Here is a 144179-nt window from a genome sequence, read left to right as displayed (position 1 = left end):
CGGAGGGTTGCGGGGAGGCTGCGTCACTGGCCAGACCAGATGCTCGTCTACCACTTCAAAGAGGGCCTCGACAGAGGCCTATGAGACGCTTGCACATACCGAGGCCTCCCCGATCAGCTGCAAGAGTGGTACCAGGCCACCACAGAACTGGATGTGGAGCTGCAACCCTGTAGGCAAAGGAACGCTGCTGAGGCGAGGATGCGAAAGGGCCAAGAAAGCCGAATGGCCAGGAGGCGATCGGCCTCAACCACACCCACCAGCGCTCCCGCAAGACCAACCCGAGCCCCCATCCAGTGCTTCCGATGCAGTCAGCTGGGGCACTGAGCAGCTGAATGCTTGGCAGCCACGACCAAACCAAAAGCGGAGCCAACGGCACCGGCAAAGCTGAAAAAATCACCACGGAAGCCACCAGAGAAGTCCAGCTTGGGATGCCAGGCCGTCAAGGTCCCCACTTTCCCACCCAAGGGAGAGGGAACTCTGGCCGGAGACCAGTCACCCGCCTCATATGACAGCGAGGATAAGGGAGAGATCCGATGGTGAATAGTCATCTGCCCGTTTGTGATCCCCGTGAGAATTGTGGCACCCAAATTGGGAGCTCAGGGGTAGTTTGAGGCCCTAATAGACTCAGGCTGCACCCAATGCTTAATAAGCCTGCCCACAGTACTGATGCTAGGAATCCGGGTGAGGAGGCTATCCAGGGTCATGAGGTTTGAACAAGTTGATGGCTCACTAATAGTCAAGTGGGTATTTGACTGAACCCGTGAAGCTGGACATGGGTCAGCACTGGGAGATGGTCCAGTTCATGACTGTCCCGAAGATGACAGAAGTCGTGATCCTGGAACTAGCCTGGTTGGTTGGACAAGTGGGGTCCGATGATATGGTGTGAAGGGGGAAACAGGATACTGAGGTTGGGAAGAGGCCTCTTCCCTCCCCCACACGACCGAGTCGTGCAAACCTCTCTACAGAGGATGGGACCCAAGGGCCCAGAACACTCAAGAGCAGGGTCATATCAGCCTTCAAGGACCCAAACCATCCCCAGAGAATACCAGGGCCTGGAGGAGGTGTTCGGGGAGGAGGACTGCAATATGCTACCCCCTCACAGGCCCACTGTCATGCCCCCGTTGGAGTCTGAATCTGCAGGGGAAGATGAGCTGGAACAAGAACTGGAGAGGCTGGCTCCGTTGGCTTTGGAGGAAACTGGGGAAGGGCAGAGTCAGTCCAGGCAAGGCTTTTCTGGATTAGTAAGGCCTGCAGATAGGGAGAGCTCAGAAGAGCAAGGACTACCCCCTCCTGATCCAAGAGCAAGAAGGGAAGAGAGATGGCGAGATCAATGCAGATTAAGCTGGCTACAAAGGAGGAGAGTGCCCTGCCCCCTTTCACAAGGCACACCTGGGGACTGAGATGTAAGGAGGTGCCGGTGGGAGGGGCATTTGTCGGGAACAAGTGTTGAATCTGTAGAGCCTCATGTGCACTTGCTAAAGCCTGGAGATTGCTGTACTCTATCTTGTGGGGCTTGCCAGTTTGCCTGCTTCGCTGAACTTCTTGCTTTGGTTACTGTTTAGCTAACCTGGCTTATTGGACTGCTGGCCCTGGTTGCTGTTTGGTTAACCTGGCTTACTGGACTACTTGCAGCCAGAGGCTTCTGAATGTGCGTGACAGCTTTGCTCCAGGACTTGTAGTGAATGTGGAAATGTTTGGGGGCACAGTTGGAGAAACAAAGGGGAGTAAGACCTGTTATCTGGTTGTGTTGCTTTCGTGCCATGCCCCGGGTCATCACACCCACAGAATGCACAATTGAGATTCTTCCAGGGGCAAAACTACCCAAGCCCAAGATGTACTCCATGACCCCCAAAGAGATGAAGGAACTGAGGGAGTACATCGACAAGAAGCTAGCCACGGGCTTCATCAAGCCGGCTAAATCCCAAGTAGCGGCCACAGTCCTGTTCAAGGAAAAGAAGGATGGGACAATGAGATTATGTGTAGACATTAGGGGAATCAATGGTGTGTGCATGGAGAACATGTACTCACTCCCCCTCATGAAGGACATGCTGGCCCACCTAGCCAAGGGGAAGATATTTACCAAGTTAGATTTGAGAGAAGCATATTATCGCATCAGAATCAGGGAAGGAGATGAATGGAAGACGTCGTTTAATTGCCCTCTGGAAAGCTTCCAGTTCAAAGTGATACCGTTTGGACTACAGGGGGCCCTGGCGGTGTTCATGCAGCTGATCAACGAGGTGCTGCATGAGCACTTGTATAAGGAAGTCCTAGTTTACCTGAACGACATTCTCATTTTCACCGAGACGATGGAGGAGCATGTCAACCTAGTCCGCCAAGTCCTTAAGAAGCTTCTGGCATCAAACCTATATGCTAAACTGTCCAAATGAGAGTTCCACCAGACCCAGCTGGACTACCTGGGCTATCGAGTATCGAGCGAAGGAGTGGCGATAGATCCAGGGAAGGTGAAAGCCAGATTAGAATGGCAAGCCCCTCAAACTCATAAACAACTACAAAGCTTTTGGGGTTCACTAACTTCTATAGCTCCTTCTTGGATTACTGCCTTGTCGTGGCGAAGGGGCTTACATAGCTCAATGAAGCTATGAGCTATGCTGTGCAGAGCCACCCAAGACGGACAGGTCATAGCAGAGACCTCTGACAAAAAGTGCTCCACTGGAGAAACAAATGGCAACCCATTCCAGGATCTTTGCCTTGAAAACCCCATGGACAGTACCAAAAGGCAAAAAGATATGACGCTGGAAGATGAGGCCCTCAGGTCAGAAGGTGTCCAATATGCTACTGGGGAAGAGCAGAGGGGTAGTACTAGTAGCGCCAGAAAGGGTGAAGCAACTCTGGCGAAAGCCGAAAGGACACTCAGCTGTGGATGCATCTGGTGGTGAAAGGAAAGTCCGATGCTGTAAAGATCTATGTAATGTAAGTTCCATGAATCAAGGCAAGCTGGATGTGGTCAAACAGGAGATGACAAGACTGAACAGTGACATCTTAGGAATCAGCAAACTAAAATGGAGAGGAATGGGTGAATTTAATTCAGATGACCATCAGGTATACTACTGTGGGCAAGAATCCCTCAGAAGAAATGGAGTAGCCTTCATAGTCAATAAAAGAGTAGGAAAAGCAATACTGGGATACAATCCCCAAAATGACAGAATGATCTCAGTTTGAATCCAAGGCAAACCGTTCAATATCAATCCAAGTCTATGCCCCAACCACTGGTGCTGAAGAGGATGAAATTGATCGGTTCTATGAAGCCCTACAGCACCTTATAGAATTAACACCAAAAAATGAAGTCCTTATCATCATGGGGGATTGGAATGCTAAAGTAGGAAGTCAAAAGATAACCAGAATAACAGGCAAGTTTGGCCTTGGAATACAAAATGAAGCAGGGCACAGGCTGATAGAATTTTGTCAAGAGAATACAATGGTCACAGCAAACACTCTTTTCCAACAACCCAAGAGACGACTCTACACATGGACATCACCAGACGGTCAACACAGAAATCAGATTGACTATGTGCTCTGCAGCCAAAGATGGAGAAGCTCTATACAGTCAGTAAAAACAAGACCAGGAGCTGACTGTGGCTCAGATCATGAGCTTTCCGTTGCAAAATTTAGGCTTAAATTGAAGAAAGTAGGGAAAAGCACTAGGCCACTCAGGTATGAACTAAATCATATCCCTGATGAATATACAAATAGATTTAAGGAATTAGATCTGATAGACAGAGTGCCTGAAGAACTATGGACGAAGGTTTGCAACATTGTACAAGAGGTAGCAACTAAAACCATCCCAAAGAAAAAGAAAGGCAAGAAAGCAAAATGGCTGTCTGAGGAAGCTTTGCAAATAGCTGAGGAAAGAAGGGAAGCGAAAGGCAAGGGAGGAAGAGAAAGATACACCCAATTGAATGCAGAATTCCAGAGAATAGCTAGAAGAGATAAGAATGCCTTCTTAAATGAACAATGCAAAGAAATAGAAGAAAACAATAGAATAGGGAGGACCAGAGATCTCTTCAAGAAAATTGGAGATATGAAGGGAATGTTTCATGCAAAGATAGGCATAATAAAGGATCAAAACGGCAGGGACCTAACAGAGGCAGAAGAGATTAAGAAGAGGTGGCAAAATTACACAGAAGAACTATACAAGAACGAGCTTAACATCCCTGATAACCACGATGGGGTGGTCACTGACCTCAAGTCAGACATCCTAGAATGTGAAGTCAAATGGGCCTTAGGAAATCTGAGCAACAACAAAGCTAGTGGAGGTGACAGTATTCCAGCTGAGCTATTCAAAATCTTAAAAGACAATGCAGTAAAAGTGCTACACTCAATTTGCCAGCAAATTTGGAAAACTCAACAGTGGTCACAGGATTGGAAAAGGTCAGTTTACATTCCAATTCCAAAGAAAGGCAATGCCAAAGAATGTTCAAACTATAGCACCATTGCACTCATTTCACATACTAGTAAGGTTATGCTTAAAATCCTACAAGCTAGGCTCCAGCAGTATGTGGATCGAGAAGGGAAGGGAGGGAAGAGCCGAGGATTTTGTTCAGTATCTGTATGACAAAATGTCAAGTATTTGCAAGCCATTGGCACATATATCATACAGACACTAGTGGAGGCAGAAAGTGCCCCCACCCCTATGTGGAGAGGAGGGGCTTACACTGAGTATAAAACCCCCTCTAACCTTTCCACCTTGCTCTCTTTTTACGTTTGTTCTCCATGAGACATGATCTTGGATAGGGGTAGTCACACACGCTGTGTGCCCCCTATCCCAATGGATATTAAGACAGCCTTTGTATATAGTTAATATGTTCTGTTATATGAATAAATACATTTATCACATTTATTCATGCATCTGCCTTTGGACTCTTCTATGCTCCTGGGTGTTTCTACGATCCCAATTTCCACAGAATGGTAGCAGAGGGAATGGTAGCAGAACTCCACTCCAGGAGCTGTTGAAAAGGCGAGATGCCCTCCAAAATAACCTGTGAGAGAAGCTCCCCTGTTGTGACCAGAGGCCTTCAACGGAGGAGAACTTCACAGCAGCCCCAGACTGAATCAACGATGGAAAACATCGAAGGGGGTTTCCATCCAGCTACACCCTGGCAGCCAGAGGCCACCCAGATGCAGCAAGAGATCCGAGGGGCCGAGCCAGGCAATGTTGGAGAAGGCTTCTTCAGCACTGACGAAGAGGGGGCAGAAGGACCAGATGAAAGCCTGGACAGGCAAGTGGCTGAGATGTCAGAAGAGGAGTGCAGAGTAGCGCTCGCCTTCCTCCTGAAGACAAGGGCAGCAGCCAGAAAGAGGCCTGAGGAGGCAGCACCAGAGATGCCTGCCATCCCGGTAAGGACTCCCCTGCCTGATCTCTCCAAGATGGCGCCTGCCGCCAGAGAGACTGCCCCCCCACCCAGTTTCCTGCCAAACAAAATGGCCGCCAGGCCACTTCCGGAGGCAACTTCCTCCAAGATGGTTGCTCCCCTGGGCACTTTGCCAGCACCACGAGCCAGGCCATCCCCAGCTCCACAGCCCAGGCCTACAACGCCAGCCAGTCAGTTCAGCATTCCAGCGGCCCAGAGGACCACTCCGAACCCACAAGCCCCTTGCCAGGCCCCGCCTGCCATGGCAAACATCAAAGAGGCCATAGAGGCCCTGGTCGCTGCCCTGCAACTTATGGAGCAACCACCCACTGGCCGCCCCGAGGTCCCAGACCCAGCTGCCCACTTAAGGAGGGTCCCAAATCCATCCTCCCACCCCTGGAGGAACCCAGATGGACCTGCAGCCTCCCACCCCCCACTGCAGAGGCGCTCACCATTCACTGAATGCTCCATGGAGGCCCAGGCTGAGGCCTCCGCACCTTTCCGGCCCTGCTGGGATGATCCGGAGCTGCAGTCCTGCTCCTCTGATGGAGAAGAGGAGATCCAGAGACATTTCCAGGCCTATCCAGCCCATGGACCTCATCTGATGGGCCTCCAGTCTCCAGAAAGATCTCCAGGCCTTCTTCCCACTCCTCCAAGGTTTCCCCACCACATCGCTGATGTCCAGGCCTATTCTGAGGCTCCAGCCAGACCTGACTTCAGAGCTCAGAGAGGGAGATTGGAGCCCCAACAAGAAAAGGCTTTGGAGCATGCTCCATTTCCTGCACGTGCCCAGTTGCTTCAAACTACAGAAGGACTACAAAAAGGAGCCAGACCTAAGCAATCGATCCCAGGCTTAGGGATCCCAATGCCATTCACAACAGGCTCTTTTCAGCCATTTGAACAACTCCCCATGCAGTTTAATGGCAATAATTTTGTAACTTTGCAAAATAATTTTGAAAAATTACATTTAAGTGGTCAGAATTTTAAAAAATGGTGTAAAGAGATTCAGATAATTCTCTTAAGAGAAAATACTCTGGACATGATCAAAAGACCACCCCCTTTACCTTGGAGCCCTGAAATTGAGTTCCTGCATAAAAGAGCTTACACAACCCTGTTAAGTTCTATAGACACAGCTCTGTATGCCAGTCTTTCAGACGGCCTCACAGCTCAGGAAGTTTGGACTGCCCTATATAATTTGTTCCATAGTGACAATATGGCTGCAACCAGCAGATTGTCAAGAATTTTCCACAACTATAAACTCAAACCTGGTGTCAAAATGGGGGAACATTTGGCAACGCTTAAAGCCATGAGGGATGAGCTTATACAGAGGGGGGAGCCTGTTTCTGAATCCACTTTAATTAGTGTGATGTTGAACTCCCTAGACAAATCCTGGAGTCCCTTTATTATTTCTCTAGAAGGGGTTTCTAGGGAACAAAGAAATATAGAATACTTTTCTGGCCGCTTTATTGAGGAAGATTTAAGACGCAGAGATGAGGAACAACAAGAAATGAAGGAGGCATATCACAGACCTAGGCCTCAGAGGAGGCGCCAGGACACAAGTGAAAGGATTAATATCCTTCCCACCTGCTTTGACTGTGGCATACAAGGTCACTTTAAAAGGGAGTGCCCTCGCTCTAGGGCCAACACGGCTGGACTTAAGTACAATAAAAATAAAAGAGGCCGTGGAAGAGGGGGAGGTGGTCATAAAGGATACCAATTCTGTAGTGTCACTAGTGACAATCACACCTCCCAGGTAAAGGATGCTGAGGGGCTGTGGCTTCTTGATTCAGGTGCATCAACGCATATAGCCAACACGAAGCAACGATTTAAGGTTTTACACCCACTCAAGTCCTCAGTAAAAGTTGCCACTGGGGACAAGGCAGAGGTAACTGGGGAAGGCGTGATCAATGTGCCTGGTATAGGAGATGTCACAGGGGCACTGTATGTTCCCTCAATCAAGAACAACCTTTTAAGCATCTTAAAATTGACTGAGGATAAAAATGTAAAACTGGTTTTTGAGAAGGGTGGAGGTTATGTTTTCGAAAATGGGGGTGTTGTTGGCGATATTGTAAAAATCAACAATTTGCCTTATTTTTCCCCAAAAGCACAGGTCAAAAGGCACAAGAAACCTAACAAGAGGGCTCAGGGAGCTAACGCCCAGATAGAGCAGAAAGCTTCTGTGCCAGCCCCCAGGTTGTCCAAACTCAAGGACCCTGGACCTAAAACCAATGAAGCTTTTAAACCAGCTCCTAGGACATCCAAAGCCATTAAGGCTGAGCCCATTAAGGTCACAACTCCTCAGCCAACCCTGAGGAACTCTAAGGTGACCATTAATCCAGTGCCTACTCTCATTACTGAACAGACCAAGGCTTGTAATGGTAAGATACATAAGGTTGACAAAGTATGCATGGGTAAACCTTTACATTTGGATTGTGCTCATATATTACACCGCAGGCTCGGCCATGCCAGCTTCCCGGTTATTAAGAAAATGGAAGATTTTTCTGATTTAGACTTCCGGTTTGCAAGCTTCGGCGACGGCGGTGTTTTTTAAAGACCGCCAGCCCCGCCTGTAGAGCCGCCCCGCGAACGAGGAGCGGCTCGAAAACTCCGAAATCTTGAAGATTGCAGGAGAAGAGACAGCAGGGCACAGGTTGAGCCCCTGTAACCCCCCAGGGAATTGTTTCTGGGGAGAAAACAGGCGCGGCTCCCTCCCAACCTGCGGAGACTCCGGGCGGCGTGGGACGATTCTGCCTTCAGCAGAACAAGCCGGCAGCAGCAAACTTTTAAAGTGAAAGGAACCAACCTTAACAAGCAGCGGAAATACTAACTTGAATCCAGAAACTTGAAAATTGCAAGTATTAGTGCTTTGTTGACTTTATAATTCAAAAGAGAAAGCGAGTGAGTGAAAGTGATTTGAAAAAATATGGCGCCCAGCATTTGAGTTAACGAGCTAGTGAAAGTGGATTTGTGAAGTCATCCTGCTTTGCTATAAAGTTACAAAGCTGCTACAAAGTTGCTCTATTTAAAGAAAAAATTCCTTTTTCTAAAATCTGACTTTGCTTTACTTCAGTTTCATTTGATTAAATCTGGGGGACTTTTTTAGAAGTTTCTGTGGAGGAGGGAAAGGAAAAGGAACTTCCCTCTTCAGAAAAACTAGCCTACGTGGCAGGATGGCTTCAAAGAAGCAGGAAGGGAAGGCAACAGGGGGGGGATCCCCCACACATAAACATGAAACGCAGCCTCCCCCTGCTCAACAGCTACAGACTCAGAAAAAAGAGTTGGATGTGGGAGATTTAAAAGAATTTATTTCTAAAATTTTGGATGATAAATTTCAAAAATCCCAACAGGAAATAGATGATAAAATTCAAAAGTCTCATCAGGAAATTATGCAGGAAATTAATGAAGTTAAAGATATGGTGAAACAGAATCAAAATAAGGTGACCAAAAAAATATCAGAAGTTGCGTCTGGCCTGGCAGAATTTATTATCAAAGTTGATTCTAAAGTGGAAGAATTTAAATCAGAAGTTAATGTCAAGATGAAAGATAATGACTATAAGATTTCTGATGTGGATGATAAAATGCAGAAAGTCGAGAATGAAATTGTTATGATGCAATTCAGGGCAATGGAATTTGCTATACGGCTTCGAGGAATTCGAGAAGATGACAGACAGGATTTGAGACAGGTCTGCTCTGAGGCCTTGGCTGTGATTTTAAAAATTAATCCTGATGTGGTTTTTTACAAAATAGATAAAATTTACAGAGTGAATTCTTGGGTGGCCAGACAAAGACAATTGCCTAGAGATGTGGTCATATATTTTACAGATAGAGCAATAAGGAATGACATCCTGCAAAAATCCTTTCATACTTCTATACAAGTGGGGGGCTCACAAATTGGAGTCTATAAAGAGTTACCACCTAAAATGTTGAAAACCAGAAAGGACTTTGGCTTTCTTGTTAAAGAACTGCAAAACCAACAGATACCATTTCGGTGGGATGCCCCAACTGGTATAATTTTGAGATACAAGGGAGAAAGATATCGCTTGAACACTGTGGAGAAGGCGGAGCATTTTTACACTACTATTTTTAAAGAAAGAACACCATCTCCGCGTACATCCACAGTTCTGGAGATTAAGGAGAGTGATAAGAAGCAACTTCAACAAGAACTTCAAGAACAGTCTAAGCAGCAACCAGAGGAAACGCAGGGCGCTGAAGGAGGTTTTCTGGATGAGCCCTTGCTGGAATCTTCTCCAATTTTGGACCCGGTTCAGATGGCTGAATTTAAGGATCAGCGTATAACTCGAGCTAAGTCTAAGCAACTTAAAGAAAAGCAACAACAGGAAAGACAAGATAAAAAGGGAGCTAAGAGTACTACACAAGAGACTGGAGCCATGGGGGGAGCAGGACCGAAGATTCTGGAAGACATTCGGTTATTTTGCTCCTTGCTCCAGAAAGATAAAGATGACGATTAAGTGTTTATCTTGGAATGTGAATGGGTTGAATTCAGCACAGAAAAGGAGGAAATTATTTGCATATTTGAAACCATTTAATAATGATATAATTTGTCTACAAGAAACGCATATTACAGTTCAAGATCAAAAATATTTGATAAACTCCAAATTAGGAACGCATTTTATATCTTCAACTTTGCAAAAAAAGAATGGTGTGGTTATTTATGTAAATAAAAAATTTTCGGCTAAAGTTATAGAAGCAGATGAAGATGGTAGGTTTGTAGCAATTGAATTATTTACAACCAAATTCTTCTGATTGGAATTTATGCTCCCAATCAACAACAGGATCACTTCTATAAAATGTTACATACTAAAATACTGCAATGGGATTATAGATCTATTTTAATCATGGGAGACTGGAATGGAGTAATTGACTCCAAATTAGATAAAAAGAGTTTGGCGAAGTCTAGGATTAGGCTACCACAGACCTTTTTTGATATGAAAGAAGATTTGGAATTAAAAGATATCTGGAGAATACACAATCCAAAAGAAATGGACTATACTTTTTTTTCAGATAGACATAGATCCTTCTCTAGGATTGATTTCATTTTGTTGTCAGATGATCTACTTGTTAAGACAAAAAGAACAAAGATTTTTCCAAGAACTTTGACTGACCATAGCCCAGTATGGATAGAAATTGAGATAGGCAAGACTGAGAGACGCTCTTGGAGATTAAATGAGAACTTGTTCAGATATGAAAAAAATATAATAGAACTTAAAAAGCACTTGAAAGAATTTTTTGAAATAAATTTGAATAAAGGCACCCCAATAGAAATTGTCTGGGATGCAAGTAAAGCTTACATGAGAGGGGTGCTTATCTATATGAACTCTAAACATAGACTGATTCGACAAAAGAAAAGATCTGAATTGGAAGCAGAAATAAAGAATAAAGAACAGTTACTTATTAAAAATCCAACAGATGAAAGAATATGTGGTGCTATAAAACTTCTGAAAGACCAATTTCAAATGCTTATGGTGGAACAAGTTGCAACAAACTTACAATATGCGAAGCATAATACATTTTGTAACGCTAATAAACCGGGCAGATGGTTGGCCTATACATTGAGGAAAAAACAGAGTATACGGATTATTGATAGTATTGATATTGGAGGGAAAGAAATTTTTCAACAAAAATTAATTAAAGAAGCTTTTGTGGATTATTATACTAACTTATATGCTAAAGAGGATGTGCAGAATGGACTTATAGAAAAATATCTAGATGATAAAAAAGTTATAAAAATTACTGACCAACAAAAGGAAAGAATGAATTATCCTATAACAGTGGAAGAGATAATAGTAGCAATTAAACAATTAAAAACAGCTAAAGCTCCTGGTACGGATGGCTTGACTGCAGTCTATTATAAAACTCTGCAAGTCGAAATGGTGGAACAACTTAGAGATTTATTTTGCAATATTCAACAAGGGGGTAAAATACCCCCATCATGGACAACAGCTTACATATCTTTGATACCAAAAGAGCAAGCCGGTCCTAAAAAACCGGAGAATTATAGACCAATATCTCTTTTGAACTCCGACTATAAAATTTATGCGAAAGTATTAGCCAACAGGTTGATGCCAGTAATTCAAAAGGTGATTCATGACGACCAAGCGGGATTTATCGAGGGTAGATACATGAAGGACAATGTAAGGCAAGTAATAGATCTATTGGAATATCTTGAGAAGAACAAACAGATCCCTGCAGTGCTGGTTTTCTTGGATGCAGAGAAGGCCTTTGATAGAGTGGATTGGAATTTTCTACTAAAGACTTTAAAAAAGATGAACTTTGGGGATCAATTTGTACAGGCGATTTCAGCAATTTATCAAGAGCAAAAGGCACAGATTATTATTAACGGAAGCTTGACAACAGAGTTTAAAATTGAAAAAGGAACAAGACAGGGATGTCCGCTGTCCCCACTTTTATTTATTTTAACACTAGAAGTCTTGTTAAATACAATACGGGACTCTAATATCTTGAAAGGTATAACGATAAGGCAAGAGGATTACAGAATAAAGGCATTTGCAGACGATCTAGTTGTTACCCTAACACAGCCAATGGAATCAATAATCCTGATGAAGGACATTATACAAGACTATGGTAAAGTTTCAGGTTTTAGACTGAATCACAAAAAGACTAAGATGATAGTTAAAAATATGACACAAGATCGTAAACACGAGCTTGAAAGGAGGGCAGGTTTTGAGGTTGTACCAAGGGTAAAATATCTAGGAGTCCAGGTTGCAGAATCAAATATGAAATTGTTTCAAAATAATTATGAGGTGTTGTGGCGAGAGGTGCAGAAAGATATGGAGACTTGGAAAAAACTGCAACTGTCTCTACTTGGAAGAATAGCAGCAGTTAAGATGAACATTTTGCCAAGATTTCTCTTTTTGTTTCAAATGATTCCGGTGCTTAAAAGTGATAAACAATTGAAAGTGTGGCAAGCTGGAGTGAATAAGTTTGTCTGGAACGAGAAAAAGCCGAGAGTGAAATTGAAAATTATGCAAGATGTTCCAGAAAGGGGAGGTCTTAAACTACCAAACCTACAGCTATATTATGATGCAGCAGCTTTGACTCTAACAAGTGATTGGTTTGGAAGGAAAAAGACTGGAATATTGAATGTAGAAAGTTTTGATCTTGAATTTGGATGGCATGCCTACTTATTTTATGATAACAAAGTCGACAAAGTATTTAAAAGCCATATACTTAGAGACTCTTTGATGAGAGTTTGGAAGAAGCACCGATTCAAATGGGATTATAAAATACCGCTATGGCTGGATCTTGGTCATACTTTGTGGAATACAAATATAATGTCACTCGGGGGGTTTTTATATAAAGAGGTTCTTTTTACAGATGCGGGCAGATGGCAGCTGAAGACACTACAGACACTGTTGGCTGAAGGGATTAATTTAACTTGGCTACAATATAATCAATTGCAATTGAGATGGAAAGAGGACCAAAAAACTGGTATTATGTTGCACGAGGAAGAATTGGTTAGACACATAAAAGAGAAAGGTCCAATGCATATTAAAAGGCTTTATAATGTTTTGTTAGAAAGGGATTCAGAAACCGAACTAGTTAAAGATTGTATGATTAAGTGGGCTCAAAATTTTGAAGAACCAGTGATGTTGGAAACATGGGAAAAAATTTGGGTTCAGAACGTTAAATTTACACAGTCGCAGAATTTGAGGGAAAATTTCTATAAAATGTTTTATAAATGGCACTTAGACCCCAAAAAGTTATCATGTATGTACCCTAATGTTCAGCCAAAATGTTGGAGATGTGAATGTTTGGATGCTACATATTATCATGTTTGGTGGACCTGTAGGAAAGTTAAGGCTTTTTGGATAAAAATTTGGTGGGTCATGCAGAATGTTTTGAAGAAAAAAATTCAATTCTCTCCACAATTGTTTTTATTGGGTATAGTTAAGGGTTTTACATTGGGTGAAACAAAATTGATATTGTATATGATAACAGCAGCAAGATTGTTGATAGGTAAATACTGGAAGAATGAAGCTTTGCCCACTATTGAGGAATGGACTTTGAAGATGGCCAGTTTTGCAGAGATGGCGAAGATTTCAGCATACTTAAAAGATTGTTCACAAGAGACTTATGAATGGGAATGGAAAAAGTGGATAGAATATGTTCAGAACAAATATCAAACTAGGAAGTATCAAATAGCTTTTACTTGAAAATAATGTATTAGAAATTTTTTAATGTAATGAAGATAAAAAGAGAAATTATAAGGGGGAGGGAGGGGTTCAAGTTTTATACAAGTTTTATACTAAGGGGGGTTTTGTATCGGATATGAGTATATTGTGTGGAAGTCTGGGGGGAGGGGAGGGTTAGGGAGGGTTAGGGAGGTGTGGAAGTTTGGGGTGGGTGGTGGGGGGGAAAAAGGGGAGAAAATGTAATTGTAAAACTTTTGCAATAAAAAAAAGAACAACCTTTTAAGCATCTTAAAATTGACTGAGGATAAAAATGTAAAACTGGTTTTTGAGAAGGGTGGAGGTTATGTTTTCGAAAATGGGGGTGTTGTTGGCGATATTGTAAAAATCAACAATTTGCCTTATTTTTCCCCAAAAGCACAGGTCAAAAGGCACAAGAAACCTAACAAGAGGGCTCAGGGAGCTAACGCCCAGATAGAGCAGAAAGCTTCTGTGCCAGCCCTCAGGTTGTCCAAACTCAAGGACCCTGGACCTAAAACCAATGAAGCTTTTAAACCAGCTCCTAGGACATCCAAAGCCATTAAGGCTGAGTCCATTAAGGTCACAACTCCTCAGCCAACCCTGAGGAACTCTAAGGTGACCATTAATCCAGTGCCTACTCTCATTACTGAACAGACCAAGGCTTGTAATAGTAAGATACATAAGGTTGACAAAGTATGCATGGGTAAACCTTTACATTTGGATTGTGCTCATATATTACACCGCAGGCTCGGCCATGCCAGCTTCCCAGTTATTAAGAAAATGCAAGATTTTTCTGATGGGCTTAAGATAAAGAATTGTAATACCTACTTGGAATGTGCCATCTGTAAGGCAGCAAAATCTAAAACTGCTGCTATACCTAAGGTCTCTTCCCGTCGTGCAAGGTACCCTTATCAGCTGGTACACATGGATTTGGTTGGTCCTTTTAGACCCTCCCTTGGTAGGGGGCGTTATTTTTTAACAGTAGTAGATGATTACTCTCGTTATGGCCATGTATTTATTTTAAAGGACAAAACTGAAGTCTTTACCAACTTCAAATATCTTTACAACCAGATCCAAACGCAACACAAGGTGTGCATCGCCCAGGTGCAGAATGATAGGGGGACTGAGTTTACATCCAAGATTTTTGAAAAGTGGATGAAGGAGAGAGGTATCCTCCATTTTAAATCATTCCCTCGAACTCCGTCCGAGAATGGCATTGCAGAAAGGAGAAATGGCGTGCTGCAGAATGTCATGAACTGCCTACTTGCAGATGCTGACATGAGCCAAGTTTTTTGGGCAGAAGCGGTCAAAATGGCTAATTATCTAGTCAACAGGACGTGGAGTAGTGCCATTAACCAAACCCCATACTTCCTGGTCCATGGAAGGAAACCTAGCCTCTCACACCTGAGAATTTTTGGTTCCTATGCCTGGGTCCATATTCCCAAGCACCTCAGAAGAAAGGGGGGCAAGGCATCAAGGAAGCTCAGATTTATAGGTTATGCAACCGGCAGCAAGGCCTCTAGGTTTGTAGACAAAAATAACCTTGTCATTGTCTCTAGATCAGCTTCCTTTGAGGAGGGGTCAAATTGGTCAAAAATTCATTCCAATGAACCCGGTTATTCCCCTATTAGAAGCGACACTGAACAAGCAGCACCACCTGAAGAGGATGAACCAACAAACTCCAAGCAACTGACCAGCGAAGATCCAGATGGTGATGAATCCCTACCTGACTCTGACGATTCAGACAAGGAATCCCTGGGTGACTTCACACCTCCTGCCTCACCTAAACGACCATATCTTCGCAGCGCCTGGGACAGAGGCCCGCCCCATTTTGATTGGAAAGATACTTCCGGCAGCTCCAATTCTGACACCGATGCTCCGGATGACAATGATGATGGTGAGTGGCAATTTCCCAGACGGTCAAAACGCTCCAATAAAGGGGTGCCACCCAAAAGGTTGGACATTGGCTGTGTTGCCTCGGTCAACAGCGTTACCATGGCCCCTAAAACGTACTCAGATGTCCTTCAGCTTCCCGAGGAAGAACAGCGCAGGTGGAGGGTAGCAATGGAGCGGGAAATGGACAGTCTCAAAAAATTGAAAGTCTTCATCCCCATGGAAGTCCCCAAAAAGAGGAAAGCAATTGGCACCCGTTGGGTCTACAAGGTCAAGCCAATGCCCAACAACAAACTCCTCTATAAGGCCCGGCTGGTAGCACAAGGCTACGCACAGCGCTACTTGCAGGACTTTGATGAAACATACTCCCCCACCGTGAGAGCGGAAAGTGTGAGGGCTGCTTTGGTCACCGCAGCAGCACATGGGGAACACATTTTTCAATTTGATGTGCAAACTGCTTATTTACACGCACATCTAAAACAAGAAATTTACGTCAGAGGTGCCCCCGGATTTCAACGGCAGGAAGGCCACACCTGGCTTCTGAAGAAAAGTTTGTACGGCCTCAAACAATCAGGCAGACTGTGGTACAAATGCCTGACTAAAACTCTCAAATCACTGGGTTTCCATCCATCTCCAGCTGATAAATGTACCTTCACAAGGGATACCAAAGGGGGGGTTGGAGAAAGTCCTAGTGTATGTCGATGACCTTTTATATATAGGGCCTGACAAGGGGGGAAGTATTATATTTGCCAGGACCCTACAAAAAAAGTTCACTCTAAAGTCTTTAGGATATGTGGACAAGTACCTAGGCGTACAAATCATCACTACACCAAAAGGTTTTGCTCTCTCCCAAAAGGAAAAGATAGAGGAACTCTTGGTGAAATGTAAAATGGAAGATAGCAAGCCAACGGCTATCCCAATGCGGACCGACTATTATGGATTGGCACACAAGGATAGCTCAGAGTTCCAAAATAATACTCTATTTAGGTCAGTGATCGGCTCATTACTATATATAAGTAACTGGAGCCGTCCAGATATTGCCCTGGCCGTAAACCTGCTATCTAGACAAGTGGAACATCCTACCCAGTTCCACTGGTTGGCCATTAAAAAGCTATTAAGGTATCTCAAGTCCACAGCAGATTACGTGCTTCGCTTGGAACCTGAGAATAGAGACAAGGCCCAATTAAAATGCTTCGCGGATGCGGACTGGGCCGGAGATACCAAGACACGTAGGAGTACTTCGGGCTTCTTGGTACTATTAAATGAGGCACCCATCCATTGGCATGTGGGGCAACAGAAATTTGTTTCGTGCTCCACCGCTGAGGCCGAATATGCATGCCTATCAGAGGCAGGGAACGATCTGATATGGTTTGATGCCTTAATTTCTAGCATCTGGACACCACCGACTTTGCCCATCCAAATTATAGAAGACAACACCGGGGCCATAGGCATTGCCAAAGCCTATGCGGTGGGAAAAAGGTCCAGACATATTGATATCCGCTATCAAAATGTTAGGCAACTAGTAGAGATGGGGTTTATATCTTTATCACATTGTCAGACCAAATATCAAACAGCTGATATTTTCACAAAACCTCTACCAGCAGATAGGCACAAAGATCTGTGTAAAAAGTTATGTCTCACAGGGTAAAATCTGTTGTGCATTGCATTTGTATGTTTGCATGCCATTGGCTCGCAAGGAGGGGAACTGTCAAGTATTTGCAAGCCATTGGCACATATATCATACAGACACTAGTGGAGGCAGAAAGTGCCCCCACCCCTATGTGGAGAGGAGGGGCTTACACTGAGTATAAAACCCCCTCTAACCTTTCCACCTTGCTCTCTTTTTACGTTTGTTCTCCATGAGACATGATCTTTGATAGGGGTAGTCACACACGCTGTGTGCCCCCTATCCCAATGGATATTAAGACAGCCTTTGTATATAGTTAATATGTTCTGTTATATGAATAAATACATTTATCACATTTATTCATGCATCTGCCTTTGGACTCTTCTATGCTCCTGGGTGTTTCTACGATCCCAATTTCCACACAAAATCACTCAGATTCGGGAAGATCTGGACTCCGACTGGGTAGATCCAGCGGGGATGACGGAGGCAGGTCCTGAGAATGTTATCTGGGATGAATTTGATCCTGTGACCCCTGAGGACGTGGACAGGATTCTGGGTAGACTGAACGCGACCACGTTTGTTGGACCCGTGCCCCTCCTGGTTAGTGCTGGCTTCCCGGGAGGTGACGCGAGGCTGGCTCCAGGGTATTATAAATGCTTCATTGGGCGAGGGTGTCTTTCCCGCCACCTTGAAAGAGGCAGTGGTGAGACCTCTCCTCAAGAAGCCTTCCCGGGACCCGGCAGTATTGGCTAACTATCGTCCAGTCTCCAACCTTCGCTTTGTGGCGAAGGTTGTTGAGAGTGTGGTTGCGCGACAGCTCCCCCAGTACCTGGATGAAACGACGTATCTAGATCCGTTCCAGTCGTGGTTCAGGCCTGGGTACAGCACAGAAACGGCATTGGTCGTGTTGGTGGATGATCTCTGGAGGGCTCGGGACAGGGGGTGCTCCTCTGTCCTGGTCCTGTTAGATCTCTCAGCGGCTTTTGGTACCATCGACCATGGTATCATGCTGCACCGGTTGGAAGAGTTGGGGGTGGGAGGCACCGTACTACGGTGGTTCTCCTCCTTTCTCTCCGACCGGTCGCAGTCTGTGTTGACGGGGGGGGCAGAGGTCGACCCCAAGGCCCCTTATATGTGGGGTGCCACAAGGATCGGTCGTCTCGCCCCTTTTGGTCAACATTTATGTAAAGCCGCTGGGCGAGATCATCCGTGGTTTCAGGGTGGAGTACCATCAGTACGCTGACGACACCCAGCTGTACATCTCCAACCCAGACCACCCCAACGATGCCCTTGAAGTGATATCCCGGTGCCTGGAGGCCGTACGGATCTGGATGGGGAGAAACAGGCTCAGGCTCAACCCATCCAAGACCGAGTGGCTGTGGTTTCCGACGTCCCGATATAGTCAGCTGGTGCCATCGCTGACTATTGGGGGCGAATCATTGGCCCCCACGGAAAGGGCTCGCAACTTGGGTGTCCTCCTGGATTCACGGCTGTCTTTAGAAGAGCACTTGACAGCCGTGACTGGGAGGATTTTTCATCAGGTTCGCCTGATCCGCCAGTTGCGTCCCTTTCTAGATCGGGACTCGTTACGCACGGTCACTCATGCCCTCGTCACCTCCCGTCTGAACTATTGTAACTCTCTCTACATGGGGCTCCCCTTGAGGAGCACTTGGAGGCTCCAACTGGCGCAGAGTGCGGCCGTGCGGGTGGTGACGGGAGCGACGTGGCGCTCCCATGTAACACCTCTCCTGCGCGAGCTGCACTGGCTCCCGGTGGCCTTCCGGGTGCGCTTCAAGGTTTTGGTTATCACCTTTAGAGCGCTCCATGGCTTAGGACCTGGTTATTTACGGGACCGCCTGCTACCACCAATAGCCTCCCACCGACCAGTACGCTCCCATAGAGAGGGGCTCCTCCGGGTGCCGTCGGCCAAACAATGTCGACTGGCGGCCCCCAGGGGGAGAGCCTTCTCTGTGGGGGCACCTACTATCTGGAACGAGCTCCCCCCGGAGATACGGAGGATCCCGGATCTGCGTACCTTCCATACCACTCTAGTGGCAGAAAGTGAAGAGGAACTAAAGAGCCTCTTGATGCAGGTGAAGAAGGAGAGTGCAAAAGTTGGCTTGAAACTCAACATTAAGAAAACTAAGAACATGGCATCCGGCCCTCTCAATTCCTGGCAAATAGATGGGGAAGATAAGATAATTTTATTTCTATACCACCCCTCTCCCGAAGGACTCGGGGCGGTGCACAGCCAAGTAAAAACACAATACAAACATCATAATTAAATTTAAAAATTATTAAAATTCTTACATTTGCGTCTGAAATTCGTTAAAAACCCAAAAATTTAAAAACTCCAAATTTAAAACTCCATTACAAAGATAGCCCTGCCTGTCGGAAGAGCAGGGTCTTGAGGGCACAGCGAAAAACTCGGAGGTCAGAGATTGTGCGTATTTCCGGGGGTAGTTCGTTCCAAAGGGCAGGGGCTCCCACAGAGAAGGCTCTCCCCCTGGGTGTCGCCAGCCGACATAATTTGGCCGACGACACCCTGAGGAGTCCCTCTCTGTGGGAGCGAACTGGTTGGTGGGAGGCTATCGGTGGCAGAAGGCAGTCTCGTAGGTACCCAGGTCCTGAGCCATGGAGCGCTTTAAAGGTGGTAACCAACACCATGAATTGCACCCGGAAGACCACTGGGGGCCAGTGCAGCTCGCGCAGGAGAGGTGTTACATGAGCGCAATGGGTTGCACCCATAATCAAGAAATGGAGGTAGTGACAGATTTTATTTTCCTGGGCTCCAAGATCATTGCAGATGGGGACTGCAGCCAAGAAATTAAAAGGCTCCTGGGGAGGAAAGCTATGGCAAATCTAGACAGCATACTGAAAAACAGAGACATCACCCTGCCAACAAAAGTGCGTATAGTCAAGGCTATGGTTTTCCCAGTTGCAATGTATAGCTGTGAAAGTTGGACCATAAGAAAGGCTGAGTGCCAAAGAATTGAGGTCTTTGAACTATGGTGCTGGAGAAGACTCTTGCGAGTCCCTTGGACTGCAAGGCGATCAAACCGGTCAGTCCTAGAGGAGATCAACCCTGACTGCTCTTTAGAAGGCCAGGTCCTGAAGATGAAACTCAAATACTTTGGCCACCTAATGAGAAGGAAGGACTCACTGGAGAAGTGCCTAATGCTGGGAAAGATTGAGGGCAAAAGAATAAGGGGACGACAGAGAATGAGGTGGCTGGATGGAGTCACTGAAGCAGTAGGTGTGAGCTTAAATGGACTCCAGAGGATGGTAGACAGGAAATCCTGGAGGAACGTTGTCCATGGGGTCGTGATGGGTCGGACACGACTTCACAACTAACAACAACTTCTATAGGCAATTTACCTCATCCTTTGCGAGAATAGCCTTGCCAATCACAGAGCTGCTGAAAACAGGGAAAACCGGGGCTAAACCCTGGCCGAGCCAGCTGCTCCAATGGACGATGGAATGCCAAGAGGCATTAGAAACTCTGAACAGGCTATTTGCAAAGGAACCGGTTCTGAAGTACCCCAATCCCGAGGATCCCTTCGTGATCCAAGCTGACGCCAACGACGTAGCCGTAGGGGCTGTCCTCCTCCAGAGGAATGAGGAGGGGAACCTGCAATACTGCGCCTACACCTCTCGAAAACTCACTGACATGGAGAGACGATGGGCTGTATGGGAAAATGAGGCTTTTGAGGTCAGGTGGGTACTATTGACCTGGAGCCACCTCCTGGAGGGGAGTAATGTACTGTTCGAAGTGTGCACTGACCGTAACAATTTGGAGGCACTTAGAACTCCCCGCAAACTCTCACTGAAGCAGGTTTGGTGGGCACAGTACTTCAACCCATTTAATTTCACCTTGAAATGCCTCCCGGGAGGAAAAAACTTTCTGGCTGACAACCTCTCGAGAATGCCCCAGTACAAGAGCACTTGGGAGGAGGTGGTTAATGCTATTATTCCCCTACCCCAGAAAGTGGCCCAGGTGACCATGTGACGACGAGCTGGCCGACAATTGACCACACCAGGGGAGGAACTGACCCAGAAACTCAAAACCGAGTTGCAAAGCGACCCCTGGTTCAAGCACCACTCACAGCTCTTGACCATTAGGGACAAGCGGGCCTGGAAGGGGACTAAACTATATGTCCCTAATAGCCTGCGGATGCTATTTAAAATACAGAAGTGCTTAATGAACGGTGTATTGTCAGAGTCAATTGCTTATACAAAATACTAATAGTAGTCCTAATAATCATCATAATCATCATAATAAATTAATCCACTGGTCATTATGTAAAAAATACGCCTTACCTGTATCCGAAAAGTCATGGGAACATAAAGTGAAAAAAGTTGTCCAAAATGAGATGGTGAAGATCTTGTGGGATCTTTCGAATACAGACGGATTGTCATTTGGAACACAACACACCAGATATCACAGTTGTCGATGGCCAAAGCATACTATTTATTGATATCGCTGTACCAGGAGACACCAGTCGAAGAAAAAAACTGGAAAAAATCACGAAATATCACGACCTGGCCATTGAAAGTACGTGATTATGGATGAAACATGTAACAGTGATACCCATTGTCATCGGGGCACTTGGTACCATGTCCAAGAATTTTATAAAATACATCAAGAAATTGCGGCTTCCTGCAGTAACATGACAGCTCCGACGGGGGCATGACAATGGGACAATGAGAATTTTAATATAAGAAAAGGCACAAGACAAGGATGTCCGTTGTCCCCATTACTATTCATATTACCATTGGAAGTGCTAAACAGACGTATTAGACAAAATCTAGAAAATAAAAGGTATGGAAATAAAAAAAGAAAAATACAAATTACAAGCATTTGCAGATGACCTGGTATTTACTTTAGAAGAACCACTAGAAACTGGCCCCAAGTTAATAGGAAAAATTGAGGGATATGGAGAAGTTGCAGGATTGAAAATAAACAAAAAAAAACCCTAAAGTATTAGTTAAAAACCTCACATATATACAGAAAAATGAATTGATAAAGAAGACAGATCTTCAGGTAGTCAAGAAAGTAAAATATTTAGGAATCTATTTAACAGCAAGATGTGCAACAATTAAAGAAGATAACTACACAACATTAATGCAACAAATTAAACTGGACTTGGATAAATGGAAGAACCTGCAACTATCAATAGTAGGAAGAATAGCTACTATAAAAATGAATATCCTGCCGAAACTACTTTTTTTGTTTCAAACAATTCCTATAAAACTACCGTGTTTCCCCGAAAATAGGACGTGTCCCAAAAATAGGGCCAAGCCTGATTTTTGGGGTGGGTGTAAATATACGCCCTACCCCAAAAATAAGCCCTCCAGCAAGCACCGCCATTTTTGCCATGGATTGCGGCCACTTCTGCAGCATGAAGCCAAGCGATGCGCCCCATGTGCCTTGCGGCGGCCTTCCGAAGAATACTGTAACAGCAGCTATCCACAATTTTTTTACCCTTATTTCGTCCTGACTGTACTTGGCCACATGGGTCGGGACGAAATAAGGGTTAACAAATTGTGGATAGCTGCTGCTATGGTACTTTTTGGAAGGCTGCCGCGAGGCGCGAGTCTCCTGCTGCAGAAGTGGCTGTGCCTGAGGAGCACTTTTGGGAGAGAAGTCAAAGGGGAAGCGAACACTTGCAAACTCCTGCCCTGCTCCCATCTCTCCGCCGGGCGATGCCCGGCAGCCCCAGACACCCAAAGCCCGTGCCCGCCTGGCTTCCTTTTCCACAGTGCCCGGCTCTTTATTGGGGGGTGGGGGGGGGAGAAGTGAGACACATGGAGTGAGACAGGGCTCGCTCTTTCTTGCCGTCTCTTCTCCCTCTCGCCGGGCATGACAGGGCTTCCTGCCCCTACCCAAATTGGATGCAATTTGGGGGCGGCAAGTGGGGAGGGGTGGGGCTGGGGAGACCTGAAATGTGTCTTACCTGCCTTGCAGCTCCGTCGCGTGCCTCGCCATTGTCTGCAGGCAAACACATAGGGTAAAAAAAACCTTGCGAGTTCAATCAAACTTCTTGAACTCACGAGAAGTTTGGTTTTACCCTACGTGTTTGCCTGAAGACAACAGCAAGACATGCGACAGAGCTGCAAGGCAGGTAAGACGCGTGACTCGCGTCTCTCCGGCCCCTGGCGAGGGGTGGGGGGAGAAGAGATGGCAAGAGGAGCAAGCCCCGTCTCGCTCCATGCGCCTTGCTTTTCCCTCGCCCCACATGCCACCCACCTCGATAAAGAGCTGGGTGCTGTGGAAAAGGGAGCCGGGTGGGTGCAGGCTTTGGGCGTCTGGGGCTGCCGGGGGTCACCCGGCAGAGAGTTGGGAGCAGGACAGGAGTTTGCAGGCGAGGGGGATGGATGGATGGATGGGAGGCAGGCAAGTGTCAAGAACGCTGGGGAGATTCCCACCTTTGGTTGCCCCAGCGAACAGCTGACGAGTGGCTGTGTTGCACTGCCACAGCAGCGCAACACAGCAGAAGCCATGAAGTGGCCACGCTCGCTGTCTCCTGCACCCCCAAAATAATAAGACACTCCCCCCATAATAAGGCTAAACACTTATTTCGGGGTTCAAAAAAATATAAGACAGGGTCTTATTTTTGGGAAAACATGGTAGAAAAAAATATTTTGAGGAGCTGAATAAAATACTGTATTTTCCGGCGTATAAGACGACTGGGCGTATAAGACGACCCCCGAATTTTCCTGTTAAAATATAGGGTTTGGGCTATACTCGCCGTATAAGACTACCCCTCTTCCAACGCACACCAAATAAAAATTAAAAAAACATCAACTGGCTCACCCACAATGTAAAAGCAGCTGTGCTAGACCCAAAATGGCCCCTGAAACAAGCAGGAACCTCACACAGCCACAAAAAGCCCAAAAAAACAACTTTCACACTTTACACACACAAAATTCCACATACAGCTTTGTGAGATTTTGTGTGTTTGTGTAGTTAGAGTGAAACACTACAGAAACACACTAAATCTCAGAAAGCTGCACAAATATTATTTTATTTTAATTTATTTTTATTTCTATATGAAAGCTAAATTTAAAACTTCCTAAACTTTAAATGGCTAGGTCTAAAAAAGAACAACTAAAAAAAAAACCCAATTAACTATTTTTTTTAAAGATCCCAAAGGGGAAAAAAACTTACCCAATAGAACAGGGGTCTCCAACCTTGGCAACTTTAAGACTTGTAGACTTCAACTCCCAGAATTCCTCAGCCAGCTTTGTTTTGCTGACTGAGGAATTCTGGGAGTTGAAGTCCACAACTCCCTGCCTGCTTGATTGCAGGCAGGGAGTTGCTTGCTGATGGAATGGATTCAGGCAAGTGAAGCAAGGCAAGCAGCTAAGGCAGTGGTTCTCAACCTTCCTAATGCCGCGACCCTTTAATACAGTTCCTCATGTTGTGGTGACCCCCCAACGATAAAGTTATTCCTAAAACCATCAAAAATATGTGTTTTCCGATGGTCTTAGGCCAGGGGTCCCCAACCTTTTGGACCTCAGGGACCACCAACTTCATAATTTTAAATTTCGCGGACCACTAATACGAATCCAGTGCGCCGCTTGCTGAAGCACCTGGACTCCCAGTACGGGATGGGGTCCTTCAGGTACTCTCCCTCCTCTCTGCCTCTCTCTCTCTGTCTCCCACTCTTTCTCTCTCATTCTCTCTTTCTCTCTCTTTTGTGCAGGAGCAGTGTTTGAACGGAGTGCTGGTACTGGGTGAGTGATTGGCCAACTCACAGGTAAAAAAGAAAATTTTTAATAACTTTAAAAGGTGTCCCGGAGCGGAAATGAGCAGCTAATTGGCACTTGGGAAAGTTAATGGAGGGAGAAAAACAAAGAAGAAATTAAAATACCAAAGCCCAAGAAAGAAAATTTTATAACTGGATTTAAAATTGAATTTGGAGAAACTAAAAATAATAAAAGAAAAAGAAACCTGAGGAAAAGTACTTTTTATGTGGATTCAAATTATTTTTGTCAGCTTTGATACTTAGCTGCTCTGAGAATATTGTGGATTTGAGAGACATCTGCTGGCGGAAAGAGAGAACTGCAATCCAGGTTGGAAGATAGAAGAGGAAATAACAGCTGTGACCTTGACAAATAAAAGATAATTCAGAAACTGTGAGAACTTTTAAGGAGTATTTGCTTTTCTGAACTGCTTGGTTTCGACTTTCAATGGTTGTGGAAGATAACAAAGCCTTAACTTGGAGTAGATTGGATAAATATTCAAATTGGATACTATTTGGAATTAAAAAGAGACTATATGAACCGGAGGTGGGTTTCAGCAGGTTCTGACCAGTTCTGGAGAACCGGTAGCAGAAATTTTGAGTAGTTCGGAGAACCGGTAGTAAAAATTCTGACTGGCCCCGCCCCCATCTATTCTCTGCCTCCCAAGTCCCAGCTGATCGGGAGGAAATGGGGATTTTGCAGTAACCTTCCCCTGGATTGGGGACGGAATGGAGATTTTACAGTATCCTTCCCCTGCCACGCCCACCAAGCCATGCCATGCCCAAGCCACACCCACAGAACTGGTAGTAAAAAATTTTGAAACCCACCATTGATATGAACTGTAAAACTTTAATTATAGTTTTAATAATTTTTTAAATTGACAATATGGAGTCTTGGATGTGTGAGGAATTAATTGAGATATTTAAAAACATGCGTGAATCACTAAAGGGTAATAAAAAGTCAGAAATTTTGCTGGAACATACAGAACAGGAAAAAGAGCATAAATGAGGAGCAAGAAAATAATATTGAAGGAAAAGGAATTGAAAGCAAAAAGCAGTTAGATGATTTCACTGGGAATACCAGCAGCAAAAAAAGAGTGGATGGGGGGAATATTCCCCCCAAAAGAATCAATCAAAGGGAAAAGAAGGAAAGAGTGGAAAGAGATTAGGAGAAAACTTGGGGAGAATTACTCGAGTAATATATCTAAAAGTGAGAAAAAGGATTCAGGAGAAAAGATATAATAAATATAAAAAGAAAAGAAAAAGTTGTTGTTAAAAGAATGGGATAAAAGGAGGAAATTATTAAGAAGTGGAATTTTGGAGAGACCAAGAGAAAATGGTTAAAGAGGGGAAGAATAGTGGAAAAGAGGAAGGGAAATAAGATATATATTAGTAGATTTAAGGGAACTGTATTAATATTATTGTGGCTGGTCAATTAAGTTAAAGGGTTTTTAATGTAAGAAGTGAATATGATGATGTATATTGCTTATAGCAAAACAGAACTACAAATCCCGGCATGGATTGTGCACCTTTACAGCCAATCACAATCAATCATTATTATTTTTTAAAAAAAGAAAACCCTAAACGCATCTTTGGTCAAAAGAGTGAACCAACTCCAGCGGCACCTTTTTCCTACGCTTTAAGGAACAGGTGGAGTTGGTTCGCGCCTTCTTTCGTTTCGCAGAGGCCTACCAATCAGCAAGACTCGCTTGGGCGATAGGGGCAAACTGGGACCCAAATCCTTCGGCGTCGCCCCATCCTTAATCCCGCCTCCTTTCCTTTTTGCTATGGGGAGCGCGCGGCCGAAAGAGAAGGGGAAAGAGAAACCAGCCCCACCACAACAGTTCGCCTGACTTGTTTCCCCTTGGTGCCTGCTTGTTGGGTGAACCCTTCCTTTCGGGGTCGCTACTTTTGGCTTTTGAGGCCGCAAACCCTCACTACAACCTGACCCACTTTCAAGTCAGGGCTCGATTCCTGCGTAGCTCGAGCCTCGCACCGCCCTCGCTCGTCCCTCTGCCCTCCGTCCCCCACTCCTTTTTCTCCAGGCCAGTTGCCGCTCGCTTCGCTTCCCTCCTTGGGGTGTGCTGGTGTGTGTGTGTGTGTGTGTGTGGGCGCGCGCACCAAGGCTTCCACAGGCCCCGCCCTCTGCACCCTCCCCCACTTCGTCCTGCTCTAAATTGTCAATCAGGCGCCAGCGCTAACAGAAGCGCCGGCAGCGGGCGGAGAGACAGGCAGCTACGCTGTAGCCCAGGCGCGGTCATTCATCCAAAAATAGGCCGACGTGCTCCTCCCAGTTCCACCAGCAACCGGCCTTCTCTCGCCGCTATCCTCCAGCACTCCGCCCTCCGTCCCTCCCTTCTCTCCTCCTGGAGCCGCGCCTCAGCGGGCGTTAATGCGGGATGAACGGTACGTAGCCCCCCCTCCTTCCCTCCCGCGCCATCCCACCTACCTGCCTCATTCCTCCGGAGCGCCTTTCTCTTCCCTCCTGCCCCTCCTCCTTTCTCCCTCTTCCATTGCTCCTTTCTTTCCTAGCCCTCTCCTGTGCACATCCCTCGCTCGTTCCTATTTCCTCCCATTTTCCCCTCCCCTTCCCCTCCCTTCTCCTGCCCCTAAAGCATCCTGGGCCACTCAGTAGCCGTGGATGCTTTAGGGGCAGGAGGCGGGGGAGTGTTGTGGGTGTTTTTTTCCCCTCTGCTTTACTGTCTCCGATGGCAGAAACCAATCAAAACTCCCCTTTCTGGGCGTTCACTCACCCACCCCTGTAGGCCGGGTTTAAAACCACGTTTCTAAAGTCTCCTTGTTTTCCACTAGAAAGGTGGACAGAGGCTTTCAACTAGCGGGAGCATGGAGGACCAAGGGTGGGTGAGAACGTTCTGATTATTTTCTGTGGCAAAATAGAAGTGAAGGATGTTGCTTAATATGTTTTGGGTTTTTTTGAAGATCAAAAGGAGGAGGAAGCTATGCCCTCCGAAGGAGAGAAACCTGAGGCTGAGAACAACAATAAGAAAAACAAAACTGGAGCTTCTCAGGTAAACTGTCTTAAGGAGTTGTCTGGAGGAGAACGAGAGGGAGGGAGAGAAGAGATGGCAAACATCCTACATTACTTCCAAGTATTTCCAGATGGGATCAGTTTTCATCAAAATTTACTTTAGATGTCTTTGAAATGCTAGGTGGAGGAAGAAATGATTAGTTGGAGTGGGTAATATAGGTAATTTCCCATTAAACACCCTCTCCATAGCTTTATGTTTAACTTAACTTTCTTAACACAATTTTTGTTCCTGGCTTCTAAATATTGCATTTCAACTGCTTATGCCTAAAACCTATGCAAAAATGGCTATGTTCGTTACAAACTTTGATTTTGTGACCACAGCCTACAAAGGTTTTGTATTTATAGAGACAAAACAGGAGAATTTTTATCTTTTTAAGCAGTTAGAGAAAGCACAATATATACTTGCATGGCAAATACACAAAGACAGTCAAAACCACTCAAAAGGGTTCAGAAATGAGTAGATTTTCTAGATTTGCAGCTATCCTGCAAATCGCTTTCTTTTTTTTTATTGAAAAAGTTTTCAAATACAAATTTCCCCCCCCCTTTCCCCCCCTCCCTAACCCCCCTCCCCCTCCCCTCCCCCCATGGCTTCTCCAAGATGAAATCCAAATTAATATCACATTATATAATACTTTACCACCCTTATACACCACCCCCTATGTGCTATACATTTCTTCCTAACATTATTATTATATCCCCTGTATACTATACATTTAACAGCATTCAGCTAACTATATAATAGATCCTAATTTGGCATTTATTCTACTCATAATCTACCCATTTCCTCCACCTAGATACTTATATTTCTTTTAAATGTATTAATATCTAAACATGACATCCTAAACTAAGCAATCAGTAACCTAACCTATCCCCTTGTACCATATCAATTTTATATCACCCACTTTCCTACAGGTCTACCATACATAATATATTTAATATCTTTATTCTTCTGCCCATATCACTAAAAGATATTTCCATAAAACCCTCAAATGACTTTAAATTTGTATTCCATATAGTATCTTCTGTAATGTCTTTCAACTAGATTGTTAATTCCATCGACCATGCTAGGGTAACATCAAGTCCTGCATCCAACAGTGTATTCAGTATCTTCAATTACCATCTGCCCCCATCATCAATAAGTATTTCTGTATATAACCCCCCCCCCCGAGTGACTTTATATTTGTATTCCATATGGTATCTTCTGTAATGTCTTTTGTCTAGATTATTAATTCCAACAACCACGTTAGGGTAACAGCCAGATCATCTGCATGCCCCAATTCCATAGTTCTCTTGCCTTGTAGCTCAACATATACGTAATCCATTTTTCAGAGAGTCCAAAATAGAAAGTTCCAGTCCGCTCAATCACAGGCCATCTTCCACATCCCGAAAAACACCAGCACTGCAGAGATCTGTTATTCTTCTCAAAATAGTATAAGTCTGTAATTTGCCTCAATTATATTTTCATGTATCAGCCTTCTATAAATCCCGCTTATTATATTTAATCGTCTCTTAAATAACTGGCATTAATCTGTTGGCTAAAAAAGAATTGTTTAACTTAAATTTTTTTAGTTTTGTAGAACCTGCTTCTTCTTTTCTTAACTTGTTGTGGTTTAGACCTCCACCCTGGTTGCCTTTCTAGGACTTGTATATCAGCTGATTGAATTACATGCTGGTCTTTAACTTGATAAGACATCAAATCGAGATCCAAAGCCGCCTCTCTTATATTTATAGGTGATCCAGCTATAGCCTCTGAAGGAGAATCCAAAAGCGGCTCATCCAAAAAGCCCTCTATAACTTGTTGTTTTTCCATTACCTCCATCTCCATCTGCTTAGCCTGAGTTTCAATCTCTTGTTCATTTTGCTTTTCTTTATCCCCCTCCTGTATTCCTGACACTGATGACATACATGGAGATGTTGGGCCCATTTTTAAAACCTTGTAGTAAAATTGTTCCGCTTTTTCAACAGTGTTTAATTGATATCTTCCTCCTTGATATCTCAATATTATACCAACTGGAGCATCCCACCTAAATGGGATGTTTTGTTTCTTTAGCTCAGTCACCAAAAATCCAAAGTCCTTTCTATCTTTTAACATCTTGGACGGCAGTTCTTTATATATCCAGATCTTCATTCCATTCATTTCTAGAGTGGAGTTAAAAGACTTTTGCACAATATCATTTCTTATTCCTTTATCAGTAAAATAAATCACCACATCTCTAGGCAATTGTCTTTGCTTTGCCACCCAAGAATTTACTCTGTAAACCTTATCAATCTTACAGAATACCTCTTCAAAACTAACCTTTAAAATCACAGCCAGAACTTCAGCAGACATCTTTCTCAAGTCCTCCCTGTTATTTTCCTGTATTCCCCTCATTCTGATCGCAAATTCCATGGATCTGAATTGCATCATTGTAACTTCATTTTCAATCCTTTGCTTTATATTATCTACATTGTAAATCTTGTGATCAGCTTCCTTCATTTTAGACTCTATTTCTAAATTGATATCTTTATCCATCTTTATAATTACTTCTGAAAAGCTTTTCAAAGCTGTTGCAATATAGCGCTTCAGATTATCATACTTTTGTTGAACCAACTCTTTAATTTCCTGTCTAAATTTTTCAAGATTCTGGTTCATAATCTCATCATGTCTTGCCAGCTCCTCCACAACAAATTCCTTTAAGTCTTTAAAACCATTCTTCTGCTGCAAGCTCAAAAATTGCTCTTGTGATTTATAAATGGGGGAGCCCCTCCCCCACAGCTTGGTTGTCTGGCTTTGTCAGTTTTAACGCCATCCTGCCACGCAAACAGACTCTCTTTAAAGAAAAAGTCTTCTCTCCACACAATATCAATATCAAGTCTCTAAAAAGGAAGAAGCATGAAACAAATTTTTCTCTTCTCTCCTAGCCAGCGCTATTGCTTCAAATACTTTGTAGCATATTAAACCATTCAAACGGAAAGACTTTCGCTTTCAGCTTTCTTCTCAAGCCTCAGCCAGCCGCCATTTTAAACTTTTTTTCCCCCCTTTCACTCTTTCTTCATTCTTAAAATCAATCATAGGGTTGTTACAAATACTTGCAATTTAGAGTCCCAAATCCAGATTTCATCCTGCTTATTCAAGCAATCTGTTAGTTTTCGCTGATTAGGTTGGTCACATCGTCTAGCTCTGCAAGGTGCAGAGTTCCCCCGAAGCCCGGAGCAGCGGCGAGCTGGATAGGGAGCCTCATCCTGCTTCCTCCTCAAGAGTAAAAAAAAACTCTGGGGACTTCGCAGAGGGCTCTACCTGTTCTCGCCGGCTCTCCTCACATTTCCTTAAAGAAACAGAGTTTTTCGAGCCGCCTCTCAGCTGTGAAGGCGGCTCTTTACGGGCGGCGGGGGTGGCGGTCCCAAAAGACCGTCTAGCGATGACGGAAGCCAAACCGGAAGCCCTGCAAATCGCTTTCTTGAAGAAGCCCCGAAACATAGTCCCGCATCACGTTTTCATTATACTGTCCTTGGTAATGACATTCAAAGTCCAGTATATTGTGAAAGCACTCGTCTTACTCCTCTGAGTAAGCACCCGTGTTCTCTTTGAATTTGTCAAGATGAGCATCAAGGATATGGACTTTGAGGGGACATTCTGCATCCCATTTTGGCATAGTTCTTTATGTAGAGTTTGAACCAGCTGCTCATAGCTTTCAGCCTTGTGATTGACCAGAAAGCCGTGAACCACTGCAACGAAACTGTTCCAAGCCACTTTCTCCATCCTGTTCAGCTTCTTGGCAAATTCGTCACACACTCTGATCTTCCTGATCTGTGGTCCGACAAAGATACCAACTTTAACCTTTGCCTCCAACAGCTGTGGAAAGAGATCTTGGAGGTACTTGAAAGCTGCCGACTCCTTGTCTAGAGCCGTGACAAATTGTTTGATGAGGCCTAATTTGATGTGCAGTGGTGGCATCCGAACCTTCTGAGGGTCTACCAGCGGATCCCACTTTGTTGTTCTTCCCTACGGAGAACGTGGTCTGCTGTAGCTAGTCCCTTCTGTGATAGTGCGCCTTAGTGTCTCAGCTGTCCCAGAGGCAAAGAAAACAAGGAAATTTTGTGAAATTGGAGGCCCATCAGGAATGACACCATTTTGAAGTCTCCAATGACCTCGCAGCCATAGTCGTCATACTTCAAGGCACTCAGCAACATCTTGACACTGGTGTAGTCCTCTTTGAGGTGCACAGAGTGAGTCATAGGGAGAGACAGGTACTTGTTCCCGTTATGAAGGAGCACAGCTTTGAGGCTCCTGGAGGAACTGTCTATGAATAGGCACCATTCACTCAGGTTACAGGTGATTCCTATAGCCTCGAGTAGACCAGCGACATTGTTGCAGAAGCACAGCCCATCTTGTCGACTGAAGTTGGAAAAACGGTGATGCTTTCTCTGAATTGTGACTTGCACACTTTAATCCAACAAGTTCCACTCCTTGAGCCTAGATGTCAGAAGCTCAGCATGGGACTTAGTAAAACCAAGGTCTCTGATCAGATTGTTGAGGTCTTTCTGGTTGGGGAAGTATGGCTTTCTCTCCTCAGCCACATCTGTGAAATTGTAATCTGTATCTGCAATATCTTCCTCACTGTCTGACTTGCTTCTCACTTCTGAAGATGGCTGATCCCTCTCCAGAGGGGTGGGAACGGGGAGCTCAGGGCTGTGTAGTACTGGGGTGATGAAGGAATGTCTGGATACATGATAGGAGGTGCACTCTTGCCAGTTCGATGTTTGGAAGGGTCCACCATGCAGAAGTAGCAGTTGCTTGAGTGGTCAGTTCCTGCCAAATTCTTGGGATAGCAAACTTCATGGATCTCTTTTTTTCCCCTGTACCAGCCTGTAAACAGCAGAATTATGACTTTCACAATTCTTTATTATAGCCAATCTAAATAAAAGTAGAGTGGAGTTGATTTCATGCTCTGATCTATCTAGTGGGGCTGATGGATAGCTCTCTCTGAATACTTTTTAAAATATTTATCTATTTAGTAGTTTATAATATATAATACAAAAATCCGAAACAAAATAGTAGGAAAAAGGGAAGGGAAGAGTGTGGGACAAGGGGGGAAAAAAAGAAAAGGCGTTGACTTCGACTCCCTTTGGTGCAGTAGAATAAGGTAATGGCATCAAACCTCAATATTTACTTTTGCATAATAATATAAACTAGCTATTTCTGTAACAACAAACCTATTAATTGGTAAAACCCAAAATCAAAGTTTCATTTTTTTCCACCTCAAGCACAAGTCCAGAAGCAGTTTCCAAGTAGAAACAAAAGTAATTGTATTTTTTTTTTCTTGGATCAAAGCAGTCAATTTGGCCATCTCTGCTAACTCCCAACAACTTTTGCAACCATTCATCCATTGTGGGAATCAAAGTGTCCATCCATTTTTGTGCGTAATCTTGCCGCCGTCAACATCTATAACATCAAAGTTCCAATTTTTTCCCCCAAGTCTTTTTTCATTAAACCCAGAAGAAAACTTTCTTTATATTCACTTTGAGAATCTTCTGTGTTAAGAGATGAATCCTACTTCAATATGTCTTTGTTTTATCACATGTCCACCATAAATGATAAAAGGTCCCTTCTTTACATTTGCGTTTCCAACATTCATTTGAAATACCTTTATACATTCTTGACAACTTATCTGGTGTTAAATACCAACGGTACATCATCTTATAAAAATTTTCTTCTAAATTGTAATGTAGTGTAAATTTTAGACCTTTCGTCCACATATTCTCCCATTGTTCAAGCATTACATGATATCCAAAGTTTCTTCCCTTGCCCACTGAGTCATGCAATGTTTAAATATTCATTCTCCAAATTCAAATTCAATAACAATCCTTCTGATTCTAATTCCTCTTTGGGTTTGAGGATAGGATCACCAAAATTAAAAGATATTATTTGACCATAAGTCCACCAGTCTGGCTTCACTGCCATTTCCTTTCCTTTCTACTGCAATGCTCTCTACATGGGGCTCCCCTTGAGGAGCACCCGGAGGCTCCAACTGGTCCAGAATGCGGCTGCGCGGGTGACTGTGGGGGCAACATGGTGCTCCCATGTAACACCTCTCCTGCGCAAGCTGCACTGGCTTCCAGTGGTCTTCCAGGTGCGCTTCAAGGTATTGGTTCTCATCTTTTAAATGCTCCATGGCTTAGGGCCTGGGTATCTACAAGACCACCTTCTGCCACCGATAACCTCCCACTGGCCAATACGCTCCCACAGAGAGGGTCTCCTCAGGGTGCCGTCAGTCAAACAATGTCGACTGGCGGCCCCCAGGGGGAGAGCCTTCTCTGTGGGTGCACCCGCCCTCTGGAACGAGCTACCCCCAGGGATACGATTGATCCTGGACCTCCGTACTTTCCGCCGGGCCCTGAAGACTTTTCTATTTCAGCAAGCCGGGCTGGCTTAAAATTTTTAACTGGTTAATTTTATGGGTAAGGGGTTTTAAATTGGGGAAGCCAAATTGATTTAATTATGTTTTAAATTATTTTAATTTTCATATTGTATGTACTTTAATCTTGGCTGTTCACCACCCTGAGTCCTTCGGGAGAAGGGCGGTATAGAAATTTAATAAATAAATAAAATAAATAAATAAATAAAGTTTCCTGGGGGGACACCCAGAGAAGCATCTTCACAAAAGACCTTGTTTTATATCTATTCCAAACTCTTAGGATGGCACGTCTAACAAAATGGTTAGTAAAATCAACATTTACTTTAACCTTGTCATACCACAAATAGCTGTGCCATCCAAATCTTAATTCATGGCCCTCTAAATCAAGTAACCTCTTATTCTGGAGCTTAACCCACTCTTATAATCAGACCAAACGGCAAGCATCAAAATACAATTTCAAGTCTGGTAAATCCAAACATCCTGTTTCCTTAGCACCTTGCAGTGCTTTGTATCTAATTCTTGGTTTTTTCCCTTGCCATATAAACTTGGAGATATCCATCTGCCATTGTTTAAATGGAGTATCAGTTGCAAGTGTTGGTAACGTCTGAAAGAGAAACAGCATCTTTGTTAAAACATTCATCTTAATTACAGAAATTCTACCCATTAATGGTAATTGCAGTTTATCCCATCTCAAATAAGTCCTTTTTGATATCATCCCAAAGAGGCACATAGTTATTTTGAAACAGTTTTGCATTTGTATTTACCAGTGTAACCCCCAGGTATTTCATCTTTTTCTCAACCTTAAAAGCCAGACTTTTTAGTCAATATGTCACCATCCTGACAGGTCATATTCTTAATAAGCATTGTTGTTTTCTGTTTATTTATTTTAAAACCTGCTAAAACCCAAAACTCATTTATTTTTCTCATCAAATATTCTATATTATGTTTTGGGTCTTGTAAAAATATAACCAAGTCATCAGCAAATGCCCTCAATTTACAAACTTCCTTTTTAATATTCATACCTGTTATTTTCTCATCTTGCCTGATATCTCTATTCAAAACTTCCAACAACAGTATAAACAATAAGGGAGATAGGGGGCATCCTTGTCTCATACCCTTTTGAATTTCACAGGAGTTGATTAAGTCCCCATTAATAATAATTTTTGCTTGCTGTAATGTATAAACTGCTTTAATCCCCTGGATAAAATTCTCCCCAAAGTCCATGTCTTCCAAAACCTTAAACAAATGAAAACCCAGTTTAAATTGTGAAAGGCCTCTGCATCAAAGAATAAGCTGCAAAGAAAACTTAAAAGTATGTGCCTCTTTGTTCAGCAAACAGCTGAACCAATCAGATACAAGTAAAATTGGAACTGTTTCTCACCCTCCTCAAAACACCATTTAAGCAGTATTTATTTTAGAAATAAAAAAAGTTTAGCAAATAAGTACAGCAGAGTCAGTTAAAGGTGATAATAAAATCCTCTAAAAAGTTTAAATCCAAAAGTTTTTAAGATAATTTCCGCAATGATTTCTGGCTTCTTTATTTTGGCTTAGTTACAGCAACTCCTCCCCTCCTCACCATTTTATACTCACAAAGCTTTAGAAATGATATTTCAACAAAAAGGAAAAGCAGGCTGCAGCCAAAGGGAGCCTCTTTTATAGCAAAAGGTATATATGCATAAAGTTAGTGTTCTAAGAGATGGTGGCACCCTTTATTGTCCGTTTTAAATGGCCGATTCTTCCATAGCGAAAATTATCTTGGTTGCCCCGCCTCCAGCCAGAGGCTCACCCAATTACTTCTTCAAGAAGCTCTCCAAGAGCATCCAGCCATCCAGGGGAACAAAAGGGTTAATTTCCAGAGCTTCCCCTTTACCAGGGAAGTTTCTTCTGACTTGGAAAACAACTCTCAAGTACAAATTCATGGAGAATTGGCAGCAGACCAAAAGAATACTACCCGCAGGTTACCAAAGTTCCAGCAGAAGTCAACATAGCAGATTATATAAACGAGAAAAAAAGATATTTCGCACATTAGCTAATATTGTGGAAGCTATTACCATAGGGTATAATATATATATTGTAGTCTGTATTTTCCTAGAACATTGAAAATACTGAAAATTGTCTTAATTTCAACTCTTTTAAACTCGAATAAATCACTGAAATTCTATCTAGCGAGCAGGAATTGTTCTGGCCAATTGTAGAAACTTCTGGACAGTTCTCACAGTTCCAGAATATTCTGGAAGTCTACTCAGCATTGAATGTGAACCAAGAATGTTCTTGAAAACAAGTTCAAAATACCTTTGGCCTGACCACAGAAGTAAAGTTTTTGTGGAACAATAGCTAATTTCTATTTGTTTTAGGTATAAGGGATTAGGAAAACACACTTTGTATCCAGGAACAAAAACTAAATTGAATTTTGTTACTTAGTGTAATATGTAGAATGCTGTTGCTGCAGCTTCTTTGTAGTGCACGTTCTAATACACATAATATTTTTATTAGGATTCTCAGCCCTCCCCTCTGGCTCTGTTGGCAGCAACCTGCAGTAAAATAGGAACTCCTGGTGAGAATCAAGCAACTGGACAACAGATTATTATAGATCCTAGTCAGGGTTTGGTGCAGCTTCAGAGTCAACCACAGCAGTTAGAATTAGTAACAACTCAGCTTGCTGGAAATGCTTGGCAATTTGTTGCAGCTTCTCCTGCTTCAAAAGAAAACAACCAGCAAACATCTTCTGTTGCTTCAACTGCAGCAAGTCTGTCCAATAGCAACAATGGAAATGTATCCCACAAAACAAAACAAAACAATTCTTCTGGAGTAACACCAGGACAATTTCAAGTTGTCCAACTACAGAGTTCAGGTAGTAGTGTTCAGTACCAAGTGTTTCCACAAATTCAGACAACAGAAGGTCACGTTCAGATAAATCCTGCTAATGCCACAGCTCTGCAAGATATACAGGGTCAGATTCAGCTCATTCCTGCAGGGAATAATCAAGCTATTATTGCAACTACAAATAGGACATCTTCTGGGAGTATTATTGCTCAGAATTTGGCAAATCAAACAGTCCCTGTCCAGATTAGGCCTGGTGTTTCTATTCCATTGCAGCTACCTATTGCTGGTACTCAGGCTCAAGTTGTAACTTCATTACCTATAAATATTGGGGGAGTGACTCTAGCATTACCTGTAATAAATGTTGCAACTGGTAGTAGTTCTGGACAGGTTGCCCAGTCCACTGATAGTGGACTTTCCAATGGAAACCAGCTATTGTCAACACCTGTCACAACAGCTTCTGTTAGTGTTATGCCTGATTCTCCTCCTCCCTCTTGTACAACTACAGCCTCCACATCACTAACAGGCAGTGAAACGTTAGTTACTACTGCAGAAACAGGCCAGTATGTAGGTACAGCAAAGAGTTCTGAAACTAGTACTGAAGAAATTCAGATGACCACATCTGAAACAGAGGTACAAAATTGTAGTCAGCTTCAGTCTAATGGGTTGCAAAATGTGCAGGATCAGTCAAATTCAGTACAACAGGTTCAAATAGTAGGTCAACCTATTCTTCAGCAGATCCAGATCCAACAGCCTCAGCAGCAGATTATTCAAGCAATTTCTCCACAATCTTTCCAGCTTCAGGCAGGACAAACTATTCAGGCCATTCAGCAACAGTCTTTGCAAAATGTTCAGCTGCAAGCAGTGAGTCCAACACAAATACTCATAAGAGCACCAACTTTAACCCCATCAGGACAAATCATCTGGCAGACAGTACAAGTCCAGAATCTTCAAAGTCTTTCAAATCTCCAAGTTCAAAATGCTGGGCTACCCCAGCAGCTAACTATTACCCCTGTATCTTCAAGTGGTGGTACGATTGCTCAAATAGCACCAATAGCTGTTGCTGGCACACCAATAACACTTAATACTTCTCAGATTGCCTCAGTGCCTAATCTTCAAACAGTAAGTGTACCCAACTTGGGTGCTGCAGGTGTTCAAGTGCAAGGAGTGCCAGTCACTATTACAAGTGTTGCAGGTAAGTCCTATCCATTTGGAAGCATAATAGTACTGTATAAAGATATACTTGCCTCTATATGCAATAGTATATAAAGATAAATTTACCATTGGCAAAATAGCACCATGCACCAATCTTGCCTGGGCATTTACTACGTCTGTCTCTGTCTCTCTCCCTCTCCCTCTCTCCTTAATTTCATGCTGAATGAGAGGAATCTTAAACCCAAGATTTCAAATGTAGTTTTGGATGGTGCAAAGGGCTGCCATGGAAAGCGTGGAAATTCACAGTATGTGTGCCCTGTGAGATTTTTTGGGTTTCTGATATGTAATTAAAATTGACACTTTCTGTCCTGGGTTGGTCAATTTCCATCTTTATGCCTGACTCCTAAATTTTCTCATTACTTTAGTTATTCGTTATAAATAACTTAAGTTGCAACTTTAAAATATTGATTATAGCCTCTGCATTAGATAAATATATAATTACATATTTACATATCAATAAAATTGCTTGAATTATATGTACATAATATGTTTTGATTTAATAATTTTCTGATTCTGTTCAGGAGCCTTGGATTCATTTATGCAAACTGACTACCCCGTTTCCCCCAAAATAAGACATCCCCTGATAATAAGCCCAATTGGGCTTTTGAGCGCATGGCAATAAGGCCAAGCGCTTATTTCAGGGTTCAAAAAAATACAAGATGGTCTTACTTTCAGGGAAACACAGTATTAATTTACTTCTTCAAGAAAGTTATAGACCCTTTTTAAATCTGCAGACTAGGCAAATATTTTATTTCCTCTTTAAAGGAATTCATATATAAGAATTAGTCTTTTTTCCTCCTATTTCTGCAGTGTTTAAAAGAAGTTATTTAATGTAAGAAATAGTTTATTTTTATTTTTTAAATCCACTAAACCAAGATATGGTCATTTATAATTATAGTATATAATTACAGTTAATTACAGTGGAAGAAGAACCTATATCTTTTCAAGCTTAGGTTATATTTTACCATTACATTTTAACAGTTCATACATTCTTTCACTTTCTAGATCAGTAAGGTTACTTTTTTCAAGTTAGTACATTTTTTTAAAAAAAATTATTTATGGTTTTTTCTTTAACATACATGATTGCTTAGTGAACAGTATATTGGGTCAATTTACTTTATACTCAATACTGATAATAATATTATTTAAGTATACATGGTACCCTGTTTCCCCTAAAATAAGACATCCCCTGATAATAAACCCAATCGGGCTTTTGAGCGCATGCACTAAAGTCCCCCTGAAAATAAGCTCTCCCTGAAAATATTTAAACAAATGCGCAGCCGGTCCCCACCATTTCCTCTGGTTTCCTCCACGCGCCCCAAAATAATAAGACCTCCCCCAAAATAAGGCCAAGCGCTTATTTCGGGGTTCAAAAAAATATAAGAGGGTCTTATTTTCGGGGAAACACGGTAGTACTCTTCCAACTTCTAACATTTACGTATACTTAGTAATTGTAGTAAGTTATATTATGTGACAATATGCATAGTAATATTTTCCCAATTTTCAATTTCTACCTGTTTTCTAATTTTTAATAAAATAAATCCCATATTAAAAGGTATTATCTATCCATCATCCCTTGCCCTTTTTAGTATTTCAGCTCTTATTGACTTTTTGAGTGATCTTCCAACTTCTAAGATTTACGTATACATAGTAATTATAGTAAATTGTATTATGTGATAATATGCATAGTAATATTTTCCCATTTTCTAATTTCTACTACTATTTTCTAATCTTTAATAAAACCAATCCCATATTTAAAAGTATTGTATCTCTATCCGTCCTCTCTTGCCCTTTTTAGTATTTCAACTCTTACTGATTTTTTGATATTGATCCCATACTCCTCCCTTGAGATCTTGTATCCCTTTACATCACTAAGCCATTGAGCTTGTCGATCAGAAAGGTCGGAAGTTCGGCGGTTCGAATCCCTAGTACAGGTCTCCTGCGTGAGCAGGGGGTTGGACTAGATGACCTCCAAGGTCCCTTCCAACTCTGTTACTGTTACACACTCATGTTTAATCTAAGTATTTCCTCTTCCTCCACATCTGCCTCTCGCTTTCTAATCTCTAAAACACCCATCAGCAACTCTGTCAACACTTCTGGGAGATCTTTCTCTTTGCCCTCTTCTAACCTTTGACCTCTTGCAAGTTAATCTACTTGCTCTGTTTCAAGAATTTTTACTATCTCTTTCGTATCTTTGTCTGCTTGTATCATTTGTTGATTTATCTCCTCTATTCTTTCCTCCTTCTGGTTTCTCCTACTTTCTGAATTTTTTGTTCCTTCTTCATTGTCATTTGCTGGGAGTTTCCTAGTCCCACATCTGTATCATGCATTATTTCCATCATCTCCCTATGGTTCCTTGTCATCGCTTCCTGAATACATTGGAGCATTAATAGTATTTCCATTTGGGGTATATTTGTTCTTCCTTGTTGTAACATTTTACTTTATTTTAATGTGCTAGAAGTTACTCAGTAATCCATCCATGTCCCAATGTCCCAAGTGTCCAAAAACACCAAAAAGCCAATATTAGAAAAATTTGCTCAATCCCTGAACTGTTCCTCAGAGTACATGATGTTTGTAGTCCTCCAAATCTGCCGTTTTACTCTAAGTTATTCAAATTTGTAGGTCTTGTTTAATTTTTCTTCTTTTGCCTCATAAGATGTTCTATCATATAGAATGGCCCACCAAATTTCGCCATGTCACAATAGTTCACCAAGTCAGGTGTTCAGTTTCAAGGGCAATTCCTATTATTTATAATCCACTCTACTTTGAAAAATTTCGAAAGGCTCACCAACTACTCCCAAGCAGCCAAAAAGCAAGTAGATAGGGAAGCAAAACCAAAAAGACGGCCTTCCAGATGTTATTTGCCTTTCACTTTGTTTCCTTTTTTCTTATCAATCCTGACTTTCCTTTCTTCATCAATCCTGATGCCACCCCCCCCCAGGTCTTTTCCAACCATATAATAATATATCTTCTTTTGCCAGTAGGTGGCGTCCCAGCTCTAAGTTCCAATATTAAAACAAGGAAAAAGCTATCACAGCTGATTGTCAAAGTTTAAAAAATATCCATTTTCTTTATATAATTTCCTCTGGCAGTCAGACAGTATTTCCAGCAGATTAAAATCACTTTTCACAGTACCACTAATTCCAGTTCAGTCTTTCTATCTTTTAAAACTTCATATTCTTCCATTAAGATCTCATTTCTCTTTTGGGTCTATAATTTATCTCCGTGTGTTAATTCGCCGCTTTCTTAGCGCTTCGGAGTCTTTCAAAAATTCTTTTATTTAAAGTGGGTCTCTAATAAACAAGTTGAAAATCATCTCACCCAGTTCCAATCCACTGTTCACAAACCGCTCCAGATCATTTCTTTCTTTGGTTGCCCCAGCTTCAGTCAGCCAGAATGGCCGTCTCTCTTCTTTGTTGGTTGGGAGGGCGCCTCGGATCAAACGGAAGAGCGGCCGCTCTCCCGCGATCAAGGGATCCCTCCTTTCTTCATCACCACTCCAGGGTGACTTTAGCCCCTGAGGGCCCCCAACGAAGAAGAATCAGCTGGGATTTTGCGGAGCCCCGCTATCCCAACCGTCTTGCCGCAACGCCAAACCAGAAGTCTCAAGTTACAATACATCTTGATGCAGTAAATACTTGTTGTGGCTTCGTTGCCTGAGCCTGGGCTATCGACAGATGCAGACTCTGAGAGTGAGGGAGAGGAGTTGGCAAGGCCTCTCTCTCCAGGACCCTCCTCTCTGGCAATGCCTCCGGAGGACACCGAAGGCCAAGAGATAGGCCCAGAGCCAAGCACGTCCCCGCAGCCACAGGTGGACAGCGACGAAGGAGATAAGTGCTGGCTGGATCCTCGACAGCGGCGCAGGGAGAAGCATGTGCAGCAGAGGGAAAGGCGTGCCAGAGATTAGCTGAGTCACTGGACCACACCCCACAGGGTATAAATGTGGGTGTGGTGGCCGGTTCAGTTTGTGATGAGCAAAAACTAGAAATAATCCATGATCTCTGTGTTATTGGACTTTTACCTGCCTTGTCGGACTGCATTTGGACTAATCCTTGTATCGCTGAAACTTTGCCTGCTTTATCGGAATGCTTGCAGTCTAATCTTTGTTTTGTGTGAGTAAAGTCTGAATTGGCAGCTAGCCACTGGGTTGCTGCCAGCTTTATCTTCAAAGACTTTGTCGTGTGGCTTATTAACTCCCGGCCGTCTGTGGGGGTGCGTGTGTGGGACGGGGACAGAACAATACTTTGGAGTTTTATTACATATAGGTTGCAGTTATGGTGAATGTATAAAAGTAGCAGTAAAGGTAAAGGTTTCCCCTGGCCAGTCGTGTAACTCTAGTGGGCAGTGCTCTTCTCCATTTCTTAGCCAAGGGAGCCAGCGTTGTCCAAAGACTCTTCTGTGGTCATGTGGCCAGCATATATGCCAAGATGTACAGAACGCCGTTACCTTCCCACCGTGTGCAGCTTTAGCCCCCAATGCACTATTGATTTATAAAATCAAAGAAAGTAAAAAGTTTTAGCTAATAAGCCTTTACAATCTGAATTTCTTTAATTCCTATGGCCACCCAGCTCAACCAGGTGAATTGAAGCCTTATGATGTCAGCGTTCCAGAAAGTCCGCAACTCCAAGTAAAAACTCCAAGGCAGGCATTTCTCAAAGTTCCATTTTATGTAGTAGGTATACTGGCACATCTGGGAAAACCCGAATCTGAGGGTTCCGGGTTTTCCCTCAGTAAATCAAATCCCCAAATCCAGCCTCTTCACCCATCAATCTGTCACATGGTCCAATCATCATCCGTCCCAACTTAAGCCATCCCTGCAACCACTCCTCCTCTAGATGCATAAACACCATGACCTTGGCCGAAGGGAAGAATGCTATTATGTAGAACTACATTCACTCTCCTAAATCCCCCCTCCTACTTTCCCAGGCGAATGGAGTTGGCAGCGTGGAAGCTTCTGGTGCTAATATGGCTTCCAAAGCTGACAGGCATTCCCCCCCCCCCCCTGGAAAAACCACACTCTGGAAAATAAAATAAAATGAACAAAACACAAAAGAAGACGGTTAACACGTTCATAAAACCACTTAACCTCCTCTCCCCCCCCCCTCCCAGAGGACCCTTTGGTTTGTCAGGGAACTTATCGTGAAATTGTTTCACTAGTTTATCAGCTTTCAGATCCCAGCTTTTGACCCATGTAGCTTCTGACAAAGGGTACCCTTTCCAGTGTACTAAATATTGTAACCGACCTCATTGCAACCTAGAGTCAAGAATCTTCTTGACTTCGTAATGGGTTTCACCTTGTACTATCAAAGGAGGGGGGGAGCAGCTGGTAAGGGTCTCAAGGTAGAGCCCACTGCTGGTTTTAAAAGGCTGCTGTGAAATACGGGATGGATTTTTCCCAGGATTCGAAGGAGGTTAAGCTGGACTGTTACAGGGTTAATTGCCTTCACTATAGGGAAGGGACCGATGAATTTCGGTCCGAATTTCTTGCTAGGTAGCCTCAATCTTAGGTACTTCGTTGACAAATACACCTTATCTCCTATTCAAAAAGGCATCTGGAGAGACCTGTGTTTGTCTGCTTGGGTTTTATATTTCTCAGCTGCTTCTGCTAGGGCCGCCTTAGTATCCTCCCAACCCTTTTTCAAGGAGGTCATCCATTCTGTTAGGGACATGGAAATGGGTGGTTCTCTAGGCAATTCAGGCATAGGCACAAAATCCCTGCCAGTAGTTATTCAAAAAGGAGTCGATCCTGTCCTACTGTGTACTGCATTATTGTAAGCCACTTCTACAGACGGTAATAACTCTGCCCAGTTTTCTTGTTGATAATTTACATAGCATCTAATGTATTGTTCCACCATGGTGTTCGCTTTTTCAGCAGATCCGTTAGTTGAAGGATGGAATGCTGAGCTAAGCCCCTGTGATGACCCAATGGACCTTAGGAACTCCTTCCAGAACTTAGCAGTCAATTGGACCACTCGATCTGATATTATTCTCCAAGAGACCCCATGTAGCTTGTAGATGTGCTTCATGAAAACTTTCGCCAGCTTTTTGGCTGAGGGTAGCCCATTACAGGCAGTGAAGTGTGCTTGTTTGGAGAACAAATCAATGACAGTCCAAATCACCATGTTTCCTTCGCTTTCTGGCAGTTCAACGATGAAGTCGATTGCAATCTCCTCCCATGGTTGCATAGGTTCTGCCACTTGCTGGAGAAGACCAGGGAGTTTCCCCGGTCGGGATTTTATGGTGGCACAGGTAGTGCAGCTTCTAACATAGTCCTCTATGTCGGTTTTCATCTTTGGCCACCAGAATTGCCTTCTAACCAAATGGAGGGTTTTTAAGAACCCAAATTGGCCCCCTAGCCGAGAGTCGTGGCTACGTTTCAGCACTAGCAGTCTCATGGAGTGGGGCACATAAACCTTACTCCCTTTTCAAGCCAGTCCCTCCTGCAACGTTAAATCCGGTTGGTTTTCTTTGAATCAGGCATCGTCTGATAGCCCAGCTTTTAACTCCGCCGTCAACTTGTTTTCAGGGAGGTCGGAATGGAGTCTGGTTTGTGCCCTAGTGCGTGCTTGGGCAGCTGGCTGAGCTTCGGAGATCATGGCATGTACTACCTCTTCTCGTCTGCTTTCAAATTGGAGCTTCCTGGACAATGCATCGGCCAGTAGGTCTCCCCCCCCCCGGGGATGTATTTTAGCTTGAAGTTAATGCATTTAAAATACTGAACTCAGCGAACTTGTTTGGGGGAAAGTTTCCGAGGGGTCTTTAGTGCTTCGAGGTTTTTATGATCAGTCCATACCTCAAAAGGCTCCTTAACCCCCTCTAGGAAATGTCTCCAGGATAGGAGAGCCCATCTCACTGCAAAAGCTTCCTTCTCCCAAACCGCCCACCTGTGTTCCGTGTCAGTTAGCATTTTTGACACATACGCACAAGGCATTAGTTCATTTTGAACGTTCTTCTGCAGTAGGACAGCTGTGACAGCAACATCACTGGCATTGGCTTGGACTATGAAGGGCTTGTCTGGGTCAGGGTGTTGGAGGATCGGCTCCGCCAAAACCGCCGTTTTAATTGTTCAAAGGATTTCTGACAGTCCATTGTCCAAGCTAGGGGCTGGCTAGGCTTTGGCTTGGTCAGAGATGGACCGGTTTTTAGTAATTCCATCAAAGGGAGCGCAACCTTGGCAAAGGAAGGGATGAATTGTCTGTAAAAATTTGCAAACCCAGGAAGCTTTGAAATTGCTTCCGTGTTTGTGGGGGTTGCCAGTCTAGCACTGCCTTCACCTTTCCCAGGTCCATTTCGATTCCTTGATTAGACACCTGGTAACACCTGGAACTCGCATTTTGATACCTTCGCATAAAGTTTGGCTGCTAGGAGTTTTTTGAGTACTTGTCTGGCTAGTTTGATGTGTTCTTCCATCTTCTCGCTGAATATAAGAATGTCATCTAGGTAAATAAGGACCCCCTTATACAGGTGCTCATGCAGCACCTCATTGATCAGTTGCATGAACACTGCAGGGGCCCCTTGCAGCCCAAAAGGCATGACTCGGAATTGGAAGCTGCCCAGCGGGCAGTTAAATGCCGTTTTCCATTCGTCCCCCTCCTTTATGCGGACACGGTAGTAGGCTTCCCTTAGATCTAGCTTGGTGAAGATTTTGCCTTTTTTTATTATTATTATTAAAAAGTTTTTAAAAATTTTACAAATGTTTTCCCATCCCACCTCCCCCCTCCCTCCCCAACCCTCCCCCCCCCGACTTCCCAGAGCAAAATACAGGGTATAGCATTTAACAATCATGTACTAACATATGCTAACTATCTATAGACTCCTATCTCCCTCTTGTACTTTTAACTCCCCTTTTACATGACTAAATTTAAATACTTTTTAAAATCTCTTTATTCATAAACTATTTGAAACTTTTTAATCCGATATTTGTTTTGAATATAGTCAATCCATCTTCTCTATTCCAAAATATATCTTTCATTTGAATGGTCCTTCAAATACGCTGAAATTTTGGCCATCTCTGCTAAGTTCACTACTTTTAGTGTCCATTCTTCAATAGTAGGCAAGTCTTCCTTCTTCCAATACTGCGCCACCAAAAGTCTTGCTGCGGTTATTAAATTTAAAATCAAATTAGTCTCTATAACCGTACAATCTGTAATTATACCCAGCAAGAACAGCTGTGGAGTAAACTTTATCTTTTTAAGAATATTTTGCGTAATCCACCATATTTTTATCCAAAATGCTTTGATTTTTTTGCATGTCCACCATATATGATAATACGTGGCATCATCACACTCACATCTCCAACACTTGGATTGCAAACTTGGATACATACAAGCTAACTTTTTAGGATCTAGATGCCATCTATAAAACATTTTGTGAAAATTTTCTCTCAAATTTTGGGCTTGTGTAAATTTTACATTTCTAACCCATATTTTTTCCCACGTTTCGATCATTATTGGCTCCTCAATATTTTGTGCCCATTTTATCATACAATCTTTAACTAACTCCGTTTCTGAATCTATTTCTATCAATGTGTTATACAACCTTTTTATATGCATTTGGCTCTGATCTCGGATTTGTTTTACCAAGTTTTCCTCATTTTGCATGATACCAATTTTCTGATCCTCTTTCCATCTAGCTTGTAGCTGTCCATACTGAAACCAAGTTTGAATTATCCTTTCTTCTTTTAATACATTCAAAGACTTTAACTGTAATGTACCTCTTTCCATATTAAGAAGCTCTTTATATGTAATCACATCTTGTTTTTGTTCTGCACTTATGTTCTCTATGGCATGTCTGGGTACTGCCCATATACAGGTGAAACTCGAAAAATTAGAATATCGTGCAAAAATTCATTTATTTCAGTAATACAACTTAAAAGGTGAAACTAATATATGAGATAGACTCATTACATGCAAAGCGAGATAGTTCAAGCCTTGATTTGTCATACTTTTGATGATTATGGCTTACAGCTCATGAAAACCCCAAATTCACAATCTCAGAAAATTAGAATATTGTGAAAAGGTTCAATATTCTAGGCTCAAAGTGTCCCACTCTAATCAGCTAATTAAGCCATAACACCTGCAAAGGGTTCCTGAGCCTTTAAATGGTCTCTCAGTCTGGTTCAGTAAGAATCACAATCATGGGAAAGACTGCTGACCTGACAGTTGTGCAGAAAACCATCATTGACACCCTCCATAAGGAGGGAAAGCCTCAAAAGGTAATTGCAAAAGAAGTTGGATGTTCCCAAAGTGCTGTATCAAAGCACATTAATAGAAAGTTATGTGGAAGGGAAAAGTGTGGAAGAAAAAGGTGCACAAGCAGCAGGGATAACCGCAGTCTGGAGAGGATTGTCAGGAAAAGGCCATTCAAAAGTGTTGGCGACTTTCACAAGGAGTGGACTGAGGCTGGAGTCAGTGCATCAAGAGCCACCACACACAGATGGATCCTGGACATGGGCTTCAAATGTCGTATTCTTCGTCAAGCCGCTCCTGAACAACAAACAACATCAGAAGCGTCTTACCTGGGCTAAAGAAAAAAAGAACTGGTCTGTTGCTCAGTGGTCCAAAGTCCTCTTTTCTGATGAGAGCAACTTTTGCATCTCATTTGGAAACCAAGGACCCAGAGTCTGGAGGAAGAATGGAGAGGCACACACTGCAAGATGCTTGAAGTCCAGTGTGAAGTTTCCACAGTCTGTGTTGATTTGGGGAGCCATGTCATCTGCTGGTGTTGGTCCACCGTGCTTCATTAAGTCCAGGGTCAACGCAGCTGTCTACCAGGAGATTTTGGAGCACTTCATGCTTCCTTCCGCAGACGAGCTTTATGGGGATGCTGACTTCATTTTCCAGCAGGACCTGGCACCTGCCCACACTGCCAAAAGTACCAAAACCTGGTTCAATGACCATGGGATTACTTTGCTTGATTGGCCAGCAAACTTGCCTGACCTGAGCCCCATAGAGAATCTATGGGGCATTGCCAAGAAAAAAGGTGAGAGACATGAGACCGAACAATGCAGAAGAGTTGAAGTCCCCTATTGAAGCATCCTGGTCTTCCATAACACCTCAACAGTGCCACAGGCTGATAGCATCCATGCCACGCCGCATTGAGGCAGTAATTGATGCAAAAGGGGCCCAAACCAAGTACTGAGTACATATTCATGCTTATACTTTTCAGAGGTCCGATATTGTTCTATGTACAATCCTTGTTTTATTGATTTCATATAATATTCTAATTTTCTGAGATTGTGAATTTGGGGTTTTCATGAGCTGTAAGCCATAATCATCAAAATTATGACAAATCAAGGCTTGAACTATTTTGCTTTGCATGTAATGAGTCTATCTCATATATTAGTTCCACCTTTTAAGTTGCATTACTGAAATAAATGAACTTTTGCACGATATTCTAATTTTTCGAGTTTCACCTGTAGGTATCTTATCATTTAATTTGTATTGATACTTTTTCCAGACACGCAATAAAGCATTCCTTAATATATGACTTTTAAAAGTCTTATCCACCTTCTTATCATATAATAAATAGGCATGCCATCCATATATCAAATCATATCCCTCAATATTCAATATTCTTCTTTCTGTTAAATTAATCCAGTCACTGATTCTTTACGTTTGGTTGCCGCTCGAGTCTGTCTTTGATCCTTTGGTTCTTCTATTTTTTTGAATAATTCCAGAGCTTGAACAGTACCCGAAAGTTGCGATAAATCTTCTTGAGTAATTGAGGCCCCTCCTTGAGCTTGTGCCTGAAGCCCTTCTTTCTCCCCCTTTCTTGCCACCTCTGCTTCTTTTCTTCTTCTAATTTCTGGAGACGGTGGGCATCCAGCCTTTAGCACATTGATATAAAAATCTCTTGCCTTCCAAACTGTATTGAGACGATATCTTTCTCCTGAGTAGTTCACCACTAATCCAGCTGGAGCCTCCCATCTGTACTTTATCTGGCGATTTCTGAGTTCTTCAACCAAGAAGGCATAATCCTTCCTAGTTCTCAACATTTTGGGGGGGATTTCTTTCAGTACTAAAACCTCCTGTCCCGCCACCTGAAGTTTGTTTTTATAAGAAACCTGTTGTCAGCGTCTCAGTGCTGACATAGAAAAGGGAGGATGAAGCCTGAACTTTTGCCTGCTAAATCCCTTTGAAGATTCGGTCTCCTTGGAGATGAGGAGGGGGGAAACATTCCTGTGAACTGACGGGAAAAGGAATCAGGAGAGTGACTTGGAAGATAGCCAATGAGAAGCAGAGAATTGGGGATCGGAAAGGGAGGGATTGGGGGGCAAAGGTCAGTATTGACCGCGAAGAGCCAGGATCCGGTTGCTGTGCTCGAATAAAGAGAAAATTTCCTAAAAGATTGGCAGTTTGGAAGTTCATTTATTGTGAGATAGCATCGAAACCTGACACCTGTAAAATTTCATTTCGTGTCCTCCGTGTAGTAAAGTAGATTACAGTATCTCTTGGTAATTGTCTCTGTCTGGCAAGCCATGAATTGACACGGTAAATTTTGTCTATTTGCCATCCAATCTCTACCTTTGAATCTCCAATTAGCTGTGTGAAGACTTCTGCAAAAATCTCTTTCAAGTTCTCTTGATTGTTTTCTGTCAGACTTCTTACCCTCAGGGCAAACTCCATCTCTCTATATTGTATCATTGTAACTTCTGCGTCTGCCTTTTCTATCTTGGCTTGAGCCTCACCCATTTTATTCTCCAAACTCACATTGGACTGATTGATTTCTTCCACCCTTTCCTCCAACGATTCAATATGGCCTGCCAGACCCTGAAGCGCCAAAACAATGTCTTCTCTTATTTCTTTATTTTGAATTTGAATTACCTCCTTAATTTCAGCCATCTCCTCAGACACGTTTTTAATTTTCTCCTCGAGAACAGATGTGATTTTTCCTTCTAAAACAGAGGCTTGCACCTTTAAAGCCTCCTGAAGGGCTTCAAGTGTCAATGTTTGTGAATCCGCTGGGGCTGGCAAAGACTGCATTTTAGATGGTAAAGCTGGTGATCCCCCAGCACTTTTAGGAGCACCAGTTTTTATTTGCTTTGAAGCCATTTTCTAAATTTCAAATTGCACTTTTTCCACAGCCAAATCAACAAGTCCAATAAGTCCAATTAGTTATAAATATTATACTTTGTAAAAAGTCAGTACTATATTCTTTAATCTTTAAATCTTAATTCTTCTGAGGTAAAGTCCATTAATTTTGAACAGGGCTGCCAGCACTAACAAGCACTTTCCTCTTAACTTTCACTTTTCCACACCCCTTTAAGGTTACGGCGCCATCTTCCTTTCCCTTTTTCTTTTCTCCCTCTTAATGATCTCAGAAGGAAGTAATGCTCAATCAGAGTTAAAGTTTACTACTTGCGGTTATAATCACTCCTGCCTTTGCTCTGCCTGCTTTTGAATCAATGTTTTTTAAGAAATTGTTGCAGGGGTGGTCGCGGCGTCTTGTTCTGCTTAAATCAGGAGCGTCCCGGATCCGGAGCTCTGTCAGGCTTCTAGGGAGCTCTCACCCTTCGAGCCCCAGAATTGCTCCTGGGGGTCTTGGGGAGCTCTACCTTCGCCCGGCTGCTCACCTTCCCCCCCTTTTCCTGAGGGGAAAGTATCCAAACCGCTAGACATCTGATTTGTGCTGTCCTAGCGATTTTAATGCGATCCGGGGCTGGCGCTCCCAAAGGAACGTCTTCCAACGCCTGCGGTGCCACCGGAAGTCAAGATTTTGCCTTTTGATAAGTGGTTCAGCAAGTCTTTCATTAGGGGTAGGGGTTAGGTGTTTTGTATGCAAACAGCATTGATATTACGAAAGTCAACACATAATCTCAGCCCCCCATTCTTCTTCTCTTTAAACAAGATGGGGGCTGCCACTTTCGATTTTGCAGTCTTGATGAATCCTCTGGCTAAGTTGGTATCAATGTACTTCCTCAACTCGGTCATTTCCACAGGCGTCATGGAGTACATTCTGGGGTTTGGTAACTTGGCCCCAGGTTCTAATTCGATGGCACAGTCAGTGGCTCGATGAGGGGGGAGGATATTACATTCCTCCTCACTAAATGCCTCTGCCAGGTCTTTATATTCCTTGGGAATTTGGGGCTCGCCTGGGGGGGCTTCTGAAGCGGCTGTTGTGGCTTCTGGCATTTGGCTTCTATAGTTTGGCAGTCTCTTGGGAGGAGGGACCGGGGGCAGTGGCCTGATTCCAATTATTATTTTCTGGTATCCGTCCTTCCATTTAATGGTGGGGGCCCATTTGTCAAGCCAAGCAATGCCAAAAATGACAGATTCTGACATCTTTGGTGCTACTATAAATTGTATAAGTTCATGATGTCTCCCAAATTCCAATCTAACCAGTTCAGTAATTTGGGTGGCTGGGACTCAACCAATTAATGTCCCATCCACCTGTTCAAACTTAATTGGATGCTTTAAGGCTTTTGTTTTTATCCCTAATTGTTCAACAATTGGAAGTCCAATTAAACATTGGTACAGCCTGTATCTATTATTGCTGGTACTTCACCTTGCTCCCCAGTCTCTGGCACCACCAGTTTCACTTTAATTGAAAAAGAGAGGATGGGTGAACTCATCATCGAGTCGTCTTCCCTGCTAGCCTCCTCGGGAGGGGCTTCTTTGGCCAGAGGTTCCTCGGTCTCTGATGGAGAGGGGAACCTCTATGCCTTGCCTGGCAAATCGGCTGGTATCCAAGGGCTTTCTTGGAACCCTTCTGCCTCAGGTGGCCGTAGCCGGACGTTGTTGTGGAACTGGGGCAGGGGCTAGGCATTCAGAAGCTCGATGACCCGTTTGTCCACAATGATAGCATTTAATCACCCCTGCAGGTTGAGAGGGAAGGACTTCAGCAGGCTTTGAAAGTGAACGTCTAGCCAGAAGAGTTCTCCAAGGCGGCTTCTCTGCTGGGGCTTTGCGGAGGGGATGAATTTCTCTATCCAAAGCTATGGACATGGCATACCAGTCCTGCAGTCACTCTGGCACCCCTCAGATGCCACATGGTTTCCTGACATCTTGTTCAATGACTTCTTTAAAATAGTGTAGGAGTATGCAGTCCAGCCAACGGATAAGGTTCCCTGTGACCCGTCTAAAGTCCCATACAAAGTCTTTTATGGGTCGATTACCTTGCTTCATCTCTTTTATTGTGGCCTCGTTCTCGTTGATCTGGTCGGGCCCGGAGCAGCTCAACAAACTCTTCAGCATCATTTAGTTCAGCCGCTCCCTCATTGTGCAGCTGGGCTGTCCAGTCCGAAGCGTCTCCTTCATTCATCCCCTCTGAAGTTGCAGATTTCGCGATCAGTTTCGTATTGTTCCCCATACTGATCTATGTGGGCCAAGATTCGGCTGAGGAAGTAAGCCAGTTTGGAAGGCTTACCGTCGAAGGTGGCCCTAAAATGGGGTGGAGGTGGTCTTGCAGGTAGATTGGCCCCAGCGACGGGTGGCTGGGCTGGGAGCTGCTGGTGCACCCCAGCGGGTGGTGGGGTGAGCACGGGCAGTGTGGCGAGCGCAGGCGGCTGGACTGGACCCTACGGCGGAGCTGCTGTTGGTTGGCTGGATTGCGGCCAGAGGACAGACGGGCCGGCTGCTGTGCTGCTTGTTGGGCTGCCGGGGGGGGGGTTTGTTCCAGCCGGCTGCTGGATTATCCCCCACTGATGTATCGGGATCGTTGGGACAAATTGGGCCCATGTGAATCCCTGGAAAAGTGGAGCAGAAGGTTCTGGCGACCACTGGCATTGGACCCACCCCTGGCCAGGATAGAATCCCCAGCCTGGGGGGATACATTCGGCATGAGGTAGCACAAAGGCAGGCTGGCGAGGGGGCCCAGAAGGGGGGTGTGGCGGTCCCCATGCCTTCTGCGTCTGCTGTCTCCCAAATGCTGCTTTGCCCGACTGCGCAAAGCCTCTCCTGTCTTCCCTGGCTGGGTAGAAAGGTGCCTGCTAGCTGCTAATTCCTCCGCCAGGTCAGGAAAAGTGAAAGTGGATTTGCTTTAAGCTCCATCTCACTTGAGAAGGTTGTGTAGGGGGGCCATAACTTCCCACTTCCATCTGTTCAAACCGCTCAGGGAGCTTGGTTAACGATTGGCTTCAAGACGGAAGATTCATTCAGGCAGTCTCTCCTGTCCCCTTTCTGGAGTTGGATCAGACTGGCAGCTTTTCCAGGAATCCGACTCCTCGGGCCAAGTGCCCAGCCTTCACGTTTTCTCTGCAGCTTCAATGGCTCGCACCACTTCTTCAGAATACCGGGTCTCGATAAGTCCTCTGGTATCAGTCCCCACTGCTCCCTCCGTGGTCTCTTTCTCCTCCATCTTTGCTGAGTCTTCACACCACCCAAGGTTCAGGTTGATGCTGGGGCTCAGCACCCCGGACAGCCCCCTTTCGGGGTGCCGTTATTCATTTTAGGGATTCGGGTTAATGTCAGCATTCCAGAAAGTCCCCAACTCCAAGTAAAAACTCCGAGGCAGGCATTTCTCAAAGTTCCATTTTATTATTATTATTTTTTTTGTAAATATTTTTTATTTTTTTCAAACATAAACATATAACTTTCAAGAACAGAGTTTCGATCCGGTCATAGATGGTTACCATGCTTACATTCCTTTAACAAGCTCCATTCCCAATTTCCCATTAGATCTTTTAAAAGTAAAAATTCAAAATATAAAAGAACAAATTTTAACATAGATTCTAACATCTTCATCTAAACAAGTCTATCAATACAATTATAGCTTCAATTTAATTTTAACTCATTTTTATGTCTATGTATCAATCCTGGTTTTAAATTAATTCTCAATATATTTCATAATAATCCTCATTTCCAACATATATTAAATTAAATCACAATTTATCGCTAAGATCTGTGTACCTTATGGTTTCATTAAATCGAATATTAATCAATCATATTCACCAGTCTAGCATTTGTTTACAAATTAAAATTAAGACATATTACAACAAGCAATAAATTTTCTTAAGGTTCTCTCATATTGCTATATATTCTTCTTTATGCATATTCTTTCAAGTTAATTTTCAGTATATTTCCTAATAATCATTTCTAGCTTACGTTGAATTAAATCACAATTTGTAACTGAAGTCTATGTGTTTTATAATTACATCCAATAAAACCTTAATCAATCACATTTACCAATCTAAATTTGTTTACAATTAAAGTTAATACATATTACAACCAAAAAAGAATTTTCTTGGGATTTGTTACTCCAGAGGCCCTCCTATTTTTATTCAAAAATCTTTTATATATTTAAGTTTTTAAACATTACATTTCAATTTTATCTGTTTTATTTCTTCCTTTTCCTGTCTGTCCATAAATATCCCACTTAAAATCCATGTATCCCAAGTTGAAAACACTGTATGTCACTTTAATGCTTTGTAACATCTGCTCCATATATAGTACATCAACTTCCTGTCTTTTATTCTTGCGCCACACCTTTTTCTTGCTAGGCCAGTTAGTTTCAATTCTAGTAAATCCAGAGTGTTTCTTCTTTCTTCTTTTTAAAATCACCCAGCGACAGAACAGGAATCTCCAAAATCCTTAAATCTAAAGTTAATTTCAAAATAATCCAAAGTAAAACTCCATTCAAAATGTTTCTTTTCCAAATAGAAGGGAAGTCTCTTTAATCACATTCCGCTTAGTCACTGCAGACTCCATAGCTACAATGTAGCCGTTCATCTGCCTTTCTTCATTAACTTTCCAAAGTTGTTGACTCCCAAGAAAAAAAGCAAAAAAAATGTTTCTCCAATCCATTCCAATTAGAAAAATAGGGAAAATAAAATCCAATTTTCTAATTCATTAAAAGCCAATTCTTCCAAATCAATTATACTAAAAAATTCTAACATGGGTCATTTATTTCCAATTAATTATTCCGTGTCTAATTTTCAAGCCCCAAAGCTCTGTAGCCACTTTTTAAATTTTGGGTTCTTATTTAAAAAAAAATACAATTCCGTTGTTTCTTGCCTGGGTTGGTGTCACTCACCCGGCTTCGAAAAACTCTTCCTTTCCTCTTCTGTCCTGCACATTCTTTTCACGGTCCGCCGTGGCTTTGCAGCAGCCGCCATGGCTGCCTACCCCCACCGCCGACTTCGAGGATTCCCTCTGGCTTCCGAGGAACTTGCCTGTTCCTCTAAGCCTTCCAAGGTGCTCCTCGTCTCCCCCTATCCCTACGAGACAGGGTCGGTCCGAAGACCGATCAATCGGTGGTTTGTCAGTCGGGGTTTCCGTGGGCTCGTTAGAGCCCGCCATAGCCCCAACTGTAGCACCGCGGCGCCAGACCGGAAGCCTCCCAAAGTTCCATTTTATGTAGTAGGTATACTGGTACATCTGGGAAAATCCGAATCTGAGGGTTCCGGCTTTTCCCTCAGTAAATTAAACCCCCAAATCCAGCCCCTTCACCCATCAATCTGTCACAATGGTCCAATCATCATCCGTCCCAACTTGAGCCATCCCTCCAACCACTCCTCCTCTAGATGCATAAACACCATGTCCTTGACCAAAGGGAAGAATGCTATTATGTGTAACTACATTCACTCTCCTAAATCCCCCTTCCTACTTTCCCAGGTGCATGGAGTTGGCAGCGTGGAAGCTTCTGGTGCTAATATGGCTTCCAAAGCTGACATTTCAGTTTGTTTGCAGTTAAAACATTTGTTCCAACTTCATAAGACGATCTTCACTAACAAGTCAATCTACTCTAACCCTATAGTATATTTAGCCCAAGGATATATTTTTTTGAACATTATCAGCTAAAAGGTTCACAAATACTCAGTGGAGAGTAAAGTAATCATGCATAGTTACACTTAAGCTTTCATAAATGGGACATTTTCCTCTCTCTTGCATTCAAGGAAATACCTGTCAATTAGTCATTTTGAACTGTCTCCAATCTTAAATTGGGAACATACTTAATAACAAAACCAGATGTATTAGGAGTATGCCAGATATTTGAAAAGAACATGTACAGAGAATATTGATTTGCGAGATCCATAAGGCTTAAAAGCTTCAAAAATGATGCAGATGCTTTCGTGATTTGAGAATGGTGCTTTATGCTTATTCACCGTAAACTTCCCATTTGGATTACAGTTTACATGAGGCTACCTTTGAAGACCACTCAGAAGTTACAACTGGTCCTAAACACAGCAATGCACATTGCACATGGCTTTGCGTGTTCCTAGGTTTACCCACTTTACACTTCTTGCATAAGTTGTACTGGCTCCCATTTTCCTTCTGGGTGCAATTTAAGGTGCTGGTTATCACCTTTAAACCCTACATGGCATGGGATCAGGTTATTTGCAGGACTGCCTGTCCCTGAGAGCATCTCCCCATCCTACTAGATTGTATAAGGTAGGCATACTCCAGGTCCCTTCCCTAAATTCTTACCACCTAGTAGGACCTTGGAAGCATGCTTTTTTTCCTCAAAGTTTTTTATTTTTATTTTTTATCAACATATTTAAATGTACAGTCTTTTGTCCATCATTAATCATTATTCATTCATCTTATTCTTTAACTTCCATTTGCTAATTAGTTATTCGGGTCTGCTCTTCTACCATCTCCTTCCTTTATTTTAATACAACCTTTCCTTTTCTTCTCCCCTTCTCTCTCCTCTTCTATCCCTTTCTACTTTCCTCATTCCTCCTCTTCTTCCTTTTCTACTTCCTCTCCTCTTTCCCCTCCCCTCTCTTCTTCCTCCCTTTCTTACCCTCTCTCCTACTCTTCTTTTCCCCTTCTTTCTTCCTCTCCTTTTCCCATTCTTCTTTTCTCCTCACCTCCCAACTCCCCTCCTTCCCCCTCTCTCCCCTTTTCCACTCCCTTGTTGTTTTCTTTTTCAATTCAATCTGAGATGGTATTCGAGCAGCCCCGATTTCAATTCACATACATCTTCCTTTCAAGTTTCTTTTTTGCTTTATAGTTATATCTGTTCTTACATCCCTGTACATTATTAATCAATCCATGTATCATCTGGGTATAACATTTTTGTGCCATCATCTTCATAATTTATCATCATTTCTTAATACATACATTTGTCTTTTTCATTTAATTTTAATATACTACAACTTATTCATTCCAAAGTTCTTATTTTTACCATGTTTATTGTCTATACTCACTTTCTATCCATTGATAAAAAATTTCCCCATATGTTGTAATACTCCAACTCTTCTTTCCCTTTAATTGCCAATGTCAACCTGTTCATTTCTGCACATTCCAATATTTTCTTGATTACCTCTCCCTTTGTAGGGATTTTCTCTGCTTTCCAATTTTGTGCAAATACAATTCTTGCCGCCGTTATTACATGTATTATCAAATATATGTGTTCTTTACTGTACTTCTCTGAAAGAATGCCCAACAGGAACAATTCTGGTTTTAAGTCAATATGTTGCTGTGTCATTTTCTCCAGCCATATTCTAATTTTTGCCCAATAGTTTCTTGCTTCTGGACATGTCCACCACATATGATAATATGATCCCGGTATCTGATGGCATTTCCAAGATTTAGCTGATTTATCTTGAAACATTTTTGCCAATCTTTCTGGTGGCATGTGCCATCTATAAAACATTTTATACAGGTTTTCTTTATATGCTGTGGCCATTGTTAATTTATAATTTCTTTCCCATAATTGCTGCCATTTATCTAGCTCAATTGTGTAGCCAAATTTTTTTTTGTTTCTTTGACTTGTTCTTCTTCTAACTTCACTTCAAGTAAATAACTATACAGTTTCCTAATAATTTTTTCCTCAGTTCCTGTGAGTACCTCATCCAATACTGTCATTTCCAAGTAAAAACCATATAACTTTGCATCTTTTTCATATCTCAATTGTATTTGCAGCTGAGTATATCACTTCATTTCAATCCCTTGTTCGCCTAATTCTTGTTTTGTTTTCAATTCCCCTGTTGCTGATAACATGTCTTTATATCTTATAATATTTCTCATATTAATAAGGTTTAGATGTACAAATGCTTCCATTGTTGAAAGCCATGTTGGTATTTTCAAATAATGTTTCTCTCTAATTCTTTCCCATATTAATAATAATGCATTCCTCACATAGTGCCTGTTGTGACTCCGACCCCCGAGCCCGTCTTATCGGAGGGAGAAGGCTCCGAAAGTGAAGGAGAGGAGTTGGTCAGGCCTCCCTCTCCAGGACCCTCCTCTCTGGCAATGCCTCATGTGTCTCCCGAAGGAGAAGAAATTGGCCAGGAGCCAGGTATCGCCAAGCAGTCGCAGTCGGACAGTGACGGAGATAAGTCTTGGCTGGATCCATGCCAGTGTCGGAGAGACAAGCACACGCAGCAGAAAAGGAGGCGTGCCAGAGATTAAGCTGAGTCACTGGACCACACCCCATAGGGGATAAAAGGGGGTGTGGTGGCCATTCAGGCTCTGTGATGGACAAAACTAAACAACTAGCGAGTCGCATTGTATCTCTGAAACTACGTTATCTGCCTGCCTTGGATTTAATACGGACTGGACTTGACAATTCTGTGGCTTTGTGTATTTGTTTTGGTTTATCTGACGGAGGAGGAACACCTCCCTCTGTGAGTAAAGTTCTTGGCAAGCAGCTACTGGGTTGCTGCCAATCCTGTTATCGAAGGAATTGATTGTCTACAAGTTTTATTTAACCCCTGGCTGACTGTTTGTGTGCATGTGTGAGACGGGGACAGAACATCTTGTCCGTCACCTGAAATTTAACCCATCTTTCAACCAAGATGGACCAACAGCTGCAGCAGCAGCTACAGCAGCTGCAAGATGCTAATCAGCTTCTGCAGCAACAAGTAGCTCAGTTAACCGCCCAACTTGCTTTGGGGAATGCTCCTGCAGCTCTCCCTCTCCTTCCTCTTCCCCGTCGGAAATGCCCAGTGAACGTGCCAGATAGGTTTTCTGGGCAGCCGGAGATGTTCCCGGCCTTCATGGGACAATGCCAATTATTCATGACCATGAGACCAGAGGAATTTCTGGATGACCGGGCTCGGGTGGCATTCGTGATTAGCTTCCTTTCTGGCTCTGCCGCCCGATGGGCCACGCCCCTGTTGCTTCAAAATAGCCCATTGCTCTCGGACTATCAGGGCTTTTTGCAACACCTGCGCGTTATGTATGAGGACCCCCTTCGGATTCAGACGGCAGCTAGGCGCATTAAGGACCTCCGTCAAGGGAAGCGCCCCCTGCTGGACTATATCGCTGAATTCTGGCTTTTAGGCCAAGACTCTGCTTGGAATGAGGCGGCGCTGATGGACGCCTTTCAGGATGGCCTCTCAGACGAGCTGCAGGACGAACTGGTTCGGGTGGAGGTGCCTCAGTCCCTCGATGCTCTGGTGACCCAATGCCTGCATATCGACGCCCACCTCCAATGGCGACGGCCTCGTCGGCCCCTTCAGGAACCACCGACAGCTTCAGCAGCCCCGTGTCCCGCACCGACAGCGCCCCGGGCCACCCCGCATTTTGTAGCGACGGCTGAGGAGCCCATGGAGCTAGGAGCGGCCAGGCCTCACCTGACGGCCCAGGAGCAGATGCGGAGACGCCAAGGGGGATTGTGCCTCTATTGCGGAGAGGCTGGACATTTTGCTGCCTCGTGTCCCAGGAAGTGAGGTGGGGCGCTCAAGCCTGTTCCTGAATCTCGGCGTGACCAGCCGGGAAACGGGGCAGGCCCGGTCTAGGGGAAACCTTAGGCCGGGCATGTGTCAACGCCCCGCCAGACTTAGCGGATGTGGACTGTAAGCCCCCTCGGCACCTGATTCTGGACACCCGGGTTTTGTTAGCCAACCGGTCGGAGGGGCTTCAGGCGCATGCGCTGGTGGACTCAGGGGCCATGACGAATTTCATGGACCAGGCCTTTGTGGCCCATTTTAAGGTCCCCTTGGTTCCAGTGGACCCTCCGTTGAGGGTCGAGACTATCGATGGGCGGGAACTTGTGGCGGGGCCCATTAAATTCGCTACCCAGCCTTTGCGCCTTGCCATTGGGGCACACGAGGAGGCGATCCAGTTCTACGTTACAACAGACCTTCATTTCCCATTGGTCCTGGGGATGGCCTGGCTTCGGGCCCACGATCCTCAGGTGGCATGGTCGAGAAACGCCATCTCTTTCCCGAGTCTGCAGTGCTTCGACCACCTCCGCCACACCTGTGCCGGCCAGGATGTCTCCACCCCTGCCATCTCCTTGCCTCCCGAACTGACGCCTTTCGCCGACGTGTTCAGCAAAAAGGAGGCAGACCGATTACCCCTGCACCGACCCTACGACTGCCCGGTGGATCTGCTGCCCAACGCGCCACTGCCCGTGGGACGCCTGTATTCCATGTCGGAGCCCGAGTTGGCCGCCCTATGGGACTTCTTGGACAAGAACCTGGCCCAAGGGTTTATCCGGCCTTCGTCCTCCCCTCTCTTGGCCCCGGTCCTCTTTGTGAAGAAGATGACGGGGGACTTACGCCTGTGCTGTGATTACCGCCGATTGAATGCTATCACGGTGCAGAATCGCTACTCCCTGCCGCTCATCCCGGAGCTGATGGAGAGGTTGCGGGAGGCTTCGATCTTCACCAAGCTCGATCTCCGAGGGGCCTACAACCTGGTGCGCATGCGAGAGGGGGACGAGTGGAAGATGGCGTTTGGCACCCGATACGGCCATTTCGAGTACACCGTCATGCCGTTCGGGTTGACCAACGCCCCCGCAGTTTTCCAGCATCTGATGAATGACGTGTTCCGGAACATGTTGGACCAGTTTGTGGTGATCTACCTGGACGATATCTTGATTTATTCCCGGTCCCAGGAAAGCCACCTCCAGCATGTCCGCCAGGTCCTGCAGCGCCTGCGGGAGCACCAACTCTATGCGAAGTTGGAGAAATGCCTCTTCTTCCAGACTTCCATAGAGTTCCTTGGGCACATCAACTCCCCCGAAGGCATCGCTATGGACCTGCGCAAGGTGGAGGCTTTGTGTAGTTGGGAACCCCCTCGTCGGGTGAAGGACATCCAGCATCTGCTGGGGTTCGCCAACTACTACTGGACCTTCATCCCGGGCTTCGCCACACTGACCTTGCCGCTGACCCACCTTCTTTGGAAGAAGGTCCCGTTCCAGTGGGGTCCCCGCAGCAGCAGGCATTCGAGGTCCTCAAGCAAGCTTTTGTCACGGAACCTGTCCTGAGGCACCCCAATCCACATCGTCCGTGGTAGAGACGGATGCGTCCAATGTGGTGATTGGGGCGGTGCTGCTACAGGCCCCGGTGGATGGCGGCACTCTTTTTCCCTGCACTTATTAATCACGGAAACTCAATCCTTCCGAGTACAACTATACCATCTGGGAAAAGGAGTTGCTGGCTATCAAGGCCGCGTTTGAGGCTTGGCGACATCACCTCGAGGGGGCCCGACAACAGGTGGAGGTACGGACGGACCATTGGAAACTGGAGCACCTCACGACCGCCAGAAAGTTGAACCAGCGGCAGATCCGGTGGTCGTTTTTCGCCCGGTTCAACTTCCACGTCACCTATGTCCCGAGTGGCCACAACCAGAGAGCAGATGCTCTATCCCGTAAGCTGGAGTACTTTTGCCCTAAGGACTCCCTTCCCCCACGGACGGTGCTGCCAGCGGAATCCTTGGCTGCGGTCCAGGAACCAACAGACTTGCGGGCTCAGGTGCTGGAAGCGCAGCACCGGGATGACTGGTCGCAGCAGCGGAAAGCGGAAGTCAGCCCCGCGTCCCCATGGACTTTGGAGGAGGGCTTGCTGAAGCACCGGGGCCGGTTGTACATGCCCACGAGTCCGCTCCAAGCCCTCATCATGAACCAGTGCCATGACAACCCCGCGGCAGGACACTTCAGCTTCTTCAAAACTCTAAACCTGGTGACGCGGACTTTTTGGTGGCCTCGGGTACGGCACGACGTGCACACATACGTGACATCCTGTGTGACGTGCCGACAGGCCAAAGCCGCGTCCGGCCCACCTCCTGGACTCCTCCAGCCGCTGCCGACACTGGAGAGACCGTGGGGAGCCATCTCCATGGACTTCCTGACGGACCTGCCACCGTCAGCTACATTTAAGACCGTCCTCATGGTGGTGGATATGCTCAAGAAAATGGCACATTTTATCCCGTGCCGTGGACTACCATCGGCCCGCACCACAGCCCGTCTGTTCCTGCAACACATCTTCCGCCTCCACGGCCTGCCAGACAGGGTGTTTTCGGACCACGGGGCCCAATTCACGGCCCGCTTCTGGAAAAGCCTGATGGCCGCGTTGGAGGTGCAGGTGTGCCTGTCGTTGGCGCATTATCCGGAGACTGACGGGGGAACGGAGAAGGTCATCAGCATCCTAAAACAGTACCTCTGCTGTTTCGTAAACCAGCAGCAGGACAACTGGGCCGAGTACCTTCCCCTGGCGGAGTTCGCCTTTAATAACTCCCAACACACCTCCACCCAGATGACCCCGTTCCATGCCAACGTAGGATACCATCCACGGCTTTTCCCTTTGTCGATCTTGGATTCCCCTGTTCCTGAGACCCAGGACTTCCTCTCGGAACTGCAGGCAGTGCAGCAACTGGTGCGTCGGCAGCTGATCCGGGCAAAAGAGGACTATAAATGGGTCGCCAACCGCTCTCGACGGGCAATGCCACTGCTTGAAGTTGGAGATCGGGTGTGGCTGTCCACGAAACACCTCCCCACTGACCGGCCGGTGAAGAAACTGGACCACCGCTTTATCGGTCCCTTCCCTGGTGAGGCAGTCATCAGCCCGGTGGCCTACCGGTTGACTCTACCACGCTCCATGGGGCTCCACCCTGTTTTCCATCGGTCCCTCCTGGTCCCTGAGGCCCCATCGTGCCATCTCCGACGCCCGACGACGCCTGCCCCCCCAACCACAGTCGACGAGGACGACTCCACGACATACGAGGTGGAGAGCATCCAGGACTCCCGTTGGCTGAAGGGGCATTTTCAATATCTCATCGCTTGGAAGGGATATGGGCCCGAGGATTTCTCTTGGGTGGATGCTTCTTCCGTTCAGGCCCCTGACCTGGTACGGGCCTTTCATGACCAGTTCCTGTCCCGACCACATCCCGACCGTCAGACTCAGGGGAATGGCCCTGCGGTGGGGGATAGTGTTTTGACTCCGACCCCCGAGCCCGTCTTATCGGAGGGAGAAGGCTCCGAAAGTGAAGGAGAAGAGTTGGCCAGGCCTCCCTCTCCAGGACCCTCCTCTCTGGCAATGCCTCATGTGTCTCCCGAAGGAGAAGAGATTGGCCAGGAGCCAGGTATCGCCGAGCAGTCGCAGTCGGACAGTGACGGAGATAAGTCTTGGCTGGATCCACGGCAGTGTCGGAGAGACAAGCGCACGCAGCAGAAAAGGAGGCGTGCCAGAGATTAAGCTGAGTCACTGGACCACACCCCACAGGGGATAAAAGGGGGTGTGGTGGCCATTCAGGCTCTGTGACGGACAAAACTAAACAACTAGCGAGTCGCATTGTATCTCTGAAACTACATTATCTGCCTGCCTTGGATTTAATACGGACTGGACTTGACAATTCTGTGGCTTTGTGTATTTGTTTTGGTTTATCTGACGGAGGAGGAACACCTCCCTCTGTGAGTAAAGTTCTTGGCAAGCAGCTACTGGGTTGCTGCCAATCCTGTTATCGAAGGAATTGATTGTCTGCAAGTTTTATTTAACCCCTGGCTGACTGTTTGTGTGCGTGTGTGAGACGGGGACAGAACAGTGCCTTTGAAAATAGCTATGCATCTTGTTCTTCCCATACCATAAAAAAGCGTGCCAACCCAGTTGTAGATCATGCCCCTCCAAAGTTAATAGTCTTGTGTTTCTCAACACAATCCATTCTTTTATCCAAGATAATGCTGCTGCTTGATAATATAGTTCCCAATTTGGTAATCCTCCTCTTAGTCTTGTATCTTGTAACATTTTCATATTAATTCTTGCTTTTTTCCCCTGCCATATAAATTTCAATATCTGTCAGGTGTGCTTCCTTCAAAGTCCAGGAAAGAATGAGCCAAACTCCATATTTTATAGAGTAATGTACTTTTACTGGAAAATGAAATGAACGCAACCAAAGGAAAGTTGAAACTAAAGCAATAGGCGCGAAAGTTGCATATAGAAAGCATCCCCTCCCACTGTCCATCATCAATCACCCAATCCAAAGGTCTCCGAGAGGTCAGGTGGAAGCACGTCTGGCATCGTCATCAATCAGGAACGCGATGACGGTTGACCCGATAGCCACTTCGGTGATTAGGTTTCGTTTCTTTAAAATCCACCAGCTTGCTTCCCTCCCCCGTGCTCTTCCCTCCCCCGTTTCTTATGGCAGCCAAAGCAGAAAGTCGGAGGCTGACGTTATCATTTTATTCAAGTTATCAAAATATTTCTTTTCCAATTTTATTGGTATTGTCTGAAATAAGAACAGCAGTCTAGGTCAGTGATGGCTAACCTTTTTGCCATCACGTGCCAAAAGTGGGGCAGCATGGGGGGGTTGTGCACACACACCCATAATTCTATGTGCCCCGCCCTCCTGCGCATGTGCATGTGGCCCCCCGTGCTTCCCCCGCTTTTGGCATGCAATGGCACGGTGGCCTCGTTTTTCACCTTCCCCAGGCTCCAGAGGCTTTCTCAGAGCCTGGGGAGGGTGAAAACGGCCTTCCCCACCCCCACTCCCCTGGAGGCCCTCCGGAGGCCGGAAACAGCCCATTTCCCAACTTCCAGAAGTCTGCAAACTGAGTTCACGTGCCCACCAATATGGCTCCACGTGCCACCTGTGGCACACGTGTCATAGGTTCGCCATCACGGGTCTAGGTAATATATTCATCTTAATTACTGCTATTCTTCCCATTAACGATAGTTGCAATTTTCCCCACTTTCCCAAATCTGTTTCGATTTGCCCTTTCAACTTATAATAGTTATCTTCTTTGATCGTTGCACACTTTGCTATTAATTGTATTCCCAAATATCTTGCTTTTTTAGTAATCTGTATGTCTAATTTCTCCATTCTCTTTTCTGTTTCTCTGTGATATTTTTCACCAATATGTTTGTTTTATCTTTATTAATTTTCAATCCTGCCACTTCTCCATATTCCTCTATTTGTTCTATCAGTGTCAACTTGCAAAGCTTTCAAGTTGCCATGAGCAGGAGGGAGGGAGAACTGATAGAGCTGATTGATTTCCCTAACTGAAGTTACATTCCATACATGCTTCCTTACCGCATTCAGAAGGAGGGTGTTGGATTTCACAGCCAGCCAAAGTGGTTAATTGGAGAATGTGATTTATGACATGGCCAGGGAGGAGGGGAGAGACAAGGTCATAGGGGAATGTAAATTTATGTGGGATTAGTTCTAACTGCATCCGAATATTGCCGAAATGGTGCTCCTAATAAATCACTGTATTTCTTTTGAAGTTTGGCTCATGGCTCATGAATTAATTAGGGCATCTTTCAGAAACTTCACAGACAGTTAGAACTACTTTTAAAATCTATCAAGACTACCAGGTTTCCTGAATCCTGGACTCTCCAATCGCTCCCCGATATCTGGGGTGATGGGAGGGAAAATCAGGCAACCATGGCCGAAGACGGGCTATCTGAAGAGAGCCTAATTGCAGCCAGAGTGCAGCCTCCCTCAGACATCAAAGCTGAGATTCCTGCTCCAGTGGTGGAAGCAAGAAAAGATGAGTATTGGTGGGAGTTAATCCCTAAAGCAGCTGAGGTCGAGTTCCCCCACCCCAATGCCCTAGAAAAGGGGAAGCCCCTGAGCGAGCTGGGAAGAGAGGAGTGGAGGTTGGACTGGAAACAAGCCAGGCTCCCAAAGCCCCTGGGGAGTTCCAGAGAGCAGCCAAGGGAGGAATTTGACCAGGCCACCCTTCCCGATGAGGGGCCATCATGCAGGCCAAAGGAGAGGGGAGGAGCAGTGGATCCCTTTGAAGTGAGGAGAAGCATACAGGAGCACAGCCCCCCTTCTCCACCCATCAGAAGGAGGCTGCAACCAGTGTCTTCCATGCAGCAGGCAGGCTGCCCAGGGCAGACAAGCCCCTCTCTCTCTCTCCAAACTAGAGCTGAGGAAGAGGGCCAGCCAGGGGTGAAATGCTCCCGGTTTGGACCGGCTCGGGCGAGTAGGTAGCGATGATGGCCGGTGGTTCGAAGAACCGGTAGCAATGGCAGCTGGAGGCTCCGCCCACCCGCCCCATTCCCCAACTCCAGCCTTGCCGTGGAGCCGTTGCCTGCTCGTCCTTCTCCACGCGGTGTATCCTACTGCTCACCTTTCTCCCGTGGCTGGCTGTCAGGGAAGGCAAGCACCCGAAAGTTACTGGCGTCGCTCACTCTCCTTGAATGAGCCGCTCTGGTCCATGCGCCGGCTGTGCAATCGCACACCATTTATTTAATTCAGCGGCAGGTTGGGTGTGCGCTTGCGCAGCCGGCGCGTGGACCAGAGCGGCTCATTCAAGGAGAGTATCAAAGGTTAAATACCTAGGAGTTCAAGTTGCAGATTCAAATATAAAATTGTTCCAAAATAATTATGAGGTGTTGTGGCGAGAGGTACAAAAGGATATGGAAACTTGGAAAAAACTGCAGCTGTCTTTACTTGGAAGAATAGCAACAGTTAAGATGAACGTTCTACCTAGATTTCTTTTTTTGTTTCAAATGATTCCGGTGCTTAAAAGTGATAAACAACTGACAGAATGGCAAAGAGGAGTGAACAAATTTGTCTGGAATGAGAAAAAGCCGAGAGTTAAACTGAAAATTATGCAAGATGTTCCAGAAAGGGGTGGCCTTAAACTTCCAAACCTACAATTGTATTATGAAGCAGCAGCCTTGACGCAAGCAAGTGATTGGTTTGGAAGGATAAAGACTGGAATATTGAATATAGAAAGTCATGATCTTGAATTTGGTTGGCATGCATATTCTATGAGAACAAAGTGGATAAAGTATTCAAAAGCCACATACTTAGGAACTCTTTGATGAGAGTCTGGAAGAAGCACCGATTCAAATGGGATTATAAAATACCGTTATGGCTGGATCTTGGTCATATTATGTGGAATACAAATATAATGTCACTCGGGGGGTTGTTATACAAAGAAGTTCTTTTTATGGATGGGGGCAGATGGCAACTAAAAACATTAGAAGCACTGTTGGAAGAAGGGATTAATTTAACTTGGTTACAGTATAATCAACTTCAACTGAGATGGAAAGAAGATCAAAAAACTGGTATAATGATGCACGAAGAAGAACTGGTTAGACATATAAAAGAGAAAGGCCCAATGCATATTAAGAGGGTTTATAATGTTTTGTTAGAAAGAGATTCGGAAAATGAATTGGTTAAAGATTGTATGATAAAGTGGGCGCAAAATTTTGCAGAACCAGTGATGTTGGAAACATGGGAAAAAATATGGGTCCAGAATGTCAAATTTACACAGTCACAGAATTTGAGGGAAAATTTTTATAAAATGTTTTATAGGTGGCATTTAGATCCTAAGAAACTGTTGTGCATGTATCCTAATGTTCAACCAAAATGTTGGAGATGTGATTGTTTAGATGCTACATATTATCATATTTGGTGGACTTGCAAGAAAGTGAAGGCTTTTTGGATAAAAATTTGGTGGGTTATGCAAAATGTTTTGAAGAAAAAAATTCAATTTTCTCAATTGTTTTTATTGGGTATAGTTGAGGGCTTTTCAGTGGGTGAAACAAAATTGATATTGTATATGGTGACAGCAGCTAGGTTACTGATCGGTCAATATTGGAAAAGGGATGTTATGCCCACAATTCAAGAATGGACTTTGAAGATGGCCAGTTTTGCAGAAATGGCGAAGATATCAGCATACTTAAAAGACCGGACTCAAGAGACTTATGCATGGGAGTGGAAGAAATGGATAGATTATGTGCAGAATAAATACCAAACTAGGAAGTTTCAGATAGCTTTTAGTTGAATGTTGTGTAGAAATGTATAGTATATAGGGGGTAGAATAGTTCAATGTTATGTAGAAATGAATTGTACACAGGGGGGGAGATTAGAAGGGTGGTAAAGTATGATATAATATGAAATGGATAGATTATGTGCAGAATAAATATCAAACTAGGAAATATCAGATAGCTTTTAGCTGAATGTATTACACAGGGATAGAATAATTGAATGTTATTTACGAAGAAATGAATAGTACACGGGGTGGAATAGTTAGGGGTTATAGTATTGTAAAATGTGATTTTGATTTGGATTTCATCTTGAGCAAGTCAAGGGGGGAGGGGAGGGTTAGGGAGGGGTTGGGGGGGAAATTGGGGTGAAAATGTATTTGTAAAACTTTTTAAATAAAAAAAGGAGAGTGAGCGACTCCAGTATCTTTTGGGCGCTTGCCTTCCCTGACAGCCAGCCGCGGGAGAAAGGTGAGCAGTAGGAGTGGGGGAATGGTGAATTCCCCGACTCCGGGGAATGGGGCTGGTGGGCAGAGCCGCGTGGCGAAGGGCGAGCAGGCAGAGGCTCCATGGCAAGGCCGGAGTTGGGAAATAGTGCATTCCCCGACTCCGGGGAATGGGGCAGGTGGGCGGAGCCACGGGAGAAAGGTAAGGACACGCCGTCAGAATAGAAATTTAAAAATTTTTCCCTACCGGGTTCTGTGGGCGTGGCTTGGTGGGAGGGGGACTTGTGACTATGTGGGCGTGGCTGTGAGTGACATTGAGTTGGCCACACCCACTCAGTCACAGGACACCCCCCCCCCACCAAGCCACACCCACAGAACCGGTAGGGAAAAATTTTAGATTTCACCCCTGGGGCCAGCTACATCAAATGCAAGCATACAGAGGCCATCGGGGAGAGAGGAGCAGTGCTGAATGAACTGCCCCAGTTCAGAGGAAAGTTTGATGGGGACTCAGACCAGCTAGCTCTATTCCTTGACTCAGCTGAGATCCACCTAGAATGTTATGGACACCTCTACCCATCCCCCAGAGCCATGGTGAATATCATCACAGAGGGGCTAGAGAGGGAAGCAAGGGAATGGTAACAGCCCTCCACAAGAGGAGAGCCCCCCAACTGCAAGACGTAGATGACTTCCTACGACTGCTAGAGGCCAGATTCGAGGAGGCAGAGGAAGACCTTTATGCAGAGGATGAGCTCAGCTATCTAAAGCAGAGGGGCCATCCCATTAAAGAGCACATCCGTGAATTTAGGAGAGTCATTGGGAGGCTGCCCCCTTTACCAGAGCGGCTGTTAGTGCACTTTTTCAGAACAAGCCTGGACAATCAAATTGCCCAGGTAACCGCTTACTGGGACATCCCGAACCAGCTCTCTGAGTGGTTCCGAGTAGCAATAAAAGTCGACAGTGGATTGTATGCCAACAAAATGAGAGAGCAACCAGACACGAAAGACAGGGGGCAACCTGACCTGAAACCGCCCAGCCAATGGGAACCACAGCACCACGGCAGACCCCGAAACCAGCCCTCCCTCGAAGCCTGCTGAAGTGCTACAGATGTGGGGGGAAGGGCCACACGGTATCTGTGTGCACGACCCCAGCCGCGAGGCCTAGGCCAGAGCCACCACCCAGGGCACAGCTGGAACGAGGCCCCAAACAGGCCACCAACACGTCCCGGATGGCCCTCCAGGCTGAAGAGGTCCCTTCCCACCCAGCTGAAGGGGGGGAACACCAGGCAACGATGACCAGTTGCCAGAATCCTATGATAGCGAGGACGAGGGCGAAAATGATCCAATGGTGAGGGGACCAGTCCACCCTTTTGTTTTCCCAATACGCCTCACAGCCCCAAAAACTGGGACCCAGGGGGCCTTTCAAGCCCTGATAGACTCAGGCTGCACTAGATGCTTGATCAACCTAACCACAGTCCTGAAACTGGGGATCAGAGCAAAAAGACTGACCCACCCGATCTGGTTCGAACAGGTTGATGGGTCCCTAATGGGGGGAGCCTATGCCACTCACCTGACTGAACCAGTGAGGCTAGAGCTAGCGGATCACTGGGAAGTAATTTGATTCGTAATATCCCCCAAAATGACAGATCCAGTCTTACTAGGACTCTCCTGGCTAGACAAGTGGGGACCGACCATCTGGTGGCAAGAGGGTACCCGCAGACTGAGAATAGCAAGGGGGCCCCAACCCCTCCCACACCAGCGAGCAGAAATACCGCCCATGCAGGGAACCCTCCAAAAGAGCACACCAGAACAACTACAACTGGCAGCCACATCCGACAAAAACCCAGAGACCAAACAGATCCCGAAGGAATATCAGGACCTTGCAGAAGTATTCAGCGAGGCCGAGTGCAACGTCCTGCGTCCCCACCACGAGGCAGATTGCGCCATCGAAATCATCCCTGGAGCAAAACTACCCAAGCCCAAACTGTATGCCATGACACCTTGGGAAATGCAAGAAACGCGCAACTACATAGACAAAAACCTAGAAAGGGAGTTCATTGAGCTAGCCAAACCAGGGGTCGCGGCGCCAATCCCCTTCAAAGAAAAAAAAGATGGGGCTATGAGATTGTGTGTCAACTTTTGAGGTACCAATGCAGTGTGTGTACACAACCTATATCTACTCCTCATGAAGGACATGCTATCTCACCTGGCCAAAGGAAAAGTCTTCACCAAACTAGACCTCAGAGAAGCATACTACCGAGTACGCATCAGGGAGGGAGACGAGTGGAAAACTGTGTTCAACTGCCCCCTAGGGAGCTTCCAGTTCAAGGCGATGCCTTTCGGACTGCAGGGAGCCCCAGCGGTGTTCATGCAATTAATAAATGAGGTGCTGCATGAGCACCTCTACAAGGGGGTTCTCGTCTACCTAGATGATATCCTCATTTAAGCTGAGACCATGGACGACCACATACCCCTTCTCCGCCAGGTACTGGAAAAACTTCTGGCAGCCAACCTGTATGTCAAGCTGTCAAAATGCGAGTTCCACTGTGCATGGCTAAACTACCTGGGTTATCGAGTGTCAAATGAGGGAATAGAGATGGATCCAGCCAAAGTGCAAGCAGTCCTAGGCTGGCAACCCCCTCACACCCGTAGACAGCTACAAAGCTTCCTAGGGTTCGCGAACGTCTACAGGCAATTCATCCCCTCCTTTGCGATGATTGCCAAACCCATGACGGACCTCCTAAAGACAGGGAGCCCAGGAACAAAACCCCGCCCGGGACAACCTCTGCAGTGGGACCTAACCTGCCAAGAGGCATTTGAAACACTAAAAGAAATGTTTGCAAAGGAACCGGTATTGAAGCATCCTGACCCCAAACAACCCTTCGTCATCCAAGCAGATGCCAGTGACGTGGCAGTTGGAGCAGTGCTACTCCAAAGAAATAGTTGAGGAAATTTACAACCCTGCGTCTACACCTCCCGCAAGCTCACAGACACAGAGAGATGATGGGCAGCATGGGAAAAGGAGGCATTCGCGGTGAGATGGGCACTGCTAACCTGGCGACACCTGCTGGAAGGGGGCCAGAAACAGTTCAAAGTCTGGACTGACCACAAAAACCTGGAGGCCCTCAGGACCCCGCGAAAACTATCGCCCAAGCAAGTCCGTTGGGCTCAATACTTCAACCGTTTCAACTTCGTGCTAAAGCACATTCCAGGGGGGAGGAACTTTCTAGCCGATGCCCTCTCCCGCATGCCCCAGTACAAATGTGAGCGGGAGCAGGTAGTGGATGCCATCGTTCCCCTTACCCAAATAGCGGGCCAAGTAACCACCAGACGACAACGCCATGACTGGCACGACCAACCAACAAGTGATCTAACGGCAAAACTCAAAACTGAACTGCTGGCAGATCCCTGGTTCCGAGACAATCAACACATCCTGACAAAAAGGGATGACCTCGCATGGAAGGGGACAAAGCTCTATGTCCCGGAATCCCTACGCACCCTGATCCTCTAGAGGAGCCACGACGTTAAACCAGCAGGCCACTTCAGATTCCTAAAGACTTTACACTTAGCACGGAGGCAGTTCTGGTGGTCCAGCATAAAGAAAGACGTGGACAGTTATGTGAAAAGTTGCACCATCTGTGCCATGATGAAGAAGCAACCAGGAAACCCCCCCGGACTGCTACAATCAGTAGCAGAGCCAACAAGACCATGGGAGGAGATTGCAATGGACTTTATAGTGGAGTTGCCGAAAAGTGGGGGAAACACGGTGATCTGGACTGTAATAGATTTATTTTCCAAACAGGCACACTTCATACCCTGCAGCGGACTACCCTCAGCCCACCAGTTGGCCAAACTGTTCCTGAAACACATCTACCTCCTCCATGGAGTACCAAGAAGAATTATCTCTGACAGAGGGGTCCAGTTCACGGCTATGTTCCGGAGTGAGTTCCTATGGTCCATTGGGTCATCCCAGGGCCTTAGCTCAGCCTTTCATCCGAGCACCAATGGGGGGGACTGAGAGACTGAATGCCATGGTAGAGCAGTACCTGAGGTGCTATGTGAACTATCAGCAGTTCAATTGGGTGGACCTCCTGTCTTTCGCTGAGGTCACATATAATAATGCTGTTCACAGTAGCACGGGGCTAACCCCGTTCAAGGTAGTGAGCGGCATGGACTTCGTCCCAATGCCTGAGTACCCAAGGAAGCCCCCCTCCTCAGTCAGCTTGACCGATTGGATGGCGACACTGAAAGCAACCTGGGAGAATGTCAAGAAAGCGCTAGCTAAAATGGCACAAACCTATAAGAAACAGGCAGACAAACACCAAGCTCCCCAAAGGCCATTTCAATTGGGGGAGAAAGTTTACCTCTCTGCAAAATATTTGAGGTTAAAACTCCCTAGCAAGAAAGTGGGGCCAAAGTTTATGGGACCATTCCCCATAGTAAAGATAATCAACCCGGTCATGGTGCAATTGAAGTTGCCCTGACTGCTAGGGAAGATACACCCGGTATTCCATAGTAGCCTCTTAAAACCCGTGGTCGGATCGACCCTGAGGCCACTACCCCGTGAGCCCCCAGACCCCGTGGTCATAGGGGAGCCAAACCCATTATGAGGTGCAGCAAATCCTCAATTCGAGGTGGCACAGGAGACAACTCCAATATTTAATCAAGTGGAAGGGCTACCCCTTATCAGAGGCATCTTGGGTAAAGAGTCGAAACATCCCGGCTGATCACCTTATAGCCAAATTTCATGCAGAAAATCCAAACAAGCCAGGTGGGGGGTCACGTCCCTAAACTCTACATCTGTACTCAAATTGTTTTGCTTTGCGCAGGTCACCCTCGGGAAGTGAGGGGAGCCGAATGTCAACTTGCAAAGCTTTCAAGTTGCCATGAGGAGGAGGGAGGGAGAACTGATAGAGTTGATTGATTTCCCTAACTGAAGTTACATTCCATACATGCTTCCTTACCGCAATCAGAAGGAGGGTGTTGGATTTCACAGCCAGCCAAAGTGGTTAATTGGAGAATGTGATTTATGACATGGCCAGGGAGGAGGGGAGAGACAAGGTCATAGGGGAATGTAAATTTATGTGGGATTAGTTCTAACTGCATCCGAATATTGCCGAAATGGTGCTCCTAATAAATCACTGTATTTCTTTTGAAGTTTGGCTCATGGCTCATGAATTAATTAGGGCATCTTTCGGAAACTTCACAATCAGTTTGGGTCCTACTTCTAACGGCTCCTCTAGAATAAACACTAAGTCATCAGCAAATGCTTGTCATTTATACTCTTCTTTTTTTAATTTGTGTCCCTTTTATCTCCTCATTTTGTCTTATATTTCTATTTAACACCTCTAATGTCAACACAAATAACAGTGGTGATAGAGGACATCCTTGCCTTGTTCCTTTCATAATATTTACTTTCTCCGTCATACCTCCATTTATTATTATTTTTGCAAATTGTTTGTTATAGATTGTCTCAATCATCTTTATAAATCTCCCCCCAAAGTCCATAATCTGTAATTGTTTGGTCATGAATTTCCAATTCACATTATCAAAAGCTTTTTGCGCATCTAGGAACATCAATGCCATTTGTTTTTCTGGGTGTGCTTCATAGTATTCTAAAATATTCAAAATCATTCTCATATTGTCTCTAATTTGTCTTTTTGGTAAAAAGCCATTTTGATCTACATGTACAAAATCATTTAACAACCTTTTCAGTCTATTCACCATTATTGATGCAAATATTTTATAATCCGCATTTAACAAATAGATCGGTCTATAGTTTTTAATTTGTTGCAAATCTGTATCCTCCTTCAGTATAAGCGTAATATATGCCTCCATCCACGAGTCAGGTATTTTTGCATTTACTAAAAGGTCATTAAACACTTCCAGCATCGTATTACTAAGCACATCCTGAAATGTTTTATACAGTTCTGCTGGTAACCCATCTGGACCTGGTGTTTTACCATTCTTCTGTTTTTTGATGCTCTCTATCACTTCCGTCATCGTTATTCTTCCCTCTAAGGCCTCCTTATATTCTTCTGGTATTTTTGGTAAATTAGACTTTTCTAAATATTGTATAATCTTCTCTTCTGATACTGTCTCTTGCTCATAAAGTTTCTTATAATATTTCTGTACCACTTTTTTCTTTTCCTCATTTCAGTAGCATATCTGTTCTCCCTCATCTATTAGTTGATTAATTAGTTTTTTCTCCTTCTCCCTTTTCATTTTGTATGCCAGCCATCTACCTGGCTTATTAGCATTTTCAAAAAAGTTTTGTTTGGACATCTTTATTTGATAAGCCAAGTCTTCTTTTTCAATTAAATTCATTTCATGTTTTTTCAAATCCATTTGGTTTTTAATCCTCTTGCTTTGCATGTTTTTTTTGTAATTCCATCTCCAGTTCCTTATATTCTTCTTCCAATTTTTTCTGTGTTTGTCTTTTCTTTTTATTTCTTTTTCCCAAATAGGTCATTGCCAACCCTCGAATATATGCTTTAACTGTATCCCACACATTTTGCAATGAGGTATCTTCCTTTCTGTTTTCCTTAAAAAAGAAACCTAATTCTTTCTCTACAGATTGTTGAAACTCGTTTTTATTTAATATTTCTTGATTCAATGTCCATCTTAATCTCTTTCTTTGTCCCTTCCATATAATTATAATCGGGTTATGATCCGCCCAAATACTTGTTTCAATGTTTATATCTTGTATATTAGCTAATAAGTCGATTGACATCCACATCATGTCTATTCTGGATTATGACTTGTGTCTATTTGAGCAAAATGTATACTGCTTTTCTTTCAAATGTCTTTCTCTCCAAACATCTTTGATGCCTATTTCCTCTACCATTGTGAAAAAGGCCTTCGGGAGCATTTTTCTAGGTTTCTTATTAACTTTTGTCGTCTTATAGTCCCAATCTACTTCCCTTATCACGTTGAAGTCTCCCATTATGCAAATATTGTCATACTTAGATTCTATTATTTTCCTGTGCAATTTTCCATAAAATTCTTCTTGTTTATCATTTGGTGCATATATCGCCACTGACAATATTTGTTTATAGTTCATGGTTACTTCCACCATTAAAGTCCTCCCTTTTTCATCAGCATATATTTGTTTAGGTTCTAGTCTCTTTTTAATGTATAATACTACGCCTCTTTTACTTTGATGTGTCAATGCAGTAAACAAATCGCCCAATTTTGGATACTCCAATAATTTTTTGTGTTGCTTTCTAATATGAACTTCTTGTAGACATACAATGTCCATATTTAGTTTCCCCAATTCATTAAGACTTCTTTTCCTTTTTATCACTAAAGTCAAACCATTAATATTTATTGATATTGCTTTGGTTTCTTCTTCCATGTTTTACTTGTTACTAGTTTTTGTTGATCTTGTCGTTCTTATCACTCTTTGATCCTTGGGCTCTTTGAATCTTGCCCCCTCTCTTATTGCCATTTCTTCTTCTTCTTTTATCGTCTCTTTTTTGATCTTCTTTTTCTTTCACCGCTCCATCTTTGACTTTAGTTTCTTTTTCCTCTCTCAATCTTTGTTCTTCTTGGGGTCCCAAATATTGGTCATAAAATAATTCCGCTTTCTCTATCGAGTCCAGTCTATGTCTGTTCTGCCCCAGCTATGGACCCCAAAGAATGCAGCACACACAAAGTCTGTTCAAACCTTAGTTTACTAAATAAACCAGTCTTTTACAACAACGGCTGTTAATTAATTGCATTAACAGCCACCAAGAATTCAAAGAGTAATAACTGAAAGCTTACTATGGTTGGCAGAATGCCCAGAAGCAATTTGCAGGAAGCTGATAAGATAAGCAAGACAAGATACGAAGGTATGTGAACGAAGTTGTTCCCTGCAAATTGCTTCAGTTGGTGTTCCTCCTCAAATAGGCTAAGGGAGTGGCCAATTAGCCCCAAGCCTTACTCTCGAGGAGACCTCCTCCTGAGGAGCCACTCCTGCCTTTTGGCAGCTCTGCGCGCCCGTGCATCGAGAAGAGGCTCCTCCTCTTTGTCCTCTTCACTTAAAGGAGCTTCTGGAGGTTCTGAAGGCCTTGGCTGAATCCCCGCCTCTGGCACCACATCTTCTCCAGCCTCCTCATTGTCCGACTCGAGTGCCAGCTGCACAGGCTGCTGGCGCAGCACCACACCAGCCTCCTCGCTGTCTGAATCAGCTACTGGCCACAACAATGTCTTTGTGCTTGCCAGTAAACCAATATTCCTGCTGGAATTAACCATCTGAAATTTACTCCTTTTTGGATTAAAGGTTTTGTCAAAAATTGATATTCTCTCCTCAGGTCTCACACTCCTGGGTATCTGTTTCAACACTACAATCTCTCTGTCCTTGTATTTTATTGGAGTATTTCTTGCTACCTGTAATATTTCTGTTTTTATTGCTTTTCTGGTAAATCTTACATGCACCTCTTGGCAATTTATTTCTCATTGCATATCGAGAATGCACTCTGTATATCTCATCAGTCCCATTTAATATCTTTTCCTTGGTTTCCTCCACCACTTCCGCCAGTATCTCCACCACCACTTCTGCCAAATTCTCTTCCTTCTCCTCTTCTATATTTTGAAATCTTAAGTAGTACTCCGCTCTGTCCATTTCGAGAGAGATTATTGTGTTTTCCTGGTTTTTGTCAGCCATTGTGAGTCTGTCATCCATTTCCTCCACTTTTTTTCCTGTTGAATCTGCCTTTTCCTCTACTTTCTGTATTCTTTCTTCATTCTTTCCTATCATCGCCTTCACTTCTTTAAGCTCCCCTTCTACCTTCTCCATTCTTTCTTTAAAGTCTTCATGAAAGACCTGTATCATATTTTTCAGTTCCAGTTGCATTGCCATGGTATCCACTGTCCTCTGCACTGCAGGGCTTGAAGCTGGTATTGTGGAAGGTAACTGCGTTGTTGCCTTCTTTATCTTGTCCCGTCTTGTCTACTATAATCCACTGAATTTATAATCCAAATACCTAATCCACCCTGTTGGATGGATTGGTTAAAAATAGAAGTCAAAAAGCTCCATCACACCCCAAAAACACATAGCAAAAGGCCAAAGGGGAATTAAAAAAAGAAAGAAAAAAAAAGAGGAGAAAAAAACCCCCAAAGACTTCTGATTCTTCAGTTTCTTTTTACCTTAATCCAATTTTTTGTTTATCATCAAAGTTCAAACACTCAAAAAATCAACCAGCCAAAAAAAAAATGGAAAGTAAAAAAAATACAATGCTTTGTTTATTTGTTTATTTATTTATTAGTCATATTTCTATGCCGCCCACTCTCCGAGGACTCTGGGCGGCTTATACCAAAGACAGTATACTAAATAGCATATTGCCCCCTAACAATCTGGGTCCTCATTTTACCCACCTCGGAAGGATGGAAGGCTGAGTTAACCTTGAGCCAGTGAGATTTGATCCGCTGATCTGATGAACTAGCAGTCAGCTGAAGTAGCTGTAGTACTGCAGTACTGCACTCTAACCACTGCGCCACCTCAGCTCTTTTGTTGCGGCTCATTCAATGTCCGCTTTCAAGATCGTCTGGTTAAAAGGCTACTTCTGACTAACCAGGGAATTGCGATTTCCGTGCGTTAGCCAGTATGTGCCTTTCTTGCTTACCATCCCTCCGAGACAGTTTTTGGTCAATAAAGACCCCAAATGACTTTGATATCAATGTTTTCTTGGGAGCATCCAAGAAAAATGTGCTGCTGCGACGCTGGCCACGCCTCCCGGAAGCATGCTTTTTTTTTTTGGCTGCCCCTACCTTATAAAATACCCTCTGGTAATTTGGCAGCCCCCCCCCCCCCTTTAGCCTTTTGGAAGGCCATCAAGACCAGGCTTTTTACTCAGGCACTAGGATAGAATGAAGATATTTGGAGTTGGTTGTGGTGATGATTAAGGCACCAGGTTTTGCTTTGTTTCAGTGTTTTATGATGTTATAGTTACTGGGTTTTATTGTTGTAAGCTGCCCAGAGTTGTATTTTAAAATGAGCAGCCATACAAATCTTTTAAATAAATAAATAAAGTACTTTCTTCTGAAGGCTTTAATGCTTTTTTCATATTTTTTTCACAACAAAACTATTTAACAGAGAGAGCTGATGCCATGCCCTCAACCGGGCCTCATGAGTGAGCAGCAGACACTCGCAGCCCTGCTCGTGCGAGCAGCAGGCACCAGTACTTGCAGCCCCACTCACATGAATGAAGTATGTGTGAATGCGTGCACCTGCCCCTCACACAACCCCTCTCCCCCCATACACACAACAGGCTGCCAACCCGGAAAGGTTGGGGAACGCTGGTCTAGAATACATCTTGGTAATCATTACTTATATTTTATAAAAGTACACCTAGGATAAGTAATAGCAAAGGAAGAAGAATAGTTGTTTAAGAGGGCAAGTAATTTGACAGATTAGGGTAATAGCTGATGAAGTCAAAAGTCAGAAATTGTGTGAAATAAAGGTTAGAAATGCCAGTTAACAATAAAAATGGGACATTAGATATAGAAAGGGAGAGAAGGTTGTTATAAAAAGTTGAGCACAGATACTACATGCTCTGACAAAAAAGACATGAGTAATTTGAAACAACCGAAAATGATAATTCCAAAAATGCCAGAGAATTCCTGGAGGCCTGGCACGCAGACAAATCGGCCATCACCAAGCACATAACATCTATAGTGGATATAAAAAGTCTACAAACCCCTGTTCAAATACCAAGTTTTTGAGATGTAAAAATTCTCTCTTGCGCTGCTTAGAGAGTCCATTGAGTGGGAGGTTCCTCATCTGATTGACCTCTGACTGAGTAAGAAATTAGACTAAACACATCTTCTCTTCTGGTTTAGCCCAGTTCCTTACTCAGTCCGAGCCTCAATCACTTGAGTTTCCTGGAGCTCCACTCACTGGACTCTCTAAGACTAAAAAAATTTCTCTTTTCTACGCTGGATTTCGAGTTTCTACAATGATTTTCGGCAGAGGGAGGAATTTCGCAAGCGCTGATCAGCTGTAGAGCACTAGCTTCGGCGGCAGCTCGTATCGCTGCTAACAACCCAGCGGTGTGATTGTGAGTTACCGGAGGGCGCACCAGGGGTTGTGTTGTCGGCCTCGCACCGTTTTTAAAGTTATTGCTGTGGGTTGTGGCCAGGAGTCAGAGGCTGGGTGCTTTTTTGCTGTTTTTAAGTGTTTTCAAGTGGTGAAGAGCATGCGTGGGAGGCTGTGTTGCTCAGCCTCGCGCTAGGGGAATAGAGAGTAGCCTCGTGGTGCCGTGGCTCAGCTCTTCCCTGTATTGCCTCGAAATGGACTCAAATGGACTTTGATCTAATTTTTTTGGCGTGTTTTTGGGACGGTTCCGTCGGTCCTGAGGCATTCCCTTTTAATTTGAGCTAATTGCTGCATGTTTTGTACTGGGTACTGAGATTGCTCACCTTGCGGCTTGGCGCCAATTTAGAGTAGGACTGTTTCATCAGTCCTTTCATTAGAGCCGCCATTTTTTCCCGCCTTATCAGTACTGAGTCATTAGGCGCCATTTTGGTTGCAACTGGGCTTTTTTCATTTTTTCCCATGTATGCTTATCTGTTCCATTATTGCCTTCCTGCATATTTATCTCTGATTTTATTAACTCCCCTGATATTCCCTGTTTATTTCAGGTCCTTTTGGGGCAGAGATACAGTGACTCTCCTGATACTTCTGATTATCTGTACATTCTTACTGCTATCCAATCATGGCAGACTGTACCCGTTCCACCAGAAATACCAAGTCTCCATCTCAGCACAAGGGAGGATCCAGATCCAACCCTCCCTCTACCTCTTCTGCCTCTCTTTCTTCTGCTGCAGAGAAGGATGCCCAGAGAAGGCACATGGCCCTCAACAAACAGTTTGATAAAGCAAAAAAGCAGGTTGAAGCCATTGTGCATTCCCCTCCCTCTGTCTTGCCTGTTCCACTTGATCTCATTCCAGAAGAAACTTCGGAGCCTCTTCCTATCCAAGACTCCTCTACTTGGTCTCCAAACATCGATACCACGGTTCAAGGTGACCAGTCCATGGTGAGAGAAGTTTTTGCACAGGGAACTGAGGTCTCCTCTCCTGCTGTCAATCAGCCTTCTGCCATGTTCACTCCTACATCGGCGGGGCTCCGCCCTCCAGAAGGATAGTCCTTTTCAATTCCACAAGAGATGTGTGACATGATTGCTCAGTCAGTGGCTAGAGGCATTGAATCCGCCCTTTCACAAAAGGGTATTTTGGCTCCTTCTTCTGTACCAACTCCAGCCATACCTTCCTCAGGGTCTTCTTCACCCTTGACCCATGAGGCCCCTGATCCTTCCTGGTCTCTTTCTCATTCGCATCACAGTGACCAGTCCTTTATTGATGATGAAGAGAACTTTGATTTCTGTCTTTCTGGTGATGAGGAGGATCCTTCTTCCAGCAGTTCTCCTTCTACAGGACTTTTCTGTCACAAGATGTTTAAGACTCTACTGCACAAGGCCAAGGTCACTGCAAACATGGGTCTGATTCAGCCTCCTTCGATGCCTGCTCTGGATTCTTTCGATTCTAACGCTAGTCTTTTCACTGAACGTGTCACTCAACAAGACACCGTTCCTTCTCCAAAACTTTTTGTGGACACTGTTCAGCGTCAGTGGTCGCAGCCTGGCTCTATCTCCAATCCTAGCGGTTTGGATAAGAAGTTGTATTCTGTTGAGCAGGAGTTTGAGGAGCTTTTAAAACTCCCTGTCATTGATCCTCCTATGGCCAGCCTGACTTCCCCCAGCATCCTTCCATCTGATGCTGCGGAGGGCCTTCGCACGGAGGACAAGCGAGCCGAAATTTCTACACGTAAGACTCATCTGGCCTCTGCATGGGCCATTAAATCGGCTACGGCTGATTCCTTTTTTGCCAGGACATCTCTCATCTGGTTCAAACAAATGCAGGCTAGAGTATCCACAGAGGATACCCGTTTACATCAAGACATTAGCAAGATAGTTGCCGCCACTGAATACATGGTGGACGCGACACTCAACTCTGCCAAGTTCACCTCCCACGCCATGGCTTCCAACATCGCCTCACGTTGTCTTCTTTGGCTCCGTCACTGGCAAGCGGACATGAAGACCAAGTGGCGTCTGGCGGCCGCCCCCTTCAAAGGGGGGGCGCTGTTTGGTGAGGCATTGGATCCTGTGTTGGTGGAAGGTAGGGATAAGAAGAAGGTCCTTCCCCTTTCAGCCAGGTGATACGACAGAAGGTCTACCTTTCCTTATCGCAGGCAGTCCTTTCGTCCCACTGAACAAGGGGGTCAAATCCCACAGCCTGCGAGACACGTTGGTCATTCCTCCGACAGACCTCAGGAACGTCAACCCTACAGGGATCGCGGCCATCAATCTCAGGGCAGACGCCCCTTCAGGGGATCTGGGTTTCGCCCCATCGCAAAAAATTACACCGTACTCCACTTATATCCCATTGGTGGTCGCCTCGCTCACTTCACTGATGTTTGGCGTTCCACAACCACAGATGCATGGGCCATTCAGACGGTGTCCATTGGAGTCACCCTGGAATTTGCTTCTACCCCTCCACGTAGATTTATCCAATGTTCTATTCCCGCAGACCCTTCCAAGAGGGCTTCAATGGAAGCAGAGATTCTGCATCTTCTATCCATTTAGGCCATTGAGCCGGTCCCTCCAGAACACCAGGGCTCTGGGTTCTATTCTATTTTGTTTCTTGTTCCAAAAAAGTCGGGGGGTTATAGGGCCATATTGGACTTGAAGCGCCTGAACATTCACATTCGTTATAGGCGTTTTAAAATGCATTCCCTCCATTCCATCCTGAGTGCCATTAGATTGGGAGATTTTTTGTCGTCCATTGATCTCCGGGAGGCCTATTTACATGTCCCCGTTAGGCTCTCCCACAGGAGGTTTCTTAGATTTTGTTATGGGCACGTCCATTATCAATATAGGGCCATGCCCTTTGGCCTTTCCTCAGCCCCCCATATTTTTACTAAGCTTCTAGACGTGGTGGCGGCCCATTTACGCTCTTTTCCTATCAGACTGCAGTGCTATTTGGATGATATTCTTATTCAGTCTTCCTCATTTCAGCAGGCCCAAGTGGATGTTCAACTCACCATCGACGTTGTCCAGCAACACGGCTTTACCGTAAATACTTCCACAGATCAGAGGAAGTTATTCTTCCGGACTTCTGTCCCCGTCCCGTTCACCACTCTGAACGTCGCTGGCATAAGTTGGATGTTCGTCGAGCGCTCCGTACATACATCTCCCGAACAGCTTCCCTCCGCAAGTCGGAATCCTTGTTTGTTTCATTTCAACCTTCCTCGCTCGGCTCCAAAGTTTCTTCATCTACCATCGCCAGGTGGCTCAAGGCATGCATCACCCTGGCCTACGAGCATAGGAACAGGCAACTTCCTGGTGGTATTACAGCCCACTCGACTCGTAGTGCCTCAACCACCACGGCCTGGGCGACACAGGCCCCTCTCCTTGAGATATGCCAGGCGGCTACCTGGGTATCACCGAATTCATTCATCCGCCACTACAAGTTGGATAGATTTGCATCGGCCGAGGTGGCCTTTGGTCATAGAGTTCTGCAGCGCGTCCTCCCTGTGGAGGGCAATTCCACCTCCTCTGTTTCTTCCCACCCTGGGGATATTTAGCTTGGGTATATCCCACTCAATGGACTCTCTAAGCAGCGCAAGGGAGAATGAACATTGGACTTACCTGAAGGTTCTTTCTCCTTGCGCTGAGTGAGAGTCCATACCTGCCCTTGCTGGTTTTTTTCTGGTTTGGTTTTTCCTTCTGTTTATGTTTCGCTCAGGATGTCAGTTTCTTCGGATTCAGACCTCGTGCAAAACTGGGCTAAACTGGAAGAGGTGTGTTTAGTCTAATTTCTTACTCAGTCAGAGGTCAATCGGATGAGGAACCTCCCACTGAATGGACTCTCACGCAGCGCAAGGAGAAAGAACCTTCAGGTAAGTCCAATGTTCAATCAGACCAAGGTAATTCAGAATTCTTTCCAGCTTTACTATTACATATAAGTTGTACAATTCAATTGTAAAACAATTCTTTTAGGGGGGAGAATAATAAAAAAAACTTAATAATACATCTTATTCTGATCAGTTCCTCCTTGGTGCACATTTTTCTTATGAATATGCTTTAAAGGAGGAGAGAGATATACTGTACCTGTTCTTTTTTGTACATGTCTTTTTGCTGTTTAAAGTGCCTTTCCTCCTATTGTCTCTTAGTATTTTATTGCTTCAGGAAATCCTTTGAGCTGTTTCATGCATTTCTTTGAAACTGAGCATTGACTTCTGAGTCTTTTCCCCCTTCTGATACATATTTCCCCATATACTAAGAAATTTAAGAGGTAGATCTGTTAAATCAGGGCTCTCAAAGTGGCAGCCCGCAGGCCAGATGCATCACACGCAGGCCACGCCCACCCTGGCACCGCAAAGGCAAAAATGTCGCGATACGTCATGTGATGCGATCGAGTTTCACACCCATATGTTAAATGAACAATTTACTTATCAGAAGGGATCACTGGCTGGAAAACTCCAATAAAGCCATAGTGACATACAAGCTGACATATATATGAAGTCATGAAAATACTATATAGTTTTTTTTTTTAAGTTTTTATTTATTAGTTTATAATATAAAATACAAAAGAAAATAGGAAAATAAGGAAAAAGGGAAGGGAAACGGGCAAAGGGAAAAGAAAGAAAAGGCGTTGTCTTCCGACTCCCTTTGGTGCAGTAGAATAAGGTAATAGCATAATAATATAAGCTAGCCATTTCTATAACAACAAACCTATTAGTCGGTAAAACCCAAAATCAAAGTTTCATTTTTTTTCACCTCAAGCACAAGTCCAGAAGCAGTTTCCAAGTAGAAACAAAAGTAATTGTATTTTTTTCTTGGATCAAAGCAGTCAATTTGGCCATCTCTGCTAACTCCAACAACTTTTGCAACCATTCATCCATTGTGGGAATCAAAGTGTCCTTCCATTTTTGTGCGTAATCTTGCCGCCATCAACATCTATAACATCAAAGTTCCAATTTTTTCCCCAAGTCTTTTTCCATTAAACCCAAAAGAAAACTTTCTTTATATTCACTTTGAGAATCTTCTGTGTTAAGATATGAATCCTACTCCAATATGTCTTTGTTTTATCACATGTCCACCATAAATGATAAAAGGTCCCTTCTTTACAATTGCATTTCCAACATTTATTTGAAATACCTTTATACATTATTTTTTAAAATAATTTTATTTATAGTTTTTTCTTTAACATACATGAGTGCTTAGTGAACAGTGCATTGTCTGGTTCAATTTACTTTATAGACAATGCTAATAATAATACTGTTTAAGTATACATAATCTTTCAACTTCTAATATTTATATGTACATTGTAATTAAAATGTATTATATTATGTAGCAGTATACATAGTAGTATTTTCCCAATTTCTACTTTCTACCTCTTTTTTCTAAACCCTAATAGAGCAATTCCCATATTGAGAGGTATGTTTCTTCTGGGCTTCGAGTTCTCCATATGTCTAATAGGTTTAATCCTCCTGCCATTTCAAAAAAAACTTTGGTAAGGTATTCCTTTATATTTTTGTTTTTTGGTTATTTGCATAGTCCTTTTTAATGTCCACTATTGCATTGTAGTCACCAATCAAACAAACATTGTCATTCCCTATTTCTAATATCTTATCATACACATTTTTATAGAAGTCCCTTTGGTTCTTATTGGGTGCATATATAACAACCAAATATTTTTTGACCCATTAATATTTCAATTATTAACATTCTTCCTCTTGTGTCTGAATATATATGTTTAGCTATTATCCCCTTTTTGAAGTATACCGCCACCACTCCTTTTTTTTCTTCTGCTAATGTTGAGTAAAGTTTCCCCAATTTATTATATTGTAAATATTTTTCATCTTCTTTTTTAATGTGCACCTCCTGAAGGCACACAATATCTACTTTTTGTTTGACTAATTTTGAAAATATGTCTTCTTTTGGACGGTGAATTTAAGCCATTCACGTTTAGTGATATTAATTTCTGTTCTTCTTCCATTCTTAATTTTGTACCACTCACTGCCTTCTTTGAGTCCTCGTTCTTACCCCCTTTTCTTCTCAGAGTTCCTTCTCTTTACTTTTATCCTCTTGGTCTTTCTCTTGAATCGCCTGTCATTGTTCATCTTGGCGGGCCGATTCCAATTCCTCCCTGCTGCTATATTCTTCCTCTGAGCCTACTAGCTGGTTATAAAGTTCTTGGGCTTTCGATTTTAATCTTTTTATCCTTCCAGGAGACTAACATTCCTTCCGGGGTAATCCATCAGAACCGTATATCCCTTTTGTTTAATTGGGTCGCTAAAAAGCGATAGTCCTTCCATTGTTCACGCACCCTCCTAGGGATTTGTTTCAAGGTGATTGTTGAGGGTAAAACTTCCCTCTGCATAGTAGGCAACAGACCGGACAGCAAAGAGATACGTTGCTGGTTAAACACACAGATACTCACAGACTCTGAACGGTGAAAAAAAAACATTCTTTACTCTTAGTGAAAAAACAAACTTGGTTTCTCAAAACAATGATAGCACGTCTTCGAATAATCACTCTCCAACACAAAACATAGTTTGCTTACAGTTCTCTTCAGTCACACACAGTCCCTCTTCAGGAGAGCAATCATCAAATAGCAGGAGCAGGAGCTCCCGGGCTTCCTGTCTACTTTTATGGCTGCCTGATAATAGCACAGCCAATCATTCTTCTTATATCATTTAAAGTCACAAACATAGTTTTTCTATATATTACCTACCCAACCGTAGGATAAATGTCCAACAGTGATAATTTCTTTCCCTTTGTACGTCATCAGTTCCTCTCTTGTAATCTTGTATATAATGTCTCTCACTTTCTTGCGGGCAAATCTTACGTGAACTTCCCTAGAGAGTTTGTGGCATCTAGCATAACTTGTATAGACCCTATATACATCGTCCAATTCATGTTTCCCTTTGAAGGGCTTTTGCAATTAGATCTGCCATCAACATCCCTAGAACTTCTTCCTTTGTCTCCATGACATTCTGGAACCTCAGAAAGAAGGAGGCCTGGTCCATCTCTAAATGCATTAGATACTCTTCTAGCTCCTTATTCAGCCCAATCATTTTCCGATCTACCATTTCTAGCTTTTTCTCAGTTTGCTCTGTTCTCTCTTCAATAGTTTTTATTCTTTCCTCGTTTTTCTGAATCACTTCTTGGATTGAGCTCATTCTATCTGATGATGTGGCCTCCTTTCCTGTTTTCAGGGTTGTAATAGTGGTCATCTCATAATTTTATGTTGCTCACCTAGAATTTTATATATGTTCTCCCAAATTACCATCCAATTTTGTTGTTCTAGTTTGTATTGTATATGTTATATATTTCTATGTATTAAATTAATTTCCTTCTAGTATCTATAATTCTATCTCTATAGATAAGTATTAGTAAGTATTATTAAATCTCTGCAAATAGTACTAGTAATAAATAGTAACTACAGTAAGTATTAAGTATTAACTACGATAAATACAATAAATAGAGTACAATAAGTATTTGTAAATCTAATGAAATGAAAAAAGGAAAAAATGTTATTAATAAATCTAATTAATAAAGTTAATAAATACAATAACTACAATTAGTATTGTGTACACACAGTCAATAAATCCACATATCTAACTACTTCTGGTTAGTTTTAAATATTTTATATTTAACTTTAATAGGTGGGAATATGTAGTTTCTGATATTGAGTAAATATATATATATATATATATATATATATATATATATATATATAAAACTTAGATACAAAAAATATGAATATAAATTTATATATCTATCGCTACAGCTCTATATTGTCTGTTTGCTAAGTTTCGTGAATAAATGTAATCTTTATCAAGGTGATTAAATATATTAAATATATATTTCTTTATAGGTCTATATTCTATAATATAAATAGCTAGTTCTAGGATCTCTAAGTTTCGAGACACAGTTCCTTGTTTAATCTCAGAGGGCGAAATACCACTTCTTTACGCCCTTTAACTTTCTATTGTTCTCTTCTACTCTATTCTGATCCCAATGTCAAAATGCCGCCAGTGTTTCAGGATGGTCCTTCTCTGTTTGGAGACTCACTCTGTTTTGTTAAAAGCTCCTCTGGTTGTTTCTTCGCCGGTCTTCCAAACTCAGCTAAACTGCTCGCAATACAGTTGTGCTGTCTTCACTCCTCACTTCCTTCTTCTTTGGTCAGCACGTCACACCTCCAGGTCTGCCATTAAGGCAGGCTTCTTCCACGTCGGGTTGGAGGCTCTCTTCCTAGCGCAGTGGGAAACCGCACCTTTCCACACTGCCTCTGAGCCTTCCTCCTTCTATTGTTTATCCCTCCAGGACAAAACTTCACTTCCTACGGCCCCCAATCACTAGAATCCCAGCACAGGGAATGGAGCTCTGTTCCTCTGTACCACCACAGCACGACGTCCCCACCGGAAGCCTCATTGAGAGGTATTATGTATCTATCCATCATCTCTTGCCCTTTTTAGTATTTCAACTCTTATTAACTTTTTGACAAGTCTCCCATGCTTCTCCCTTGGGATCTTGTATCCCTCTACATCACTTGTCTTTAGTCCAATTCTTTCATTTGCCTCTACATGTGTCTCTTTCTGTCGAATCTCTAGAGCACCCATCAGTAACTCATCGCTTCTGGGAGATCTTTCTCTCTATCCTCTTCTATCTTTTGACCTCTTAATGAATAATCTACCTACTCCGTTTCAAGAATCTTTGCTATCTCTTCCGTATCTTTATCTACTTGTGTCATTTGTTGATTTATCTCCTCTATTCTTTCCTCTGCTCCTTCTGGTTTCTCCTCTGTTTTCTGAATTTTTTGTTCATTTTTCATTATGATTTGCTTAGGGTTTTCTACTCTCACATCTGTATCTCGCTCTTGCGATCTCACCGTTGATCTCGCTCTTGCGATCTGGCAAGATCCGGCCATGAATGGTGTGAATGAGTTTTAATGTTTTTAATGTTTTTAATTTTTAAATGTTTTTATAATGATTTTAAATGCATTGTGAGCCGCCCTGAGTCTTCGGAGAGGGGCGGCATACAAATTGAATTAATAATAATAATCATAATCATGCATCAGATCCATCATCTCCCTATGGTTCCTCCTCATAACTTTCTGAATACATTGAAGCATCAATAGTATTTCTTTTTGAAATGTGTCTATTTTTTCCTGTTGTGCCATTTTGCTTTAATTTAATGGGCCAAAAGTTACTCAATAATCCACCAAAATCCCAATGTCCCAGTTGTCCAAAGACACCAAAAAAGCCAGTTTTAAAAGAATTTCACTTAGTCCCAGAACTGGTCCTCAGAATCCACAATATTTGTAATACTCAAAATCTTCCAATTTGCTCCCTAAATTGAAGTTTTGTTTAATTTTTCTTCTTTCGCCTTGTAGAATGTTCTATCAAATGGTATTTATAATCCAGAATGGCCCACTAGATTTCCCCAAATTCTTGTTGTTTGTAGTCCTCACTCTTTTAAGGATCTTCAAAAGGCTCACCAGTTATTCCCAAACAGCCAAAAAACAAATAGATACAGAACCAAAAAACCCCCCAAAAGATGGCCTTCCAGGTGTTGTTTGCCTTTCACTTTGTTTTCCTCTTTCTTCTCCTTTGTTTCCTTTCTCTTATCACTCCTCTTTTTCTGTCAAGGTCTTTCCAGCCATATAGTAGATTAATATCTTTTTTTCACCAGTAGGTGGCATCCTAGCTCTAAGTTCCAAATGTCAACTCGCAAAGCATTTCCATGTGTTATCGAGTTGCCATGGGTGGAAAGGGGGAGAACATTCCACGCATACCTTCAGCCAGAGTTGGAGCTCAGATTACCACAGCAGGCTTGTGAGGTGTGCAATTCTATGGCTTGCTGAAGCACCTTGTTGGAGAATGTGATTTATGACACAGACTGAGGGGAGGGGGGAAACAGGTAAAGTTCAGCCATAACTCACGTGAGGTCAGATCTGACTCCACTAGGGTATTACCGAAATGTTGTTCCTAATAAATGACTGGATTTCTTTTGAAACTTGGCTCGAGGCTCATGAATTAATTAGGGCATCTTTTAAAATCTATCAAGATCACCAGGTTTCCTGAATCCCGGACTCTCCAATCGCTCCCCGACATCTGGGGTGCCTGGAGAGAAAATCAGGCAACCATGGCAGAGGACGGGCTATCTGAAGAGAGTCTGATTGCATGCCTGCTCCAGCGGCGTAAGCAAGAAGAGATGAGTATTGGTGGAAGTTAATCCCTAAAGCAGCTGAGGTTGAGTTCCCCCACCCCAATGCCCAGAAAAAGGGGAAGCCCCTGAGCGAGCTGGGAAGAGTGGAGTGGATGCTGGACTGGAAACAAGCCAGGCTCCCAAAGCCCCTGATGGAGCCCCTGGGGAGTTCCAGAGAGCAGCTGAGGGAGGAATTTGACCGGGCCACCCTTTGTGATGAGGGGCCATCATGCAGGCCAAAACAGAGGGGAGGAGCAGTGGATCATTTTGAAGTGAGGAGAAGCAGATGGGAATGCAGCCCCCCTTCTCCACCCATCAGAAGGAGGCTGCAACCAGTGCCTTTTCCACCCAGCAGGCAGGCTGCCCAGGGCAGACAACCCCCTCCCTTCCTCCAAACTAGAGCTGAGGAAAATGGCCAGCCACATCAAACACAAGCATACAGAGGCCGACAGGAGGAGGGAGGAGCAGTGCTGAACGAACTGCCCCGGTTCAGGGGAAAGTTTGATGGGGACTCGGAGCAGATAGCTCTATTCCTTGACTCAGCTGAGATTCACCTAGAATGTTATGGACACCTCTACCCATCCCCCAGAGCCATGGTGAATACCATCACAGAGGGGCTAGAGGGGGAAGCAAGGCAATGGCTAGCAGACCTCCAGAAGAGGAGAGCCCCCCAACTGCAAGACGCAGATGACTTCCTATGACTGCTAGAGGCTAGATTTGAGGAGGCGGAGGAGGACCCGTATGCGGAATATGAGCTCAGCAATCTAAAGCAGAAGGGCCGTCCCATTAAAGACCACATCCGTGAATTTAGGAGAGTCATTGGGAGGCTACCCCCTTTACCAGAGGGGCTATTAGTGCACTTTTTCAGAACAAGCCTGGACAATCAAATTGCCCAGGTAACTGCTTACTGGGACATCCCGAACCAGCTCTCAGAATGGTTCCGAGTAGCAATAAAAGTAGACGGATTGCGCACCAACGACATGAGAAAGCAACTGGACACAAAAGAGAGATGTCAACCCGACCTGAAACTGCCCAGCCGACAGTGAACCACAGCACCACGGCGGGCCCCAAAATCAGCCGTCCCTCAAAGTCCGCTGAAGTGCTACAGATATGGGGGGATGGGCCACATGGAATCTGCAAGCACGACCCCAGCCCCGAAGCCTAAGCCAGAGCCACCACCCAGGGCACAACCGGAATGAGGCCCCAAACAGGCCACCAACACGTCCCAGAAGGCCCTCCAGGCTGCAGAGGTCCCTTCCCACCCAGCTGAAGGGGGAACCCCAGGCAACGATGACCAGTCGCCAGAATCCTAGGACAGCGAGGACGAGGATGAAAATGACCCAATGGTGAGGGGACCAGTTCACCCTTTTGTTTTCCCAATATGCCTAACGGCCCCAAATACAGGGACCCAGGGGACTTTTCAAGCCCTAATAGGCTGCACTAGATGCTTGATCAATCTAACCACGGTCCTGAAACTGGGGATCAGAGCAAAAAGACTGGCCCACCCGATCTGGTTCGAACAGGTCGATGGGTCCCTAATGGGGGGAGCCTATGCCACTCACCTGACCGAACCAGTGAGGCTAGAGGTAGCGGATCACTGGGAAGTAATTTGATTCGTAATATCCCCCGAAATGACAGATGCAGTCATACTGGGACTCTCCTGGCTAGACAAGTGGGGACCGACCATCTGGTGGCAAGAGGGTACCCGCAGTCTGAGTATAGCAAGGGGGCCCCAACCCCCTCCACACCAGCAAGCAGAAACACCGCCCATGCAGGGAACCCTCCAAAAAAAGCCCACCAGAACAACTGGCAGCCACATCTGACAAAACCCCAGAGACTGAACAGATCCCGAGGGAATATCAGGACCTCGCAGAGGCCGACTGCGCCATCAAAATCATCTCCGAGGCAAAACTACCTAAGCCCAAACTGTACGTCATGATGCCCCGGGAAATGCAAGAAATGCGCAAATACATACCGTGTTTCCCTGAAACTAGGACATGTCCAGATAATAAGCCCAATTGGGCTTTCGAGCGCATGTGCTAAAATAAGCCCCCCCAAAATATGCCCCCCAAAATACTTAGATCCATGTGCAGCTGCTGTGCAAATAACACAATGTGAGGAGGCGAGGCCGGAGAGGGGGGAAGGGAGGGGGAACATGCCCCACACGCGCCCCAGCGCTGCCTACCCCCCTCAGCCCCAAACCCAACAGCGAATGAAGCCTCCCCCCAGCCTTCAATGTCCAGGCAGCGCGAACTGAAGCCAAGAGATACAAAGAAGCAGATTGGAAAGGGCCGGCCGCATTTGAAAATGACAATTTGAACGTAAGGAACGCAGCAGGAGCTTGAAGTTGCTAGGCGGAGAGCGCACCAACTTCGGACTTTAATCCAAGTTTAGAAAAGCGGTTGGAGTCTCCCTTTGCAATCCTGCATCTCCTGCAGTGCTTTAAGGCCACTTGTGCAGCTGAAGGAAGAAACGCCTCATCCCATGCCCTCCCCTCCCGGTTAAAGAATGAAGGGGGGGGAGAGAAAACCGAGGGGGAAAAAATAGTTGCCTCCCAAATCAGAGGATGTGGAGTTGAGATCTGGCTAAATGGTCAGCGCGCCATTACCAAATAAAAGCGTACAGGAGGATATTCACTCCTGTTGCTTCTCTCCCTGTCTGTCTCTCTGCCTGTCTTCTCCGCCGTGTCTTACCTGACTTCCAGCTCCTACCATGCCAGGCGAGGGGACAGCAAGGGGAGCCCCATCTCACTCCAGGCGTCTCGCTTCTCCACCACCCCGCCCCTCCCCACCTGCCACACCCCCTCACCGGCCGAGATCGGCAAGCCAGATTCGGGAAGGTGAACGCGCTGCTGCTGCCCAGAAAGAGAAGAACATCAGAAATGAGCTCTCACACAGCACCTCCTCTCTCTCTTCTCCCAAGTGGCAGCGGTGCGTCCAGCTCGCCACTAAGAGGAGGAGCGCGCGAGCTAGGGTTTGCGGGAAAAGCCTCTGTGAGGCTGTTCCGTGTGGATGGAAGGGGTGTGTGGGGCATGTTTCCCCCTTCGCCCCCCCGCCTCGCCTCCTCACCTCGTACTGTTTGCACAGGAAGTAACAAAAAAGCTGCCACGATTGCTGGAGGCAGCGGCACAGACGAAGCAGCCGGGGCTGAGGTTTAGGGATAAGACCCCTGATAATAAGGCCAAGGCCATATTTTGGGGGTCAAAAGAAAATAAGACCCTGTCTTATTTTCGGGGAAACACGGTAGACAAAAACCTAGCAAGGGGGTTCATCAAGCCAGCCAAGCCACGGGTCGCAGCCCCAGTCCTATTTAAAGAAAAGAAAGATGGAACTATGAGATTATGCGTGGATTTTAGGGGTATAAATTGCATGTGTGTACACAACCTATACTCCCTCCCCCTCTTGAAGGACATGCTATCTCACCTGGCCAAGGGAAAAGTCTTCACCAAGCTAGACCTCAGAGAAGCATACTACCAAGTATGCATCAGGGAGGGAGATGAGTGGAAAACAGCGTTCAACTGCCCCCTAGGGAGCTTCCAATTCAAAGTGTTGCCTTTCGATCTGCAGGGAGCCCCAGCGGTGTTCATGCAATTAATAAATGAGGTGCTGTACAAGCACCTCTATAAAGGGGTTTTCGTCTACCTAGACGATATCCTCATTTACACTTGAGACCATGGACAACCACATACCCCTGGTCCACCAGGGACTGGAAAAACTTCTGGCAGCCAACCTGTACGTCAAGCTATCAAAATGCGAATTCCACTGCGCACGGCTAGACTACCTGTGTTATCGAGTGTCAAATGAGGGAATACAGTGTTGTGGCCCATCAGCGGCCTGTGCAGCTAGTAGCTGGTTCCGACAGCGAGGAGGCTGGTGTGGTGCTGTGCCAGCAGCTTGTGCAGCTGGCACTCAAGTCAGACAATGAGGAGGCTGGAGAAGATATGCTGCCAGAGGCGGGGATTCAGCCAGGGCCTTCAGAACCTCCAGAAGCTTCCATGGGTGAAGAGGAAGAAGAGGAGGAGCCTCTTCTCGATGCACAGGTGCGCAGAGCTGCCGAAAGGCAGGAGTGGCCCCTCAGGAGGAGGTCTCCTCGAGAGTAAGGCTTGGGGCTAATTGGCCACTCTCTTAGCCTATTTAAGGACAGACGACTGAGGCAATTTGCAGGGAACAACTTAGTTCACTCTCCTTCGCATCTGGATCTTGGTTCTTTTATCAGTGTCCTGCAAATTGCTTCTGGGCTTTCTGCCAATCCTAGTAAGATTACGATTATTTATTCTTTGGATTCTTGTAGGCTGTTAAGAAAGTTAATTAACAGCCTTTGTTTGAAAAATACTGATTTAATTTAGTAAACTAGGGTTTGTACAGACTTTGTGTGTGCTGTGTTCTTTGGGTCCGTAGCTGGGGCAGAACATAGAGATGGATCCAGCCAAAGTGCAAGCCGTCCTAGGTTGGCAACCCCCTCGCACCCGCAGACAACTACAATGCTTCCTAGGATTTGCGAACTTCTACAGGCAATTTATCCCCTCCTTTGCGAAGATTGCCTAACCCATGATGGACTTCCTAAAGACAGGGGGCCCAGGAACAAAACTCCGCATGGGACAACCTCTACAGTGGGGCCTAAGCTGCCAAGAGTCATTTGAAACACTAAAAGAAATGTTTGCAAAGGAACCGGTGCTGAAGCATCCTGATTCCGAACAACCCTTCGTTATCCAAGTAGACACCAGCGACGTAGCAGTGGGAGCAGTGTTACTCCAAAGAAACAGCCAAGGAAACCTACAGCCCTGGACCTACACCTCCCACAAGCTCACAGACACAGAGAGATGATGGGCCGCATGGGAAAAGGAGGCTTTCGCAGTGAGATGGGCACTGCTAACCTGGTGGCACCTGCTGGAAGGAGGCCAGAAACCGTTCGAAGTCTGGACTGAAGACAAAAATCTGGAGGCCCTTAGGACCCCACGGAAACTATCACCCAAACAAGTCCGCTGGGCTCAATACTTCAAACATTTCTACTTCATACTAAAGCACATTCCAGGGGGGAGGAACTTCCGAGCGGACACCCTCTCCCACATGCCCCAGTAGAAATGTGAACAGGAGCAGGTGGTGGACACCATCGTTCCCCCTACTCAAATAGCTGCCCAAGTGACCACCAGACGACAATGCCGCGACCGGCAAGACCAATCAGCGAGCGACCTAACCATGAGACTCAAAACCGAACTGCTAACAGACCCCTGGTTCCGAGACAACCAACACATCTTGACAAAAAGAGATGACCTCGCATGGAAGGGGACGAAACTCTATCTCCTGGAATCCCTATGCACCCTAATCCTCCAAAGGAGTCATGATGCCAAACTGGCAGGCCACTTTGGGTTCCTAAAGACTTTACACTTAGCCCAGAGGCAGTTCTGGTGGCCCGGCATAAAGAAAGATGTGGACAGTTATGTGAAAAGTTGCACCAACCGTGCCACAATGAAGAAACGACCAGGAAAACCCCCCGGGCTGCTGTAACCAGTAGCAGAGCCAATGAGGCCGTGGGAGGAGATCACAATGGACTTTATAGTAGATCTACCAAAAAGTGGGAACACAGTGATTTGGACTGTAATAGACCTGTTCTCCAAACAGGCGCATTTCATACCCTGCAGCAGACTACCCTCAGCCCATCAGCTGGCCAAACTGCTCCTTGAGCACATCTACCACCTGCATGGAGTACTTCGAAGAATTATCTCAGACAGAGGGGTCCAGTTCACTGCTAAGTTCTGGAGGGAGTTCCTGCAGTCCATTGGGTCATCCCAGGGCCTCAGCTCAGCTTTTCATCCAAGCACCAATGGGGGGGGGGGGGGCGGAGAGACTGAACGCCATGGTAGAGCAGTACCTGAGGTGCTACGTGAACTATCAGCAGTCCAATTGGGCAGACCTCCTGTCTTTTGCAGAGGTCGCGTACAATAATGCTGTTCACAGTAACACGGGACTAACACCATTCAAAGTAGTGAGCGGCATGGACTTTGTCCCAATGCCTGAATATCCAAGGGATCCCCCCTCCTCAGTCAGCTTGACTGATTGGATGTCAACGCTGAAAGCAACCTGGGAGAATGTCAAAAAAGCAGTAACTAAAGCGGTGCAAACCTATAAGAAACAGGCAGATAAACACCAAGCTCCACAACGGCAATTCCAGGTGGGAGAGAAGGTCTACCTCTCCACAAAATATTTGAGGTTAAAACTCCCTAGCAAGAAACTGGGGCCAAAGTTTATGGGACCATTCCCCATAGTAAAGATAATCAACCCGGTCACGGTGCAATTGAAGTTGCCCTGACTGCTAGGGAAGATACACCCGGTATTCCATAGTAGCCTCTTAAAACCCATGGTTGGATCGACCCTGAGACCACTACCCTGGGAGCCCCCGGACCCTCTGGTCATAGGGGGCCAAACCCATTATGAGGTGCAACAAATCCTTGATTCGAGGTGGCACAGGAGACAACTCCAATACTTAATCAAGTGGAAGGGCTACCCCTTATCAGAGGCATCTTGGGTAAAGAGTTGTTCTGCCCCAGCTCCGGATCTCAAGGAGTGTGACACACACAAAGCTCCAAAAACTCCGTTTAATACAAACAGACCCCTTTCAAAATGCAGGCTTTCAGTGCAAATGTCCTTATCAGCCTGCTATGAATTACAGAGAGTAAACAAAGTCCGACAAGGGTTGGCAACCAGCCCGGAAACCACGATGTAACAAGAAACTAACTCTCAAAATGCTCTGCGTAGTAATTAAAAGTTGTTTCCAGCAGTGTGTGCTATCTGTGAGCGAACTTAAATAGGCTAAGGGAGTGGCCAATTAGCCCCAAGCCTTACTCTCGAGGAGACCTCCTCCTGAGTAGCCACTCCTGCCTTTTGGCAGCCCTGTGTGCTCGAGCATTGAGAAGAGGCTCCTCCACTTCACTCTCTTCACTTGAAGGAGCTTCTGGAGGTTCTGAAGGCCCTGGCTGAGTCTCTGCCTTTGGCACCACATCCTCTTCAGCCTCCTCGCTGTCCAACGCGAGTGCCGGCTGCACAGGCTGCTGGTGCGACACCACACCAGCCTCCTCGTCGTCGGGATCAGCCACAATCCGTGCAGGCCGCTGGCGGGCCACAACAAGAGTAGAAATATCCAGGCGGATTGCCTTATAGCAAAATTCCATGCAGAAAACCCAAACAAGCCTGTGGGGGGGACTCACCCCTAAATCCTATACCTGTACTCAAATTGTTTTTGCTTCACACAGGTCACCTTCAGGAAGTGAGGGGAGCTGAATGTCAACTCACAAAGCACTTCCATGTCTGTTATTGAGTTGCCATGGGCAGAAAGGGGGAGAACATTCCACACATACCTTCAGCTAGAGTCGTAGCTCAGATTACCACAGCAGGTTTATGAGGTGTGCAATTCTACGGCTTGCTGGAGCACCTCGTTGGAGAGTGTGATTTATGACACACTGAGGGGATGGGGGAAATGGGTAAAGTTCAGCCATAACTCACATGAGGTCAGATCTGACTCCGCTAGGGTATTGCCGAAATGTTGTTCCTAATAAATGACTGGATTTCTTTTGAAACTTGGCTCGAGGCTCATGAATTAATTAGGGCATCTTTCGGAAACCTGACACCAACAGCTTCCCCAGTACCTGGATGAAGCGGACTATCTGGATCTGTTCCAGTCAGGCTTCAGGCCTGGGTATAGCACGGAAACGGCATTGGTCGCATTGGTTGATGATCTCTGGAGGGCTCGGGACAGGGGTTGTTCCTCTGTCCTGGTCCTGTTAGATTTCTCAGCGGCTTTTGATACCATCAACCATGGTATCATGCTGCGCCGGTTGGAGGGGTTAGGGGTGGAGGGCACCGTGTTACGGTGGTTCTACTCCTTCCTTTCTGACCGTACGCAGTCTGTGTTGGCAGGGGGTCAGAGGTCGACCCCGAGGCGCCTAGTTTGTGGGGTGCTGCAGGGGTCGGTCCTCTCGCCCCTCCTGTTCAACATTTATGTGAAGCCACTGGGTAAGATCATCCGTGGCTTCGGGGTGGATTTCCATCAGTACGCTGATGATACTCAGCTGTACATTTCTACCCCGGGCCACCCCAATGATGCCCTTGAAGTGATGACCCAGTGCCTGGAGGCCGTACGGATCTGGATGGGGAGAAACAAGCTCAGACTCAACCCCTCCAAGACCGAGTGGCTGTGGTTTCCGGTGTCCCGTCATAGTCAGTTGGTTCCATCACTGACTATAGGGGTGAGATCTTGGCCCCCTCAGAGAGGGTTCGCAACTTGGGTGTCCTGGACTCACAGCTGTCTTTAGAAGACCATCTGATGGCTGTGGCCAGGGGGGCTTTTTATCAGGTTCGCCTGATCCACCAGTTACGTCCCTTTCTGGACCGGGACGCCTTGCGCACGGTCACTCACGCCCTCATCACTTTCTGTCTGGACTACTGTAACGCTCTCTACATGGGGCTCCCCTTGAAGAGCACCCGGAGGCTCCAGCTGGTCCAGAATGTGGCTGCGCAGGTGATTATGGGGGCGACTCGATGCTCCCATGTAACACCGTTCCTGCGCGAGCTGCACTGGCTCCTGGTGGTCTTCCGGGTGCGATTCAAGGTGTTGGTTGCCACCTTTAAAGCGCTCCATGGCATAGGACCTGGGTACTTACGAGACCGCCTTCTGCCTCCGATAGCCTCCCATCGACCAGTACGCTCCCACAGAGAGGGTCTCCTCAGGGTGCTGTCGGTTAGACAGTGTCGACTGGCAACCCCCAGGGGGAGAGTCTTCTCTGTGGGGGCACCTGCCCTCTGGAACAAGCTACCCCCAGAGATTTGTCGGATTCCCGACCTCCGTACCTTTCGCTGCACCCTTAAAACACTATTATTCCATCAAGCAGGGCTGGCCTAAAATATTATTTTAATGGGTTATTTTATTTTAGATTATTGGCCAAACTATTTAATAATTTTAAATTGTTTTTAACTTTTATATTGTTGTTTTTTTATCTTGGCTGTACACCGCCCTGAGTCCTTCGGGAGAAGGGCGGTATAAAAATTTAATAAATAAATAAATAAACATTCAACAAAGCGGAAGGCGTAACAGCTGGTTGTCAAAATATCAAAAAGAGTCCACTTTTCTTTATGCACACTAATCAAACAATATTATCAGCAAATTAATGTCACTTTTTTTAATACTGCAAGTTCCAGTCCGGACTTTCTATATTTTAGAGTTTAAAACTTCATAGTGTCAGCACTTCAAGCGGCATTTACTCTAGTGCTGACATAAGAAGGAGAAGTGGAGGCGTCTGGAAAGGGACGTTTGACTTTTCACCTACTTATTTTCCCTGGAGATAATATCCCCTAGGAGATGGGATGGGAGGGGGGAAATTCCTTTGGGCTGGAGTGGTAGATTAGGGGTAGAATGACTTGGAAGATGGCCAATGAGTGCAGGGGAGTGGGGAACGGAAAGGGAGGGTTTGGGGTCTGGAAGTCAGTGTTGGCTTCGATGAGTTGGAGGTAGAATGTCGTGCTTAATAAATGGGAATTTTTCTTCAAAGACTTTGTTTGAAATGCAATTTATTTGAGACGACCTCGAAACCTGACAGAAATCAGTCCTAAACTGGCAACCCCCTCACACCCACAGACAACTGCAAAGCTTCCTGGGGTTCGCAAACTTCTACAGACAATTCCTCCCCTCTTTTGCAAAAATTGCCAAACCTCTGACAGACCTCCTAAAAACAGGGAGTCCAGCAACAAAACCCCGCCCAGGACAACCTCTACAGTGGGACCTGGCCTGCCAACAGGCATTCGAAACACTAAAAGAAATATTTGCAAAAGAACCGGTCTTAAAGCATCCTGACCCCGAACAACCCTTCGTCATCCAAGCAGATGCCAGCGATGTGGCAGTGGGGGCTGTGCTACTCCAAAAGAACAGCCAAGGGAATCTACAACCTTGTGCCTACACATCCCGCAAACTCACCGACACAGAAAGACGATGGGCGGCGTGGGAAAAGGAAGCGTTCGCAGTGAGATGGGCGCTGGTGACACCTGCTAGAAGGAGGCCAGAGACCGTTCGAAGTTTGGACTGACCAAAATAATCTGGAGGCCCTCAGGACCCCACGGAAGTTGTCGCCCAGGCAAGTCCGGTGGGCCCAATACTTCAGTCGTTTCAACTTCGAGCTGAAGCACATCCCAGGGGGGAAAAACTTTCTGGCCGATGCCCTCTCCCAAATGCCCCAATACAACAGTGAGCGGGAGCAGGTAGTGAATGCCATCATCCCCTCTGCCCAAGGAGTAGGTCAAGTAGTTACCAGATGGCAACGTCGCGACCAGCATGGCCAATTAGCAAGTGACTTAATGACAAGACTCAAAACGGAGACATTGGCGGACCCCTGGTTCTGAGACAATCAACATCTCTTGACAAAAAGGGATGACCTAGCATGGAAGGGGACAGAACTCTATGTCCCAGAGACTCTACGCACCCTGGTCCTCAAGAGGAGCCATGACGTTAAACCAGCGGGGCATTTCGGCTTCCTAAAGACTCTGCACTTAGTACGAAGACAGTTTTGGTGGCCCCACATGAGAAAAGACGCAGACAGTTATGTAAAAAGTTGTACCATCTGTGCCACGATGAAAAAACAACCAGGAAGACCTCCCGGGCTGCTGCAGCCAGTAGCTGAACCGACAAGGCCATGGGAGGAGATTGCAATGGACTTCATAGTAGAACTGCCGAGGAGTGGTGGAAACACAGTGATCTGGACTGTAATAGACTTATTCTCCAAACAGGCACATTTCATACCCTGCAGCGGGCTACCCTCAGCCCGCCAGTTGTCCAAACTGTTCCTGAAACACATCTACCGCCTGCATGGAGTACCCAGAAGAATCATCTCCGATCGAGGTGTCCAGTTCACAGCAAAATTCTGGAGGGAATTCCTACGGTCCATAGGGTCATCCCAAGGCCTCAGCTCAGCGTTTCACCCGAGCACCAATGGGGGGGGGGGGTGGAGAGACTGAATGCCATGATAGAGCAATACCTGAGGTGCTACATCGACTACAAACAGCGTAATTGGGCGGACCTCCTATCTTTTGCAGAGGTCGCGTATAATAATGCTGTCCACAGTAGCACACCCTGTTTTCCACAGTAGCCTCCTGAAACCTGTGGTGGGGTCAACTTTAAGGCCGGTGCCACATGACCCCCCGGGCCCCTGGTCATTGGGGGCCACACTCACTAAGAGGTACAGCGAATTCTTGATTCGAGGTGGCACAGGGGTCACCTCCAATACTTAATCAAGTGGAAGGGTTACCCCTTGTCAGAGGCTTCCTGGGTGAAAAGCAGAAACATCCAAGCTGACCGCCTTATAGCCAAGTTCCATGCAGATCACCCGGGCAAGGCGGGAGGGGGCGGGACACCCCCCCCCGGACGGGGTAACGGTGCTTAACTTGTTTTTTGTCTTGCACAGGCCACCCTGGAAAAATGAAGGGGGAGGGGCCGGATGTCAGCACTTCAAGCTGCATTTACTCTAGTGCTGACATAAGAAGGAGAAGTGGAGGCATCTGGAAAGGGACGTTTGATTTTTCACCTACTTATTTTTCCTGGAGATAATATCCCCTAGGAGATGGGATGGGAGGGGGGAAATTCCTTTGAGCTGGAGCAGTAGATTAGGGGTAGAATGACTTGGAAGATGGCCAATGAGTGCAGGGGAGTGGGGAACGGAAAGGGAGGGTTTGGGGTCTGGAAGTCAGTGTTGGCTTCGATGAGTCGGAGGTAGAATGTCGTGCTTAATAAATGGGAATTTTTCTTCAAAGACTTTGTTTGAAATGCAATTTATTTGAGACGACCTCGAAACCTGACACATAGTATCCCATTAAAATTTTATTTCTCTTTAGGGTCTATAGTCTGTCTCCATGTGTTAACTTGCCGCTTTCTCCACATTTTGGAGAGTCTTTCTTTTAAAAATTCTTTGTTTGGATTGAAGTCTTGAATATAGAAGTTGAAAATCGTCTCACCCAGTTCCAATCCACTGTTCACAAACCGCTCCAGCTCATCTCTTTCTTCGGTTGCCCCACCTTCGGTCTATCCATAATGGCCATTTCTCTTCTTCGTTGATCGGGAGGGTGCCTTGAATTGAGCCGCCACTCTCCCGCGATCAGCAAGGGGTCCCTCCTTTCTTTGTCACCCCTCCAGGGTGACTTTAGCCCCTTAGGGCCTCCCAATGAGGAAGGATTGACCGGGAATTTGCAGAGCCCCGCTATCCTGACCATCTCACCGCAACGCCAAACTGGACGTTCCTGAAATACCTTTATACATTCTTGACAACTTATCTGGTGTTAAATAGCAACAATACATCATCTTATAAAAGTTTTATTTTAAATTGTAATTTAGTGTAAATTTTAGACCTTTCGTCCACATATTCTCCCATTGTTTAAGTATTACATGATATCCAAAGTTTCTTGCCTACTGAGTCATACAATGTTTAAATATTCATTCTCCAAATTCAAATTCAATAATAATTTGTAAACCTTAGCAATAATACGTTCATCACTACCACACAGTAGGATTTCCAATTCATTTTTCAGAAAGTCAAATCCATAAACTCCATAACTCTTTATCTAATTTGAATCTTTCAATTGTAAATATGTAAACCAATGGCAGACACATCCTTCTGATTCTAATTCCTCTTTGGGTTTGAGGATAGGATCACCAAAATTAAAAGATATTATTTGACCGTAAGTCCACCAGTCTGGCTTTCCTTTCTAAAAAAAATCTGCTAAAAAGTACAATTTCAAATCTGGTAAACCCAAACCACCTCTTCCCTTAGCACCTTGCAGTGATTTGTATCTAATTCTTGGTTTTTTCCCTTGCTATTGTTGTGGCCCCGCCCTCTGAGCCTGTCCCATCGGAGGAAGAAAGCTCCGAGCATGAGGAAGAGGAGTCAGCCAGGCCTCCCTCTCCAGGCCCCTCCCCTCTGGCATTGTCTCAAGTGCCGGCCGAGGGAGAGGAGACAGCTGATTCGAGTCAAAGTGATAATGACACATCATTCCTGGACGCACGCCTCCGAAGGCGTGATAAACGTTTGCAGCAGCTTGGGAGGCGTGCTAGGGATTAGAACTGAGTCACTGGACCACACCCCAGAGACCACACCCCAGAGACTATATAATAGAGAGTGGTGGTCAAGGATCTTTTGTGACGAACAAAGCAAAACCTTGGAGTCACTAAAGCCTCGTCCGGAACTGCTGGGAGGAATATTATTTCTGTTTGGACTTTCTTGAACGTTCGTATCTTATCTGTCTATTTGTGAAAATAAAGTAACTTGGCAGACGGTGTGTCTATCGCTGCCAAGTTGGAGATAAGAACTGGGTGCATTCCAAAGTGTTTCCTTAACCCTCGACTGGCTGTGTGTGTGTGTGGGGGGACGGGGACAGATCATCTTGTTCGTCACCCCATACTCCATCGTTAACCCACGATGGACCAACAGCTGCAGCAGCAGTTACAGCAGATACTGCAGGCCAATCAGCTTCTGCAACAGCAAGTAGCACAGCTAACTGCCCAACTTGCTTTGGGAAATGCTCCTGCAGCTCCACCTCCTCCCCCTCCCCGCCTGAGATGCCCAGTGAACGTGCCAGATAGGTTTTCTGGGCAGCAGGAGATGTTTCCGGCCTTCTTGGGACAATGCCAACTGTTTATGGCAATGAGGCCGGAGGATTTTCCGGATGACCGGGCTCGGGTGGCATTTGTTATCAGCTCCCTCTCGGGCACTGCCGCCCGATGGGCCACACCCCTGTTGTTGCAAGATAGCCCCTTGCTCCTGGACTTTCAGGGCTTTTTACAACACCTGCGCACCATGTTTGAGGACCCCCTCCGGGTGCAGACGGCAGCGAGGCGCATCAAGGACCTCCGCCAAGGCAAGCGCCCCCTGCAGGACTATATTGCAGAGTTCCGACTGCTAGGCCAGGATTCGGCTTGGAATGAGGTGGCGCTGATGGACGCCTTCCAGGACGGCCTTTCCGATGAGATGCAGGACGAGCTGGTTCGTGTGGAGGCGCCACCGACCCTCGACGCGCTGGTGACCCAATGCCTGCGTATCGACGCCCGCTTGCAACGGCGACGGCCCCGTCGGGCTCTTCCGGAACCATTGACAGCGTCGGCACCCCCGCGTTTCGCACCGACAGCGCTCCGAACCGCACAGCGTTTTGTGGCGACGGCTGAGGAGCCTATGGAGCTCGGAGCAGCCAGACCTCAACTGACGGCCCAGGAGCGGATGCGGAGACGTCAAGGGGGGTTGTGCCTCTATTGCGGCGAGGCGGGACATTTTGCCGCCTCGTGTCCCCGGAAGCGGAGTGGACCGCTCAGGCCTGTTCCGGAGTCTCGGCGTGACCTGCCGGGAAACGGGCCAGGCCTGGCCTAGGGGAAACTCTGGGTCAGGCACATGACCATGCCCCGCCGGAGTCGGCGGCTGTGGACTGTGAGCCCCCTCGGCACCTGATTTTGAACACCCGGGTGTTGTTGGCTAACCGGTCGGAGGGGCTCCAAACGCACGCGCTGGTGGACTCGGGGGCCACCACGAACTTTATGGACCAGGCCTTTGTGGCCCATTACAAAGTCCCCTTGGTTCCAGTGGACCCTCCGTTGAGGGTTGAAACTATAGATGGGCGGGAACTCGTGGCGGGGCCCATCAAAACCGCTACCCAGCCCTTGCGCCTCGCCATTGGAAACCACGAGGAGGCGATCCAGTTTTACGTAACGGCGGATCTGCACTTTCCCTTGGTCCTGGGGATGGCCTGGCTTCGGGCGCACGACCCTCAGGTGGCGTGGTCGAGAAACGCCATCTCGTTCCCGAGCCTGCAGTGTGTCGACCACCTTCGCCACACCTGCGCCGGCCAGGACGTCTCTGCCCCAAACGTCTCCTTGCCTCCGGAGCTGACGCCCTTCGCCGACGTGTTCAGCGAGAAGGAGGCGGACCGCTTGCCCCCGCACCGACCCTACGACTGTGCGGTGGACCTAATGCCCAACGCGCCCCTGCCTTCGGGACGCCTGTACTCCATGTCGGAGCCCGAGCTGGCCGCCTTGTGGGACTTCCTGGAAAAGAACCTGGCCCATGGGTTCATCCGGCCTTCGACCTCCCCGCTCTCGGCCCCGGTCCTCTTCGTTAAAAAGAAGACGGGGGACTTGCGCCTGTGTTGCGACTACCGGCGCTTGAATGCCATCACAGTGCGAAATCGCTACCCCCTGCCGCTGATCCCGGAGCTGATGGAGAGGTTGCGGGAGGCCTCGATCTTCACTAAGCTCGATCTCCGAGGGGCTTACAACCTGGTGCGCGTGAGAGAGGGGGACGAGTGGAAGACGGCGTTTGGCACGCGGTACGGACACTTCGAGTATACCGTCATGCCGTTCGGGTTGACCAACGCCCCCGCGGTCTTCCAGCACTTGATGAACGATGTGTTCCGGGACATGCTGGATCGGTTCGTGGTGATCTACTTGGATGACATTTTGATCTATTCCCGGACCCCGGAAAGTCACCTCCAGCATGTCCGCCAGGTCCTGCAGCGCCTGCGGGAGCACCAGCTCTATGCGAAGTTGGAGAAATGCTACTTCTTCCAGACTTCCATAGAGTTCCTTGGGCACATCATCACCCCCGAGGGCATCGCGATGGACCCGCACAAGGTGGAGGCCTTGCGCAGTTGGGAACCCCCGCGTCGGGTGAAGGATGTCCAGCGTCTGTTGGGATTCGCCAACTACTATCGGACCTTCATCCCGGGCTTCGCCACCCTGACCTTGCCGTTGACCCAGCTCCTTCGGAAGAAGGTCCCGTTCCAGTGGGGGCCCCCGCAGCAGCAGGCCTTCAAGGTCCTCAAGCAGGCCTTCCTCACGGAGCCAGTCCTGAGGCACCCCAATCCACACCGTCCGTTCGTGGTGGAGACAGACGCGTCCAACGTGGCGATTGGGGCGGTGCTGCTACAGGCTCCGGTGGATGGCGGCACTCTTTTTCCCTGCGCATACTACTCCCGGAAACTCAACCCTTCCGAGCGCAACTACACCATCTGGGAAAAGGAGTTGCTGGCCATCAAGGCCGCGTTCGAGGCTTGGCGACATCACCTCGAGGGGGCCCGACACCAGGTGGAGGTGCGGACGGACCATCGGAACCTGGAGCACCTCACCACGGCACGGAAGTTGAACCAGCGGCAGATCCGGTGGTCGTTGTTTTTCGCCCGGTTCAACTTCCACGTCACCTACATTCCGAGCAACCTCAACCAGAGGGCGGACGCGCTATCCCGTAAGCCGGAATACTTTTGCCCCAAGGACTCCCTTCCCCCCCGGACGGTGCTGCCAGCGGACTCCTTGGCCGCGGTCCAGGAACCGGTGGACCTGCGGGCTCAGGTGCTGGAAGCGCAGCGACGGGACGACTGGTCGCAGCAGCGGAGAGCGGACGTCGGCCCCGCGTCCCCATGGACTGTGGAGGAGGGCTTGCTCAGACATCGGGGTCGGCTGTACGTGCCCACGAGTCCGCTCCGAGCCCTCGTCATGAACCAGTGTCATGACAACCCCGCGGCGGGGCACTTCGGCTTCTTTAAGACTTTGAACCTGGTGACACGGACTTTTTGGTGGCCTCGGGTACGGCACGACGTGCACGCCTACGTGACGTCCTGTGTGACGTGCCGACAGGCCAAAGCCGCGTCCGGCCCCCCTCCTGGACTCCTCCAGCCACTGCCGACACCGGAGAGACCGTGGGGAGCCATCTCCATGGACTTCCTGACAGACCTGCCCCTGTCCGCTACGTACACGACCGTCCTCGTGGTGGTGGATGCGCTCACAAAGATGGCACATTTCATCCCGTGCCGCGGCCTGCCCTCGGCCCGCACCACGGCTCGCCTGTTCCTGCAACATATCTTCCGCCTCCACGGCCTGCCGGACCGGGTGGTTTCGGACCGCGGGGCCCAGTTCACGGCCCGCTTCTGGAAAAGCCTGATGGCCGCGCTGGAGGTGCAGGTGTGCCTGTCGTCGTCGCACCATCCGGAGACTGACGGGGGCACGGAGAAGGTCATCGGCATACTGGAGCAGTACCTCCGCTGTTTTGTCAACCAGCAGCAGGACAACTGGGCCGAGTACCTTCCCCTGGCGGAGTTCGCCTTTAATAACTCCCAACACACCTCCACCCAGATGACCCCGTTCCATGCCAACGTCGGATACCATCCACGGCTTTTCCCGTTGACCATCATGGACTCCCCTGTTCCCGAGACCCGGGACTTCCTCTCAGAGCTGCAGGCGGTGCAGCAACTGGTGCGGCGGCAGCTGATCCGGGCGAAAGAGGATTATAAACGGTTCGCCGATCGCGCCCGCCGGGCGACGCCACCGCTGGAAGTAGGAGATCGGGTGTGGTTGTCCACGAAACACCTCCCCACGGACCGGCCGGTACGGAAACTGGCCCAACGCTTTATCGGTCCCTTCCCTATCGAGGCGGTCATCAATCCGGTGGCCTACCGGTTGACTCTACCCCGCTCCATGCGGCTCCACCCTGTTTTTCATCGGTCCCTCCTGGTCCCTGAGGCCCCCGCGAGCCATCTCCGCCGCCCGCCGACGCCTGCCCCCCCAGCCGCAGCCGACGAGGACGACGCCTCGACGTACGAGGTGGACAGTATCCGGGACTCCCGTTGGCTGAAGGGGCGCTTCCAATACCTCATCGCCTGGAAGGGGTACGGGCCCGAGGATTTCACCTGGGTGGACGCGTCTGCCGTTCAGGCCCCTGACCTGGTGCGGGCTTTCCACGAACAGTTCCCGTCCCGACCCCATCCCGACCGTCAGACCCGGGGGAAGGGCCCTGCGGTGGGGGATAGTGTTGTGGCCCCGCCCTCTGAGCCTGTCCCATCGGAGGAAGAAAGCTCCGAGCATGAGGAAGAGGAGTCAGCCAGGCCTCCCTCTCCAGGCCCCTCCCCTCTGGCATTGTCTCAAGTGCCGGCCGAGGGAGAGGAGACAGCTGATTCGAGTCAAAGTGATAATGACACATCATTCCTGGACGCACGCCTCCGAAGGCGTGATAAACGTTTGCAGCAGCTTGGGAGGCGTGCTAGGGATTAGAACTGAGTCACTGGACCACACCCCAGAGACCACACCCCAGAGACTATATAATAGAGAGTGGTGGTCAAGGATCTTTTGTGACGAACAAAGCAAAACCTTGGAGTCACTAAAGCCTCGTCCGGAACTGCTGGGAGGAATATTATTTCTGTTTGGACTTTCTTGAACGTTCGTATCTTATCTGTCTATTTGTGAAAATAAAGTAACTTGGCAGACGGTGTGTCTATCGCTGCCAAGTTGGAGATAAGAACTGGGTGCATTCCAAAGTGTTTCCTTAACCCTCGACTGGCTGTGTGTGTGTGTGTGGGGACGGGGACAGATCAGCTATATACACTTGGAGATATCCATCTGCCATTGTTTAAATGGAGTATCAGTTGCAAGTATTGGTAACATCCGAGGCCCCTCATATGTGGGGTGCCGCAAGGGTCGGTCCTCTCGCCTCTCCTGTTCAACATTTATGTGAAGCCGCTGGGCGAGATCATCCGTGGTTTCGGGGTGGAGTACCATCAGTACGCTGACGACACTCAGCTGTACATCTCCACCCCGGATCACCCCAACGATGCCCTTGAAGTGATGTCCCGGTGCCTGGAGGCTGTACGGATCTGGATGGGGAGGAACAGGCTCAGGCTCAACCCATCCAAGACTGAGTGGCTGTGGTTTCCGACGTCCCGATATAGTCAGTTGACGCCATCACTGACTATTGGGGGCGAATCATTGGCCCCCACGGAGAGGGCTCGCAACTTGGGCGTCCTCCTGGATTCACGGCTGTCTTTAGAAGAGCACTTGACGGCCGTGACCGGGAGGATTTTTCATCAAGTTCGCCTGATTCGCCAGTTGCGTCCCTTTCTGGATCGGGACTCTTTACGCACGGTCACTCATGCCCTTGTCACCTCCCGCCTGGACTATTGCAACGCTCTCTACATGGGGCTCCCCTTGAGGAGCACCCGGAGGCTCCAACTGGCGCAGAGTGCGGCCGCGCGGGTGGTAATGGGAGCGACATGGCGTTCCCATGTAACACCTCTCCTGCGCGAGCTGCACTGGCTCCCGGTGGTCTTCCGGGTGCACTTCAAGGTTTTGGTTACCACCTTTAAAGCGCTCCATGGCTTAGGACCCGGGTACTTGCGGGACCGCCTACTACCACCAATAGCCTCCCACCGGCCGGTACGCTCCCATAGAGAGGGGCTCCTCCGGGTGCCGTCAGCCAAACAATGCTGACTGGCGGCCCCCAGGGGGAGAGCCTTCTCTGTGGGGGCACCTACTATCTGGAACGAGCTCCCCCCAGAGATACGGAGGATCCCGGATCTGCGCACCTTCCGCCGCGCCTTAAAGACCTTACTATTTCACCAGGCCGGCCTGGCCTAATTTTCCCCCTCTTTTATAAAAGATTTTTAAAATTTTAAATATCTTTTAGTATTTATATATTCAATTTTAAATTGGTTTTAAAAGTTTGGGGTTTTAAATTTGTCGGGGCCAAAATTATTTAATTTGATTTTATTCTATTTTTTAAATTTTGTATTGTATGTGTTTTTATTGTTTGGCTGTGCACCGCCCTGAGTCCTTCGGGAGTAGGGCGGTATAGAAATCTAATAAATAAAATAAATAAAAATAATAAATAACATCTGAAAGAGAAACAGCATCTTTGTTAAAACATTCATCTTAATTACAGAAATTCTACCCATTAATGGTAATTGCAGTTTATCCCATCTCAAATAAGTCCTTTTTGATATCATCCCAAAGAGGCACATAGTTATTTTGAAACAGTTTTGCATTTGTATTTACCAGTGTAACCCCCAGGTATTTCATCTTTTTCTCAACCTTAAAAGCCAGACTTTTTAGTCAATGTGTCAACATCCTGACAGGTCATATTCTTAATAAGCATTGTTGTTTTCTGTTTATTTATTTTAAAACCTGCTAAAACCCAAAATTCATTTATTTTTCTCATCAAATATTCTATATTATGTTTTGGGTCTTGCAAAACTATAACCAAGTCATCAGCAAATGCCCTCAATTTACAAACTTCCTTTTTAATATTCATACCTGTTATTTTCTCATCTTGCCCGATATTCTCTATTCAAAACTTCCAACAACAGTATAAACAATAAGGGAGATAGGGGGCATCCTTGTCTCATACCCTTTTGAATTTCACAGGAGTTGATTAAGTCCCCATTAATAATAATCTTTGCTTGCTGTAATGTATAAACTGCTTTAATCCCCTGGATAAAATTCTCCCCAAAGTCCATGTCTTCCAAAACCTTAAATATAAAAGCCTAATTCAAATTGTCAAAGGCCTTCTCTGCATCCAAGAATATTAAACTTGCCTGTTTCTGACAGAGTTTGTAATGATCTAGCCAGCACACAAGCAAATAATTCAGCAGGATTCATTATATAGAAGAAACTTATTTATATACAATAATATAAAACATGATGCATGTATACAATACCCATGCAGCTCTTGCAATGTGCATAAATTCATATACACTGACAGTTTCTCATTGTGATATTGTAAATATTCAATAATGTTCAAAACAGTCCTCACATTATCCCTTAACTGTCTTTTTGGCAGAAAGCCAGATTGATCTTCATGAATATGCCTGTAAAACCTTCTTTAATTTTTCTGCCAAAATTGCTGGAAAGAGTATATAGTCATTGTTTAGTAATGAGATTGGTCTATAATTTTTTATTTATTTATTTATTTATATGCCGCCCTTCTCCGGAGACTCAAGGCGGCTTACAATGTGCTAAGCAATAGCCTTCATCCTTTTGTATATTTATACAAAGTCAGCTTATTGCCCCCACAACTGGGTCCTCAATTTACCTACCTTAGAAAGGATGGAAGGCTGAGTCTTCCTTCCTTCTTTATCCTTGTGACATCTTGACCTTCGGTAATAACACAATATTAGCTTCTTTCCAAGTTTGAGATGTCTTTCCCCCCTGTAATATGTCATTCATTATATCCTTTAATGGCTGAAGAAGTTCGTCCTCAAAGCATTTATATTGGCTTGTAAGACCATCTGGACCTGGAGGTTTACCTGATTCATTTTTTAATAGCTTCTGATATTTCAAAGGTAGTTACTGGGTCATTCATAAATTGTCTCTTAGTTTGTGAAAGTTTAGGTAAACGTCTTAATAAATATCCATCTATTTTAGACATATCTAGCTCCTGTTTTTTTTATAAAAATTGGAGTAAAAGTTATGAAATGACTTTTTAATAAGATTACATTATTACAGTACCTTCACAAATTTTCTCAATCATTCTCTTTTCCCTTTACTTTCTTAGTTTATATGCCAGCCATCTTCCTGGTTTATTTGCAAACTCAAAGTGCCTTTGCTTCACATACCGTAGTTCAATTTTGTTTCTATTTTTTGTACTGTTAGCAGACAATTGTTGATGTAATAATTTAATTTGTAAAATGTTAGAATCCGTAGGTGTCTTTTGCAGTTCAATTTCTTTGATTTCATCTAATATCTTTTGCAACTTTTCCTGAGATTTTTTCTTCTCTAGGCAATTATATTGTATAAGATAACCCCTCATAACTGATTTACTAGCATCCCAGACAGTCATTAAATTTGTCCCTTTACCTAGATTACTATCAAAACATTTATTTCGTTTGTTTTTACAGTCCTTTACAATCATCTCCTTTTGTAGGATAGATTCATTTAGTCTCCATCTATAACTCAAGCATTTTTTTCTAAATACCAGGAGAACTGGATTATGATCAGAAAAAGATTTAGGTAAAATGTCAACTTTTAGAATTTTATTTGAAAGATTTTTAGAAGTCCATATCATGTCAATCCTTGAAAAGGATTTATGTCATTCTGAAAAAAAGTATATTCTCTAGCAGAGCCGTTTCTTTGCCTCTGCAAATCTATTAATGCTAGATTGTCCATCTCAAAAAAATGGTAATTTTTTGGTAATTTACCCTGGGAGGGTTTAATCCCTTTAGTAGATGTTCTATCCAAAATTGGGGAATTCACTCCATTCCAATCCCCTAACATAAGCCAATTTTCATACAAAAAGGTTAGTAATTGATCCATAAGATATTTAAAAAAAATACTTTTATCATCATTTGCCACATAAAGTCCAACTACTATTGATTTTATTCCATTAAGTTCAATTTCCACCACTACAAATCTACCATAATCATCTAATACAAGTAATTTAGGTTTAAATTGGAGGTTTATATCTAGAATGACTCTATTAATCTTTTTAAAACCAGCAGATATAAATTCCCCCCCAGACTTTTATTTATTAAGTATTTCTTATCTTGATTATTAATATGTGTGTCTTGAAAACAAGTTATATCAACATTAAGTTTCCTCAGGTAATGAAATTTTTGTTACGCTTAGATGGGGCATTTGCCCCATTAATATTTCATGTAATAGACTTAATCTCCATCTCTGGATAAAATAACAAATTCCTGTACTGACATCTCAGCCACATCTTCTTCAATGTCAACTTTTTGAGAGTATCACTCCTTCAAGTTTGTCCCAGTGGAAGGGAATTGTTCTCTTCTTCAAAAAAGGAAGGAATAAGCTTTCCTGCTTGTCAAAATTCTAACAGGAATTTCCTTCAAAACAATTATATCAACTTTTTCCATTCTTAGTTTAGATTTGAAGTGGCAATCCAAAACATGCTTGTTGTTCTTACAAAATGGACCAAGACATCCCTTGGTAGTTTTCTCATAGTAGCAAATCTGGAGATTACTCTATATCTGTGATGGCGAACCTATGGCATGCGTGCCACAGGTGGCACAGGGAGTCATACCTGCGGGCACGTGAGCCGTTGCGCTAGGTCAGCTCCAGCGCGCATGCATGCACTGGCCAGCTGATTTTCGGCTGCCCCTGCCCACGCTGCCCCTCCCCTCCCAGAAGTCTCCACGGGGCCTGTTTTGGATGCCAAGTAAGTACAGGGCTCGTGTGGAGGCTCTGGGAAGGCGAAAAACGGGCCTACCAGGCCTACCGGTAGTCTGGAAATGAGCCGTTTCCAGCCTCCGGAGGGCCGGGCGAGGCCATTTTCGCCCTCCACAGGCTCCAGTAAAGCCTCCGTAGCCTGGGGAGGGCGAAAAACGAGCCTACTTCAAGTCCGGAAACAGGCCGTTTTCAGCCTCCAGAAGGTCTTCAGAGGGGCAGGGGAGGCCGTTTTCACCCTCCCCAGGCTCCAGGAAAGTTTTGATTCAAGCTTTGTTCCCATTGCCTGAATTCATGTGTTTTAGCTGTATATTCATCCAAAAAAGGTCGTAAAGATTCTGCTTCTGTCCTCTTGGTTCTCTTGCATGTAGCCATTTCTTGCAGAATAAAATTCCAGAATAAAATATTGCTACTGAAGTGTTTATAATACTACTACAGTCTTTTTGCTCCTTCGTGTGGTCAAACAACACCACTGCAATATAAGCTACAGAGAAAGCTTAAAAGTATGTGCCTCTGTTTAGCCAACAGCTGGACCAATGAGATACAAGTAAAATAGGAACTGTTTCTCCCCCTCCTCACAGTGGAATCAAAACACCATTTATATTTAAGAAATAAAAAAGTTCAGCAAAGAAGTTCAGTCAGTTAAAGGTGATGGTAAAATCATCTAAAAAGTTTAAATAAAATTTAAACTTTTGTTTTTATCTATTTAAAAATTTAAAATAGTTTCCACAATGATTTCCGGCTTCCTTATTTTGGCTGTTACAACAACGCCTCCCCTCCTCACCATCTTATAGTCACAAAGCTTCAGAAATGATGATATTTCAACAAAAAGGAAAAGCAGGCTGCAGCCAAATGGAGCCTCTTTTAAAGAAAAGGTAAATGTCGAGCTTCAAATGGTGTTTTTGCTGTTGCAACTATTATTGCTTCTCAGCTTGTGAACAAACTATTGGGGGGGAGGGGGAAAGAGGAACATAGAACTAAGCTCCAGACATCAAGATGCCAGCCATGGGAACTAAGGACCAAGGATGTTTCGGCAGGTGTTTACCAGAGCCGAAAAAGACTTTCTAACAACAATACTAGTGTCAACTCTGAAGCAAACCTGGGTGAAGCCATCCTGTGCTGCCTTATAGTTGCCACAAACTCTGAGAGGGGGAAGGGAGGGGGAATAGATAGTCTGACTAAATAGTCAAAGCAAAAAGTTTTCTTGTGGGAACCAAGATCATCCCAACAGGTGCAGTTGAAGGAGGAGAGGAGTGACCGAGCAGCCTGCCAGCTACTTTCATTGGACAATGTTACTGGTAACATCTGGGGAGGGAAATATCTGCTCTTTTAATTAGAGGGAAAACTGCAGGAACTTTTAGAGTTGGTTTTCATTAGCTGTGCCGATATGATGTATCCAATAAACATTTGGGGAATCTACCTGCCTCAGAGTTCTGCTTTTAGTGGATGCGTTACTCAGAACGCTGACAACTAGAAGTATCCATTAGACAATGTGACCTAGCCTAATAGGGGGGAGGGAGAACTTGAAATTTAACTATGTTTGCGCGGGAAATAGTTTTTCCCAATATGATGTACTCATTAAAGTTTTGCATTAAGAGATTGGATCGTCTCAGCCATACTTGCTTTTGGTTGGGTTCATCAGTCAGAACGTTGACAGTAAATGTGCAGAAAACTAGTGTTCTAAGAGACAGTGGCAGACTTTATTGTCTGTTTTAAATGGCTGGTTCTTCCTTGGCGAACATGCTATTGGTTGCCCCGCCCCCAGCCAGAGGCTCACCCAATTACTTCTTCAAGAAGCTCTCCAAGAGCATCCAGCCATCCGGGAGAACAAAAGGGTTAATTTCCAGAGCTTCCCCTTTACCAGGGAAGTTTCTTCTGACTTGGAAAACAACTTTTAAGTATAAATCCATAGAGAATCGGCAGCAGACCAGAGGGGGAATGCTACCGGCAGGTCACCATGGTTCTGGCAGAAGTCCGAAAATACTATATAGTTTTGAGGGCAAGAACTGCATTTTCTCATACTGGAGTTGAGTTGGCTTGGTTTAAAGCTATTTAAGGCTTTATTGGCCAGAACCAGAAATATGAATTGTGCCTGAGAACTATTAGTTGTTTACAAGCAGCCTTTTCTATTTTGATATGATACTAAACTTGCTGTAGTATGTAACTTTTACATTTTGCTAAAACATAACATACATACCTTGTATTCAAGGTGGAAAATAATGGCTGAGAATCCTTGCCATTCTTGTAGTATTCGCAGTATAAACATGGAGGTTTTTTTGAAGATGATTTGTCTGTATATTGATACATCTTGCTCTGCTGTGCCTATTTTAGGAGACAATGAAAGTTGTTTGACCTTTTCAGAATTTACTCAATGGGAAAAAATCCCACACAAAGAGTGAGAGGTTTTGGTTTTATAGGAATTCGGTTTTGCAAATTAGCAATTTAAATAAAATTGTTGAATCAATTTGATACCTTAAATCAGTTTGACAGTAAATTCAGAAAATACATGTCAACCCTATTCAGTATTTTGACTTGAGTTTCTACATTAGTTTGAATAATCAAGTCAGAAAAGTTTGGCAGTGTGGAAATTACTGCAACCAAGATAGTAATATGCCACCCCAGATGATGAATTCCTGAATTTTGTCCCTGCACAGTTACTATATATTTATAGTTAGCATAGTGTATGTTTGGGTGGTTAATAACTTCATATTTAATGTAAAGAACTTTGGGTTTAATAAAATTGGAAGGACTAGCACCCCTCCCTTTAAAGTACGCATACAAGAAGTATTTACCGTATTTCTCGGAGTATAAGACACACTTTTTTCCCTCTTAAAAGAGGGTGGAAATGTTGGTGCGTCTTATACACCGAATACAGCCATTTTTGGCCTCCCGAAGACCCGCCCTGCTTGTCCCATTTTTGTGAAAAATGGGCCCGTTTTTTGCAAAAACGGTGCGCAGAGGGTTTGGGAGGCCTGCAGAGTGCTCCTGGGGGCTGTGGAGAGCAAAAACGGTGGTGTTTTTGCCCTCCTCCAGCCCCAAGGAGCACTCTGCAGGCCTCCCAAACCCTCTGTGTGCCCCATTTTTTGCAAAAATGGGTGAAAAACGGGCCCATTTTGGCAAAAAACGGGGCACGCAGAGGGTTTGGGAGGCCTGCAGAGTGCTCCTGGGGGGGCAGGGAGGGCAAAAACTTTTTTTTTTCTTACTTACCTCTTCAAAATCTTGGTGCGTCTTATACACTGGTGCGTCTTATAGTCCGAAAAATATGGTATTTATATGGCTTGCTTTTGTATATGTATAGAATTGACTCTTCTATATGGATCAACTCACTGTGGTAACATGCCTGCTGAACAGAATGTTAACCATTTCTTGTTACTGAGAGATTAAATGAATCAACTTACTTTTTTTTTCTTGCAGCCCCCTCCCTTTTTTTTTTTTGTGACATTCTTCTGGAATCTAGTAAAAACATAGCTTTCTGAGAGACCATTTTGGGATGATGAGTGCACACCATCTCTATTGTTGCCTTAGTTTTAGTATTGTTTTACTATTGTAAACTGCCAATAATCAGATTGCGATGGTATATAAAAGAAATAGTCAACTGTGTCTTTGTCCATCTGTCATGTAGTAAACAGGATGCAAAAATATGTTACTGTGTTAAGATGTAGAAATTGAGATTTTTCTGATTTTCCAGGTCAACAACAAGGACAGGATGGAGGAGTGAAAGTACAGCAAGCAACAATAGCTCCTATAACTGTAGCGGTTGGAGGAATAGCTAATACAGCAATGGGTGCAGTTAGTCCTGATCAGATAACTCAAATGCAGTTGCAACAAGCTCAGCAAGCATCTGATCAAGAAGTGCAGCCTGGTAAAAGATTAAGAAGAGTTGCTTGTACCTGCCCTAATTGTAGAGAAGGAGATGGAAGGTAATTGCCATAATTACTATTAAATATCAGGTTTCTTGGGGCCAAAGTATTTATTTTGCTTACATATTTGTTATATCTTTAATGATGTTTTTATTAACAATGGTCCTTATTTGAAATTGTTCTGATTTTAACTAATAGTAGTTTGTATTTGATAGAGGCAGCAATGAACCAGGAAAAAAGAAGCAACATATCTGCCATATTGAAGGCTGTGGAAAAGTATATGGGAAAACATCTCATCTCCGGGCACATCTTCGCTGGCATACAGGAGAAAGGCCATTTGTATGCAATTGGATCTTCTGTGGGAAAAGATTTACAAGGAGTGATGAATTGCAGAGACATAGGCGAACCCATACAGGTAAGAGAACAGTTTGGATAAGTGTGTAAAAAATAAACTTCATTTACATTTTAGTGTTCTGACTTGTAAAAGTATGTAAAATTTAAAAATGTTCCCTTCAGTAGGAACTTAGGGATTAATCCTTCAGAGACCTTATTTAGCTTGGTTCTCTAGATTATTGTAAATGAAAGCTCTATTACTGTTTTAAAATAATTGGAATACACATCTTTGAGGGAGATGGGCAGTTCAGAATGTGGAAAATAAATAAGTCCAGCATCAAAATATATGTCTGTGTTTGTTTTTGCATTTTCTGAATAATCATAATTTCTCAGTTCTCTATCCCTGAGATAATGTGAGTATTTTGGGGAATCAATCCCTTGTATGTTACTTGGTGAATCTGTTTTCAGTTTGTACTTGAAAAATTTAGAATTAGCTGATAATTGTACAGTATAACTTACTCTGAGTAGTAAGTGAGCAATTTAAAGGATTTTATCTTTTTAGGCATTAGTGTTCCTTTCCATGTTGATTTTTAAGACGGCAGTCCCCAACCTTTGCAGCTTGGCAGCCTGGCTGGGGGGAAAAGGGAAACAGAGGCTGGCCAGAGTGCACACGCACTCTGGCCAGCCACTTGCATGACCCAATTCCAAATAGGCCTCAGCCCAGGAGTTGGAGACCCCTGTTTTAAGACATAATTTCAAATTCATTTCTTAAGATAACAAGGAAACATTGTATGAAGAGTACTCTTTGACTAGATCCACAAGATATAAATCGGAAGCTAACTGAATGAATGCACATCTTAACCATTAAAAGGTCATATTGAATCATGATTTTTTAGTTGTTGCATGTATATGCTTGAGAAGATACTCAAAAAAGTAGTGGTGGACCAGCTGAAATACTCTTGGAGAAAACCAGTATTTTAGAATCCACTTGTTCTGACCTAGGCTTCCTTAGAAAGCATGAAGCAAAGTCTTAATCCCAGTAAAACCTCTTTTATTAACACAACTGTGAATTCCATTCATTCACAGTCAACAAGGCTTTGGCAAACAGTCTTTCAGATGAATGTTTATCAACCCCCACCTTATCTCACTTGGAACGCTGCCAGAGAACCAATTTCCAAATGCACAGCAAGGTCAAACTTGGCACCGAGTCTATTAGAGTCACGAACAGAACTTTCCAGTCTTGAAACGAGATGAACTAATTGCTTCCTGCAAAAGCCCACATCCCGTTTGCTTCTTTTTTATGTCCTATAGGAGGGGCCAATCATCTCCAAGGTGTGGCCTTACTCCCGAGTCTACCCTGCTTTCTTAATTGTTCTTGTCTTCTGGCAGCTCTGTGCATGCGCACACTGGGAATGGGCTCCAGCTGTTCCTCTGCCTCACTGCTGTCTAACTCCCTCTCTGCCTCTGATGCAGAGCCCTCGTCCAAGCTTTCCCCAGCCCCCAGGACTGGCCCAAGTTCCTCCCCAACCTCCTCACTGTCCGACTCTGCTGCCAGCTCTGCTGGCCACCAGCGGGCCACAACACTACTTCAGTTAGAGTCAAGATCTTATGTTGGGACTTTCTCACTATAGCAATAACACTTAGACTTATATACCGCTTCACAGTATTTTACAGCCCTCTCTAAGTGGTTTACAGAGTCAGTATGTTGCCCCCAACAATCTGGGTCCTCATTTTACCAACCTTGGAAGGATGGAAGTCTGAGTGAGAATCGAACTTCCGAATTGCTGGCAATCAGCAGTCAGCAGAATTAGTCTGCAATACTGCATTCTAACCACTACACCACCACTATGATGGATATCCTCTCCTAAGGGATAGTAGCTTTTAGCAATAATTATAGTTGCTTTTTAGCACTGTTGACTGGTCATCCTTGTGAATGAGGAAAAAGATACCAATATATGATGGTTGCACCCCTATTTGCATGGTTGGTCACTCAAGAGTAAATGTTTTTGGACCCTATCAGTTGTATTACACAGAAAATCACATGGTGCCATCTTATTTCTGATGCTGCTCAGATTATTTCTTTTAGGCAATTTGGAGAATAATGTCATCAGCATGTTTCTCAAATACAGTTCAGTTTGTAAGACGTAACTGAATCAGGACACTGACAAGCTCAATGAAATCTAATTAGCATCAATAGCAATAGCACTTAGACTTATATACCGCTTCACAGTGCTTTACAGCCCTCTCTAAGCGGTTTACAGAGTCAGCATATTGCCCACAACAATCTGGGTCCTCATCCAGGACCTTGGAAGGGATGGAAGGCTGAGTCAACCTTGAGCTGGTGAGACTTGAACGCCGAACTGCTGGCAGTCAGCAGAATTAGCCTGCAATACTGCATTCTAACCATTGCACCATCACGGCTCTGGTAACAGAGATACTGGTAACAGAGAGCTTCTGTGGCCTGGCAATTCCTGATCTAGGATATAGATAATTCCCTATTCTGGATATTGATCTTTCTCTAGAGAAACGGGAATGGTGTTGGAGATGCTCATAGAATAAACATTTTACTGGAGGCCCAAGTAGCTCTGATGGTATATTTTATGACTTTTAATGGTATTGCAGTTGTGGTTGCATTGATAATGTCATGTCTGTGTAATTATAATTTACTAATTGAGTGCTACGCTTATGCACTGCTAGTGAACAATGCGACAAGAGGGTTACTATACAGCATACAAAGCTGCTATTACAGCATCCCCCAACCTTTTTTGTACCAGGGACCGGTTTGGGGGAAAACAATTTTTCCATGGACCGGGGTGGGTGGGGGATGATGATTTAATGTGCATGCACAGATGAAGCTTCGCTTGTGCAGCCTAGTTTCTAACAGGCTGCAGACCAGTACTGGTCTGTGAACTGGGGGTTGGGGAGCCCTGTGCTATCATACAGTATTATATTATTAAAAGAATTACACTGGCTACTGATTATTAATGGTTTGGAATTGTAGCATTAAGCTTGAAGACTATAAATGAGCCAGGATCCCCTTGAATTGTCTGCTCCTGTATACATCTGCGCCACTATTGCAATTATTGTTAGAGGCCTTCAGGATTGTACCAAAAAATTCCTGTATCTCCTAAAGATGTTATCTGAACAACAATAAAAAATACAACCTTTGGCTCTGTTAGTTGTGGTGCCTATATTTTAAAATCATTTCACTCCAAAAAGAGACACTCAGTGGCTTTCATTTAAGGTTTTTTTCCCCTTATTTTATAAAAAAGTTTTATTGATTTTTTCTCCTCTCCCACATTCACCCACATCTTTTTTTTTTTTTTTGAACAGAGTGTTGGCCGTTTCTTATCTTATACAATTAATCAAATTCAAATACATTTTACTCAATTACAATTTTTGCCAAAATCGTCTTCCCCCCCTTTTTTAAAAAAACATATCTCAATATTTCTATACTTGCATACATAAACACCATCTTCATTTGTCCCTAAATTCTAACTTTACTGTATTATTCATATTTATTCTCTTTTATTCTTAAACAGTTCATTCTTTATCTTAATATATTTATATTTATTTGTTCAGCGTTGCCTTTCTTCCACTTCATCTTTTTTATTGTACAGCAATCTTTCTCCTCAAACCTACCCTCTCCCTCTTCCCTTCCTACTTTCTTTCCCCATCCTCCTCTTCTCTACTTCCCCTTCCCTTCCCCTTCTCCTCCTCCTCTCTTCCCCCGTCTTACCTTCTCTCCTACTCTAATTTCCCTTCCCTTCCTTCCTCCCTACTCTTCTGTCCCTCTCTCTCCTTCTTCCTCCCTTCCACCTCTCTTCTCCTCCTTCATCTCTCTCTATTGCTGTATTCATTTTCAATTTAATATTTTCCACTGTGGAGTCCAGGCAGCCCCGATCCCTTGTCCTTTTAATTATTAACAGTATATTTCATCTTGTTCCCTTTTTTCCTTCAAATCTTTTACTCAAACAATCTTCTAATCCTTTGTCTTTTTTACTTTTACCAATGTATTTTTTCTGCTTTACTTCTTGCAAGTATAACCTTTAAATCATTTTTATCATTTCAATTTCATTCAGTTTTACATTCCGTTTCAATTATTGAATATATTTCTCAAAATATCTTAATATATTTCCACTTATTCAAATATATATTTATAAAGCGCATCTTAATAATTTCTCATTTTACCCAACCCAATTAGTTCTTAAAATATTCTTAATTTGCCTTCTTTTCTCTTTTTGATTATGTTTCAGATATATAGTTTGAAATATTCCAATTGTTGCATTCCCCCAACCAGTTTATTCATATTATTAAAATCTATCATTCTATAGAACTCCAATATTATTAAGCATATGACATTTATTGCAGTTTCTCCAGTTTTCAGTAGAGCATATTTAAAACTTAAAATATAGAGTATAAGTCTTATTCCCTTTATTTCATACAGCTCTATACTCCCCTTATTTTAAAATCACTTAATTAGTATCGCTGTTTTATCTTTCTTTCTCTGACATTAAACTCATCTATTAAGTTTTACAGTTCTGAATATATTTTCATTTTGTTCTGTCTTTCTCCTTTTCTGCCCTATATTTCCCATTGTTTCTGCTTTTCCTTTCCTTCATATCTTTTCATTGTTAATCCCAATGTACTTATTTTGTTTTTTAAAATCATGAAATCTTTGCCCTTTATTTCCCATTGTTTTCCATCCCTTTTCCCTCTTTCTTATATTTCCACTTTAAATCCCAGTGTAATCATTTATGTTTTTAATATTTTTTCTTCTCCACCCTCTTTTCCTTCTTTGCCTTTTGTTTCCCCTTCTTCTTCCCTCCTTTTGTATTTTAGAATTCTGCACTCTCCTATTCTGCCCTGTATTTCTCATTGTTTCTCCTTTGTCTTTCCTTTTTTGTGTCTTTTTATTGTTAATCCCAGTATACTTATTTTGTATTTTAAAATCATAAAATCTTTTATTTTGTCCTTTATTTCCTATTATTCTCAAATAATCCCAGTGTAATCATTTAATTTTTTTATATTTTTCCCATTCCACCCTCTTTTTCTTCTTTGTTTCTTTTCTTTTTGTCCATACTTAATATTACAATTGTTTAATTTTCCATAGTCAATCTCTTTGTCTTTGTCTTCTTCGTTATCCATCTCTCTTTCTTGTTTCTCATCAGTTGTTTCCTTTTCATCTTCAGTGCATTCTAGCTCTGTCTTTGCCTCCTCAGATTTCGATTTTCCATGCAAATTAATAATCATTTCCTTTATTTCTAAACACATCGTCTTTATCAGTTCGTTAAGTTCCTGGTCCATTTTTTTCTTTCTGGGTTGATATTCCAGTTTTAAGTCACATTAAGGTCTTTCTTTTTTAATCATCAAAGTCTATCCTCTTGTAGGCAAAACATATCATCTTTAGTTCTCGCCAGTTATCATTTTAAAAGTTCAAGGTTTTATTTTTTTTTCCCCTCGCTTCTTCAAAGGTTTTCTCAAAACAAACAACTCCATGTTCTTCTTTTCCTACAGATGTCTCTCTATAATCCACCGTTCCACTCAGCTAGTTAAAAAATCGCCATTTTATTTGTAATCCACATCCGTTTTTGCCGAGTCAAAAAAGAGAAAAAGCCAGTTTTCCAGTTCTTCTTTCACCTTTATATACAACCAATCAGTTTGTAATCCAATCCAAATTAAATCCAAGTTCCAAATTTACATTTCCATTTATCAATGGGATTCAGTGGCTGAATCCCACCACTGCCTTTAGCCCCATATTCCAGCAGTCCACACATCCTCTCTTTTTCCCAGCACTTTTCCTTCCCTCCCCTCAGAAAATCTAGTTAGCTCTTTAACCAGCTCTTGGTTTTAATAGATACCTCTTCCCCCCATTGGGCTTTTAAAGTGAAGGTTTACTTAAAGATTCAAAGTAAGAAATTAATTAAAGCTTCAGAATTGCTATAATTTAGGAAGGCAAAATAGAAATACAAGAAAAATTGTTAAAGTCATGGCACTGTACTATAGATTATATATAGATAATTGCCCATGATGTTAACATTTCTTGACAGGTGAGAAAAGATTTGAATGTCCAGAGTGTTCTAAAAGATTTATGCGAAGTGATCATCTCTCCAAGCATGTCAAAACACATCAGAACAAGAAAAGTGGAGGAACAGCCCTTGCTATTGTTACCTCAGGTGAATTGGACCCTTCAGTTACTGAGGTTCTTGGATCTCCAAGGATTGTCACAGTAGCAGCCATTTCTCAAGATACAAATCCAGCAACCCCAAATGTTTCAGCAAACATGGAGGAATTCTGAAGTAATGTTACATAGATGCCTAGAACTGCACTTATGTTTACATACTTTTCAAGATAAGAAGTGGGCTGGTAAAAGTGTATTACAGAGCAGGAAATCATGTATTCAGTCTTTATTTCTGTAAGTATTCCAAGGTGGAGAACTAGCACAGGAAGTGTACTTTGTACAATAAGACAATGTAAAGTATTCTAGTGAAGATGAAAACCTTTTGTTTCTTTACTTTGTGAGACATATGTATTAAATTTGGCCATCTTTATTCATTTGTTAAAAATCAGATGGCCACATGTGAAATTGATCTGAGGAACATCCCAGATAATTTTGTCCACTACATTGTAGTAGTGTGTATAAAGACAATTAGCAAACACAGTTTATTCTCTTTCTAGGAGAGGTAAGAGATCTACAGCGCAAATACTGAATTTTAGAAATATACTGTATTAACATCAAATTCTAATTTCTATGTAAAAATTAAATATAATATGTGTTACAAATCTTATATCTTAATTCATCCTAATTCAAGACACAGGATCTATTCTTAAACAGTCATTAATCTCTATTTTGAAACCAGTAATTTAAATATTTAAATTTTATTCAACATTTGGAGATAAGGGGAAGTACAGTGTTATGAATCGTAGCATTTATGCACCACTAATAACATTTTTAATAGCAAACATTGTGATAAATGTACTGAATTCTTTAGAATTTGACACACTAGCCAAAAAAAAAAAGAGCAACTAAAAGTATAACTCTAAAGCATGGGTCCTCAAACTATGGCCCGCAGGCTGCATGCGGCCCACTGAAGCAATTAATCCAGCCCGCGGAGCACCACGAGGTTGCCCCGCCCACCCTTCAGCAGAGCGCAGGACTTGCCTTCGGGAGACCTGCGGGCTGGAACCAAAAGGTAAGCTCAACAATTTTAGCCTGCAGAAGGCTTGTGGAGGTGGGGGGGGGGGGGTTAGAAGAGGCAAAAAACCAGGCAAAAATGGCCCGTTTTTGGCCAAAAAACGAGCCACCTTTGCCTGGTTTTAGCCTGCAGAATGCTTGTGGAGGTGGGGGGGGGGTTAGAAGAGGCAAAAAACCAGGCAGAAACGGCCCATTTTTCACCTTCGCCACCTCCACAAGATAGATAGATAGAGAGACAGAGACAGAAAGAGAGAGGGAGGGAGGGAGAGAAGGGAAGAGAGAGGGAAAGAGAACGAAAGAGAGGGGGAGAGAGAGAGAGAGAAAGAAAGAATGAAAGAAAGAGAGAGAGGGAGAGAGAGAAAGAGAGAGAGACAAAGAGATAGAGAGAGACAGAGAGAGATTTCTCAAGCTTCTTGGGGCTGAGAAGAATTGCAGCAAAACTGAGTTTCCTGAAGTGGACCACTAGACTCCTAAACAACTGAAAAAATGATCTAGTAAAAAGAAAAGCCAACCAAAAGAGCAACATGCAAACAAAAGCAAATAAAACACCCCCAGGAGCAAAACAAATCCAAGTTTAATTTGTGTGCATTGTTCAATGGACTGTCAAACTGGCCACGCCCACCTAGTCACATGACCACCTAGCCACACCCACCCAGCCAATCCGGGCCCCCAACAGTTTGAGGGACCGTGAATTGGCCCCCTGTTTAAAAAGTTTGAGGACCCCTGCTCTAAAGTAATTATCTATTACCTTTGATCCTTATGAGAAATATTAGCTGGGATCCAAAGAGCTCATTTTGGCTTGCTCAAGAGTTACTTTCCAGCAAGTAAGGAGGTTTCTTTTGAAAAGCTCTTGTGCCATATGATTGTGTAGTCATTGGTGCTCTCTGATCTTGGTTGCAGCAATCAAGACCCAGATAAACAGGGATTAAAATTTAGGATTAACACCAGACAAACAGCAATTGTAAACAATACCCTAATAAGGAACTACCAACTCAGACAAACAAGCAATAAACAGTAGCCTAATCATGGAACTACCAAGGAGAAAATAACACCCCCACCTACACTAACAGGGCAAGCTACTGTAGATAAACAGAGCAAACCCCACTCCCATCTAGCACTGAAGATGTTACCTAGTCTAGTAACAAAACATCTGCAAGCAAACAACCAAGCTCAGAGAGCACCAAGGACTCCTCAGTTCAACCCTGAGCTACATATATTCTATTCTATTGATATGACAGATTCATTTTTAAAGATGTTTCAGTGTCAAACACTATTCAGCATTTGAAATTACAGTTTGGGAAACTCATTTAAGTTATTTTTGCTGCAAGAGTTTTTTGGAGTCTAGCAAAAGTTTACGTTCTTCCCCTTCCTACATCACAGAAACTAAAAACAGCAAATATTAAAAAATAATTATTTTCATTTTTCAGAAACAAAACATTCTAAACATATGAGGGTGATATGTCTCTAATGTGAGATTATTTAATAATAACTCACTGAAAAAGAGTAAAAACAATTGTTACAGATCGAGCTCTTCTCACTGACTACTGTTCAACCATACTAACTTGGTTCCTTGGGTAGGGGTGGGATACACATTTTGTCAACATCAATAGTCAGCATCTATGTGAGCATATTGGTTTATGGACAGGAAACTCCATCTGTCTTAATTGCATTGTGAAACTTCATAAATTTGAATACAGAACAAAAATATGGCTAAAAGTACTTTGGATTATGGATGTCTTTGGTGCTCTGTGAGCTTGGTTGTTTTCTTGTAGACGTTTCATTACCAGACTAGATAACATAAAGGGACTACCAACTCAAACAACCTAACAGTAACCAACAGCCCAATCAAGGAACCACCAAGACTACTCCTACCAACACCAACAGGGCAAGCCACTAGAACCGTGATGGCGAACCTATGGCATGTGTGCCACAGGTGGCACGTGGAGCCATATTTTTTTTTTTTAATAAAAAAGTTTTTATTTTCTGATCAAACAAGTATACAATATGAACAATCATTCAAACTATCATCAGAAAAAAAGAAAAAAAAATCAATTTGGTAAACTCAATCTTCAACCCCTCCTCACCACCCCCCACCCCCGACTTCCCAGAACAAAAACAGGGCATAGATTTCACCAAACATTCGCTAAAATAAACTAGCTAACTGCAAGATTTAATAACTCCCAAGACCCCTTAACTCCCCTTTTACAATTTCCTCAACCTCCCTTTTTATAGATACAAAGTAACGTGTAATCCAATAACTCTAAGAATTTTAAAACCATTAACAAATATTAAACATTCAAACCTAAAAACATTTTTCCCCCTCCTACTTTTCTCAAAGTTCAGATATTTTAAAATCTCATAACAAAAAATAAACCTTAGATATTCACTAATTAAATTTCTACATTTTTATAATTAACCATTAGTACATTAACTAGAAAACCAAAAAAGATTAATCAACCATTAATACATCATATTTAAAAATCAATATTCAACTTTATACTTTTTCCCCCTCAGTAGTTATAACACCTAAAACATAATCATTTTTAACCATGAGTAGAACAACTGCAAAGCCAAAAGAAAAAATTAATCTTCCATTCTTGCTTTCTTATTTTGAAATCTCATAACAAAAAATAAACCTTAGATATTCACTAATTAAATTTCTACATTTTTTAAGTTTCTAAATTTCCCCCCTTCATTATTCCTCCCTCCAACTTTTAAAATTTGAAAGATGATCATCAACATAATTAACCATTAATACATAAACTAGAAAACCAAAAAGGATTAATCAACCATTAATACATCATATTTAAGAATCAATATATAACTTTATACTTTTCCCCCTCAGTAGTTATAACACCTAAAACATAATCATTTTTAACCATGAGTAGAACAACTACAAAGCCAAAAGAAAAGGTTAATCTTCCATTCTTGCTTTCTTTTTATATTTTTTCCAGTCTTTCTGCATCCCTCCTACTTCTATTTTGAGGAGGTTTTTCATTTTAATTTGAGGTTGATATAACTGCAAAGATTGTCCCCTTTTTAAGAAAGTTTCCTCTGATTTAGAGCCCCCAAATCGCCTCTTCATGCTTATATAAATCAGTTCATTCCTTCGTCTGTAAAACCAAAGTTTATCAAGAGATTGTGAAAAGAAGTTCAGTTGTTTCTTTTCTATTAAATGTATAGATGCCGCTGACAAATCTCCTTCATCTTCTGAAACTTCGAAAGTCTGGTCATTTACTACTTTTTTCCAAACCAAGTCATAATTTTGAAAGATTCTATCAATTTTTCCGAAAAGAGCAGAGAATAAGCTCGAAAATTCTTGAGAAAATTCTTCCACCCTCTCTGCTGCAATATCTCCTGGATTGTCATCATGCTCCGTAGTTGTTTTTGTTTCCTCAGTCATTTCTGTTGTTATCCCTTTAAGAATTGCTATTTGGTTACTTATAGCTGCAGTATGATTATTCATGGCTTCTTTTATAAATTCTGTAAGTTCTGCATCAAAATCCTTATAACTCTGTAAATCAGACAACTGTTTCGTTTCTGACACCTCCAAATAGCATCCAGCACTTTCAAGATCTCCTTTCTTAGAAGCCATTTTATTTTAAAGAAATTTTCTTTCTTCCCACAACCATAAAATCATAAAGTCAGAGCCATCCTTTTGAGCAGCTTTCAACAATACCAAACGAAATAATCTTTTCCCAGACAGCTCTTCAAAATCTATTCCAGCAACTTAAAGCCAGTCTCTGAGCACGAGTCTATTAGCAAAGACTTTCCTTCTAACTTTCACTTTTAAAATCGCAACAAAGAAACGCCATCTTAACTTCCAGCTCAGAAAATCCAATTAGAAACATTGTATCCCCGGAGTTAAGTATTATACTTGCAAAAAGCTTGTCCTCCTGCTTCTGTTCCGCCTGCTTTTTTGAAATCATTTAATCTTCTGTTTGACAGCAGAAATTGGACGCAGCGCCTAGCTCTGTAAAAAAAAACAGAGTCCCCCCCGGATCCGGAGCTTCAGTGGGCTGAACGGGGAGCTCTCACCCTCCTAACCCCTGGAATTAATCCAGGGGTTTTCGGGGAGCTCTACCCTCACCCACCTGCTCTCCTCCCCTTCTTTTCCCGAAGGGGAGATTTTCAAGCCGTTTGACAGCTGATTAACGCTGTCAGAACGGCTCAACGGAATCACGGGGGCGGCGGTCTAAAAAGACCGTCAATGGCGCTGCGGAGCCAACCCGGAAGTCGTGGAGCCATATTGATGGGCACATGAGCTCAGTTTGCAGACTTCTGGAAGTCGGGAAACGGGCTGTTTCTGGCCTCCGGAGGGCCTCCGGGGACGGTGGGGAAGGCCGTTTTCACCCTCCCCAGGCTCCGAGAAAGCCTCTGGAGCCTGGGGAAGGTGAAAAACGGGGCCACTGTGCCACTGCATACCAAAAGCGGGGGAAGCACGGGGGGGCCACGTGCACATGCGCAGGAGGGCGGGGCACATAGAATTATGTGTGTGGGTGTGTGCGCAACCCCCCCCATGCTCCCCCACTTTTGGCACACGATGGCAAAAAGGTTAGCCATCACTGCACTAGAATATAAAATGAGAGCAAACGGATACTTTGGATGTTTAAACAATTTAGACATAAAAAATTACATTTTGCAAATCTTCCCTGTTGAAAAACTTGCCAACACTTTTTACATTTTTACAGCAAAATATTTGGGTGATATTACATAAAAGTACAGTGCAGGCAATTAAGACTTTTCCTTTAACAATATACTTTGTGTTGGGTGCTACTTGAAACTCTATAAACAAACAACTTTTATAAACATACACAAGTTCCAGGCTTGTGACATTGTATGCATTTTTAAAGACAAAAGACCTACTGATAGTTGTCTGTACTGTGTACATTTTAGGAATGCCCTGTGTAGTGAAATATGAAGCTGAAAGTCTTTCATACTTTGAGCTCACATATATAACAAAGAAAACAATTTTAGACTGTGGTTATAAATTTTAAATTTCTTACACCTTTTGTAAAGATTTAACACACTTTAAATATTAGTTGGAGGTTTTTTGTATCATTTTGTATCTCTTATTTAAAATACTCTCTACTGATATATCTGGCTTTAAAACATCAGAATCAAATTTACAATATATTTAATACAGATGGCAATTAGGTAATGCTAATTAATTTTTGTTGTAGATGAAGTACAACATCAAATATTTTATAATTATGCTTTACAATCAGTGCTAAAAATTCTAGTTAAACAATGTTTTCTAATAGAATCATGTTAACTTAGAATCTTTTTTAAAAAACTTTATAAACTAAAAGGTTGAGTACTCTGCATGGCTGTTAAATATTCTTTCTATTCTAAGTGGATATGAAATGAGAATTATTGTAATGTGCAGCAAATCCCTTTTACAAGTATGTCAAAATTTGTTTGATAGCACAGAATATAATGTAGATTAATTTGTGTTAGGTGTGCTTATTTACTCCTGGAATTTAAAAAAAAAACATTTTGATAGTCTGTTCTGTATACCATTTTGAGTCCACTTTTCAGTCTTAGAAAAATTGTAGATTTCAGTGTACTGAATAGGGCACAGATGTCCAGTACTAGCTTGTTTAATGCCATTTTACTGTTCATTCCCTTGGCCACCATGATAAAGTTTTGCTTTATGTACTTACAAGTACAAAGTGTATTTATCATGATAGAATTCCAGTGTTGGATTAGGGTTTTTTCCCCCTCTTTTTAATATGCTTTATTGGGATAGGGTTGTGTACATGCTTTCTGATTACATTAGAAATCTGTGTTACGTCACTATCACATTGTTTCATGAGAGAAGTAATAAAAATACACAACTTAGGGAGAAAAAGGTTTTTTTAGGTAAGCATAATGTTTTGAGTCCTATTTTTCAATTTTATAATTGTTTTATTGCAACATAATTTGTGGTTAAATCTCAATTTCTGAAGCCTTGTGATTTTTTTAATGCATGTCAGAATTGTCATTCCTCAAAAATGGATGTACAGCATAAGCTATTAAATCTATATAATTATCTTGAAACAGAAGTAGCTGGTGGTCAAATTGTAAATGTTTTACCCAAAAAACCCTTATAAAAGTTTTGTAATATTTTACTTGTTAATGTTTTGTAAGAAAAAGAAAAAAGAAGAAACACCCTTTCTACAATCTACAAATTAATTCTGCCAGCAAAGTCTTTGAGGCGTTAATTTTTATGATGCTGATTTATATAAAATGTGTGTGTTTTTGTGGATTTGGAACTAAAACTGTGTAGATGTGGCCTGCAATAACACTTTGCAAGTAATTTACTAATTCTCTTGGATTTGCATGTATTATACTTCAAAACCTATATTATTTTTAATCTTTATATTTTACATATTAAGCTAATTCATTTTGACTCAGTTTATGAGGTAAGCTATTATACATAATAAAACAATAACCATCAACATGGAAATAAGTAAAAGGATACATTCCATCCGGAACTACGAAGACAGTAGACAGTGTCATTAAACAATGATGTATTCAGAGGTGGTATTCAGCCGGTTCGATCCGGTTACCAGTTGTTAAGATTCTGCGCAGTTTGGACAACTGGCTAATCCCACCACTGGCTCGCCCCGCCCTTCCCCTCCCAGCCACTCTTTATTTCACCTTGGCCTGTGGCTAGAGTCATGGCCGTTTGCCGCTGCTCTCTGGCTCCCTCGCCTCAACCACACGGGTCCACGCGGCCTACCTTTCTGCCTCAGGTGCCTGCCTTCCTCGATCTCCACTCCTCGCCCAGCTGCCTCCCCCCCACATCAAAAGCTACCTTTCTGCTCCCTTTCTGTTGCCTGTGCCTTCCCCAATCTCAGCTGCCTTCTGACCCATCGAGGGCTACCTTTCTGTTGCCTGTGCCTTCGCTGATCTCAGCTGTGCCCCCCCCATCGAGGGCTACCTTTCTGCCTCATCTGCCTTCCTTAATTTTTGGTAAGTTGCTCTGACCTACTCATAATCTTATTTCCAGGATTACTGGCATAGGTACCTTTTATAAATGAACTTTTTTTAGTTTGCTTAACCTCTTTTTTTTTTTGCTGATATCCATCTCTATTTTTAAAATATGTTTAAGTTTGTATTCAATTTATAAAAGTTGGTCCAGTGATGGACTCAGTTGATTGGGGCTCTTTCCTCTGCACAATCTGTCCCTGCATCTGAAAAGAAAAGGAATGAATAAAGCCATCCTATGGAATCATTACTTGTTTTCCAGAAAATACGCTACTTGGCTTGAGTACAAGCTGAGCCCAACACTGAACCTAATTCATATATTCCGTTTTTTAAACTGAGGAATAAATTTCAGAAAAAGAATTCAGTATTGCTCTGTGAATGTACCTATGAATTTCATTCGATGACGTCTTAGTTTATTTTGGACTATATCTTTTTTGTTTGTCCCCATTTTGTTGTACCCCAATCCCCCTCAGTCTTAAAAATTTACCACACTAGTGAGGTCCTTCTAGTTGCAAAGCATAATCTGAAAATATGTTTGATTATTGACAAAGCCTCAACAATATCTTGCAAACCAGTTGTTATACTTTTCTTAAAAGTTGAGGATTCAGTTACCTCACCAACAATTTTCGTTGAGCTAGTTGAATTGGAAAAACAAAATGCAGAGACAATATGTTATTTACTTATGGAAAGTTTAAATAATGTTGGGCTTACTAAGAACTACCTAGAAAAAAATTTAATAGGATTTTGCTCCGATGGTGCCAGTGTTATGCTTGGGAGAAAATTTGGAGTGAGCACTAGAATAGCAAAAGAGTTTCCAAACATCATAATATGGCACTGCTTAAACCATCACCTCCAACTTGTTTTAGATGATTCGATAAAGGAAATAAAGCAAGTAAATCATTTTAAAAATTTTATTGATAAGATATATACCATTTTTCATCAATCCAACAAGAACCAAATTGAATTTATCAAAATATCCAAACAATTTGGGATTGAAATTATAAAGATTGGTAGAGTTTTGGGACCAAGATGGGCTGCCTGTAGTTTAAGGTCAACCCTGGCTGTCTGGCGCGCTTATCCAGCATTACATCAGTATTTTCATGCAAATGAAAAATACTTAGGTATGGCTGCCTGTTTTGAAAATATATATTTTAGGACTGATTTGGCATTGATGCTTGACATTCTAAATGAAAGTTCTCTTCTTTCAAATGCACTGCAAGCAAGAAATGTAGACATAATAAAGGCTGAAAAACTTGTGATAAGATCAATTAAAGCATTTGAAATGCTTAGAAAAGAAAAGGGTGCATACCAAAAAAAACCTGGATGGATTAATTCAGAAACCTTCAAAAATATAAAATTTGTGCAAAATCATTGATTTGTTAGTGTTCCTCGGGAAAGACTTTTAGAAAGCATAACAAATTTGAAGAAAAGACTAATGGACTGTGAACATTTAAAAACAGGTAGCCAATTGCAAGATAGGACTAATTTACAATTTCTCGATTTTTTGGAGCCAGATTACTGGAATATTGAAGAAGTAGTTCCATGGAAAGCAGCTGAAGAACAATTGCTTGCATTTAGTGACATCTTTAATTACGAAATTAATATTAAAGATTATTGACATTTTGTAGAAAATGATTTAAAAGATTCCCAGAAATATACAATTCCTGACACTATTCTAAAAGCTAAAAATATTGTCAGAACAATTGCTGTAAGTTCAGCAGAAGCGGAAAGGGGTTTTTCAAAAATGAACATATGTTCAGAGAAGAGAAGTCGCCTGTTTCCAATATAACAAACCTAATGACTATTAGTGTAATTGGCCTACCTCTAAAGGAATGGGACCTATTCCTACAGTCAAAAAATGGTTGAGAGCACATCACACAGCCAATGATGCTCGGGTAAGACTGAAGAAAAGTGCAAGTGAGGACGCCAATCAAACAGCAATTTGGAAATACCTTAAAGCTAAGTAACACTTGTAAGTATTTGTGTACCTCTTTTATTGTTTTGTGTACCTCTTTTATTGTTCTTATTTAAGTATTAAATGCACAAAATAATAAACTACCTTTTGGTAGATCTTTTTTTAGGCAAAGAAGTGACCTTGAGTTTGTCACTGCGTTATTTTATTTGCCAGCTGAGCTCATCATTTCTGGACTGTCTGACTTTCCGTAGCTTGCCAACTTCTTATCAGTAAGCTACGTGCTTCCGCATTCTTTCACATTCCTTTACACACTCTTTCTTTTGTTCTCTTGCCAGAGGTCCGGCTGGACCGGCAGGAGACCTCACTTGCCAAAATGTAGCAATTATCTTTTCTTAGTTAGTGAGGTGTTTTATTTTCTTTATAACAAATAAATGAGTTTTATTAGAGAACTTTTCTTCGCATTTCTTTTCAGAATATTGCAACTTGGAGAGGCCACAATCCATCCTCTAATTAAATCAGGGTGATTGTCCCAGAGCCAATTATGGGATTAATCAATACCCTGACATCTGGTAGCAGAGGACGGTTGATTTATGGCTTTTTCCTTGTTTTGTTATTTCTGATAAGAGCGCATAGGCAATTAGTTCTTAGCTACTGAGGTACGCTAATTATTTTGCTAAAATGCCGAAACAGAAGAAAAAGGGAAAAATGAAACTCAGAGTATTCCCTATTAATGATTTCAACCTCTCCTATGAAGAAGAGCCCTTAAGATTATTCCAGCCACTTGCTACGGCCACACGCCTGGGACAAGAAGCCGTGGGAACAGAAATGGAGGGAGATAAGAAAGAAGCTGTTTTTGAAGATAATGAATTACAACTGAGGTCAGTAACATTTTCTTCTGATTTTCAAAGCTCTGAAAAAGTCCTCCCAGAACCTTCTGAATTTGTAACGCTCAGTGCAAGGCCAAAGCAAACTGCCGAGCAAAATTCCTCCCACGCAGAGAGAGAAACAATTTATTATTCTCCTCAAAGCCCAGAGCTCACCCAGCGTGAGATGGCCATCAAATCCTATCGTGAGCATGTAAAATATTATGAAAATGAACTGTCTCAATTTAAGAAAGCTTTGTTTATGCTTGAGCAAGATAAGGGAGAATCCCATGACTTAAATTTTTCAAAAAGCGCCATCTTGTCTTCTTCCTCAGAGCCAAAGACACTCCCCCTGGTGGATTCTGTGTCAGGCCAATTAAGACAGAGAGCACTACATACGTCACATGAAAGTCTCCCTGATCAAGTTACACATGTCTTACATAATCACTCCTACTCAAAAGCATACAATGCCACCTATGCAAAGCTGCCCGAAGCTGTTCTGTCCCCGTACCCACACACACACAAACACAGCCAGCCGAGGGTTAAGGAAACACTTTGGAACGCACCCAGTTTCTTTATCTCCCACTTGGCAGCGATAGACACACCGTCTGCCAAGTGCCTTTATTTTCACAGTAAAACAGAAAGATTAAATACTCAAGAGTCCAAATGTCCGACAACAAGAAATCTTTCTCAGCAATTCCGGACGAGGCTTTAGTGACTATCCAAGGTTTGCTTTGTTCGTCACAAGGATCCCTGACCACCACCCTCTATTATATAGTCTCTGGGGTGTGGTCCAGTGACTCAGTTCTAATCCCTAGCACGCCTCCTAAGCTGCTGCAAACGTTTATCACGCCTTCGGAGGCGTGCGTCCAGGAATGATGTTTCTTTGTCACTCTGATCCGAGCCACCTGTCTCCCTACTGATCTCCTCTCCCTCGGCTGGCACCTGAGACAATGCCAGAGGGGAGGGGCCTGGAGAGGGAGGCCTGGCTGACTCCTCTTCCTCATGCTCGGAGCTTTCTTCCTCCGATTGGACAGGCTCAGAGGGCGGGGCCACAACAGAAGCTAAAGGTGCAGCACCATCTGCTGGCGAAAGTAATTTACTACAGGAAGCTGAAATGCCACAAGTGTCTCCACGGGCTCAAACTCCAACACCCCCTGGTGGTGATGGTGTCTTTTTAGATGGAACACAGCCACGCTTAGTGCAGCAAAGGCAAATGACTGCATCCCCAGCAGGTCACGCCAATATTGCAGCTCAAACACAAATGGCAACTGGAATACAGCAGATTCCAATCCAACAGCAGCTACAAATGCCTGCATATATCCCCCAGCCACAAGTGCAAATAGGGCCAGCTTCTGGCCCACCTCCAATGGCACAACCAAGACCATTTTTAGGTCCACAACAGGCACAGCAAATACCACAGGCATTTCTGCCAGCACAGCCAGCATATCAAATGCAGGCTCCTTACCAGGCATTTTCTGTCTCTCCATTAACTGGTGAGTCAAAACTAAAAATGTCAGGACACAATTATAAAGCCTGGGTCAGTGAGATTACACTATTGCTTCTTAGAGAAGGCACTCACTGCATGGTTTTTAATCCTCCTGCTCAACCTTGGACTTATGCAATAAGAGATTTAGAGATAAGGGCTCACACAACATTATTGATGTCCATGGATACTGAACTGCAGGTCACTTTTCCACCAAATACAACAGCCCGACAAATTTGGGCTGAATTGGAAAATTGCTACAGGCCTGTCTCAATTGAATCTTCATGTTTACTCATGTCTGAACTCCACGGTTCGAGATTGAAACCCGGTGAACAAATTGGAGGGCATTTGACCAAACTGAAAGGTCTGAGAACAGAATTGAGAGAAAGAGGCCATAACATTGAAGATATTCAAATAATCAGCATCATTATTAACTCTTTGAATTATGAATGGAAAGATGCTGTTACAAAAATTAACCAAGTCCCAATTGCTCAACACACAGTGGACAATGTCTGTAGACTTTTAATTGAAGAAGAGGCATTCATGTTGGCCACGCCACATTTGAGAGGACCACCCGCATCAAGAGCTCCAGCTAGGCGCCCCTTCCGAGGAAGGACCTACGCTCCAAGGGTGCCAAGATGCTACACCTGCGATCGTGTGGGACATGCCACCCGGGATTGTCCCCAACGAGTTCCAGCTCCCGTCACGTACCAGCCCAGAGGAACAGACTCCAGAGGCAGAGGCAGAGGCGGAAGACAAGGTCGTTGTGGTCCCCGGCGTGATCCACAAACTCCACTCGCCACATTGGCTTTAACCAATGATCCACAATCTCAACCAGAGTACGACAGACGACTCCTGTGGACTTTGGACAGTGGTGCAGCATTGCATGTTACCTACAGAAAGGAACTTTTCACAGAGATGCACAAGCCTGAACCTGAACTACGTGAACTTTATTCTTTCTCCAATCATCCTTGTCAGGTCAAAGGAAAAGGAACTGTTTATGTTGAAGAGCTCGATGCATTCATTCCTGATGTTTATTACATACCAACAGCAACCAGTAACTTGCTTAGCCAGAGTCACTTGTCTAGAATGTTAAAATTCCAGGTTCACCACCTTGAAAATGCAAGTTACATAGTTAAAGATGGAGATATTGTTGCTGGAACCATATTAATTGGTGGTGTTTATTACTTAAAGCCAAAGCCTAAAACACAAACACAGGCATGTATACAAACTCCAAAAAGGGAGAGCACAGGCCCAGAGAGAGATGCTCCAGAGAGAGATCCTGTTGCTATTCCGAAGGCTCCTAAAGCTAACAAAAAGAGAATTGGTAAACAGGTTGCTCAGAGCAAGCCTGAGGTTCCGCATAAAAATGTTAATGTTGAGAATTCACTAACAGGTAAACCTTTGCATTCCAGGTGTATCCATAAATGGCATAGAAGATTGGGGCATGCCAGTTTCCGTGTTCTTAGGAAGATGCCGGAGTTCGCAAAAGGTTTGGATCTAAAGGGGTGTAAGGTGTTTTTGGATTGTGCTGTCTGCAAGAAGGCCAAATCCAAAGCAGCAGCCATTCCCAAACGCGCTACACGCCTGTCAACACGCATTTTTGATTTGGTTCACACTGACATAGTTGGTCCTTTCCCGCCATCATTTGGTGGTAGAAAATATTTTCTAACAATTGTTGATAATTACTCTAGATATGGATATGGATATCCTATGAAAGAAAAATCAGAGACCTTTCAGATCTTTAAAGACTTTGCAACCCTTGTTTCTACCCAACACCAAGTTCGCATCGCCAGAATCCAGAGTGATCGTGGTGCCGAATTCATGTCTCAGCGTTTCCAGGACTGGATGCGTAAGAATGGAATTATTCATCAGACTTCAGCCCCTTACACACCGGCTCACAATGGAGTCGTAGAACGAAGACAAGGGGTCCTGCAAACCATGATGCGTTGTCTCCTAGAAGACGCCAACCTTGGTAAGATATACTGGGGTGAAGCTATAAAATACGCAAATTACATTGTCAACCGTACTTGGAGCAGTGTAACAAATCAGACTCCTTTCTTCATGTTGTATGGCTACAAGCCCGATCTTAAAAACATCCATATTTTTGGTTCATATGCTATGGTGAACATTCCCTTAGTTCAAAGAAGAAAAGGAAGTCCAGCAGCAAAGAGACTGAGATTTATGGGTATTGATGATAACTCAAAATGGAGCAGATTTATTGACTCTAAACATGTAATTGTGATTTCCCAATCTGCTAATTTTGAAGAAGATATTGACTGGTCCAGGATTCATTCCAATGATCCTGGAGTTTATTTTCCCAGAGATGATACTGCTGATGCTACGCAGATTGATGACCAAGATTCCACTGATTCTTCTCAACCCGATGTTCCATCTTCGCAAGCCGTGGATGCTGACGCTAGCGACGAAAGTGAGGACGAGGACGAAGCAGAAGAAGACTGGACAGTTGTCCCGAGACGTTCCAAGAGGGCCACAAAAGGAATCCCTCCACAACGATATTCTTGGCAACTGACAAAAGCACCCTTACCTTTGATTTGCAATGTTACACTTCCACCTGATAATTTCACACAAATCAAGCAACTTCCTGATTCAGAGCAAGACAAATGGTATGATGCAATGCAGGTTGAAATGGACAGTCTAAAGAAACTTAAAGTATTTACACCTGCAAAACCTCCAGCAAACAAAAAGGTCATTGGCACTCGATGGGTCTACAGAATCAAAAATAAACCAAATGGTGAGTCACTGTACAAGGCCAGACTTGTAGCTCAAGGTTTCGCTCAACGTTATCCTGAGGACTACACAAATACCTACTCACCGACAGTTCGAACTGAGAGTGTAAAAATTGCTTTAGCAACTGCAACTATCCTTGGTTTAGAAGTTTTCCAGTTTGATGTTGACACGGCTTATCTACATGCAGACCTAGACGAAGAGATCTACGTGAGAAGTCCTCCAGGATTCCGACAGCAAGAAGGGGATACCTGGTTCTTAAACAAAAGTCTTTATGGTCTGAAACAATCTGGTTTAATGTGGTATTTATGTCTTACTGACAAACTAAATTCAATGGGCTTTATTAAGTCCGAAACTGATGAGTGCGTGTTCACAAAAAGATCTAACAATGCATATGAGATAGTTCTTGTTTATGTTGATGATATTGTTTATATTGGTCCAAATAAGCAAATGAGTGAAATTTTTGCCAAAGCTTTGCAGAGATACTTCACATTGAAATCATTAGGTCACATTAGCACTTATTTAGGTGTTCAGATTGAAAAAACACAGAAGGGGTTTAGTCTTTCACAAGAAGATAAAATTGAACAAATTTTGCATCATTGCAACATGAAAGATGCTAACACAACAAAGACACCCATGCAAACAGATTTTCACAACTTGACACAAGAAGCAAGTCCTGAGTTCAAGGATCAAACACTTTATCGTTCAGTCATTGGGTCACTATTGTACATTAGTAATTGGACCAGACCCAACATTGCACTTAGTGTTAATCTCTTGTCACGACACGTAGGTAAGGCAAAACAGTTTCATTGGACATGCATTAAGAAATTATTGAGATACCTAAAATACACTAAACACATGAAATTACTGTTAGAACCAACACATACTGATTATGCAGAATTAAGTTGTTATGCAGATTCTGATTGGGCAAGTGATAAGAAATCACGCAAAAGTACTTCAGGTTATATGATGTTCTTAAATGGATGTCCTGTTTATTGGCAAGTACGTAAACAGAATTTTGTTTCTTGTTCATCTACTGAAGCTGAATATGCTTGTGTTTCAGATGCATGTAATTCCCTAACTTGGTTTGATGCTTTAGTCACAGATATCTGGACACACCCTATCCGACCGATCACCGTGATGGAAGACAATGAATCGGTGGTTTATATATCTGAATCACATTTTACAGGTTCTAGGTCCAGACACATTGACATTCGTTATCAAAACATAAAACATTTAGTGAAAAAAGGTTTTGTCAAAATGCAGTATGTATCTACACATGATCAAATTGCTGATATGCTCAACAAACCACTCCCAGCAGCTCAACACGAGTATCTGCGTAAGAAGATGTGCCTTATTTGATGATGTACTGATATTCGCTCAACTGGCAAAGAAGGGGAATGTCACTGCGTTATTTTATTTGCCAGCTGAACTCATCATTTCTGGACTGTCTGACTTTCCGTAGCTTGCCAACTTCTTATCAGTAAGCTACGTGCTTCCGCATTCTTTCACATTCCTTTACACACTCTTTCTTTTGTTCTCTTGCCAGAGGTCCGGCTGGACCAGCAGGAGACCTCGCTTGCCAAAATGTAGCAATTATCTTTTCTTAGTTAGTGAGGTGTTTTATTTTCTTTATAACAAATAAATGAGTTTTATTAGAGAACTTTTCTTCGCGTTTCTTTTCAGAATATTGCAACTTGGAGAGGCCACAATCCATCCTCTAATTAAATCAGGGTGATTGTCCCAGAGCCAATTATGGGATTAATCAATACCCTGACAGAGTTGGCCACGCCCACCCAGTCACATGACCACCCAGCCACATGACCACCCAGCCAGTCATTAGGGCAGAGAACCAGTTGTTAAAAAATTTGAATCCCACCACTGGGTGTATTTACCTCTAAATAAACATACATAAAACTAAGGCATTAAAAAATGTAACAGGAGTAGAATAGCACCAGTAGAAAACATTTTGGTGTTTTCAGTGTTTGCATTTTTCCCACAAGACAGCCCATCTGGTGTAGTGGTTAAGGTACCAAACTAGAAACCAGGAGACTTGCGTTCTAGTCCTGATTTAAGCACAAAGGAAACTGGGTGACCTTGGGCCAGTCACTTTCTCTCAGCTCTAGGAAGAAACGCAGTGGCAAACCACTTCTAAAAATCTTGCCAAGGAACTGCAGGGACTTTGTGTGTGTGTTTCTTACAAACAGAATTTGTTAATATATTTTGAAATATTCTGCATTCCATGAGTGAACATTTCAAATGCCCATTATTGAAAAGAAGATAACTTCTCAACCTTTAATAAAATGACACTTGTTAGATACGACCTTTCTGAAAAAAGGTGGTCTCTTCTAAATGCAGGAAGCATAAGTAGATAGGCTGTTAAGACTGTCCAGCATTGCCTGTCCAACAAACAACAAAAATAGGAACACAAATGTGAAATCCAAATACTATGGACATTCAAAAAAATTACAGTAACAAATGTGTTTTAATTTGCTCTGAACCACAGCTCCATTTCTGCTCCATATTACAAATTGTATTTGAGACTTCTTCAGAAACAATTCACTGCTGACAATCTGTTCAGTGGAAAAATGCTGAAAAGGCTTCCTAGATCCGCAGAGTTTTAAAATTAGGTACTATTCAAAACAACCTTCAGTTTTTGGAACCAAAGGTTCATCAAGACAAGATTTTTGTCCGAGCATTTTTGAAATAAATGCTCTAGATGTGGCTAGAGAGCAACAGCAGTATATGAAGACTGTATGTTGGGGCATATTTATTTATTTATTTATTTATTTATTTATTTATTGGTTCGATTTATATGCCACCCTTTTCCGGAGACTCAGGGCAGCTTACAATGCGTTAAGCAAAAGCCTTCATACTTTTGTATATACCTGCTTAGTAGGGCTTTCGGGCCACCCCCCAAGCGGTGTTCTTTTTTATACAAAGTCAGCTTATTGCCCCCACAAACCGAGTCCTCATTTTACCTACCTCGAAAGGATGGAAGGCTAAGTCAACCTTGAGCCTGGTGAGATTTGAACTTGCAGTAATTGCAGGCAGCTGGTGTTACTTAACAGTGCTTTAGTCTGCTGGCCACTATTTGTCCCTCTGGCCACTAGATGGGGCTAGAGAGCAACAACAGTATATAAAGACTGTATGTTGGGGCATATTTGTCCCTCCGGCCACTCGATGGGGCTAGAGAGCAACAACAGTATATAAAAATTATATGCTGGGGCATGACAGGTGGAGTGGGCCAGTCCTATTGGGGTGAGATGGTTCCTCAATTAACCTAGATCCATGCCACGCAGAGCTTTGAACGTGATAACCAACACCTTGAATTGCACCTGAAAGCAAACTGGCAGCCAGTGCAGCTTGCAGAACAGTACTGTGGCATGAGTCATTCTAGGGGCCCCAAGAACTTGAGGCACTACATACAGTGAAATCACTGTTGTGAATAAAACTACAGTGTAACCAATCTTGCATGAGTGGACTTCTACTCATGGAACATAACTTTCTTGACTTGCTCTTCCACAGCATATGTTCACATCTCTTGAATAGGCCACCTAAGTCTTTGGAATGAAGAGCAAGCAGAGGGTAAAAGAAAGGAATGCTTGAGTAATACTATGTCTATAGTGTCATGGCTGACTCACTACACATCCCTGCTCGCAACCAGACAACAGAAGCAGGGAGGGGGGAGGGAAAGTATTGGAATGCAAGGGAGGCTTGGGAGGGAATTGAGGAATGCAAGTGAGCCAATTCAGCCTGGGACAGTTCCAACAACCGAAGGTGTTAAAACACTGGGAAACCTCCGAGGTGCTCAGAATGTTCTCAAAACAAAATAAATTTATTTATTTATTTATTTATTTATTTATTTATTTATTTATTTATTGGTTCGATTTATATGCCGCCCTTCTCCGGAGACTCAGGGCGGCTTACAATGCGTTAAGCAATAGCCTTCATACTTTTGTATATACCTGCTTAGTAGGGCTTCCCCCCCCATAAGCGGTGTTCTTTTTTATACAAAGTCAGCTTATTGCCCCCACAATCCTGGTCCTCATTTTACCTACCTTTCGATTGAATGCAATTGATCGATGGACAATGATCCATGAGGGGAAAGGGGGGATTTTACCTATGCTGGTTTTCACACAAAAACTTTTAAACTGTCTTTGCTACTTCTGTGCCTATGTGGAATTATTAGTACTTATACTCTTGGTAAAATAATGTCCTAGGAGTTTCTTTTGCTGCATTTACCAACAGGATAGCTGACATTAAGCCACTTCTTATAATAGTATCCTGCCTGGATCCCACCAGGAGGTCAACAACCCTGAGATGTCGACTGCAGAGAAAGATTCAGAGGAGAAGAAGAAGCCAGGAGAGGTCCTGGCTCAACTCAAGCCAGAACAGGGATGCAGCCAGCCAGCACACACCCAAAACTAAAGGCTGAGGGGCCCGAGCAACAACCTACAGCAATGAGAGAGGGCAAGGGATGCTCCATACCAGGGACTGAAGACCTGCTGGGTGATGAACATGGGCAAGGCAGCAGAGGCCAAAGACTCTCTTGTCCCTCCGGGGGTCAACGTGATTCAGGGAGGCAAGTGGAAAGCGAGACGACGAGCCGAGTGGGACGACCCTGCTGAGTGAAAGTTCCTGATCACTGCCCACAGCCCATCCATGGAGCAATTGAGGGGGAATGGAGATTCATGCAACTGCCATGCTGGGAGCTGCGGTACCGGGGTCGGGATGTGAAGCCACCGGTGACTCTGGCTACCCCCTCTCCTCCCCTTCTGCAACCAGTGATGCCAGTGCCTACGGCTGCAGTCAAAACCCTGACACAAGCAGTGGCGGTGACTGGCCCCACTGTTCCACCTCCAGAATTTCAGCACGCAGCATTGATGGGCCCAGCAGCGGCTAGAGCCCCAGCACTGGCACCAATGACAGCAGCTGATCTGCCACTGGGGTAAATCCTGGTGTGGGAAGAGTGGCTACACACACACCCTGGTGGTTTGCTTCAATGGGCGTGCAAGCAACCTAGCCCGTTTCCTGGCCCAGGTCTGGCATCACATGCAGCACTATGGAGCAATGCAGCCTGGGGCCACGCCATCGCAGCCAACCTGGAGGAGAGTGCTTCCAGATGGTTGGTGTCTTTGCACAACGAGGAGGCTCCAGAACTGAACATTCTTGTGTCAGCATTCCAGAAAAAAACCCCCAACTCCACATAAAAACTCTGAAGCAAGCATTTTTCAAAGTTCTATTTACTAGAATAGGCAAACTGGCACATCTGGGAAAACCCAAATCTGAGAGGTCCGGGTTTTCCCTCAGTAAATCAAAACCCCCCAAACCATCCCCTCACTCCTCAGTCGATCACATGCTCCAATCACCATCCGTCTCATCTCGAGACATCACTCCGATCACTCCTTTTCCAGATGCAGGATCGCCCTGACTTTGACCGACAGGAAGAATGCTATTATGTCTAAAGACAACCCCTCTACTAAATCCCCCCTCCTACTTTCCTACATGTGAGAAGGTGGCAGCATGGAAGCTTCCGGCCTAATATGGCTTCCAAAGCTGACAGGCGCCCCCCCCCCCCCCTGCAGAAAAAAACACACCCTGAAAAATAAAACAGACAAAACACAAAAGAAGGGGTTAACACCTTGTACAGGACCCCTTAATCCCCTCTCCCCCCTCCAGATGGACCTTTTGGTTTCTCAGGGAATTTATCATGAAATTGCTTTACTAGAGTATCAACATTCACATCCCAACTTTTCACCCAAGTAGCTTCAGACAACGGGTACCCTTTCCAGTGTACCAAATATTGTAACCAACCGTGTATAGTCTAGAGTCAAGGATCTTCTTAACTTCATAATGAGTCTCCCCTTGTACTACCAAAGGAGGGAGGGGGAGCAGCTGGTAAGGGCCTTAAGTTAGATCCTCTTGCTGGTTTCAATAAGCTACTGTGAAAAACTGGGTGTACTTTGGGGGAAAGCTTCCGTAGGGTCTTCAGCGCCTTG

At 44.1% G+C, this 144179-nt stretch overlaps 1 protein-coding gene and 1 pseudogene across 1 annotated transcript; both read left to right on the top strand.

The window, feature by feature from the left end:
- Positions 1 to 2606: 2606 nt before the first annotated feature.
- LOC139324564 (craniofacial development protein 2-like) lies at positions 2607 to 3661 on the top strand (annotated as a pseudogene).
- Positions 3662 to 27182: 23521 nt separating this feature from the next.
- On the top strand, positions 27183 to 123378 carry LOC139324566 (transcription factor Sp4-like). Its single transcript, XM_070954280.1, has 6 exons — positions 27183 to 27235; positions 27770 to 27858; positions 36767 to 38288; positions 116491 to 116722; positions 116878 to 117077; positions 123046 to 123378. Exons 1-6 carry the CDS (start codon positions 27229 to 27231, stop codon positions 123291 to 123293), a joined length of 2298 nt encoding a protein of 765 aa, XP_070810381.1. The 5' UTR covers positions 27183 to 27228; the 3' UTR covers positions 123294 to 123378.
- The last annotated feature ends 20801 nt before the right edge of the window (positions 123379 to 144179 follow it).

The sequence above is a fragment of the Pituophis catenifer genome, unplaced genomic scaffold (assembly GCF_029215685.1).
Source record: "Pituophis catenifer annectens isolate HBS135680 unplaced genomic scaffold, rPitCat1.0.hap2 SCAF_15, whole genome shotgun sequence".
Classification (NCBI taxonomy): domain Eukaryota; kingdom Metazoa; phylum Chordata; class Lepidosauria; order Squamata; family Colubridae; genus Pituophis; species Pituophis catenifer.
This window is presented reverse-complemented; position numbering and strand designations above follow the sequence as displayed.

Bases quoted from the DNA above. Each gene is read 5' to 3' on its own strand.
- LOC139324566 (XM_070954280.1), top strand. The intron at 27,859-36,766 runs GTAAACTGTCTT...TATTTTTATTAG, and splicing joins ACAAAACTGGAGCTTCTCAG to GATTCTCAGCCCTCCCCTCT. The intron at 38,289-116,490 runs GTAAGTCCTATC...CTGATTTTCCAG, and splicing joins CACTATTACAAGTGTTGCAG to GTCAACAACAAGGACAGGAT.